The sequence below is a fragment of the Myotis yumanensis genome, unplaced genomic scaffold, assembly GCF_028538775.1.
Source record: "Myotis yumanensis isolate MYYU_CA2020_CCGP unplaced genomic scaffold, mMyoYum1.0.hap1 SCAF_2, whole genome shotgun sequence".
Classification (NCBI taxonomy): Eukaryota; Metazoa; Chordata; class Mammalia; order Chiroptera; family Vespertilionidae; genus Myotis; species Myotis yumanensis.
Window position 1 is genome coordinate 172,438,137 of NW_027223753.1, and position 144,179 is coordinate 172,582,315.

The 144,179-nt window shown below is 42.1% G+C and overlaps 2 protein-coding genes and 3 pseudogenes across 2 annotated transcripts; all 5 read right to left on the reverse strand.

Moving 5' to 3' along the window:
- Window positions 1–21,548: 21,548 nt before the first annotated feature.
- Window positions 21,549–57,569, reverse strand: LOC139004012 (kininogen-2-like). Its single transcript, XM_070406610.1, has 10 exons — window positions 57,242–57,569; window positions 53,051–53,161; window positions 50,863–50,947; window positions 47,344–47,516; window positions 45,354–45,461; window positions 32,363–32,447; window positions 31,338–31,498; window positions 25,350–25,457; window positions 25,143–25,232; window positions 21,549–21,779 (listed from the first exon to the last, which is right to left on the reverse strand). Exons 1-10 carry the CDS (start codon window positions 57,434–57,436, stop codon window positions 21,699–21,701), a joined length of 1,197 nt encoding a protein of 398 aa, XP_070262711.1. The 5' UTR covers window positions 57,437–57,569; the 3' UTR covers window positions 21,549–21,698.
- On the reverse strand, window positions 23,096–24,486 carry LOC139004445 (kininogen-2-like; annotated as a pseudogene).
- A 3,354-nt stretch (window positions 57,570–60,923) lies between the features above and the next one.
- Window positions 60,924–62,743, reverse strand: LOC139002658 (histidine-rich glycoprotein-like; annotated as a pseudogene).
- Window positions 62,744–63,337: 594 nt separating this feature from the next.
- LOC139002659 (histidine-rich glycoprotein-like) lies at window positions 63,338–67,862 on the reverse strand (annotated as a pseudogene).
- Window positions 67,863–86,614: 18,752 nt separating this feature from the next.
- Window positions 86,615–120,557, reverse strand: LOC139004013 (kininogen-2-like). The gene is made up of 10 exons (XM_070406612.1): window positions 120,207–120,557; window positions 112,954–113,064; window positions 110,699–110,783; window positions 105,154–105,326; window positions 103,914–104,021; window positions 96,646–96,730; window positions 95,620–95,780; window positions 90,481–90,588; window positions 90,277–90,363; window positions 86,615–86,844 (listed from the first exon to the last, which is right to left on the reverse strand). Exons 1-10 carry the CDS (start codon window positions 120,399–120,401, stop codon window positions 86,764–86,766), a joined length of 1,194 nt encoding a protein of 397 aa, XP_070262713.1. The 5' UTR covers window positions 120,402–120,557; the 3' UTR covers window positions 86,615–86,763.
- Window positions 120,558–144,179: the final 23,622 nt, after the last annotated feature.

Genomic DNA, 144,179 nt, shown 5'->3' on the forward strand with positions numbered 1-144,179 from the left:
CCACTAACCCAGTATTATATGAAATGCTGAAAGGTATTTATTATGAAGAGGAAGAAGAAGAAAAAGGTAAAGACAAAAATTATGAACAACGAATACATATCTATCAACAAGTGAATCTAAAAATCAAATGAATAAAAAATCTGATGAATAGAATAAACTGGTGAATATAATTGAATCATGGGCATAGAAAGGGAGTGGACTGACAATTCTCATGGGAAAGCAGTATGGGGGGTGTGGGAAGAGACTGGACAAAAATCATACACCTATGGATGAGGACAGTGGGTTGGGGAGCTATGGGATGAAAAAAGAGGAGCTACTGTAATGATTTAATAAAAAAATAAAAATAAAAAATAAAAAGTACATGGACTTTTAGAGGCAACACTGCTCAGGTAGGTTTAGGTTCACCACATTTTTGGTGTTTTATGAGGCCAAGTAATTTAATCTCTTTGAACCTCTTTTAACTCTATAATAGAAAGTCTCATAATCTTCATAGTGGTGTTATGAAACTAAAAGAGACTGCTCTGTAAACTGTAGTATTAATACATTTTAGATGTTGAAGTCAATATATTGCTTAGTATTTTGGAAGTGTACTATACAGAGCATCTTCTTTAATTCTAACAAAGACTCAAAGAGCTAACACTCAAAGAGCTATTAGATTTATTTTACACATGAGGAATCTTTAAAGAGGTTAAGTAACTTTCCCTGAAGACCATGCAACTAGAAAATTATGAGATTGGGATTCAAATTCAAGCAAATCTGACCCCAGACAGAGCCCATGTTCTCTATAATGATGCTCTACTGCAGTGGTCTTCAACCTCCCTAATGCCACGACCCTTTAATACAGTTCCTCATGTTGTGGGGACCCCCAACCATAAAATTATTTTCGTTGTTACTTCATAACTGTAATTTTGCTACTGTTATGAATCATAATGTAAATGTCTAATGTGCAGGATGTATTTTCATTGTTACAAATTGAACATAATTAAAGCATAGTAATTAATCACAAAAACAATATGTAATTATATATGTGTTTTCCAATTAAACTATGTGTTAATTAAAATATGTGTTTCCCAATTCACCTGTAACAAAGAGAAGTTTATCATTGTGTACTGCTTTCTTCGGGTTGAATATGAAGACACAAAAAAAAGTGATGCAACATACTTTATTGTCCTTTAAAATTTATTAGGTGACTCCTGTGAAAGGGTTGTTCGACTTCCAAAGGGGTCGCGACCCACAGGTTGAGAACCGCTTCTCTACTGCCTTATGTAGCTTTCTCTTTTTAATTTTTTGATAAGTGTGTCAATAACAGGGGGCACCCTTTTCCGACTCTTTTCAGGAGAGCGAGTAATAATCAAGTCCATGGGCATAAGTAGGGCCCATTTTTGATATGCACAGCATAGTATTGAATGTCAAATACCACTGTATGATGAATTCTATATCAATCTAGAATTAAGTAGTATTTTAACAGATTATCATACCATAGCTTGTGGTGCAGTTGAAGTCATTCACTCTAAGATCCTGAAATTCACTCAAACATGTTGCAGCTATTACTTTACACTGTCCAATCACCTGTACAAAGAGAAGTTTATCATTGTGTACTGCTTTCTTCGGGTTGAATATGAAGACACAAAAAAGTGATGCAACATACTTTATTGTCCTTTAAAATTTATTTGTAGTTTCTCAACAAATCTTTCATGCCTGTATTTTCTTAATCTGTTTCTATGAGTTAGATGCCATAGGCACCCAAAACCCTAATGAGAACCACAGATAAACTGTTTAAACAGATCATGGCTATATCTCAAACATTTTCAAGAAGAAGAAAAAATGCAAAAATTTCTAGGTATGTAAGTGTCTTATTTTCTGGAACTAAAATCTTAGATCTGTGCCTTTTCATCTTTGTGTTCTTCTCCTGTGGCAGACAGCCTGGGATCTGATTACTTATGTGCAAAGCAGCACAAGATCCCATTCCTCATCATAATTAAAGTTAATCCCTTTTGGCCACTCCTGCTCATGGAACCAGTCTTCATAGGACACAATTACAAGTTCATGGGTTCTACACCCAGACTGTCAGGGCCAGATAGGATTTTAGAGTTTATCTACTCCAACCTCCTCCTCTTATTTTACAGCTGAGGAGAAGGACATCTAGCAACATTAGGCGATTTGCACGAGGTTACAGCTGGTCAAGCTATAACAAGCCCCACTGACATATCTTGAACTGGGTTCCTAGGTATAGCTCTTAAGAGAATATTACTCAAGGTCGACATAATCTTCATGAGTCAAAAGGCAGAAACTTCCTCTTTTGCTGTGGCATACACCTACCCTGAGAAAACATAGTAGACAGAAGTCAAGAATAATGAAAAGAGGAGAATGGTACCATGTTTACTTACTATATCAGATGGATATCTAGAAAGATTTGGCTCACAGGCATCCCAGTGTTTCCTAGATTGGATGGGACAGTCAGATTCTTTAACTTCTAACACTAAATAATAGATATACGTGGATTCCTGAAAAATTCCAAGAAAGCAACAGGTGAGTAACATGTGGGAGCCCAGTACGTTTTCATTAGAAAAAATCTCTTGAATTCTTAAACAGAATTTCTGTTCCTTTCCAAATAATTGCAGGTGTCTACTTTTGTGTCATTTGATCTCATTATTTGAATAAATAGCTTGAAAAAGTTACTTCCAAATCTTCGTCTTAACTGGTCCTGATGTTGCTCCTATACATGAGCTTTAAAAAACAATCACTATATAGCATCATTTGTTTGGGTGATATTGAAGGTGTAGACATAGAAATTATAAGTGATGACAGCCACATCATAAGCTCCAAATTCTATGCACAATTGTGTCCTCTCACCCAGCTCTTTACTGAACTTGGACTTCTTGCCTTAATTTCAACTTGCCCAAACCTAAAATCAGCTCTTCTCTTACAAACCAGCTACCTCTCTCAATTTATCTTTCCTTTTGTCGATGACACCATTAGTTATTTCTTGCCTTAATCTTTGGCTGAAAAAAATGTGACATCAATTTTGATTTCTTTCTTTGTTTTTGCTATCCAGTCATCAGGCCTTGAATGGTCTTTCTTTGAAATGTCTCATGTCTTTTCTTCATTCTCATTGCCATAAATCCCACCGCCTTGGTCTGTCTTCATTTCCTCATTCCTGAACATGTTATATATCTTTTTAGGTCAAGCCCAAGCCATTTGCATCCATCTCCCCAGGTACACTGTGCTTCCTGCCTCCGCTCAAAGGTAGCCCTGGGCCAATTCATCCTGTGTCCTATAATGTGGCAGAGACTAGTAGTCACTAAGTTGCTGGTTGAATCCTGAGTCCCTGCACTCATTCTCTGCAACCTGTGGAGCCTCCACATCTAATACTTTAAGAAGCATCAAGTCATCTGCTTGTCCTCTGTGATGCTCTATTGTCTGACCTCTCTAATTTTAGTGGTTCCTCCAAAGTGTAGGTTATTTTGGGGAGTGGGGAAGTGAGGCCTCCCTCCTTCATCTCTATCAAGCTCTCAAATCTATTAAAAAAAAGTATATAATGTATGTCAGTGATTTTTATCTCATGGCACATATAAACTAATTACTAAAATTCTGCAGCACATACAAATATATTTTTTTGCCAATCTGACAAAAAAGAAAATAGGTATAATTTTGATTCATTCACATTGTACGGCTTTGGTATGTTTGCTGTTGCCCTATTTCCATTTCACAATCTAAGGGACAAGAGGTCAGTGTCCCTGACTAAATAGTCAGGTATTGCATGTTTTAAAATTCCTGTGGCACACCAGTTGAAAATTGCTGATCAAAGTGAAGAGAGTAGGCTTGCTTTGCAGCAAGATCAGCCTACATTCTTTCTTCCACCCTGCTTGCTGTGCCAAATCTCACATAGAACTTCCAGAATTCCCCTGCTTGTGTCTAATTACTCCCTAATACTCTCCTTCCTAATTTCTTACCCACATAGAGGTGATATTCCTGGAATTCTCCTAGAATGCCTTTAACCCAGCCCAACATCCTGTTCAAATCCTGCTTCATTTGGATTTACCAAAGGAAGCATTCTCTCATTCAATGGTAGTAAATCTCCTTTCATTAGATTTTCCAGCATCTATAGGACTCACTTTGTCACTTAAATATATCCTACCTTGCATAGTGTGTGTGTGTGTGTGTGTGTTTGTGTGTGTGTGTGTGTGTGTGTGTGAGCTGATTCTTATTTCCTTAAGGGAGAGGCTTAAAATTCATTTTAATTTTACTCTTATAGCACTTAGCATTTGATTGGACTCAGCCTTAGTGCTTATAAGTATTCACAGATTGATTCATAGTTACGGACATACTAATAACAGACGTTAGTTTGAAAAAAAGAAAAGGAACATTCTAGAGCAGCAGCAGAAACCAAACAGAAAACCCTGACCAAGGCCATTCCATTGTGCAAAGCAGTAGGCTTAGTGGCTAGAGTCACACTTGCCCCAGGTGCATGGTTTCCCAACTTAGCTCTGCCACTGGCAATTCCTTACCGCTTTGTCCAACTGGGCATCAGCGACCCGCAGCAACTGAAAAAGGTAGCCCCTTGAATGTCCTTTATTGATCAGGTCTAGAGCTTTCCCAGCCAGGGGCTCAGTAGCATTGCAGTCTATGGGACTCACAGCGTAGGAATATCTAAGTGTGATCCAAATGATGGGAAGCCGAGCAGCAATGAATGTCTTCATTTTGTTAAAATAGGAAAATCATCCCTTGCTACGGTATACCACAGCAGAAAATTTTATACAAAGTTTTTAAACACACACACACACACACACACACACACACACTATTGATTAATCAATCTTTATACATTTTTGTTGTGTAAACTGAATGTTCACTGCCACAACCTTTTGCAGCAGATCTGAAGAAGAGGCCTACTCACAAATGAAAATATTATTCAAGAAATATGAATTTAGAAGGCTTGGGAGGCCAGTTGGACACATCTCTCTTATTGAAGGACACTGAAACCTGGTCTTATCTCTTCCCCCCCGCCCCCCCACCGCCACAATCTTATATACACATCTTTCCCTCAGTAAAGCAAACAGGTAGCAGACGGACTATCTCTAAGGTCAATAAAGATCGGTAAAATCTAGTAAATATTTACTTTGAGGCTATTAGGTCAGGAGACTGCTTTGAGCCACCGCTGTCTCAACACAGTCGTGCTAACGTCCAAGGTCCATCATCCTTCCACATTCCTTGGAGCACTCTTATGACAGTATTGGGAAAGTGGTGGCTTTCCACATCACCCCATTTTTGTTTTCTTAATAAATCTTGAAAAGCGTATGCCATGTGTAGGGTTTAAGTCCTTTTAAGACTCTTCATTCTGCATCTGCAGACTAGAAATAAACATATAAGAACAAGAATGAGAGACAATAGTGGTTATGCTATGAGGCAAGTATAAGGAGAGTCAATGAAATGGATTAGTTCTTTTAAGTCCTTTTTAAATTGCTGCCAGGCATCTAAGGAATTAGTCTGTAGTCGGCTTCTTTCTGGGCCATCAGTTCCTTATGGGTCCCCTTCTCAATCACTATCCCCTGTGACATGACAGCAATGATATTCAAGTCCTGGATGGTGGATTAATGGTGGACAATGACAATGCAGGTCTGACCTTCTCTGGCTTTGTTCAGGAAAACCTGCACCTCACACAGCTGATGACTGTGAGCATGGCAAGGCTTGTTTACCACCTGCCAGGTAATCTTTGGACTGTTTCTCCTCTCTCTCCTTCTCCTCCTATTCCTTATCTTTAGCTTGTTGCTTGGGGCTACTGCTATATGTGTCTGGAGTAGTCGATTGTCTGCAGCTGCAGGTACAGGATGAGGCTCCACGTGCCAGGTCCTCATTAGTCTAGTCAGTTTCTCTCTGGGATCCATGTTGAAGTTTAATATTCCTTGCAGGAATTCACATGAGCTTGGAGGAGTTTTCTCAAAATACATAAGCACATCCTCAACCAAAGTTTAACAAAGGACCCTTCCATAAACCAGACACATTTTCCTTTGGCTTATTCTGACACCAGTATAATTCCATAGGTGTCCTGCCATCGGTGTTACAAGTGAAAAAATGTAAAGTAATAAAGGCTTGGTGTAGTCTACTTACAGGAGACTTCACCACTATTTCCCTTTTTTGTTTTTCAAGTTGGGATTTTAGCTGCTGATGTTGGCCTTCCATAATTGCCTGTCCTTGGGATTTATATCGTATTCCTATTAAGGTACTCTATTTTCCACTTTTTACAAAATTGCTGTAAATGATAGCTTGTGTATGCAGGTCTATTATCAGTTTTAACAACTTTTGGAATTCTTATGATGGCAAAAGCAGCTAGGCAATGATTAATGACCTGATTTGCTGTTTCCCCTGTAGATTTGCTATTTTCCCCATAGGACCTTTGAAAAAGTGTCTACAGAGACATGCAATGGCCCAAGGCATCCAAAAGAAGTCCAGTGTGTTACATCCATTTGCCAGATAGGGTTCCTTATCAATCCTTGAGGGTGAATTCCTGTATTAGGCCCTTGAGGCAGATGTAACATGCAAGTGGGTCATTCCTCAATAATCTGTTTTGCCTGCTGTCGACGGACTGAGAACTGTTTAGACAACATTTTGGCAGGCTGATGTAAAAGCTGATGAGATTTTGTGGCCTGTTTTAATAAAGCAACTAACTGATGAACATATGCATTTCCTTTTGTTAAAGGACCAGGCAGGATGGTATGAGCCCTGATATGAGTAATATAAAAGGGGTATTGTCTTTGCTGTACAATTTGCTGTACCTGTTTAAATAGTATAAATAGACTTTGGTCACTGAGCCATCTTAATTGAGCAGACTCAATTCTGTTTACCAGGCCAGTAGTATAGGCAAAATCAGAAATAATATTAAGAGGCTCTTGGAAATCCTGCAATGCAGACTTAATAGCTTCTAATTCAATTGTTTGCACAGAAGTATGACTGGTCTGGATGACTCAGTCTGAGTCATTAGATGAACCATCAGCAAAAACTGTTAATTCTCCAGGAATGGGTTCCTGTCTAATATTTTTTTAGTATAAATAATAGGGGTGTAATATAAAAATTGTAGTAACTTGTTTTTTAGTAGGTGACAACCAAGTTCCCCTGAATATTCACTTATTTCAATTTGCCCATTCAAATCAGTCTGAAATAACATTTCTAATTGCTTCTGGTGAGGGGAAGGTAGATGCATTGAGGTTCTTGTCCTCTAAGCTGCCTGCAGCGCTTTCTGAGTTGAAATACTAATTGAGCCATGAGTTCTATATATGTAACCACAATTTTAGAGGAATGATGCCCTAGGTGGACTCACTCAATAAGAGTAGGAGAGTTTTTATTTTGGAAGATGACTCCAGTGGGACTATTTGCAGTAGGATTAATCTGTCCTAATAAAGGCAATTCAGGCTATACTCATGATACTTGGGCTGAGAAGATTGCCTGCTCCATCCTACCTTCATCAGTTATTGTTCAGGGTGAGGAAAGATTAGAATTATCCCTTAGTATATTGAATAAATTTGTCATTTTTCTATAGAGATTTTTAGGTAAGGTTTTAATTAATGTTCTCTTATAATTTTTGAAAGTCATGTAATGTTTTAAGGCAATCCTTTTGTATTTCTACTTTTTAAGGCTTCACTTATTGGTTTTAAATTACACTTCTTAGATATTTGAAGGACATTTCTCTCTGTATTTCTTCCCATAGCAACCTCTAAGTGACAGTTAGGGGTTTTCCTTTCTAATTGGGTAGGCACTGCTAAAGTCTGCTTTACCTGTGGGTGTACCATAAATCACTATACTAAAGACGTTTAATGTCTTTTAAACAGAACAACCAACTTGGTTGCCTTTCAGAAAATCAGATAGAAGAGAGACATGCTGGCCAATATTGCAATGCATACATTTCAACTAAAAATAACTTTCTTTTTACTTATGGTGTCTCATTAATGGTGAGATTTAATGCTTGCATAATAATTTTTAGTTTCCTCTGTAAATAGTAGCGGAAGAAATTTTAAAATTTCTCCTTTTTATTAAGCTTAACTTTACTTTCAAACAGCATTATTTTTGGCTAGTGCTTATTTGCATACAGATGCAAATTTTACTTTGGACTTTACTAGAACCAATTGTTCAAAAATATTGGCTTCTCATATAAATGAGTTTATATGAGACTTTGATTATATTGTGAAAAGCTAACTTATTAAAGTATGTACCTTTTTGAAAAAGCAAAGTAAGCAAACCTATACATTTAATCTGTGAAGTACAGATGCCATCACACCCCCAGCCAATTTGATGAGCAGCCCGGGTTTCGTTCTGAGGCATTATGTATGCTTCTGTCTTAATATTCCACTGCTGAACATTCTGGTTTTGCTTAAGAAGTATTCTGCAACATTGTCCTGCCCTCCCTTTCTGTGTTAATCATTTTCTGTCGTTGGCAGAAATTACAAGGGTAGTGGTCTAGCCCCTGTCTAAACTTCCCTGAGATTTTATGACCCTTTTACAACTTTTGCAAAGAGTTAACTTTAGAACTTATTTCTTTCTTTTAATATTTATTTTTTCCTTTTCATTACATACACAACCTTCACAAATTTCACACTTTCAAATTAGCCTTCAAACCTTTCTATGTCCTTCAAAAATGCATAACCATGCCTTAGACCTTCCATTAAGTATTTCTACTCTACCTTTCTTTCTGTTATACCATCAGCAACTTGTGTAGACCTTTTTCTTTTAAAATGTATGAACTGCCTTCTATTATTACAGCCATACAATACTTACACCTTAATTTTCCAATGTTAATTAATAGTAAACAGCCAGCATTTCTTAGACTGGCATATATAAACATTCTCACTTTTAAGAAATATATTTTTAGATTTTCTGTAATAAAAGGTAAAACCAGGTGATCTTAAAACTTGTTGGAATATTTAGATGTTTGTCATTTAATCCAGCAATGTTCTAAAGTCTTGAAGTTACCAAAAACTTTGGAAAATTATGTACCGGCATATGATGCCAGAGAAAAGGCAGTAGAAGGAGGGAGCAGGCCTCTAGCCCCTTAGGTTTAAACTGCTACATTCTCCTTTAGAAATAACATCTAAGGTTATTGCTTTGGCTTCTCTGCCTTTATAGGGAGAATGGCGACTGGCCTTTTCCTCTAACAGAGCGTGTATAGTCAGTTTCCTCTTGAGTGACTGGACTTTCATTATTATTATATTTATAATTATTACTGAAAAGCTTTATTACAAATTCTTCATTTTAATTACATCTATTTATGTTTTAACAACTTTGAGATTTTAAAGCCAATTATGATTATCCAAGGCATTTTCTTTGGCAAATTCTGTAACAAAGATAACTTACTGGCTTTCAATGTCTTTAATATTAAAGTATTATTTTATTTTATTTTTTTTTAAAAAACAGGAGTGCCCCCAGGACCTGTGAGGCAACCTTGGAATATGATTCGTTATTATTCAAGAATTGCCCATTATTATTGAAACACTAATCTTGTTGTCCAAACATAGCCTGTATATTTTCCTTGCATCATTTTTGCCATCTTTTAAAGAAAAACAGTCTGGTGCCTATTCTATAGTATTCATGAAGAGTTGGGACTTAGGCTAAGAGGCCACCCCAAATTGGGCGGAGCGCACCTTCTCTTAAGCTAGCCTTTTTCTCTTCATAGGTATAGGAACCGCAGATGCATTTCTAAATTGTGAGAAATGTCTCATCTGTCCAAATTTTAAATGATGGACTGGGAAATAAAAACATGGTGAAAATGAGACTTTTAAGAACACTCCTGAGAGTGGTCGTCCATTTTACAGAATCACTAAGAGACCTAGTAATTAACGGGCTGGGGCCTTTTTTAGTTACCTCTACTTTGTCTAGGGAGTTTTCCTATAATCTGTGTTATTGGCCATGTGTACCGCTCATATTGTTTCTCCCCATTCCCACATTCTGTTTGCTCTGGGGAAATTTAGTAAAGGCCTGACCATCTATTGTTACTTTTCTATTAAATTAAAGAGATGCTTAATAGATGAAAAATAAACACATTAAACCAAACAAAAAATACAGATAAAACAGTCAGCAGACAGCGAAGAAAAAAACATAGAAAAGTCTTAATAAATCAGAGTTTATTTCATGGATCTTTCAGATGTTTTACATTGCCTGGGCCTTACAGCCAGAATGTGGCCCAGACCTCAGCCTGTTGTTCACAGATCTTATCCTATTCTGCTCTCCATAGCACTGACTGGCCTCTAAAGTTGTATAACTAAAATCTGCCAGTCCCAAGGTGCCATATGGTAATTGTCAGACAAAGCATTAAAGAGTCTTTTTGTAAAAGGACTATTAGCCCCTTTTCTCTAGTGGATGAGTCTTCCTACACTAGAGCTGGAGGATCCAGGGCCTTAGGTTTTACAGAATTTTGATCCCCAATAGGAATGAGCATAATGCAGTTTGAACAAGACCCACAGAGATAAAGATGTCAATGGCATTCCTTTTCCTTGAGCCTGATTTAAGAGAGTACCTTGTGACACCTTAATTCCTTTATCCTTGAGCATGCAAGCTAAAAATTTACAATGATGTTTTTGCCTTTTACTCTAATTCTTCCCCATTATAATGTGGCTGAATCAAAACATTCCTCGTCTACTTACAGTCATGACTTCTAAGCTGGCATGGGTTTGTGCACAGTGAATTTCCCACCTTTGTGGTGAATTTCCACTTTTCCTTTTTGACTTCATTTTTTTGCTCAGCCTAATTTTTTCCTCCAGATTCCTGTTCATGGCACCAGAATGCCGCAACCTTTTGCAGCTGGGGTTCAGGATCTGAAGAAGGGGCTGACGCACAAATGAAAATACTATACAAGAAGTATGAATTTAGAAGGCATGGGGCCCCAGGTGGACACATCTCTCTTGGAGAGGCACACTGAATCCTGGCCTTATCCACTTTTTATTCAATTTTTCATATACATCTTGCCTTCAGTAAAGCACGGCTAACAGGTAGCAGATAGACCATCTCTAAGGTCAATAAAGATCAGTAAAGATCAGTAAGGTCCAGTAAACATTTCCTTTGAGGCTATTAGGTCAGGAAATTGCTTTGAGCCACCGCTGTCTCAACACAGCCATGCTAATTCCCAAGGTTCATCGGCCTTCCATGTTCCTTGGTGCACTGTGATGACAATATTGGAAAGCGGTGGCTTAACTCAGTTCACCTTGACCCTCAGGTTAACATCTTTGTCAATATGCAGTAAATGATTAATGGGTCCTGGGGACAGAAAGTTGAGACATGACTCTGATTAGTGGGTGAAATTGTGAGCTGCACAAATCTGGATATTTCTAGTAGGTACCAGGTCCAAAGTGTTTTTGACCATAAGCACTGCCTCATTCATTGTTGTGGGGGGTAGGGTTAGCAGTAAATAATTTTCCTCCATCTGCCAGCCAGTTTCAGCCAGGGATTGCAACCATCGGTCTCCTTGTTGATTTATAGCACTATAAGTCTTTAGCACTAAACAGCTATATTATTTAAGGGAGGACCTGAGTTCAGGTAGAATAAAATGATTAAGAGGTTGTTGCTTTGGAGTCGGATCTGAATTTCAACTGTGTGTTGTTATCCTCTTCCTGTGTAATGCTAGGTTAGCTATGAAACATCTCTGAGTCTTTGTTTCCTCATGTTTAAAATGGGGATTAATGCCTCCTGGCAGGATTGTATGATAATTAAATAAGAAAACATATCAAGTAAATAATACAATTCTTGGAACACATTGAGGTGCTGAATAAATTATGCTATTGATTATTATTTTTGTTATTATTATTATTGTGCCTGAGAAGAAGTTGAGGGCACCAGCTATCATTCCAGTTCTCCATGGCTCTTAAAGCATGCCAAAAATATTTTTTCCTGTGGAAGAGAACTGTAGTGAGGGTAGAATTCAAGCCATTTGATGCCCACCCATCCCAGAGTAGGGGTTAAAGGGAATACACCATTGGGAGAGGGGCTCAGCATTGGGGGACAGAGCTAGGATTAACCTGACCTCTCAGCTCTATTTCTCCAAAGAAACCAGTTTATCTATATGGATCCTTTATACCAGGAAAACCCAGAAACATCAGACCAGAGGGAATCAGCCCAGATCCCCTTCCCACTTATATAGCATCTCCCTCCCCGCTATCTCCTCTGTAGTGAGTGTCGATAAGTGTCCATAGCAATGGTGCTCAGCCTTAGCAGAATCACCTGAGGAGTTTTGAAAAGTCCTTATGTCCAGGTCTCCCATGAGAGCAATTCAACCAGGATCTCTGGGTATTAAACCCAGGCATTGGTAGATTTGAAATTCTAAGATGAATCAAATGTGCAGTCAAGGTTGAGAACTACGGTGACACCATACAGAACCTGGAAGGAGTTCAAAGAGAGAGGGAAAGGTCAGGGTTTACCATACAAAAAGCAGACCACACTCCTCCAGAGTCCAGATTGGCTTAGGGAGTGCTAAGAGTGGAAGAGACACATTTTGACTTTTTTTGATATCAAACTTTCAATATTAACAACAATAGTTTTTAGATACTCAAAGAGTTCCACTCCAATGCAGCTTAGAATAACTGGAATACTATGAAATCTGGCCAAGGTGTTATTAAGGGGCTCTCACAAAGGTGGGTTGGGGGAATGCTATTGATTAAAACCAAAACTGTTTTATGCTTCATTGAGAGAGTTCCTTCATTAAGTCTTTCAATTATTGCTGTATTGTTCATGTCCAATATGGAGAGCCCTGGGCAAACCAGATGCTGTGAAAGGAAAGTGATGGGATGGGGAAAATCCACCAAGGATGAGAATAAGCTTTTCCTACAATATTGTTTTGCTAAGACTTAGGGTACTCATGAGAGCCATGCCTTTTCTTCCCCTTGCTTTATTGAATCTTAAATACTGACACAATGCTAGTGATGCCATCCAGTTACTGGGGTAGATTCAGATGAGACAGACATTTCAGGGATGCAGTGAGCGTGCTAGGGTGACAAGGGTCAGGAGAATACAGAATGATGGTGAGTAGGAGAGATAGTCTGTCCTGGGGAACTGTCTGATCTAGTGTTGTGGCAGACTGCACGGGAGAATGATTGGCCAGCACTCTGAGGGAGGAAAGTTTAACCTTTATTTCACAGATCTGCTAGTCCAGGGGAATTCTGGATCCAAAGCCTGAACTCAACTTGTAGGGAGGCTCTGACCTATATATTTCCTCCTGTGGCGGGCTCCTGAGGACACTGTAGCTCTGCCCAAGTCAGTCTTGGCAGAGTATTGGGTCATGTTCTGCAACTCCGCCTAAGTCAGCTATGGTAGGGCCCTGGGGTTAGGCTCTGAAGCTCTTCCCAAGTCACTCAGAGTTGGCATATAAGACTCCAGTTCTAACCCGATGCTGAACTAGGTTGCAAGTTCCCACCACACCTCCTTCCCCCCCTATATTCCTTTACACTATAAAGTGATGTTTAGCGTTGGTGGACCTTCTTACTGGCTTTGGGAAAGCTTCCTGGCAGTCCTGAGCCAGTGAATGGTCAATGATGTGAAATGGAACAGCCCTGAGCTCCTCACTGGGGAATGGAGAGGGGACTCGTGATTTTTCACAAGATTGTTATCAGGGCTGCCGGGGATAGATATATCTTCACCTCCATGTATTCTTTCTGGCATGCAGGTTCTTTCTGGATGTCCTGGCTATCCTATCTAATAAAAGAGTAATATGCAAAATAACCATCACTTCATCACAAAATGGCGGCAGCCATAGAGCTAGAGTGAGCAGGAGGCTTTGATTGTCGCCAGCGATGGAGGAAGCCAAGCTTCCCACCTACCCTGGCTGGCCCTGAGCTCTGCTCAAAGCTAGAAAGATTCAATTATTGAAGATAAATAAATCCCAGATACCTGCTTCCAGCCAGGCAAGGCCTACACTCAAGGAGGGGCTTGGAACCTGGGTTGCCAGGGGCAACCAAGGCTTTGAGCCAGACCAAGGCTACAAAGTTTCAATTATAGAAGTTAAATAAATCCCAGATACCTGATTCCTCATAACAGTCTTCAGCCCCTCACCAGGCTGACCAGGCACCCCAGTAGAAACCCATACCCTGAAGGGGGTGTGGCCAGCCTCAAAACGGCCCTCAGTCCCTCATCCAGGCTGTCCAAGCACACTAGTGGGGACCCCTACCCTGAAGGGGGTGTGGCCAGCATGCAAACAGCCCTCAGCTCCTCACCCAGACTGGCCAGCACCCCAGTGGGGACCCCCACCCTGAAAGGGGTATGGCCAGCCTGAAAATAGCCCTCATCCCCTCACCCAGGCTGGCCAGGCATCCCAGCGGGACCCCCACCCTGATCCAGGATACCCTTCAGGGCACACCAGCCAGCCCTCACCCGTACACCAGGCCTCTATCTTACCTAATAATATAAAAACATGCAAATTGACCATACCTTCCCTATGCCAATCAGTCAATCAGATGAGTATGCAAATTAACCAAAGATGGCAGGTAATTTGCATACATAGGTGCCCAGCAGCAATCAGAGCCTACAAATAGAGCTGAGGGGTCCCCTGTCCAGGCCTAATGCCTTGGCCACAGGCATTAGGCCTGGGCTGGAGCAGAGCCAGAGATGTCGAGAAGCAGATAGGGACCCAGCAATGGCAGGGAGCAGGGGCAGAGCCAGCAACTGTGGGAGCTGGGTCAGGTGCAGAGCCTGTAATCATCGGGACCAGGGGTGGAGCTGGCAATCGCAGGGAGCTGGGGGTCCCCTGCCCAGGCCTAATGCACCTCGGCCACAGGCATTAGGCCTGGGCATGGGCAGAGCTGGCAATCATGGGAAGCAGGGGAGGAGCCGAAGATGGTGGGAGCAGGGAGGGAGCCAGCAATCATGGGGAGTAGAGGCGGAGCTGGCGATGACAGGGAGCTGGAGGTCCCCTGCCCAAGCCTAACGCCTCAGTCAGAGGCATTAGGCCTGGGCAGTGGCAGAGCCCATGATGGTGGGGAGCAGGGAGGGAGCCAGCAATGGTGGGGGCAGAGGCAGAGCCAGCGATCACGGGAAGCAAGGGGGGATCTGATGATTGCGGGAGCTGGGGGTCCTCTGCTCAGGCCTAATGCCTCTGCCACAGGTGTTAGGCCTGGGCAGGGGTGGAGCCAGTGATGGCAGGGAGCTGGGGGTTTGAGACTATCTTTCAAAGCTGTTTGTACAAAGAACAGCCCCTGGAGATAGAGGCTGTGACACCGTCCAGAGCAAAGGGAAATTTTACTTATTGTCCCTTATAATAATGGCTCCTTCCAGCACAAGGGTCATGCTGTCCTATATAATAAAAGGTAGGGAGAAACCAAGATGGTGGCATAGGTAAAAACCTGAAATTGCTGCCTCCCACAACAAATTCAGAAATACAACTAAAAGACAAAACGGACATCATCCAGAACCACAGGAAGGCTGGCTGAGTGGAAATTCTACAACTAGAAGGAAAAAGAAAAGCAAACTGAGACTCAAAGGAGGTACAGAAGTGCAGAGGTACGGAGGCGCACACAGCAAGGGCTGGCAACTGAGGATGCGGCTGTCTTTTTGAATCAGGAGGGAAAAAAAGCCCCTGACTGTTCTGAACTCCAGTTCCGGGTGAGTCTCTGGGGACCCAGACTCATACAGGGAGAAACTGGACTGTCTGGCAGTGGGCAGAACTCAAAACTCAAGGGCGGCTTTCTCTCAAAGGTACTTGCAGTGATTACCAGGACACTGAGACACCGGGCCCCTTAGGGCAGGGCTGAGGATCAGCCATAGCTGCTTTCTCCGCCCTGTTGATTCCCTGAGACCCCGCCCCACCCAAGCTTCAGCAGAGGCTTTTGCATATGAATGCCCTGGCCCTTTGTAATTTGAAAATTACCTAACAAACTGCAACTGGGCAAGACAGACCCAGAACATCCAAGAGAAGGCCGAAGGCCCCAGAGCAGCTTGCATTGCTTCACAGCTGGGGCTCATTTGGGCACCTCCAAACCCCAAACAAGGAACAGGAATCTGCAGATCTCTTCGTAGCTCCTGCTGGGTAGCCTCAGGCAGAGGCTAAATTAGCACCTCCTTAGATTCAAGAGCCAGTGTACCCAGTGGTTAGAGTGGGACCATCCAGATTACAACTCCTCATATCCATAAGGGACACACTCAGTGGGCAGACTCAGTGAGCACCAAAGCCCCACTGAAACAAGTCTTGCCTCAGAAGGGTGTCTTCAGCACAGAAGTTCTCCCACCATAGACACAGCTGATTCTCACAGCCAATTGGCCTGGAGGTCAATTCCTCCCAGTGATACCTACAACAATCAAGGCTTAACTACAACAAGACTGTGCACAAAGCCCACAAAGGGATGCACCAAGAGTGTCCACCTCAGGTAATTAGGGAGGCTGAGCCACTGGGCCCTATAGGACACCTAGCACAAAAAGCCACTATACCAACACAGGGAAGCATAAAAAATGCGGAGACAAAGAAACAGATCACAAATGACAGAAATGGAGGAAAGCAAACAACTGGATATAGAGTTCAAAACCACACTTTTAAGGTTTTTCAAGAACTTTCTAGAAACCACCGATAAATTTAGTAAGAACCTCAATAAGTCTGGTGAGATCCTCAAGAAATCTAGTGAGACCCTCGAGGTTATGAAAAAGGACCAACTAGAAATTAAGCAGACACTGACTGAAATAAAGGATATTATGCAGAGTTCCAACAGCAGACCAGAGGAGTGCAAGAATCAAGTCAAAGATTTGAAATATGAAGAAGCAAAAAACACACAACTGGAAAAGCAAGATGAAAAAATAATCCAAAAATACGAAGATAGTGTAAGGAGCCTCTGAAAAAGCTTCAAGCGTACCAACATCCAAATTATAGAGGTGCCAGAAGAAGAGAGAGAGCAAGATATTGAAAACCTATTTGAAGAAATAATGACAGAAAACTTCCCCTACCTGGTGAAAGAAATAGACTTACAAGTCAGGAAGTGCAGAGAACTCCAAAAAAAGGAATCCAAAGAGGACCACACCAAGACACACATAATTAAAATGCCAAGAGCAAAAGACAAAGAGAGAATCTTAAAAGCAGCAAGAGAAAGACAGTCAGTTACCTACAAGAAAGTACCCATACGACTGTCAGCTGATTTCTCAACAGAAACTTTGCAAGCCAGAAGGGAGTGGCAAGAAATATTCAAAGTGATGAATAGCAAGAACCTACAACCAAGATTACTTTATCCAGCAAAGCTATCATTCAGAATTGAAGGTCAGATAAAGAGCTTCACAGATAAGGAAAAACCAAAGGAGTTCATCGCCACCAAACCAGTATTATATGAAATGCTGAAAGGTAACCTTTAAGAAGACGAAGAAGAAGAAGAAAAAGGTAAAGATACAAATTATGAACAACAAATACACATCTATCAACAAGTGAGTCTAAAAATCAAGTGAATAAATCATCTGATGAACAGAATAAACTAGTGATTATCATAGAATCAGGGGCATAGAAAGGGAGTGGACTGACTATTCTTGCAGGGCAGAAGGACTTTGGGGATGCAGAAAGAGACTGGACAAAAATCGTGCACCTATGGACGAGGACAGTCAGGGGTGGGTTTGGAGGGCAGAGGGTTGGGTGGGAACCAGGTGGAAGGGAGCTATGGGGGGGGAAAGAGGAACAACTGTAATAATCTGAACAATAAAGATTTAATTAAAGAAAAAAATAAAGTTATTATTGAAAGGCAAAAATAATAATAATAATAATAGGGTAATATGCAAATTAGACCAGAAATCCTTCTGGACGTTCTTCCTGATGAAGCCAGGGCCTGAGGGAAGCCAGCCTGGGTCCTGGATGCAGGAGGGAAGCTGGTGCCAGCAGCTGGGGGAAGTAAGACCTATTCTTGCACAAATTTTCATGCATCGGGCCTCTGACCTATACTAATAAATGGGTAATATGCTAATTAGACTGGATCAACCAGACATCTTCCAGTTGTGCAGTCTTCCTTGCAGACAAAGCCACAGTGGTGGGGATGAGGCAGATGTGGTTAGGGATGATCAGACCAGCAGGTGAGCAGTTAGGCATGATCAGGCCTGCAGGTAAGGGTAGTTAGGGGCAATCAGGCAGGAAGGCAGAGTGGTTAGGGGCAATCAGGCAGGTGGGCAGGTGAGCAGTTAGGAGCCAGCGGTACTGGATTGCTAAAGGGATATCTGGCAGTCAGATATCCCTTGAGGGGACCAGGATTGGAGAGGGTGCAGGCCGGGCTGAGGGACTCCCCTCCCGTGAATGGATTTTGAAATCTGGACAGGCACATCCAGCTGCCAGAGGAACTATGAGGAAAGTTAGTGAAGAAACCCACAGAAGGCTGTTGCCCTAGAGCACCTCCTGTGGCTGTAGGTCAACATGGCCAGCTGTGGTGGAGAGAGCTACTTTCCAAAGAAGGAAAGATGAGGCCAGGCCTGAGCTCTTGCCTCTGAGTCCTCACTCACTGCATCTCACTGTGTGACTTTCCGAGAGTCATAGCTCTGCTTCATTCCATCTTCTTGTTCACACACAAATGTCTCCTTTGAACAAAGCTAACCCAGAACCACACAGAAAAGGGGCTTCTTGGAGACAATTCCTGTATAGCTAATTTGACAAAAGCTCCCAGGTGTTTAATATTACTTATGTAAAAAAGCTGGTACTTTCATTTTTCCAAGAGCTACTATTTTATCCGGTTTTAATAATAGTGGTATTTCCTCACACTCAGAAATTCCATATAGAGAAGATAGGAGACAGAAAAGCTGCCAGAATAAAGATCTTTTGCTAGTGTCAGGCTTCTAATTCATCAGTCAAATAGAAGTTAAGATTACTTTCAGAAAATAATTTCTCCCCTCTCTGTTCTTTTTGATAGGAGGAGTCCTGCAATTGTAGTTTTCTCACTTGTTTTTCACAAGCTTAATCCATGAGTATCTAATGGTCCTTCCCTGTTAATATGGCAGGTGCCACAGATATTGCAGTAAATGAAATAATTTGAGGTGGGTCTTAGTAGTGTTTTACATCCATAATGATTTCATATGCTCAGTCAGTTGTTGAAATCCCTTAAATTATGTGCATTTGGGGTCAGTCTGGTTTTTAGAGTTACTAGAAAGCACAGATCAGCTTCCAGTTTTCTTGTTTGTATTAATGGCATTACTATTCCCTTAGGCAACTAGATTGGAAAACTTTTGTCATCTTTGACTTATTCCTGTCCTTCACTTGTCAGATTCAGTAAATATTTGTTTATAAGTCTTTGAAAGGCCATTCATACCCATCTTTTTTTAAAAAATATATTTTATTGATTTTTTACAGAGAGGAAGGGAGAGAGATAGAGAGTTAGAAACATCGATGAGAGAGAAACATCGATCAGCTGCCTCTTGCACACTCCCCACTGGGGATGTGCCCGCAACCAAGGTACATGCCCTTGACTGGAATCGAACCTGGGACCCTTGAGTCCGAAGGCTGATGCTCTATCCACTGAGCCAAACCGGTTAGGGCCATTCATACCCATCTTGTACTCTTCATTTTTGTTGCAACAAACCTAGAGAATATAATGCTTAGTTAACTGTCTGTCCATCTGTCCATCCATCCATCCATCCATCCATCCATTCATGCCTTGTGAATCTTATAACCTTCCTATTAAAAAAAAGATTTGAAAGTCAATAAAGAGGAACATTGTAAACCTGGATTAAATGGAAACACAGTAGGCCTAAATCAATTGTTCTCAACTTTAGATGCATTAGCATCAATGGAGAACTTTTGAAAAATACTGATATTCAGAACAACTCACAGAGATTTGGCTTCCCATGGTCTAGAGCTCCCTCAGTTATTCTAATGTGCAGCCAGGTTGGGAACTGTGGAATTGAAAATGATGGCGTAGCTGTTACTGGCCACTTGATATGAGCTGATTACAACCTTAGAATGATGTGTATGGCTACAAAGGCAAAAGGGGATATATGCTCTGTTAAACACATCTAATTGTCTGACAAAATATTTTCCCCCAGAGTTAAATTAAAAAAGTAACACAGTTGTGTTCCAGTAATGCAATAATAGCTACCCTTTACTAAATGGTTGCCATGTGCTAAGCATTATCAGCTAAAGGAATTGACTCTTTTAATTCTCACCAGACACATAAAATGTGAGCATATTATTTACCTAACTAGAGGCCTGGTGCGCAAAATTCATGCAGGTGGGATGGGGGTGGGGGGTGGGGATGGGGGAGTTGTGTTCCTCAGCCAAGCCTGCAACCTCTCAAATCTAGGACATCCCTCTCACAATCCTGGACTGCTGGCTCCCAACTGCTCACCTGCACGTCTGCCTGATTGCCCCTAACTGCTTCTGCCTGTCAGCCTGATCACCCCCTAACCACTCCCCTGCCAGCCTGATCAATGCCTAACTGCTCTCCTGCTGGCCCGAGTGCCCCCAACTGCCCTTCCCTGTAGGCCTGGCTACCCATAACTGCCCTCTCCTGCAGGTTTGCTCACCCCTAACTGCCCTCCCCTGCCAGCCTGGTTGCCTCCAACTCCCCTCCCCTAATGGCCATCTTCTGGCAGCCATCTTTGGCCATATGGGGGCAGCCATCTTGTGTGTTGGAGTGATGGGCAATTAGCATATTACTTTTTTATTAAATAGGATATTTCAGATGAGGACACAGGGATGTTGATAACTTAAGTAAATTTTTAACTTTTGGATTCAGGCTGCCTAATAGCCAATGCCAGTGCTTGACTCTGTCATAGTTTGCCCTGACCAGTACTCAGAACAGCATCAGACATAATAAGATATTTAATAAGGGTTTTTGTATTGAGATAATGATCATCTCAGATTCAGAAATGTGTTTTTGTAATGCCAACATTGATAATAATACCTCATGGTAACTTGGTGTAATGAAGTTCAAAAGGTCTGAGTATGAATGCCAGCTCTGTCGTGTAGTAATTATGTGACCCTGCGCAGGGCACTGGGAGCTAGTTTCCTCATTGTAAATGAAAGGTGGTCATGGGGACCTCAGAGTTGTTGTGAGGACTAAGTAACACTCCAAACAGAAACTGTCCAACATGGTAAATGGCTCCTATAAGCCCTCAGTAAATACCTATTTCAGAAAATTAAAAATCTCTTATCATTTTTATTCTATTAGATTTCAACTTTTTAAAAATTATTTGAAGCAAAAAGATAATTTTAAATTTTCTTTAAACTTTTTTGATGTTTGATGTTTTTTGTTAGTGAAAAGTTGGTAGGCATCCTATTAACAAAGAATTGTTTCATTTTCTTTTTTGGTAGTTATCTAGATCTTCAAAAAAAAATAACAAAACAAGAGAAAATACTCTTAACTTTGGGCTGAAAATCAGGAGGGGGGAGAGGAGAGAGAGGAAGAAGGGAAGGTAGAGAGATTCCTTAGATTGCTGATGGAAACATTACCCACAAACCCTTGATTTAGAGCCATGTTGAGGTCCTGGTGGTAGGGAAGGCCCACTTAAGGGATCCCCGCCTGTTCCAGAGTTGCACTATGAGTCTCCATGGTAGAGCGATCTCTCTGATCAACTGGACCTTGCTGCAGGATGGGTGTGGCTGAAAGCCTACTACTGTGAATGAACCAGGAGTGTGAACATTAAGATCAAACTTTATTTCAGACAGAAACAGAATGATAAAATGGCATTCTTCTCTACTGACATTCTATCCCATCTTCTTGTCCTTCCATTCAGGGCTGCTGACAGGTTGCTGGGGCTATTGTGCGAGAAGTGGAGATTCTGCCCACTTGTCAAGAGGCCTCACTCTTAGGTGTTGGCTGTGCCCCTGCCTCCCGAAGTCGGCCCTTGTACACGCAGGGCTTTAGTTGCTTCTGTAAGTATAGTAAAATTCTGTTAAAATGGTGTTATCATTCCACAAGAGAAGAGTGAAGCAACCAGTTGGCAAGATGAGACTTGTTCCTGACATCATTGGTTCTTTATTGAAAAGTACAGATAATGTTTGAAATGGAATAAAAACTCAGAGGCTCAAATGCATCCGATAACTTGAAGTCACAGTGGCACATGCCTCCATAAGCAACTGTAGTTGTTTAAAGCCCTGTCCTGTTTCACTAGCCAGAACACAGCAGTAATTATGAAATGCATGCTTTCCTCATATTAAAAGCAATTTAAGACCATCATATTGTTCTTTTTTTGTAAAAGTCAGCGCTCTTCAATGCCCTAGTAAAAAATGATTCGATGATAAGGTGTGGCTAGAGAGGCATTTCCTCATAAAATTTCTGAAAAAATTTTCCATCACATCTTATGATATTACTTGTCAATTATAAAAAAGATTTCCTTTTATATCACTACTCCTGCTTTCCATTGTTATCATTAAACTCAGAGCTGCTGAAAAGTAAGGATTGCTCATTCTACCATCAGCAACAGATAAACAAACAGAAAACTCCTATTTCAAAGCCTTGTTGCAAAGAGTAGTTAATGAGTAAATAGAATTTGCTGACTTCTGAGAAACACTCTGATTCAGAAAGAGAATTATCAGAATAGCTTTGTGAAGTGGGAGTAACTATTTGATATGACTAGCCCGTTTGGAAACAGAAAGTCAATTAGTTTATTTCCGCCTGTCCTCCCTTTGGCCAGTCTGTCTTTCTTGTTGTCCCTCTTTGACCTCTGGTAGCTTTTATTATTATTTTTGCCCTATTAAGAAGTTCACATTCAGTCTTTTGACTTTCCTTATTTTCACATGTGTTCATGGACCAGATGCCACCGTTTATTCAGAATGGCAAGAATCTTTGTATGACAGACTATGACATCCATTCTAAGGTACATATTTGTTATTAGAAAAGCAAATTGCAGTAGGCCACAAGGCACATTTGTTTGTCCATTTTCTGTGCTAGTTAAGAAAACTCGTGAAGTTCCCGGGCTACACACCAAACAAACAAACAAACAAAAAAAAAAAACAACAACAAAAAGAAAGAAAATAAAACTCATTAGGAAGATTCAGAAAGGATTTAGAAATCGGCACACAGTTTTGTGTTGTCCATAGAAATTGATGGTGTCCCCATTGGGAGTCTCACCACTTCTCTCTAGGCTGTTTTGAAGCTTCATGATCTTTGGTGCCTTATATCAGGGTATTTGGACAGTGGTGAAAGGGGATGATGAAGTATTAAAGAAACACCCATGGCTGCATACATTAATAAAAAGCATCAGAGAGATCGAAATCATGTAATTATTTTGTTTCCACAATTGGATTCATTCCATTAACTGGCTACCAGGGGCGTCCAGGACACTTGCAGGAAGTTGTTTCTGGGAAATCAGTTATCAGGTTAAATGAAAGGCTATTGGGCTCTATCTGGATTTCAGGGATCCAAGAATCATCATTCTCTGTGGGAGTTGGCGGTATATTAGTCATCATAGCTGCAATGAGATCTAAGTCCCGAAATTCAGGAAAGGCAACTGCCACACCTGACAGGGCTAGGGAGGGAGGATTTTGGCCCTTCTGTCTTCTCTGGTGTCTCTGAAGATGTAGTCTTATCTTCAAAAGAACTTGTTCTCCAACCATTGTGCTTTCCATTCTGTTTTCCTTTATTTTTATGTTTTTCATGGCCATGACCATGCTCATGTTTATGTCTATGGGTTAGGCCATGTTCCCTTTTATGTCCATTGCCACGGCCATGTTTTATTTGCTTTTCATAGCCCCAGCCATGATCACAAGTGGGTCCTTGTTCTTTTTCTGAATCTTTATCTTCGTCTTGAGCAGGTACCATGGAAGTGTGGGGTGGACTTACAGTTGTTTCTTATTTTGTTTCCGCCACTTGTACTGATCAGAAAGGTGAAAGACTTGGAGGTCTTTTCAGCAATATGGTCTAACCAGGAAATATTAAAATGAATGGATTACTGTGGAAACCTCACTCTCAATGAAGAAAGAAGGGACTGAGACCTGGCAACGCTATCTTGGTTTACAATGGAGCAAGTCTTTAGCCAGGTTTTAAGTGCTATGTTAATAATGCAGAAAGGATGAGAATGAATATCTTTTCTTCTTTTGATTGATTTTTTAATTTGTGGATATTTCTTAAAAATTCTCCTCTAAACTGTAGAGGTTTTTCTTTATCTTGAAAAATTGGGTGGTTGAACTACATAACACCATGTTATTAATTGATACTAATTCTATTAGCACAATTACAGTGTTTATACCAAAGGCCCTAAATGGCTTTATGGACTGAATATATATGCAGCATGTGCCCACAATTACTTTGTTGGGCTGAAACACATTAGGACATATTCACAAGCTTGAAAACCAGCCTTCGTATAATGTCTGTGTGAGACTACATATATACCTATACAAGGCAAAAGTCTAAATCAGAAAAAAAAGATAAGAGGCAACTCGCATTGAAGATCTGGATGATTTCCACCTACATTTCACTACTGGTGAGAATGGGATGCTAGAGGCAGTGTCAGTGGTGCAAAGAGCATGGTCTTTGGAGTCAAATAAGCCAGAGCCTAGTTGTTAGCATCATGTGAACACGGATGACTCTGATTTGACCTACACTTGCATCCGTGCACCACTAGCTCCACTTTTCTCATCTCTAAAATAGGAATAACAGCAGCACCTCCCTCAGAGAGTTGTCAAGAGAAAAATATGTGTGAAGCCCTCAGTACAGTGCCTAGGACAGAGCAAGCACTTGATCATGTTATTATCCACTCCAGGATCTCAGCATCTTTGTAATTTTTAGTGTCTCATCCTTGATAATGGGAAAAGTCTTACAAGGTTCTCTTAAGAATTGGAAAAGATGATAGAAACTAATGCTTCTCACACTTGAATGTGGGTATGAAACTCTGAGGACCATGTTAAAATGCAGATTTGGATTCAGTCGATGTGGAGTGGGGTCTGAGATCTGTATTTCTCCCAAGTCCCTTGGATGGAGGCAGATGCCAGTGAAGCATCTCAGGCACATCTTAAAGCCCCACAGCCAGTATTGGCTCTGCAAGGCAGGGGCTGCCCTTCATTAAGAGAGAGCCTCCTGAAGGATGGGACACTGACAAAGGGTGAGAAGTGATTAGGGGACTGACTGTTGTTTTCCTTTCTAGACATAAAAAGGAGAGGTCAGCACAGAAATGTGAGAGTTCTCTCAATTCTAAAAAGATAGTCCCCCAATTCATTTAAATAGTGGTTCATTTTCAACCCCCAAATAGGTCTTTTCAGAGCAAAATTTACCCAAGCTGACTAATTAGAAACATACCTTTCCTGGTGACTGACATTTGACAGTAGTCTCAATTCTATTCTTCTTACCTGCCCGATAGTAATCCTCAGCAGTGCATCTTAGCATTTCCTATCCGTGAAAACAAAAGCCAAAATAGAGAACAGTGTTATTCATGAAATACTTAAACAAGTATAAAATATCAAGTAGATATCCAGGGAATAAGTAGAGAGTTGCATGACTACTCACCCCATGTTTATTGATCTCACAACTTTCAGTCAGCTCTTTATTACTTTCCTTGGAACATGTGGTTTCCCTGGCCGTGAACTCAATAAGATATTTGTATCCACTCACCCACTGGAAAATTAATTAGCACAAAGTAGAACCTTAATTAATCCTATATAATAAAGAGGTAATACGCAAATTGAAAACCATGCCCTCACACAAGATGGCCGCCCTCATGTGGTCACAAGATGGCTGGCAGGGGAGGGCAGTTGGGGGTGACTGGGCTGGCAGAGGAGCAGTTAGGCATGGATCAGGCTGGCAGGGGAGTGGTTAGGGGGTGATCAGGCTGGCAGGCAGAAGCAGTTAGGGGCAATCAGGCAGGCGAGTGGTTGGGAGCCAGCAGTTCTAGATTGTGAATGGGATGTCTGACTGACAAGGATTAGGCCTAAACTGACAGTAGGACATTCCCCGAGAGGTCTCAGATTGGAGAGGGTGCAGGCTGGGGTGAGGGACACCCCCCTCCAGTGCATGAATTTCATGCACTGGGGCTCTAGTATTATATAATAAATGATATGTTTCTACCCTAAGGAATCTTAGGGGAGAATATTAAAATTTTAATTATACACTGCTCAAATGAAAGGTATACAAATAAAGTACAAATGTTTGACAACTAAACTTTTAGTTTGTATGCATGTGTAAAATATTTGGCTGTTAGGAAACAAGGCTACAATTTTTATACTTTTCTAAGTTTTATTCTTCAACAACATTCAAGCACTCAAGTTGTAATAGAATCTAAGAAGAGTAGGAAGAAAAACTTGAACATTCTTTTAAGTATGCCTTATTGTCATGCAAAGTCCTGAATCAGAGAAATACCGAGTTAGTGTCACTATAGAAATTGTGGGTTAAATTATGTGATTAGGAAAATTCTTTGGATTTTTTAGTTTGCCTCTCTTAATTATTTTATATTAAGAAACCATTTTAATCTCTTATCAATAGTTTTTTAAAATTGATTTTTAGAGGGAGAGGAAGGAAAAGGGAAAGAGAGAAACATTGATCAGCTGCCTCTTGCATGCCCCTTACTGAGGATCAAGCTCACAACCTGGGCATGAGACCTTGCTGGGAATTGAATCCACAAACTTTTGTTGCTCTGGGCATTGCTCAACCAACTAAGCCACACCGGCCAGTACTGTAGCAACAGTTTTATTCTTTATACAATGCTGTGCCTACAATGGATATTTTTTAGCCCAATTAATTTATTTTTTAAAAAATTAAACTCATGCTTTTGAAAAATGCACTGACTTCAATAAAATCGAACATATAGCTTTTTTTTTAAAAATATATTTTATTGATTTTTTACAGAGAGGAAGGGAGAGAGATAGAGAGTTAGAAACATCGACGAGAGAGAAACATCCATCAGCCGCCTCCTGCACATCCTCCACGGGGGATGCGCCCGCAACCCAGGTACATGCCCTTGACCGGAATCGAACCCGGGACCCCTCGGTCCGCAGGCCGACGCTCTATCCACTGAGCCAAACCGGTTTCGGCAAACACATAGCTTTTTGAAAGTCATTTCAAAATGCCATATCTTACATATCTTACACTTAAAAAATATACTTGTTAAAAATGACTTTAAATTGTGTCTTAAAAAGTTAGTTGATATGGCGAACTTCTAGTCCAAATTATTCTAGGATCTAAATATGTGTGTACGTGTGTGTGTGTGTGTGTGTGTGTGTGTGTGTGTGTAAAAGAATACAGGAATATATCCGTTGACCTGGAGAGATGACTATTATTTTTATAAATGAAGTTACAGTCCTGGTTGGTGTGGCTCAGTTCATTAAGTATCATCCCATGCACCAAAGGGTCCTGAGTTTGATTCTCAGTCAGGGCACATGCCTAAGTTGTGGGTTTAATTCCAGGTGGGGAGGGGCGGGGCATGACGGAGACAGCAGATTGATGGTTCTCTTTCCTTCTCTCCTTTTCTCTCTCTAAAATCAATAAAAGCGTATTAAGAAATAAAATAATGAAGTCACAGGGTGATAGTAGAATCTCGTTTGAAAAAGCAAACCACAACAGTATTCCCTTTCTCTGTGTTTTTTAAAAGCATGGAAAATGTGTGGCGGAGGAAGAGAGCAGGAGAACAGAGTCATAGGAAGAGCTAAGCTCCCCCTCTACTTTTTCTGGCATTGATTTGCTGGGTAAACATGGTTACATTTTTAAGAATAATTTAATACTTTACTTTTAAGACTCCAGGTGTAGGTGTAAATGGGGAGGAAGGTTCTAAGAGGGTTATAGGGTCTATATTTTGGTGATCATAAGTTTTCTTGCTCATTTTAGAATATATCTTAATCCAATTTTCCATAACAATAATGTTGACCAAAGTAATGTTGCCCAAGAAACTGGACAATATGTGACACAAACCACAACTGATGGCTCAACTCTATTCAGAGTCAAGAAGAAGGAAGTAAATAGATGTAAATCTTCCATTTGAGGGCCTCAGGATGACATCTATATTGCCGTTATCAACTGGTGTCATTCTTATCAAAAGTCTTCCCTGCTCAAACCAATCCTGCTCAACCTTTGTTATTAAAGTAGAGATAACCACAGAGCAAAATAAATTCCAAATGTATTAACAATTTAAATTAAAGAATTAAGCTCAAAAGATATAAATATGTACCTATCAGGTCTCAAGATGAAGAAGGCTATTCTTAGGTGACAAGCAGAGGGAGAAAACATGTCTAAATTTGTTCATACAGAAAGGACAACTGATTCTCAAAAATCACAGCAAGCAAAGTAAAAAAATAAAACCTGGGGAAAATATGGTATAAGATTAATATTCTTATACATGTAAAGCCAAACATGAAAAAAATGAACAAAAGACAGGAACAAATATTTCAGAAAAGAAGTTAAAATGGTCATTAAGCCAGAAACATATGACTATATTCATTAATAAACAAAGATTAAAAAAACAACAGCAATGCAACAGAATTTTTAATCTTCCATATGTTGGCAAAGATAAAAAACAGTGGTGATACCTGGTATTGGCCAGGTGTGGGAAGCGTGCAGCCTCAGTCACTGTTGGTAGGAATAGAACTCAAAGCAGATGATCAAGGTCCTATAGCCAGGTGGTATGAATGTAAATTGGCATAATTGCAAATAGTTTGGCAATTTGGCAATTTGCACCAGAAGTGTTAGACATACTATACATACGCCTTGACATTTCTAATACTTTGTTAAAAGAAAAATTCCTGAATGTGCACACACAGATCCTTCAGGTATATTCATCTGAGCAAAGACAGGGAGGAATATGGACAAGAGTGGGGACAGTGGCGGCAGAGGCAGGGCAAAATAAAAGGCCAATGACAGAAATCACATCATTCACAGGTGCAAACGGAGAATTTAAGAAACATTTGGCATCTGAAACCAGCTTGAAATAGACATGCATCCAAATAGGACTGAATATGCAAATCCAAGGCAAGACCAAATCTGTAAAATAAATCTTTGGCAAAAATTGGTCATTTGGCAAATTCATCACATGGTAAATGCATTTCGAGTAACTTGGCTGCTTCCAGCAGGGCTTCATTAAATAATCATGTCATAAATGCCAAATTGTTCTCTTTATTTTTTTTTAAATTTTTTAATATATATTTTATTGATTTTTTACAGAGAGGAAGGGAGAGAGATAGAGAGTTAGAAACATCGATGAGAGAGAAACATCGATCAGCTGCCTCCTGCACATCTCCTACTGGGGATGTGCCTGCAACCCAGGTACATGCCCTTGACCAGAATCGAACCCGGGACTCTTCAGTCCTCAGGCCGATGCTCTAGCCACTGAGCCAAACCGGTTTTGGCCAAATTGTTCTCTTTAAATGTAAAAACCAGTAAAGATTCATCTTTTGTATGTAAGTTTGAGATTCTCACCATATTTCAAATTGACTTGGCAAGAGAAGGAATGTCAGTTCCCTTCAATTAACAGCATTACCTCTTGTTGTTCCCCTGGCATCCTTAGCATAAACAAATATACATCATGCTTGTATGCTGATTCATTAATTTACAGAGAACTGTAAGTATATGGAGACTAGCTAGTCATGTATAAAATGAGTGGTTCTCTCCTGACAGCAAACCTCTGCTATGCAATATATGGTGGAGCAGAGGGTATTCCTGCATCAAGAATAAGGGAGATTCACAAGAAAGCAGAAATATGAAGTGAGAAGAAAAGCTGACAAACTCAATAACATTGGGGGATGTGGGTGGGTAAGAGAGCAACCAAAAAACTTGTATACCTGCATATAAGCATAACCCATGAACACAGACACTAGTGGGTGAGGGCATGTGTTGGGGGTGGGAGTGGCCTGAGAGAAGTTAATGGGGGGAAAAGGAGACATATGTACTACATTAGACAATAAAGAATTTAAATTAAAAAAAAGCATACAATGATTGGTGTACCATGTGAGTACACCACTAACATGGGAAATGTGCCCGTGAAATGAGGGAGAAAGGTTGTGGTGTCAGGGGCAGAAATAAGTGCCTGAGTAGGAGAGAGAGCAAAGTGTCAGTTTTGACTTATTTTGGTTCCATTTGGTCAGGTTTCCCCTGCAGTAGTGAAACTAATACAGGAAATTAGAAGATGACAATAAACAGCCCATTGTGCCATCACCTAAGGCCACCACTGTGAATAGTTGGAGGCAGTTCTTTCCTTTCAGTATTGTTTTCTGTACTTTTTATAACACACCTGACAACAGAATGTATAGTCAATTTTATGCCTCTTTTTTTCCACTGCATATTTTAACACAAGGCATTTCCCACATCAAGAACTCCTCACAAAGATACTTTAAAATTGTTCCTTGATACTTTATTTTAAGGCTATGCCAGACATTACTTGATCATTTCTATAATACTGATTGTTTTGACAGTTTACCATGTGTTCTTTTATAGTTCAAACTGCAATGAATATCATTGTCTATAAAGACTCTATTTTAAATTTCTAGAAATTCAATTACTGAGCCAAAAGTATGAATTGTTATAAATGAAGTCTCTCACACCCTGCCCCCCACCCCCCATCAGATTATGTTGGTTTGTTGAAACAGTTAGGTTCTATTTTGATTACTTTTGTTGGTTCTATTTTATTCACATTTAGGGAGGCCGGTTTTGAGGTTTATAATAAGAATCTGCCCATGAATAGATTACTCAGATGCTATTAGAGTTGGAAGAAATTTGGGATCTTCTCACCCAGCCACTCATTTTACAGATGGGGCACAAGACTGAGTGAGTCTGAATGACAGCCCGGTGTTACCCAGGACATGAGGGCTGGTGCTCTGGTAGAACTGGGTCTCCTGACCCCACACTAGGATGCTCCTTATCTATTGACAAGGCATGGAAGGAAAGAGAAGCCCTAGAGGGTACATTTGTGGGCTGGAAGGACCCTAGGCAGTGGGGAAGTGACATGGAGGTGAGAGTGTGAAGAGAGTCGGAGTGATGATAGACTGACATGTGGCTGATCCCAAGGCACTAAGTGATGCTCCAACAAGAAACCACTCTAGAAAGGCAGAGAATGAGAGTAGCTTTTCCTTGCCCTACATTTTATTTATTATATAAATTTGCTAGAATTTATATAACACTTTAAAGTTTGAGAAGATAATGTACTGAAAAATATTATCTCTCTTTTTTTGTTCCATTTATTTATGCATTCACTGGTAGCTTCTTATATGTGCCCTGACAGGGGATCGAACCTGCAACCTTGGCATATAGGACAATTCTCTAACCAACTGAGCTACTCCGCCAAGGCTTGACATATATTATCTTATTTGAGTCTCACCCGAGTCCTTTACAGACAGAAAATGGAATGTTCTAAAGACTTGTCCAAGATCACATAGCAAGAATGTAGTGAGGTTGAGACTTGACATTCAATTCCTTTTACCAGGTATACTATTTCCCCACCCAAGATCAGTGGCAATATTAGTAAGCAGTTTCCACATAGACTACAATATCACTGTTTTTGTAGCTTAATTTACAGACCTGTGATGATGCTCTGTGCACAATGTCAATCTTGAAATAGAAAGTTGCATTATTCTCTGCATTAAGCTTTGTAATGGAATGATTCAGAGCCTCCTTCAGATCAGTGCTGTCGACAAGTACCTCTTCAGGGCAGCCAAAGCAACCTCTGAAGGAATCCTTCCCTGAAAGAAGAATCAGGTTTTAAGTCAGTGTGTGTACTGAAGGAGCTGTCTAGCCTAGGACCTCTCCTGCACATTGTCCAGCACTCATTTATATGGGGCCATGTGCAGCCTAAGGCCAGTAGTGAGTGAGCAGAGGTTGTCTGTGTGACCTTCACCTTACTGCCTGCCCTCTTTTCCTCTCCTCAGAGTCAAGGGTATTTAGGGAAACATTCCATCAGAAGGCGTTAGTTAGTTCACCTTCAATATCAATGTGCTGCACTGTTCCTAAGTTTTTGCATTTTTCAAAGAAAGTGTAAGGAAGAAACCCTTAATTTAACGGAATGATTCTCTAGTGGGAATATTTTAAGTCCTTTGATTCTGGTGAGCAGGGAGCTTCAATGATGGTTCTCACTGTGGAATGTATGCAAATATCTTCCAAGTATAAGTAAAGTCAACTCTTGGTATAAGAAACACTGGCTTGACCATAAACTTGCACTATCTCGCTTTCCCCCATTATAATATGCAGGGGGAAAAAGTATTAAATTGAAAGAATTTTATTCTGAGGGATGTAATTGGAGATAAAGCTTCCCCAATTTATAACACTTGATGTAGTGACATCTTATACACAAGGAAAACCAGCTGACATTGCATCTGGAGATCAGCTTTGCCCAAAGAACATAAATATTTCCTTCTGTCACAATATTCCCTCTGTCCACTTGCAAAGCAGTACCAACTGCATCAGCTATAGCACAGCAGAAATGGGGTACAGCAGTAAGTGTTGTGGATTATATCATGGGACCTAAAGCACAATTCCTATAAAAACACCTAGCCAGTTGTCTGGGATCAACATGTACTACTAGAGGACAAACATGTATTATCGCATACCTGATAAAATCTGACACTTCTGTGAGAAGGAAGCAATTCTTAGCTGAGGATCCATGTATGCATGATCTGTACATTCACCGGTATCCTAGTTTTTCAAAAGAAAATAAGTTATAAACGTTCTTAAGAACTTTTATTTTTTTTTATTTTTAAATATATTTTATTGATTTTTTACAGAGAGGAAGGGAAAGAGATAGAGAGTTAGAAACATCGATGAGAGAGAAACATCGACCAGCTGCCTCCTGCACATCTCCCACTGGGGATGTGCCCGCAACCCAGGTACATGCCCTTGACCGGAATCGAACCTGGGACCTTTCAGTCCGCAGGCCGACGCTCTATCCGTTGAGCCAAACCGGTTTCGGCATGTTCTTAAGAACTTTTAAAGTAAACAACTAGTAACATTAAATATAGGATGTTGACTTCACATAGAAAACAAAACAAAACATAATTCCATTGCCAAACAGAGAATAAGAAACTATTAGGTATTAGCATTAACAACAATAAATGTATTTACACAAACACATGAAATAACATGACAAGAATACCTAGTATAGAAATAATAATCATATAGGCCAGCAAGCATGGCTCAGTGGTTTAGCATCAACCTGTGAACCAGGAGGTCATGGTTCTATTCCCAGTCAGGGCGTATGTCAAGGTAGCATGCTTGATCCCTAGTGTGCATGTGCAAGAGGCAGCTGATCAATGGTTCTCTCACTCATTGATGTTTCTATCTCTTTGCCCCTTCCCTTCCTCTCTGAAATTGATAAAAATATATTTAACAAATAAAATATATGAATGGGTGAAATTTCTTTTAGAAGGACAACGAATTCCAGCCCTGCCCATGTGACTCAGTGGTTGAACATCAACACAGGAACCAAGAGATCACATTTAGATTCCTGGTCAGGGCACATGCCTGGGTTGTGGGCTGGATGCCCAGAGTGGGGTGTGCAGAATGCAGCTGATCAATGATATTCCTCTCTCATTGATATTTCTATCTCTCTATCACTCTCCCATGCTCTCTTCCTAAAAATCAATAAAAACATTTCTAAAAAGAGAAAGGCAAAGACTTCCATATTAAGTTAAAAACAAAATTAATGTATTACATTTTCAAGCATAATATCTTGTAATATAAAAGATAAAGGTAGATTAAACATAATGGATGATCAAAACTATATGAAGCGCCCTAATCGGTTTGGCTCAGTTGATAGATCATCAGCCTGCGGACTGAAAGGTCCCAGGTTCGATTCCTGTCAAGGGCATGTACCTTGGTTGCAGGCACATCCCCAGTAGGGAGTGTGCAGGAGGCAGCTGATTGATGTTTCTCTCTCATTGATTTTTCTATCTCTCTATCCCTACCCCTTTCTCTCTGTAAAAAATCAATAAAATATATTTTTTAAAAAAGTATCTAGAGTATTATTAATATTGGACAAAGGAAACAAAAAACTCATGATGGTAGTAAAGAAGATAATTTTATTTTTATAAAGATATAGTCTAGAAGCATGGAGTGAAAATACATGAAGTAGAAATTAGATATATATGTATAGAAATAGATTAAAATAATGGTGGCGGAGAAATTTTATGTACAACTATAAATTTAAGATAGATCAAATGGATTTAAAAATAAATAAAATAATAGAAAATGAATAAAATAATAAAAAAGTATTTAGGTGGTATTTTCATATGATCCATATGACTTAATTGATATTTTTATAAGTATGGCACAGATATTTTTAAGTGCTTTTATATTAGGTTACACGAACGGCTCAATAAATTTCTAAAATGAAACAATACTGGCATGTCATTTGATCTCAGCACCAAAAGAAAAGAATTCCTAAAAATACATTTAAACAAATAAACAAGAAACTAACCACTTGGAAATCTAAACACATTTATCTAAATAGTCAGGGTCTTCTTTGGATAAGGAAAAATATAAGAAACAAACTAAGAAAACTGAGAATTTTATATAATGTTGACAGAGCAGCATTTGGAATTAAACTCATGGCTTTATATACTTTCGTAAGTTAAAAAGAGAGAGGCAAGAAACAAACAAAACAACCTCAAACTGAGGTGTTTACATCAGGAAGTTAGAAAAAGGAAAAGAATAATAAATAGCCCTAAGCAAAACAAAAAAGGAGGAAACAATAAAGCAAAAATGGTTGAACTAGAAAACAGAAAGCATTAGCATTAGTAAATGAATCCAAATGCTCATTCTTGGAAGAAGGAAAAAATCAAATGCAAAAAAATAAAAAAGGCATTATAGCAAAGGAACAAAGAAGCTAAAAATATAAGAGAATAATTATGAACAAGTGTATGTTACTTTAAATCCCAAAGAAATGAATACTTTTCTGGAAAACTATAAATAACCAACGCTGACTTGAACACAAGAACAAATTTGAATGGACGAATAACTGAAGAACAGAGAATGCTATCATTACTCTCAACTTCCATTCCATATCTCACCTCCAAACAACATAGATGTTTTATAGATGAATAATTTTTGTAATTGAAGAAACATTTAGTTCCTTCCTATGTAAACTGTTTCTGAATATAGGAAATAGTGGCAAACTACCCAAGTCAAAAAATAGTGGCTAACCAACTAACTAAAAGAATAGAAGGCAGCAGGAAAAGCGGAAGACCAAGTATGACATGGACTGACTCCATAAAAGAAGCCATAGAAATGAGTCTATAGGTGCTCAGCAGAGCTGTTGAGGTCAAGACAGTGTGGCCATCACTCATTCATAGGGTCACCAGGGGTCAGAGCTGACTCAACTGCATGTAACACATATTCGACTCATTCTAGAAAACTATAATCTGGATGCCAAAACCTGAAAAAATAGAATGCACACACAACCACACCCAGAAAACTGTCAAACCACTTCCAATTAGGAATAAAGATGTAGAGTTCTTAAACTAAAAATAAAATCCAAATGCATATTTAAAGAATAATTAACACTAAGCAAAGAGAATTTATGAACTTAGAGGTAACTATTAGGAAAGTTGTCAAAACATAACAGATTAAATTAGAAATGATGTTTCAATACATATTTAAAGCATTTGCTAAATTCTAACACAAATTGCTCTTTTTTCTTAAATGAAAAATATTTGTTGGGGTGACATTGGTTAATTATATAGGTTTCAAGTGTACAATTCTATAATATATCACCTCTATATTATATTGAGTGTTTACTACCCAAAGTCAAGTCTCCTTCTGTCATCACTTATCCATCCTTTATCTTCGTTTACTTTCCCCCATCCCCTTTCTCTTTGGTAATCAGTGTCTGTGAGTTTTTAAGGTTTTGTTCTTTTGCTTAATTCTTTCATCTTTCTCACCTAACCCCACAACTTGTCTCCCCTCTGACAGCTGTCAGTCTGTTCTCTGTATCTATGAGTCTGTTAACACCAATTTCTTATTTAAAAACAAAACAAACTTCTTTAAAAGCAGGAATGCAAGGATGCTTCTTTAATATGACAAGAATGCCTACCTGGAACCCATACCAAATATTATAAATAACAAAATTATAGAGGCTTTCCCATTAAAATCAGGAATGAAACATAAATGTATGTGGAATATCTCTGGAAGTTAGGTCAATTCACTGAGACACAGAACAAAACATAAGCATTGGAAAAGAAGAGATAGAATAATATCTTATTTTACACCTAGAATAATCAAAATAATGAATACAAAGGCATTAGAGCTCATCAGAGCTCACTCGCTGAATATAATGTAAATATATCTAAACTGATACATTCATACAAAAATAATATTAAAAAGAATAAAAGAAAATGAAAAGCAAAATTTTCTTCAGAGCAATAATCAAAAATAAACAAACAAAAAAATACCCCTACAAAACCTAGAAATAACTTTAGTGAGCAATGTTCTGGATATATAAATAAAATCACAAAAATTTTAGAAGTTTAAAATAAAACTTGAATAAATATAGATGTATGCCAAGTTCTTGACTGAAAAGACAAAATGTAGTACATACATCAATTCTTCTTAAATTAATTTAAATATATTTTTATTGATTCCAGAGAGGAAGGGAGAGGGAGAGAGAGATAGGAACATCAATGATGAGAGAGACTCATTGATTGCCTTCCTCCTGCACACCCTCTACTGGGGATCGAACCCACAACCTGAGCATGTGCCCTTGACCAGAATTGAACCCAAAACTCTTCAGTCCACAGTGCAATGCTCTATCCATGAGCCAAACTGGATTAATAAATTTAGAAATGCAATGCAATTCCAACCTATATGACAACGTAAGTTTTTCTTACAAATTATTCTAAGGTTGGTTTTGAAGTTATAAACACTAGAATAATAAATCACAAATTTAAACCTACTGTTAAAACATGGCAGTACAATTACAGATAACAGTTTTTCATAAGAAACTATTATGGAATTAAGGTTGTCACAAATTTATGTGTAAAAGAGGAATGTTGAAATATCTGGTTATCCTCTCGAAAAAAGCCTCAATTTAGAGACCCCAAAAGATACATTAAAATTAATTCCAGATAGGTTCAAAAGCTATATTTAAAAATACTGACTAGCTTGCAGCGATTACTGCAGAACAGTAAGACCCGGGTCCTCTTAGGGAAAGACTGAGGAGCAGCCATAGCTGCTTGCTCCATCCTGTTGATTCCCTGAGACCCCGCCCCACCCAAGCAGTGTGCAGAGGCTTTTGCATATGATTGCCCTGGCCCTTTGCAATAGAAAGTTACCTAACTAACTGCAGCTGGTTCAGAGACACCCAGAACTCCCAAAAAGAAGGCCCAAGGCCCCACAGCAGCTTGCAATGCTTCCCAGCTGGGCCTAATCTAGGCACATCCAAACTCCAAACAAAGAAAAGGAATCTGCAGATCTCTCCATATATCCTGCTGGGTAGCCTCAGGCAGAGGCTAAATTAGAACGTCCTTAGAGATCCAAGAGCCAGTATACCCAGTGGTCAGAGTGGACCATCCAGATTACAACTTCTCAGATCCATAAGGGACACACTCAGGTGGCAGACTCAGTGAGCACCAAAGCCCCACTGAAGCAAGTCTTGCCCCAGAAGGATGTCTCCAGCACAGAAGTTCTCCCACTGCAGACACAGCTGATTCTCACAGTCAATTGGCCTGGAGGTCAATTCCTCCCAGTGATTCCTACAACAATCAAGGCTTAACTACAACAAGACTGTGCACAAAGCCCACAAAGGGGTGTACCAAGAGTGTCCACCTCAGGTAATTGGGGAGGCTGAGCCACTGGGCCCTATAGGACACCTAGCACAGAAAGCTACTCTACCAACACAGGGAAACAGCCAAAATGCGGAGACAAAGAAACAGGTCACAAACGACAGAAATGGAGGAAAGCAAACTACAGGATATAGAGTTCAAAACCACGGTTATAAGGTTTTTCAAGAATTTTCTAGAAACCGCCAATAAATTTAGTGAGACCCTCGAGGATATGAAAAAAGGACCAACTAGAAGTTAAGCATACACTGACTGAAATTAAAAAATGCTATACAGAGACCCAATAGCAGACTAGAGGATCGCAAGAATCAAGTCAAAGATTTGAAATACGAAGAAGCAAAAAACGCCCAACCGGAAAAAAAAAGAATCCAAAAATATGAAGATAGTGTAAGGAGCCTCTGGGACAACTTCAAGCGTACCAACATCCGAATTATAGGGGTGCCAGAAGAAGAGAGAGAGCAAGATATTGAAAACCTAGTTGACGAAATAATGACAGAAAACTTCCCCTACCTGGTGAAAGAAATAGACTTACAAGTCCAGGAAGCGCAGAGAACCCCAAACAAAAGAAATCCAAAGAGGACCACACCAAGACACATCATAATTAAAATGCCAAGAGCAAGAGACAAAGAGAGAATCTTAAAAGCAGCAAGAGAAAAACAGTTACCTACAAGGGAGTACCCATACGACTGTCAGCTGATTTCTCAACAGAAACTATGCAGGCCAGAAGGGAGTGGCAAGAAATATTCAAAATGATGAATAGCAAAAACCTACAAGCAAGATTACTTTATCCAGCAAAGTTATCATTCAGAATTGAAAGTCTGATAAAGAGCTTCACAGATAAGAAAAAGCTAAAGGAGTTCATCACCACCAAACCAGTATTATATGAAATGCTGAAAGGTATCCTTTAAGAAGGTAATTAATTTGATGAACAGAATAAACTGGTGAATATAATAAAATCAGGGACACAGAAAGGGAGTGGACTGACAATTCTCAGGGGGGAAGGGGTGTAGGGGGTGAGGGAAGAGACTGGACAAAATTCATACACCTATGGATGAGGACAGTGGCAGGGGTAAGGGCAGAAGGTGGGGTGGGAACTGGGTGGAGGGAAGCTATGGGGGGAAAAAAGAGGAACAACTGTAATAATCTGAACAGTAAAGATTTAATTAAAAAAAATAAAAATAAAAAAAAATTAAAAAAATAAAAATACTGACTAGACCAGTGGTTCTCAACCTGTGGGTCGCGACCCCTTTGGGGGTCGAACGACCTTTTCACAAGGGTCACTTAAATACATCTTGCCTATCAGATATTTACATTATAATTCATAACATAGAAAAATTACAGTTATGAAGTAGCAAGGAAAATAATTCTATGGTTAAGGGTCACCACAACAAGAGGAACTGTATTAAATGGTCGTGGCATTAAGAAGGTTGAGAACCACTGGACTAGACAAACTAGGGAAAAAAGATGACTACTGAGTGAATAGTGGAAAAATTCAAAAGGAACATGTTAGTAGATTTGGTCACCAATAAGCAAAATCTATTGGTAAGTCAGAATATCACCATGAAAACTAAAAAATGAACAATTGAGAAAATATGACAAAATACTGATACCTTTAATATACAAATACTTTTTTTCAAATCATTAAGATTTATCCCAAAGAGAAATGGACAAAGGATATGGAAAACAATTCATAAATTCAATCCATAAATTTCTAAGAAATTTCTATTTATGAAAATAAGAATATATACTAAATACAGAAATAGCTTTATTTTCAAGAATATTTGGTGAGTTATTAATGATAATAAAAATGGAAACAACTCAAATGTCTAACTATAGAAAAGTAATTAAAAAAACAATCTATCATATCTTTAAAAGGATATTATTCAGTTATTTAAAAGAAAGTTTATCAAGAGTTTTAATGACATAGGAAAATTCTTAGGTGAAAAAATGCAGCATGTAACCCAGCCAGCATGGCTCAGTGGTTGAGCATTGACTTATGATCCAGGAGGTCACTGTTTGATTCCTGGTCAGGGCACATGCCTGGGTTGTGAGCTCGATCCCCAGTGTAGGGTGTGCAATGTTTCTATCTCTCTCTCCTTCTCCCTTCCTCTCTGAAATCATTAAAAATATTTTTTAAATGCAGCATGTAAAATAATGACAATTATTAACAGCCCAAAAAAAAATCAGCAAATTGTCAATATCTACTCCACCCCCCGCCCCAAAAAAGGTAAGAGGGAAATACACTAAGATATCTTTGGGTATTTGGGTATGTGGTTTAATATTATTATTGTTTTCTATGTTTTTGTATTGCCTTCTGCATTAGACATGTTTATTTCCAATAAAGAAAAGCCTATTGCGTGAAGAGATTTGTGCAATAGGCCTTCCTTTCCCCTGGCTGTTGGCACCAGTTTTCCTCCGGCACCCAGGACCCAGGCCTTCGCTCTGGCCGGGCTCCTGCCAGAGCTGGACCTGGAGCCGTCAGGCTTCATTGCTCCACCGGGCCTGGGGCTGTCAGGCTTCGCTCCACCACTTGAGGCCTATGTATGCAAATTAACTGTTATCTTTGTTAGGTTAATTTGCATACTCTCTTGATTGGCTGGTTAGCATAGCGAAGGTATGGTCAATTTACATGCTTGTCTATTATTAGGTAAGATATATATAATAAATGTCATAGCTGTTAAAGATACAAGGAATACCACACTTACAATACCTTAATTTTGGATTAGGAAATGGATACTGGAAGTAGCTCTGAGGTTCTCAATTCTATTAGCATATTTGATTCACCTAGAAGCTTTTAGGTCAGTGGTTCTCAACCTTCCTAATGCTGCAACCCTTTAATACAGTTCCTCATGTTGTGGTGACCCCCAACCATAAAATTACTTTTCTTGCTACTTCATAACTGTAATTTTGCTACTATTATGAATCATAATGTAAATATCTGATATGCAGGATGTATTTTCATTGTTATGAATTATACATAATTAAAGCACAGTGATTAAACACAAAAACAATATGTAATTATATATGTGTTTTCCAATGGTCTTAGGCAACCCATGTGAAAGGGTCGTTCGACCCCCAAAGGGGTTGTGACCCACAGGTTGAGAACCACTGTTTTAGGTTTTTCTGACTCTAGAGACCCACCCCAGACCTAATCAGAATGCCTGGGGAATGGCCTAGGAGAGGTTATTTTTAAAGCTGGCAATGTGATTCTAATATTCAGTATGGCCCAAGAACTATTTATGAAACTCTTAAATCAGTGCTTTTCCAACCTTAAAGTGCAAATGACTCCCTGAGAATCTTGTTAACGTGCAGATTCAGTAGGTGTGGGTGGAATTCAAGATTTGGCTTTTCTAACAAGCTCCCTGGTGATGCTGATGCTGCTGGTTCAGGGACCAACTTGGAATAGCAAGGCCTTCAGTCTTACCAGTTGTAGGCAAGAGAGTTCATGTATATTTTGTGTCCTTTAATTATTGTAACAACGCTGTGAGACCGGTGCTATTTTTCCTCACCATTTTACAAATCAGGAAGCTCAGAGAAGTTATACAAGAAATCTGACTGGATTTGTGACTCCAATCAGCCCTGCATCTGTGTGCATTGCAAAAAAAGAACTAAAGTGAGGCCTTACAAACAGATGCAGGGAGATTAAAGCCAGATAACATTTAAGCCTATATAATCTCAAATGGCTAACTAAAGAACATAAAATAGAAGGTGTTAATACATGCTTTAAAGGCCAGATGACTAAAAATAACAAAGTTAAATAGGAGCTAGAGCATACATTTTTGAGAGGGTTTCCCTCTCTCTCTCTTCCTTTTTACTTTTTTTTTAATATGGTAAAATATATGTAACATAAAGTCTGCCATTTCAATCATTTTTAAGTATAACTCAGTGATATTAATTACATTTTAAACATCACTGCTATCTATTTCCAGTAATTTTCATAACCCTAAACACAAATTCTGTACCCATTAAACAATAAATCCCCATTCTCCCTCCCCCTATCCCTCAGTACACTCAAATGTACTTTTGTTTCTATGCATGTGTTAGATATTTCATACAAGTGGAATCATACAATATTTGTCTTTTTATGTCTGGCTGCTTTCACTTAGCATAATGTTTTCAAGGTTCATCTAAATTGTAGATTGTGGCAGATTTCATTTCTCTCCATGGCTAAAGAACATTCCATTGTTTTATATATACATTACATTTTGTTTTTCCATGCATCTGTTGATGGACACTTGTGTTGTTTCCACTTTTTGTCTATTGTGAATAATGTTGCAACGAATCCTGGCATGTAGGTATCTGTTTGACTCCCTGTTTTTTAATTCTTTTGGGTACATACCTAGGAGTGCAATCGCTGTGTCATATGGTAAGTCTATGTGTAACTTCTTGAGGGACTATCAAAGTGTTTTCCACAGTGGCTGCACCATTTTACATTCTCATCAGCAATGGACAAAGGTTTCAATTTTTCCATGACCTCCTCAATACTAGTTATTTTCTAATTTTTATAATATTATAGCCATCTTTTAGGTGTGAAATAGCATCTCATTGTGGCTTGTTTTCCACCCCCCGCCTCCCACAGGTAGCTAATTATGTTGAGCATCTTTTCCTGTGTTTAATGACTGTTTGCATATCTTCTTTAGAGAAATGTTTATTTTAAAGTCCTTTGCCCATTTGAAAATTAGGTTGATTGTCTTTTTGTTGATGCATTATAGGAGCTATTTACATATTGCATATTTAATTCTTATCAGATAAATGATGCAAATAATTTCTCTCATTTTCTGGGTTGTCTTTTCACTCTCTTAGTAGTATCCTTTTAACTTTTCTCCCAATTATGAAATAAATACATGCTTGATTAGAAACTTTGGCAAGTACTAAAGAGTTCCAAAAAGTATAAAGAATCAAACAAAGGCACCCATAGTTCCAACTGAAAGTTAACTATGTTTTATATTTTTGCATATTTTTTTTCATCACTTAATATTTTTTTTATGAGTTTGCTTGAGGCAAACTGACAACATATGACAGGGAGCAAGACCTCAAATGCTCCCCTCCATCACTTTTGTTGTTGTTGTTAATCCTCACCTGAAGATATTTTCCCATTGACTTTAGAGAGCGTGCAGAGAAAGGGAAAGACAGAGAGAAACATCGATATGAGAGGAACACATCCATAGGTTGCCTCCTGCATGCGCCCTGACAAGGGCCTGGCTCGGGCCAGAGAGGAGCTTGCAACTGAGTAATGTGCCCTTGACCAAAAATGAACCCGGTCCCTTTGCTCCTCAGTCCTTTGGCTCTATCCACTGAACCAAACCAGCCAGGGCCCCTGCATCACTTTTGATATTTACATTTATTTTATATATTTAAATGAATATGTATCTATAATTTTATATATATTTTAACTTATCATATTATAACCATTTTATTAAGTCACTAAAAATCTGTAAACATACTTTTAATGGCTGCATATATTCTACTGTGTGGATTTACTGTAACTTATTTAAACATCCCTTAATGTTGAAAACATTTCCAACATATTAATAATCATGCTGATAATAATAATGCATATTAATAATAATACTACTAACAATAATCTTTCTGTCTGGGTTTCTCATTTTCTTCCCACAGAATAGAATTGTAGAAGTAGAACAACAGACTAAAGGGCTTGAAGCAATCCCTTGCTTAAAGTAGTTTTCTGCTACAATACAAATATCCCTGGGATGGTCATTGTGCTTTAGGCATCTGCAATGCACTAACTACTGCCACCTTGTGATACTCTCTTGTAGCATAATTTTGGCTCTGATAAAGTGGTGGAGGCTCAGGATGCATTATCTATACATATAAAGAGGTAATATGCTAATTTGTCCATGAGGGTGTCCCCATAATGACCACTTTGCATATTGATGCCTGCTCAGCAGGGGGTGGGCGGCTGGAGCCAAATTCCCGGGGTTCTGAGGAGACTGCCTGACAGGAGCACAAACTGCAAAGAAGGAAGAGGAAGCAGCCACAGGGAGCTCTTCCAATCCCCCTGCATGGACACCCTACCCCAGCCCCTGCACCCCCAGGGGGACAGGGAGGCTGACCAGATGGGAGAAGACGCAGCCTCGGGGGTGCCTGCAGCTCGCACCTCTGATTCCTGATCTCTTACCTCGTCACCCCCGCCAGGGGCGCCCACAACAATAGCATGATGGCAACCACCCGTCAGCACTCCCAGGGCCCCCAGCCCGTCACAGCCGGCCCCCTCCACTGGGGCTGGGTATGCCTCTCCTCCCTACAACTCCAGACCAAGGTGGAGGCAGGCCTGCGCGGCCCCCCAGGGTCAGACCCTTCCCCCACCACCACAGCAGCACCTTCTTTGCACAGGAAGTTCACTGAACCGCCCTTCTACCCACCTGGCTCAGCCCTAGCCTGGTCCCCACCCTGCTCCAGGAGATTGGATCCCCGCCCTGAGTAGGTACAGCTGCGAAACAGCCAGGTAAAATTTAAAGAATGGCAGCAAGCGGGAAGGTTTGACAGTTACTCCCCCTTCAGCCTCACTGCCCTCCTCGTGCCTGCCTAATGCCCTGTCCCCCGTTCTCCACCAGCACCTCCAGGGACGACTACCTCTACAGGACTGCTAGCCAGAGCCTGCCCCTCCAAGGCCTGTGGAACCATCTGCAAAGCTTCCATAGCTACAGTCCCTGGAAACAATCATGCCCTCCTCCCCTAATCAACACCTGCTATCTGTGAGGGTACCCATGGGCTCAAAAATAACAATCCCTTCCCGTTCAGACATCACTTACTTGATGAAACATTTCTAGGTTTATTAGCTCAGAACCTCCTCATGACAACCCAGTGAGGTAGGTGGAGAAGAAATTACAATTCCCATGGTATATTCGTATGCAGAAATGAAGCTCAGAGAAGAAAAGTGTCAAGACCAGTGGTTCCCAAGGTGCAGCACACGTCCCACGGGGTGGGGTGTGGGGGGAGGCAATCTGATTTTAGGTGGGGGCAATTTGAGAATGAGTTAACAGTGAATTTTTTGCATTTCTTATGTTTCTAGGGGCCTCGTCTACAGTATATCTTACATAATAAAAGGCTAATATGTAAATGACCGAATGATGGAATGACCGGTCACTACGGTGGTCAGAGGACTCCCACAGGGGGAGTGTTGCTCAGCCAGAAGCCAGGCTCATGGCTGGCAAGCACAGTGGCATTGGTGGGAGCCTCTCCCATCTCCATGGCAATGCTAAGGATGTTTGACTGACAGCTAATGCCCACTAAGCCATCAGTCAGACATCTCTCCAGGGCTCCTGGACTGCAAGAGGGCACAGGCCAGAATGAGGGACCCACCCTCCCAAGTGCAAGAATTTCATGCACCGGGCCTCTAGTTAAAAATAAAGAAAGGGGTGGGAAGGGAAGGGGAGAAAATAAGCCACGGCAAGTTGGAAGTTAAGGAGTGTCCTGCACAGAGCTCAGGAGCACCAAGAAGGACCTTAAGCAGGTGGGAAGAAAGGGAGACAGGAAAGTGTCAAGACATGAACAGACAAACTTGACATGGCATCATTTTATCTCAAGCCCTGGTTATATATGTAAATGCTTATTGCCAGATGTATAGATCTTTTGACCAGGTAGGTAAGGCAGCTTGACTAGTGACTTGGAGAATGTGGCTGCGAATTCATGCATGTCATCTAAAATCTTAGTGACCAAGTCTTCCTGTGTAGCTGAGTATTTCCACACCTGCAAATACTGGACACCAAATGCTAATAACTTTATAATCATTTTTTTGCCTACTTACACCATAGGAGAGGGCCTTGCAGTCTTGGGTTAAGAATGTAAAATTCTCCTTGGAACAATTAGTCTGCTGAATTAAGTAAGTAACTTCATAGTTTGATCCAGACACCACCTGAAACAATGTTGAATAGATAAAGGGCAGTTTAAACATTATTCACTATGTTATGAGGAACTTAGAATACTGCCTGGCATATTGCAAGTACTCAAAAATATAAACTCTTGCCAAACCAGTTTGGCTCAGTGGATAGAGCGTCGGCCTGCGGACTCAAGGGTCCCGGGTTCGATTCCAGTCAAGGGCATGTACCCTGGTTGCGGGCACATCCCCAGTGGGGGGAGTGCAGGAGGCAGCTTATCAATCTCTCTCATTGATGTTTCTAACTCTCTATCCCTCTCCTTCCTTCTCTGTGGAAAATCAATAAAATATTTAAAAATGTATATATATAAACTCTTAGTACCAGGCGAAAGTCATGACTGAATAAATATTGAGCAGTTTATGACTCTCATACTCCTCAACACACACACACACACACACACACACACACACACACTCCTACACATCCTATCTAATAAAGAGGGAATACGCATATTGACCATCACGCTGTCACAAAGATCAAGGCACCTATAGCCCAAAGATGGCAATGCCGAGTCCCCTCAAAGTCCCCAATCCTTTCAGCCCTGCCGGGGCGGGTGGCAGGCATGTGCTGCACCAGACCAGTCCTCAGTGGGTCCTGCCGCTCCGTGCACTGGCCTGCCAGAGTCCTTTCAGCCCAGCTGGCGGGGGCATGGGGTGGGGCGCGGCAGGTGCGTGGTGCGGCTGGACCTGCCCTCAGGCCCCCAGTCACTAAGGGCAGGCCTGAGGGGCAGGAAAGCCTCGGATGGTGGCTGCCAAGCCACCAAGCTGCCCATGGCCACCCGAGGTTCAGATAACCAGGGCTGGCCGATGGGGGTAACCCCGATGTGGGTGTCACCTTCCTCTGATCACTGGGTCGCCTCCCGCCCCTAAGGGCTCCCAGACTGTGAGAGGGGCCAGGCCGGGCTGAGGGACCCCCTGTTCAGTGCATGCATTTTCATGCACCTGGCATCTAGTCTCAAAATAAAAAGCAATATATAGGTGGAGTAACTGTATTTTCTTAAGAAAAACCTAGTAATATTTCCTCTTCCAGGCAACAGAAAAATAATGTCCTTTTGAATTTTGTGAAATATTAATAATACTCTTCTAGAACATTAAAAACACTTTGGAGCTAGAATGGCCTTTACTGGTAAGTTCTCAGGTTGCCAGACAGACAGGCAGTAAGTTTTGTGCTGCTTTATTTTGGGCTAGTCTCACCCTGATCGCTGGCTATGAACATAATTGAGTAGAACATGCATCTTGCATGAAGGGAAGTTGGATGGTCTATTAAAAGCAGGGAAGGTTACTGACTAAAGTAAGCCCCTCATAATTAGACAATGAAATACAAGGAACCCAGTCAACTGTCATTAAAGACTTTGTGAACTGGGTCAATGAAAAGGCCAGATTTCCAAGTATTTACTTTCTTTTAATGATATGAAAACTGTAATTTAGAGAGTGCTCAGAAAGCTGTGCCAACTGTTTGGGTTCCATTTCATATTTTGGAGCCATGTTTGACTCATGATGGCTAAGTGATAATGTAATTTTCTTAAAACCTTAAGGCTAGAATGATCTTTTCATCTCACCATCTCTAAGTAAAACATGTATTTCTGACTAACCATTCATTAAAACCAGCCTCAGAGCCAGGGGTCTGATTAGCCACACTTTTGCCCCTTATATATTGTAGTATACTAATTATTTTGACTCAAGAGAAAGCTCTTTACCTCCTATGCCAGTCACATGAGGACATAAAAGAGCTCCCCCACCACCAGTCATGGAATCATAGGTTTTCTACTGACCAGTGGTTTATTTTAGGTAATGAAACCCTAAACATAAAGATCCAACAAATTTTAACAATACTGTGAGAAAAGGAAACTAAAACACAAACCTCTCTCTGTGCTCTTTCTACTTCTTTAAGAGCAAAGAGGTGGGAATGATTAGTGTGGTTGTTAAAATGTTCAATGGCATGTCTCAGAACAGGGTCGAAGTCCGGGGGGACAGTCGATATGGTGTGCAGGCAGCCATAGCAGTCATACTGGGAGGTCACCACAGGGCCCTTGGCTTGACAAAGAAAGAGTAGGCAAAAGAGCAGCGTTAATGAGCAAAACCCGCATTCAGATACATTGTCCTAAATAAGTAACATAATTTCAAAGACCTTGGTAAACAAACTTTCTAGTAAAGTCTAGTATGTATTAGGAAAAGAGAACACAGGAGTGCTTTTTGGTAAGAGGAGAAAAAAACCTACCATTGACTTAGGAACATCTTATGTGCATACTATTGTGCATAATTATTTTAAATGTCTTTAAAAATCATTATCAATTACAGACATCATACATTAATTTATCCTCTTATAAAATAGTAAAACAGTACAGATATAATGTTATTTATTTTTCAGTGTTAGTTAAAGCTCCTTGAAGCCTCATTCAGGATATGTTTTGTACCAATTAATTTCAACAAACATGTACGTACTTTGCTCATTCTGTAATATGTCAGGTGCAGAATTAGACTGTGTGGTTACATTAACTTGTAACTGTGGTGTGTTGGAGAGCACAAGAGACTTGGTTGGAAAGTTGTAAGGAGGACATTCTGATAAAAGGAAAGTGTGTGGAAGGCCACCTGCCCTCTTGGTCGAAATTCTGACTTAGGGGAGATGTAGGGGAGTGTCAAAGGCAATGCCCCTAATTATTCCTGACCTTCCCAAACAAATCTGATTACATACAGACCCCAGGTGTTTACTGGACTCCTTATGCTTAATCCCTGGATGTCCTTGCATAGATGACAATATAAACACCTGTGTCCTCCCAAGATTACTCACCCTACTGATTGTATGTAAAGATAAAATCTGCTAGGAAAAGCTAACAAGGCAGGCAATTGAGGCTGCTCTGGCCCCTAGAGCCAGGAGCCCCTTAGCCCTCTCTCTCACAGTCAAACTGTGTCTGAGTAATCTGTTCATCCATCATTCAGGGGCTGCTGGTCAGACTCTGCAGTGGTGAAGGTGTTGGGCAAAGTGGAGTGGGAGAGACAGAACTGCAGATGGATATTTCAAAATAATTCAGCAAGTGCTTGGGAAGGCAGGAGCCCAGAGTGAGCTCAAGAAAGACTTTCATGAGGAGAAGAGGCCTGAGCTAAGAAGGGTGTAAAGTGGTCAAGGTCACCTGGGCAACATAAAGTGTGAGCCTGAGAAGGAGGAACAAAGGGAGGAATGGCTCTCAAGAAAGCAGGATGAGTCAGGGGCAGCGTGTGGGATGCGGTGTATACTTTTTACTGGGCTTAAAGCAGGAGGCAGGGACTGGCGATTGAGGTCTGGACAATTGGTAGAGAGAGTCCTCTGCTGTGGAGCCCAGGCCGCTCTCTGGAGTCCAGGGATTATGAACTGTATTCCAAGTGTCATGGGCTCCTTGGTGAACCTGATGAGAGCTATGGCGCCCTCTGCGGGAAAATGCCGGTATTCGCAATGTTCTCCATATAATTTCAGGGTGTGCATAGACCCACTGAAGTCAATTAAGAGTGGTCCGCAGTAAAGATGGGGTGCCACTGACTGGGTTTTAATAAAATAACGTAAACTATTAAAACAGGGGTGAGCTTGTATTAGGTTACCAAGTCATGTTTATAACAGATAGCCTTAACCCGCTGGTCAGTAGAGGCACACGCTATAGAGAGGAAACCATGAAGGCATCCTAGGCACCTTTGCCTTGGGCTCTCACTGTCTGAGTGTGTGGGAGCCAAGCAGAATCAGGAGGCCAACAGTGTTCTACAGCAGTGTCCCTCAACACAACTCCCCTTGCAGCTGTTTCTTGACACTCACTCCATAAGCATGTGTGTCAGAAAAAAGATTTACTGGGTGAATATTCATAGCTTTCCTCACTGCTCTCCCTTGCAGAAGGTATGTTGCATCAGGGCAGTGGACAAAGTTAAGAAACTGGAGGGGAATTACATGGGAAAGGAGAGAGAATTACTGACGGCAGGACAAAAGATTGATGAACACAGAAGGAGAGGGGGGAAGGGAGTAGAGACCAGAGGTTAGTATGCTGACCTCAAGGGCAGCTCTGACTGGGGTAAGAGGAGAGATGGAGCAGTATTTTGAGGGTGAAAGATGCAAATTAATTTTTTCCAGGCAATGGAATGATTTTCCATCCTGCTCCAACATTTCTAGGGAGATTTTTTAAAAATTTAAAAAAGATTTTAAATTTTGAATTCTGAAACATATTAAGCCAAAAAGGTTTCAGATAAGGGATTGTGGACCTAGTAGTAATTGTGGATCTACAAGGTGTGGCAAAGAGCTTTTCCTCTCATAGTATATAAGTGCTGGGTTCTGATCATGTGAAAATTTGCTAATGAGTTAAAGTTCTTAAACAAAATAATTAAAAGCTACTCCTAAATTTTTTTAAAACAATTGTGATTTCCGCTTTGGACTGTTTTTCTTTGCATGGCACTTCTTGCAAGAGCTGAAACTCAAGAAACAGTTTTTGTGGGTTCCTTATGGATGACTAAGGCCATGACAGAACAATGGCTCCTCCACTGATGTTCACCAGTGTGGCTGAGGATGCTGTTCTGGAGCCTCATCTACTAAAACCCTATTTTGCAAAAGGCAAGTTCTAGGTTGGCTTTTGTGACTGACATCCCCTAGATGTGTCCATCCTTCTGCACCCAGCTACTCTGCCACCAGAGGGAAGGTGCTAATAGTGGTTATATCTGCATAAGTTGCTCCATTCTTACAAGATCTACTAAACCAACTCTGCTAATTGCCAGCTATGGGATACTGGGCAAGATACTTAACTGTGGTGGGCCTGGGTTTCCTCATTTGTAAAATGAGAATATTAACACTTGCCCCATAGAATTGTTGTGAGGATTAAATAGATCATCATCATATATAAAACAATTAGCACTGTGGCTATTAATAACTGCTCAATAAATGTCAGCTATGATTACTTTTCTGATGATCGTTAATTCATTATTATGCTTTAACTTCAAGCCTGCCATCTTGTTTCAGTCTGCAATAACCCTCTGAAGTGAGAATTTCTCTGATCCCCTTTTAAGGAAAAAGGAAACCAAAAAGGTGAAGATCTGTTGAAAGATTGCAGGCCAGATCTGACCTCAAAGCCTGTGCTTTTCTGGCTCTACTACACCCCACAATTGAAGCATGTGGCATGTTTCTAGTCCTTTCCCAGGGCCTTTGCACACACCTAATTCAGTGCCGCTGTCCAGAGAGAGGCCAGGGGGTGATTGGCAGGATCCTGGCCCAACCTCAGTACTCTGCCACCAAAGACCCCCAACCCCCAAGTCTGCAAATGGCATTGCATAGCCACCCACTGCCCTCTGGGAAAGGGCTTTGTCCAGGTTATGCTCCTGGCCCTACAGGAAATGGTTCGTTTCCCCCCAGGGCAGCACCACCCTATATATCAGTTACCTGGAGTAATGTTGCAGGTCTGGGTAGTCACGGAGAATTTCATATCCCATTTCTTCGCTATGGTCGCCATGCATTCTCCTGTAGTCTAGAAAGAAAGAAAGAAAGAAAGAAAGAAAGAAAGAAAGAAAGAAAGAAAGAAAGAAAGAAAGAAAGAAAGGAAGGAAGGAAGGAAGGAAGGAAGGAAGGAAGGAAGGAAGGAAGGAAGGAAGGAAGGGAGGAAGAAAGGAAAAGGAGACCATTTATCTTAATCTTTCAGATGGAGAAGGGCAAGTAGAAGTGTTGCTACTAGCAAGTATGGCTTTTCTCTCATTTAAAACTTAAGATTTTTTTCTAACAGACTTTTGAGACACAAGAATGAATGTTTTTGTAGCCTAATCATTATTATTTACAAGTCATTGATATTCATGAGGTGTCCAGAGGAGAGGCAGTATAAATAGTGAGGTTTTAAAATAATGTTATGTTTGGACACTGGAGATATTTCTTTTTCACCAAGGTGAACACAGTGCCCTAAAACTAGCCTGCCGAACTCTCCTCTTACAGTTCAACTTCAGGGTTCAACGCACAGAGGATGCAGTGTTTTTGATACCATTGTAATAACCAGGTATTAACTGAAAAGGAGCAAAGGGAAGGCCAAATAGACACTGTTAAGGGCTATTAGTAAACACTCTGGCTTAATTTATGTCAGCTGAAATTCAGTGTGGGGGCAAAGCCACGCCCTGAATGTGGAACCCAGTAAGGAGGTTGGACACCACACAGTCTGACTCTCCCACCCAGTGTTTAGGGGCTGGATCTCATGATGTCGAAGGCCCACCCAGATGTGATGTAACTTCCTGTAATTCGAGTATATAATAAACAGCTTTAGGTGCTGGTGCTCTCTCTCTGTGTCTGTCCCTCCATCAGAGGGCAGGCTCTCTCTGTCTGTCCCTCCAGTCGGAGGGCAGACACCACACCCAGCCCAAGCTTTTCGTCTATTTTATGTCTGTCTTTCATTATTCTTTAATCCCGAAAGCGACTCCTAAGTTGTATGAACCAGTTCACGTCTCCCTCTCCATGCAGGACTCAGAGAAGAGACCTCAGCCCCAGAGCGCCCACCATAAGACACAGGCCCAGTAAAGTCTGGGTGAGGTTGGGAAGGTACTTGTCTGTTAGTCAGCCCTGGGAACATAGTTGGTGTGGCCACTGCAAGCACGGGAAGATTTCAGATATTAAACTCCTAAACAAAGGAGTTCTCTCTCTCTTGCCTCTCTTGCACACTGGGGCTCCTGGCTCTCTTGTTGCAGGGGACACACTCCCCTCCATACACCCACATGGCCCACAGCCATATGTCCCCTCCCCCCCCACCCCCCCACTCACACACACAATGGACTAATGGAAGGGAACTAGCCTGGTGCTGTGCCAGACCCAGCTCCACCATGGAATGGAAACTTGGGACATTGGTTTGGCTGCACCTCTTTTAGGACTGGTTTAAGGGAAATGGGACTTTAGAAATGCAGATATGGAATTCCACACAAATAAAGATCTCTCATCTTCCTGTGTGAGTCTTAGAAAGTTCTTTTTCTCAAGATATCATGAGGTCCAGACCCCCAACATCCTGTGGGGAAACAGATCCCCCACTTCCCACCAGTGGACACCCCATTTCCACCAATAACGTTTTGACACATTAAAGAGGTGAGTCCATGGACTGTGGAAAGAGTGGCTTCCTTCCTGGCAGACACTGGCTGTTCGCTCCCTCAGTTAAAGTTAAACAACCAGCAGCTGTGGTGTAGCAAACAGATATTAGGCATTTAGTTAAGATTCCTTGTTATTAAAACAAGGTCTTTTCATATGTATCCCCTTTCATCTTCCAATTTAGGTTCATTTTACCTCTTACAAGGGAGCCCATGGGTTAAAAGTGGTCAGCTAATTAGAGGCAGAGTAGAATTCCAACTCAGGTCTGCACAAATAAAGCACCCAATTGGTCATAGGAGTCCCCTCTTCATGGGAGGGCTTTCTCCAATCTCATGGCTGGCCTCTCATGCCCTTTCTGTCTGTGCAAGAACATAGACATCAACCATTTGACTTTTGTACACATTTGAGCGTTTATGTGCACCCCTCACAAACAGGCTCCACAGTACTCATCACCCCCAGCACTAATAGAATAACTTGGTCTCAATTGAGAAAACTGGAGGCTCCAGACCATCACACTTACAGCTTGCTCAGCTTCTTTGTAGTCACAGTCTTGCCAGGTTTTGCCACTTTGAGCAGGACAGTTGCCCTCCTTCATTTCGTACTTGACAGAATAAAATATGTCCGGGTCTCCCTGAAAAAAAGAAAACAAAGACACATAGGGCTCATTCAACTGCCAACAGCAGACCATTGGAGAGGGATCTGGTGCAGTTATGTATATTTGATATTGATTTAATTCAACAAGAGCAAAACATTTACTAAAAATACTAAATGTTATAAATACTTGGAAGGATGATCATCATATATTTATAAACATGTATTTTCAAGTAACAAAGTAGTATATGTAGTATTAGCCTATTTTTGTAGAAACCAATTTCATGCACTTATATAATTTTAAAAGCTTGAAAAGTTATGCAGCAAAACTGTTAACATGTTGCATCTCAGTGGTGGGTGTATGGTTATCTTTTACTCTCTTCTTTAAACAAACATTCCTAAATTGTCTGAGTATTTTTTGAAAAAATATATATTACTTTTACAATTAGAAAACAAACCAACAACAAGAGTCCTTTCTTCTTTCATTTTTTGAAAAAAATGTTAACAGGTATCTCTGGGTGATGAGATTAGTTATGGGTAATTTTAGTATTTTTATTTGGTTTCTTTTGCTTTCTATTTTTTTCTAACATGTCATAAAATAATAAATAAAACGTTTAAGGCTCAAGGTTCTAAGTCAGATGAGCTTTTAGATGCAAAATCCTGGCATGGTGGAGCAGCTAGAGATCTGAGAGGTGCTGCTGCCCAGCCCCTCACTTTGCAGTTGAGAGAAAGGAAGCTCAAGTAGAGAGGGCAGAGCTTAGGCAGCCGCCCACCTTGGAAAGGCAAAGCCAACCCAGACCCCGGGTCTACTGAGTCCAGGGGCAGTGCTCTCTCAGAGCCTGCACTTGTCAGAGTATTTGCATCTGGGAGATGATGGAGTCAAACACGATTGTTCCGAGGTTCGTTTAGGGTCTCAGATTTTGATAAAGCAGCAGGTGATAGTGATTCTGTGGACATTTTAGGGAAAACAAAGTACCCAACAACAACACATTTGCTACAGATGTCAGACAATGACAACACCAATAAAACATCGCCAAGGGCACCAGGCCTCGCATGACTACAGTAGTTTGTAAAATCAGAATGGCTCAATGCTACTTTCAGGAAAAATAAATAAATAAATAAATAAAAAGCCCACTGGGCTTTTTTCTTTAATCTCATCATGTCAAATGGATGGATTTTTTCTTCCACCAAAGTAAACTATCACAGAGACATAGTGAAATTCATTTGAACAAACTATTAAAAGCTTGTATTTTTTTAACTTTGATTTTTTTCCATTTAAAAATAATTTGTTTTCTTTTGCATGACATAAGACTTCTAGTTTCTAAACGGGATACATCCAAAACAAAAATACGCCCCCTGTGTCTCATCTTTGTTTTCACCCATGCAAGAAACCCTTCTGTAATATCAGCATGTGATTAAATAGGTATCGAACCACTGAATCTACAAGTTAATACATATTCTGTTATGGCAGAATAACCAAGAATTTCCCCCAAAGAAAGATGTTAATTTTCTAAATATAAAAGGGTCTAAGAGGATCATATGCGAACAAACAAAAATCTCTTATCCAGGTTTTTAGGCTAAAGATGGATAACACACTGGCAGCTGAAGAAAGCTGAAACTATACATAGATCCAAATTAAGAATTTCTAAATTTCTTTAGAAAACAGAACCAGAATTCCTTTTTTAAAATGACCCTGTGGAATGGCTTTGCTTCCATATTTACCTAATATGGTAACAGTAAAACAGACTCAAGAACATTGATGACAGCTCAACAATGCTGGATGCAGGATGATTACACCTGCACTTTTGTTTAAAAGTCCCACAGGTGCCCTAACCGGTTTGGCTCAGTGGATAGAGCGTCAGCCTGTGGACTCAAGGGTCCCAGGTTCAATTCTGGTCACGGGCATGTACCTTGGTTGCGGGCACATCCCTAGTAGGGAGTGTGCAGGAGGCAGCTGATCGATGTTTCTCTGTCATCGATGTTTCTAACTCTCTATCCCTCTCCCTTCCTTTCTGTAAGAAATCAAATATATATATATATATATATATATATATATATATATATATATACAAGTCCCACAGGTTTATTAACTAAGGCTAGACAATAAGTCATATGATCCTATTTGATGCTTTTTCTACAGTGTCCAAGACCATTATATGGATGCAGCCAAAGACTGGGCCCCAAAGTTCAGGAAAAAGACCACAAAAAAAATCAGGGTAGTTATTTAGTCCCCCTAGTTAATTGTTTGAACTGGAACAACAAAAGGTGGAAAACACAGAATGTAATGAATTAAAGGAGTTGGAAAAAGTTGGTGGAGAGAATTATGGTGTATGAGTAAGGTCATTGGGTTTGGGATGTCAAGGACAGTAAAAAAAAGAGCATCCATGGGACCACGTACTTATAATGTCCTGTGGTATCACTCCCTCAATGACATTATGATATCTATATGCCATAATAAATAGATCAGTAATGCAACAAGGCAGTGTGTGAAATATGCATTCATCCTGTGGAATGCACCAACACAGAGATACATGATGCCATATAAATTCTTTAAGTGTTCTTGTGTTGTGTCTGATTTGCTTGTTTTCAAAGCCACGCAGGCAAACTCTTCCTGGGGATGTCCTTGGAGAGAAGACTGGTCCGCTGAGCCCAGTTTGCTTAACCTTTCCTTTATCAAGAGATGATGATTAACTTTAAAGAGAAATAAAGCTAAAGGTTATTTGATTTTGATTTTTTTCTCTTTCAGCTTCATCATTCTGAATGTTTTCATATAAACAACAACAACAAAATCACAACTAAACCCTCCATTCTATCCCCCCAACCTAATAGTTTTGATGCATCTAGTTTTATTTCTTGGAATCACACATCCTGTCAGGATTTATCTTCAACCTGAGTGTATTCATCAGTGATAAAGAATATTCTAAACCAACCAGAACATTGCTGTTACCCTTGATGCATTCAGCCATCGGGACTTTATGGTAGATATTTTATCTAATATAGTAGAACTATATTAGCTTCTTTTCTGACTCCTCTTGACATACCCCACTGCCCCTCATTCACTCTAGTTTTATTGAGGTATAATTTATTGGGGTATATTTATTGGGGTATATTTTTGAGGTAAAAATAAATTACATATATTTCAGTATACGAAAAGATGATTTGCTATATGTATACATTGTGAAATGATTACCACAAATAAGCTAATTAACACATTGTTAACTCACATAATTACCTGTTTTGTGTGTGGTGAGAACTCTTAAAATCTAGCCCTTTAGCAGATTTCAAGCATACACCACAGTAATATTAATTCTATTCACCATGCTGTACATTAGACCCCCAGGACTTACTCATTTCATTTTCTTAAAATATATTTTTATTGATTTCAAAGAGGAAGGAAAAGGAGAGAGAGATAGAAACATCAATGATGAGAGAGAATCACTGATTGGCTGCCTCCTGCACACCCCACACTGGGGATCAAGCCTGCAACCGAGGCATGTGTCTGACTGGGAATTGAACCACCACCTCCTGGTTCATAGGTGGATACTCATCCATTGAGCTAAGTTACCAGGCTCTTCTTATAACTGAAAGTTTGTACCCTTGACAAACACCTCCCCATTTCTCCCATCCCAAAGTCTCTGGCAACCACCGTTCTACTTTCTGCTTCTGTTAGGTTTGACTTTCTTAGATTCCATTTATGTGTGAGATTATACAGTATGTGTTAGTCATACCCCCTTAAAGACCTCCTCCACTTTGAGGTCTGGAAGTCTTTATATTTTAGTTTAAGGCCGGTCACCAGAAAATTCTCTTGCTGTGGCCTGACTGAGTTCCTGGATTTGCCCACTCTACATAGTCTCTTTCAAATGTCTCCATCTACCTTTCTTCAATTTCAGCCTAGAATACCAGTACTCTGATTACCCAGGAGGCCAACCTTGAAGGCTTGAGGACTAGTCATACCCTGCCCAAGTCCCAGCCCAGAGGGTAGGGTTGGTCTTTTCTAAGCCTCTAACTTTAATTATCAGGTTTTTTTTTCTGTGTGATGTGGTGTGTGTGTGTGTGTGTCCTGGTTTCAAGTGATAGCACAAATCCCAAATGACCTCAAGGTTAAAGACAACTCTCTTACCGTCTTAATGACTTCGGTTATGCGGTACAATACAAACTGGTTGCCACTTTTTCTTCCATTATTGTATTTCTTCAGAGCTGCATCCACAGCCTTAAATACATCCTCATCATTGCAGTCAACTTCTTGTGGTTGGTCTTCTTGGGCGAAACTTGTTAACAGCCTGGAACAAAGGAAAAGGATGGCAATTAACTTCATGATTTGTCAGTCTCCCTCTGGGAGTTTCACAAAGAATTGGAAGCTAACTGGGAGGCTGATGTTAACCCTCTTCAGCCTCTTATCTCTTCTGTCTCTCCTCTCTCTGCCTTAGCACTTTAGGGTTCTGCTTGGCTTCCTGCTGCCCTCCACTATTTGCCCTCTTATAAAGGACAAATGGCTCCGCTGGATTTCCCAAGCAGATCTCAGGCTGGTCCATTTCAACACTGGGTCGTTGACCTCCTTGCTTGTATTTGGGAGGTATGTGTGAACACATTTCCAGGAAATTGTACAGCTTTGTATAGCAAATCAGAGTACAATCCAATAAAGGAGGAGAGAAAAAAACATCACCCGCCTGTTATTCCCTTTCCAAAATGACTTTCCCAAAGCTATTTATGAAGCTCACTACATGTGATAACAATGCAACCATGAGCAGACCTCTTTCAATAAAATTTCTTTGCACTCCTGGAGAGCACATGCACAGGGACATAGAGAGTGCAGGGAGTCTCACCAGGACATTGGCATGACTTAAAATAAAAAATGGGCATCCTATCTGGTCTCTGGCCAAGCCAGCCTCCCTCCAATCTACTGGATCTGTTGTACAAAGGAAAATGTCCCCAGGGGGGAAGAGACGGGCGAGAAACTTAAGGGGAGATGGTTTGAGTGAAGCCTCCTTAACCTGTCCTTCCTTCTTGTTTCTGGATTGGTGAACTTTATAGGGGCCTTTCATTCACCAAGACTAAGTGACCTTTCAGATAAAGTTAGACTATTCAGGAAGAGTAGGTCTAAAGGTAGGTTAAAGATATGGGTTATTAGATGTTTGTATTTAAGTCTTTACCTCTTCCCCCCAAAAAGGTGTTAGACATTTTTGTTGTTGGTGATCCGGTACCTCACTTGGCAAGCCAATCTCCCTGAGAGCCCCTGGAAAAGAGGAATTGATGGGGGCTGAATGATGGCCTTGTAGCAGAGTGGCAGGAACATGAGCTTGGCAGTAAGCCCAACCTTGATTCCAATCCAGTTCTGCTACTTAACTGCTGTGTGATCCTGAGCAAAACACCCAACCTGATCAGCCCTGTGCTCCTTTCCAACTCCTCCTGGACCTGCCTGAATCTGTCGCCACTTTCTAATTTTATTAAGAAACTAGAGGCCCGATGCATGAAAATGTATGCACTGGAGGCGTGGTGGGGGTCCCTCAGACTGGCCTGCCCCCTTTTGCAGTCTGGGAGCCCTCAGAGGCAGGAAGTGACCTGGTGATCAGGGGAAGGCGATGCCCCATCACACCACTGCTGATGCCACTGCCGGCAATGCAAGCCTTGGCCGGCCCCCGTTACCTGAGCCTAGGGAAGCCCTGGGTGGCTGGGGGACTGAGGGGACTGGGGGACTCCAGAGGCAGGTGTGCGGAGCAGGTCTGGCCTTGCTGTGCACTTGGTGCCCTGTCGGGGATGAGGGGGCTGGGCACCGCCATCTTGTGGCTGTGAGCGCTGCCATCTTTGAGGTGTGGCAGGCAATTAGCATGTTCCCTCCTTATTGGTTGTGGGCCCCGCCATCTTTGCGAGAGTGTGAAGGTCAATTAGCATATTCCCTTTTTATTAGATAGGATAATTGACATACATCCTTGCGTAAGTTTAAAGTGTTCCACATGATGCTTTGATTTACATATCTTTTGAAATGATTACAATAGGTTTAGTTAACATTAATTGTCTCATATAGATATGATAAAAAGAAAAGATTTCTTCTTGTGATGAGAACTCTTAGGATCTACTCTCTGAGCATCTTTCATATATATAATGCAGCAGTGTTAACTATAGTCACCATTCTGTAAATTTCACCTTAGTCCTCACTTCTCTTAACACTGGAAGTTTGCATCTTTTGATCACCTTTCTCCAGGTCCTGTTTCTGAGTCTTCACTTGAAGCACCCACTGTGATCAGCCTTGGACTCCTTTCCACTCCTCCTGGACCATGCACATCAGTCATCTCCCACCCTCAGCTTCTGCATCTTGTGGGTCCCTCTTTCTTCCCAGCCCAATACCTTACCCAAGTCTCTTTCACCCTTAGTTTTTTTTCTTTCTCTCCCTTCCCCCATTAGAATCTACCTGCTGCCACCACCACACAATTGAACTGCTTCAATAAGTCAGATAGAATCTAAAGTCTTATTAGCTTGAGTCTAATTGCTTGAATCTGGTTTGGAAAGAAGGAAAAGAAAAAGAAACTTCAAATTTGAAAAAAGAGTCCCCTGGCCTCAAAAATGAATAAAGAAAACTTTCTGAGACTAGAAAAGCCCCTAACATGGGAGAAGGTATGAGAAGAACACAGGAGTCTGGGGGTTTGGAAGCAGAGGACACTCAGCTGTGCTTTCTGGACATGTATCCAGAAAGACAGCAAGATTCCAGAGGGAGATGAATATAGTATTCTTGGCAGTCATTTCATCAGTAGCCTTAGAGAGACTCCTGCATCCCCAATTTGATTCAGAAGAGGCAGATACACTAGACCAAAGAGTGATGTGAACATGATAGTAAGCATTCCTTAGCAGGGGGACTTGGTGAACCAGTAAGGAAGAATCAGACCTTCTTCTCATGCCCACCGCCCAAACACCTGGGACTATGTGAGACTCTTGAAATGAGGCATACCTTTGTGTGGGGAGGAGCGGGGTGGGCAAACTCTAAGAGGGACTGAGGTTAAGTTTTCTATTATCCCAGCAGGATGGCACTTGAAATAAAAATTAATGTTTTGTGCCGAAACCGGTTTGGCTCAGTGGATAGAGCGTTGGCCTGCGGACTGAGAGGTCCCGGGTTCGATTCCGGTCAAGGGCATGTACCTGGGTTGCGGGCACATCCCCGGTGGGGGATGTGCAAGAGGCAGCTGATCGATGTTTCTCTCTCATCGATGTTTCTAACTCTCTCTATCTCTCTCCCTTCCTCTCTGTGAAAAATCAATAAAATATATTAAAAAAAAATTAATGTTTTGAAAACAAAGTGTTATTTCTGGGGCACTTGAATTTATGGTCATGATTCATGCCTATGAACTCCTTTGAAAATTATATCCTGAGCTTTGTTTACTTTATAATTAAATTAGGAACTTATTTCCCAAAATAAAGGGAATTTAGAAAACTAGAAATAAGAAGTAGGAGAGAATTTGATCACTTTATAAGAACAATCGATTATATGACAATACATAATTTCTTGGCTTGCCCAGCTACAGCATAAATACTAGAGGAACGATGCTAGAATTGAAGGAGTTGAGCCCAGGAAGTAAAGAAATTCTGAGAATCAGAGGTTTGTTTTGAGTGGTGTAGCAGTCAGTGAGAGAATGAACTTTTGACTTGGGACATTGAGATTGTTTTCTCTCCTCTTCATTTTTCTTGTTCTTCTCATGTCATCTTCACCCTACCCACATTCTGTCCTATTTTGAATATGAAAGTTAAGATTTCAATAACTTGCAATGTTGCATTTATTATTGGTTACATTTTATTTATGGTTCTAATTCAGAACATTACTCATTTTTCAAGGAACTCAGATTTGTTTTTGGAAATGTCTCTTCAAAAAACTTTGAAACTTGGGAAAATTCACTGTTGAACATCCCTGGACATAATTCAGAGGCTAATTGAGGGAAAGGCTGGATTTTTGGCTTTAGAGGATGGTTGTGGTTTAGCAATGAGAAGCTGGGAAAACTGGCTTCAGGAAGAGGAAGAACTTCACCTTTTTTTAGTGGAGGGAGTCGGTAACATATCCAATTTGTCTCCATTTTAAGGGAAAGTGTCCTTTGCCTGGACCTCTTTCTTCTGAGTGCCTATGTGGTGGGCCATGGCCGCGGTGATGGTGACCTTGGGGACCTTGCCTATGGGGTGGTGTGTCACAGGGTCCATGGTCATGAAAACCATGGCCATTGGGATGCTGTCCAAGGAGATAGTGTCTATGAGGATGATGCTCATGAGGACGGTGTCCATGGGAATGGTGCTCACTGGAACTATGATTATGAGAGTGTGCATGTATGCCATTGGTGCCAAAATGGAAGTGATGACATCTTGAAAGGGGCAATCATGAAGGAGCTCCTGCTTGAAGTGGTGGTCTATCTGAGTGATTTTTGTCGTCCAGAGGAAGTGGGCATCGAGGTTTATGTGACTTGTGGGGATGGAGGTTATCTCTGGATCTACTGTGTATAAATGGAGGCTTGCCAGCAGAGGAATGCCCATGGCCTCCAGAGTGGAGGAGATGGTCCAAATGTGGTTGTACATCACTGATGTTTCTATGTTTCTGGTGAAGGACACAGAAAAGTGACTATTATCATGTAAAGAAGAAATTAAATGTTTAACTTGATTTAATGCAACTAAGTCCATACTTTTGGATTGCAGAAATAAATTTTAAAAGTAGGATATCAAAGAAGGGTTCTCAAATTTTTATCTAGGAAAGTTGGCATTTAAAATACAAAGAAAAATTATCATCTACCACCATCATTTCACAACAGCAATAATAAAATATAACAACAGTCAGAAAGATAATCTCAGAATAAAGGATGGCTCTTTTATATGTAATATGTTATACCACAAACATTTTTTCTTATTATATTTATTTTTCTCATTTCCATATAAAGTAATAAAATTATATTACACAATGGTACTCATCTGTAGATCAACATTTGGAAAACTAGTGCCTTATAATTTAGGCTCTCAGCAGAATTCTGAGATTCTGTGGTATAAGCATCTCTTACTCCTAAAAGATGAGCACTTCACCTCTTCACTCTCCTTATTCAGGTTTTAATATTTTAAAAAAAAAATCTGTGCAGCCATGCCCATGGTGATAAATCTGCCCCCCTTTTTGGTTTGTCACATGGATATTTGGATTATTTTTTTCTGATATAAAAATACTGTGAAGAATATTTGTGTGTAAAACAAAAGTTTCTACACACTGATAATTCTCATAAAATATTTTGTATTTTATTTTACATATCTTTATGTAATAAATTGGGCACTAATTCATTCCCAGGGGAGGAATTAAGAAGGGTTGGTCAAAAGGGAAGCATAACAAAGGGGTCCAAGAAATTATTGGGGGTGATGGATATGTTCACTACCTTAAGTATGGTGTTGTATTCATTGGCATATACATATGTTAGAATTGTCAAATTCTAACATATTTGATACATATTATCAAATTCTAACATATGTATACCCTATGTATGTGCTGTTTATTGCATGTCAATTACACCTCAGTAAAGTTGCTATTGTTTTAAAACAAACAAACAAACAAACAAACAAAGCAGCAGATTTTTGTCTTTCTCTGTCTGGCTTATTTCACTTAGCATCATACCCTGTACATTGTCACAAATGGTAAGATTTGATTTTTTTACACTAATATTTTATTATAAATTTACTAGAGGCCTGTTGCACGAAAAGATTCTTGCAATAGGCCTTCCCTTCCCCTGGCTGCTGGCACCGGTTTTCCTCCAGCACCCGGCACCCAGGCCTTCGCTGCTCCGGCCGGAGCCGCCTTCAGCGCCTTCGCTGCTCCGCTTAGCACCTACGTATGCAAATTAACCGCCATTTTTGTTGGAGGTTAATTTGCATATCTCGCTGATTAGCCCATGGAAGGCGTAGTGAAGGTACGGTCAATTACCCTGTTTGTCTATTATTAGATTAGATAATACATATTCTTTATCTAATCTATTGATAGGTACTTAGGTTGCTTCCATATCTTGCCTATTGTAAATAATGCTGCAATGAATTTAAGGATGCATGTATCTTTTTGAATTTGTGTACACTTGAAACTAATATTATATAGAATGTTACCGATAAGTTAGAAATTATAATAATAAAAATCATCTGGCCCAAGGAGGCTAGTGGGGAGAGGGTCAATGCAACTGAATTATCATCTGCATGGTAGGAGCCTGGGCCCTCAGGCTCCAGCTGGACATTAGTGGAAACTCACGCCTCTGCCAACTCTCTCCCCTTGGTCCACTCTGAGAGAGGCAAAGTCACCATTCTCCTTTTTGTACATCTCAAGGACTTTGTCTGCTTGTTTTCTGTAGGCCTCAGTCTCCTCAAAGAAATCCAAGAGTACAGGGCTGTCTTCAGTATTGGCCAATGCAGAAAAGACTGGAGAAAGAAAATGGTAGTTTTGTGGCTAAATAGCACTGTCAATGCTATGACTTAATACATTTATGCATGGTGGAAACAATAACAATACCTCCTGTATTACAGACAGGTGAACTGAGTGTTGGAGAGGCTAAGAAAGTTGTTCCAGCAAATCAGCTAATCAGCAGAAGAGCTAAACTTAAACCCAGATCCTTCTGATGCTCAAGCCTCGGTTGTTACCTTATTCAGATGCCCCAACCCCAGCATTGATAAAATGTGAATATTTGAATGAACTCTTTCTATCTCTGCCAAGGAAGGAGAGAATCATTAACAAGAAGTTTTGCCTAGAGAGAGAAGATAAAGCTCAGTCTTCGTTAAGGCAAGCTCCTGAAGGAGTTTCTTGGCTGCTGAATTTTTGTATATTGAATTATGCTGAAATTTGCAATTTTTAAAGGAACTCTGTGATAATTCTCTTGGGAAAAGTAAATAAAAGAACTTGGACTTTAGAGTCAACACTGGTGGGGTTGGTTTAGGGTCACCACATTTTGGCTGTTTTTTTAGGCCAAGTAATTTAACCTCTTTGAGCCTCTTTTAACTCTAAAACAGAAAGTCTCATAATCTTCATAGTCTTGTTATGAGATTAAATGAGACCGCTGTGTAAACTGTAGTATTAATACACAAGTTTTAGATGTTGAAGTGAACATATTTCTAAGTAATTTGGAAGTGTACTACCCAGAGCATCTTATTTAATTCCAACAAATACCCAAAAAGCTTATACTATTATCAGCTTTATTTTACACATGAGGAATCCTTAAAGAGGTTATGTAACTTCCCATAAAGACCATGAAACTAGTAAATTATGAGACTGGGATTCAAAATCAAGCCAATCTGACCCCAGACAGAGCCCATGTTCTCTGTAATGATGCTCTGCTGCCTTATGTAGCTTTCTATTTTTATATATTTAATTTTTTGAGAAGTGTATCAATAACAGGAGGAAACCCTCTTGCAACTCTTTTCAGGAGAGAGAGGAATAATCAAGTTCATGAGCATAAGTAGAGTCCATTTTTGATATGTACATCATAGTATTATGTTAAATATCACTGTATGATTGAATTCTATATCAATCTAGAATTAAGCAGTATTTTAACAGATTATAGCTTGTGGTGCAATTGAAGTCATTCACTCTGAGATCCTGAAATTCACTCAAATGTGTTGTAGCTATTGCATTACACTGTTCAATCATCTGTAAGAAAGAGTTTATCATTGTGTATTGCTGTCTTCGGGTTGAATATGAAGACACAAAAAAAAGTGATGCAACATAACCTATTATCCTTTAAAATTTGTTTGTGGTTTCTCAATAAATCCTCTTTCAAACCTGTATCTTCTTATTGTATCTGTGAGTTAGATGCCATAGGTACCCAAAACCCTCATGAGAACCACAGATAAATTGTTTAAACAGATCATGGCCATATCTCAAACATTTTCAAGAAGAAAAAAATGCAAACATTTCTAGGTATGTAAGTGTCTTATTTTCTGGAACTAAAATCTTAGATCTGTGCTTTTTCATCTTTGTGTTCTTCTCTGTGGCAGACAGCCTGGGACCTGATTACCCATGTGCAAAGCAGCACAAGGTCCCATTCCTCATGATAATTGCAATTAATCTCTTTTGGCCACTCCTGCTCATGGGACCAGTCTTCATAGGACACAATTACAACTTCATAGGTTCTACACCCATAGACTATCAGGGCCCGATAGGACCTTAGAGTTTATCTACTCTAACCTCCTCCTCTTATTTTACAGCTGAGGAGACAGACATTAGCAACATTAGGCGATTTGCACAAGGTTATAGCTGGTCATGCTATAATGAGTCCCATTGACATATCTTGAACTGGGTTCCTAGGTATGGCTCTCAAGTGAATATTACTCAAGGTCGACATCATCTTCATGAGTCAAAAGACAGAAACTGGCCTTCCACTTTTGCTGTGGCATACAGCTACCCTGAGAAAACAGAGTAGACAGAAGTCAAGAACAAGAAAATGAGGAGAATGGTACCATGTTTACTTACAATATCAGGTGGATATCTAGAAATATTTGGCTCACAGTCATCCCAGTGTTTCCTGGATTGGACTGGGCAGTCGGATTCTTTCACTTCTAAGACAAAATTGTAGACATCTGTGGATTCCTGAAAAATTCCCAAGAAAGCAACAGTGTAACATGTGGGAGCCCAGTATGTTTTCATTAGAAACAATCTCTTGATTTCTTAAACAGAATTTCTGTTCCTTTCCAAATCATTGCACATGTCTACTTTTGTGTCATTTGAACTAATTATTTAAATAAGTAGCTTGAAAATATACTTCCAAATGTTATTGTTAGTTGGTCATGATGTTGCTTCTGTTCATGAGCTTTAAAAAATAATCAGTAAATAGGACCATTTGTTTGGGCGGAGATGTTGAAGGTGTAAACCTAGAAATTATAACTGATGACAACCACATCAGGAGCTCCAATCTGTATGCACAATTGTGTCCTCTCACCCAGCTCTTTCCTGAACTTGGACTTCCTGCCTTAATTTCAACTTGCCCAAACCTAAAATCAGCTCTTCTCTTACAAATCAGCTACCTCTCTCAATTCATCTTTCCTTTTGTCAATGAACCATTAATTATTTCTTGCCTTAATCTTTGGCTGAAAAAAAATGTGACATCAACCTTGATTTCTTTCTTTTGCTTTTGCTATTCAGTCACCAGGCTTTGAATGATCTTTCTTTGAAAAGTCTTATGTCTTTTCTTCATTCTCATTGCCATAAATCCCACCGCCTTGGTCTGTCTTCATTTCCTCATTCCTGAACATGTAATACATCTTTCTAGGTCAAGCCCATGCCCATTTGCATCCATCTCCCCAGGTACACTGTGCTCCCTGCCTCCGCTCAGAGGTAGCCCTGGACCAATTCATCCTGTGTCCTATAATGTGGCAGAGATCCTGGACTGGGACTAGTAGTCACTATGTTGCTGGTTGAATCCCGAGTCCCTGCACTCATTCTCTGCAACCTGTGGAGCCTCCACATCTAACACTTTAAGAAGCATCAGGTTATCTGCTTGTCCTCTGTGATGCTCTATTGTCTGACCTCTCTAATTTTAGTGGTTCCTCCAAAGTGTAGGTTATTTTGGGGAGTGGGGAAGTGAGGCCTCCCTCCTTCATCTCTATCAAGCTCTCAAATCTATTAAAAAAAAAGTATATAATGTATGTCAGTGATTTTTATCTCATGGCACATATAAACTAATTACTAAAATTCTGCAGCACATACAAATATATTTTTTTGCCAATCTGACAAAAAAGAAAATAGGTATAATTTTGATTCATTCACATTGTACGGCTTTGGTATGTTTGCTGTTGCCTTATTTCCATTTGACAATCTAAGGGACAAGAGGTCAGTGTCCCTGACTAAATAGTCAGGTATTGTATGTTTTAAAATTCCTGTGGCACACTAGTTGAAAATTGCTGATCAAAGTGAAGAGAGTAGGCTTGCTTTGCAGCAACATCAGCCTACATTCTTTCTTCCACCCTGCTTGTTGTGCCAAATCTCACATAGAACTTCCATAATTCCCCTGCTTTGTGTAATTACTCTCTAATACTCTCCTTCCTGATTTCTTACCCGCATAGAGGTGGTATTCCTGGAATTTTCCTAGAATGTCTTTAACTCAGCCCAACTTCCTGTTCAAATCCTGCTTCATTTGAATTTCCCATATGAAGCATTCTCTCATTCAATGGTAATAGATCTCCTTTCATTAGCTTGTCCAGCATCTATAATACTCACTTGGTCACTTAAATATATCCTACCTTACACAGTGTGTGTGTGTGTGTGTGTATGTATGAGCTGATTCTCATTTCCTTAAGGGAAAGGCTTAAAATTCATTCTAATTTTTCTATTATAGCATTTGATTGGACTCAGCCTTAGTGCTTATAAGTATTCACAGATTGATTCATAGTTATGGACATACTAATAACAGACGTTAGTTTGAAAAAAAGAAAAGGAATATTCTACAGCAGCAGCAGAAACCAAACAGAAAACCCTGACCAAGGCCATTCCATTGTGTAAAGCAGTAGGCTTAGTGGCTAGAGTCACACTTGCCCCTGGTGCATGGTTTCCCAACTTAGCTCTGCCACTGGCAATTCCTTACCGCTTTGTCCAACTAGGCATCAGCGACCCGCAGCAACTGAAAAAGGTAGCCACTTGAATGTCCTTTACTGATTAGGTCTAGAGCTTTCCCAGCCAGGGGCTCAGTAGCACTGCAGTCTATGGGACTCACAGCGTGGGAATATCTAAGTGTGATCCAAAGGATGGAAAGCTGAGGGGCAGTGAATGTCTTCATTTTGTTAAAACATGAAAACCATCCCTTGCTGTGGTATACCACAGCAGAGAATTTTATACAGACTTTTTAAACACACACACACACACACACACACACACACACACACAATTGATTAATCAGTCTTTCTCCATTTTTGTTGTGTAAACTGAATGTTCACTGCCACAACCTTTTGAGCAGAGGTTCAGGATCTGAAGAAGGGACCAACTCACAGATGAAAATACTATTCAAGAAATATGAATTTGGAAGGCATGGGGGGCCAGGTGGACACATCTCTCTTGTGGAGGCACACTGAAACCTGGTCTTATTTGCCTTTTTTTCAATTTTAGATACACATCTTGCCCTCAGTAAAGCACGGCAAACAGGTAGCAGACGGACTATCTCTACAGTCCATAAAGATCAGTAAGATCCAGTAAATATTTACTTTGAGGCTATTAGGTCAGGAGACTGCTTTGAGCCACCGCTGTCTCAACACAGTTGTGCTAACGTCCAAGGTCCATCATCCTTCCACATTCCTTGGAGCACTCTTATGACAGTATTGGGAAAGCGGTGGCTTTCCACATCCCCCCATTTTTGTTTTCTTAATAAATCTTGAAAAATGTATGCCATGTGTAGGGTTTAAGTCCTTTTAAGACTCTTCATTCTGAAGGAAAAATACCACATGATCTCACTCATTCATGGATAATAAAGACCATTACAAAATTTTGAACAGTAATAGATACAGAGGCAGAGCTGCCTCAAACTGATTGTCAAACTGCAGCGGGCAGGCCAGGGAGGGCTGGGGGGCAGGAGGGCGGGGGGTAAGAGATCAACCGAAGGACTTGTATGCATATATATAAGCATAACTAATGGACATAAGACACTGGGGGATAAGGGAGGCCAGGGAATTGTCAAGGGTGGGGGAGGGGGAAGGAAGGACACATATGTAATACCCTTTGTAATACTTTTAGCAATAAAAAAAGACTATTCATTCTGCATCTGAAGACTAGAAATAAACATATAAGAACAAGAATGAGACAGACACTAGTGGTTATGCTATGAGGCAAATATAAGGAGAGTCAATGAAATGGATTAGTTCTTTTAAGTCCTTTTTAAATTGCTGCCAGGCATCTAAGGAATTAGTCTGTAGTCGGCTTCTTTCTGGGCCATCAGTTCCTTATGGGTCCCCTTCTCAATCACTATCCCCTGTGACATGACAGCAATGATATTCAAGTCCTGGATGGTGGATTAATGGTGGACAATGACAATGCAGGTCTGACCTTCTCTGGCTTTGTTCAGGAAAACCTGCACCTCACACAGCTGATGACTGTGAGCATGGCAAGGCTTGTTTACCACCTGCCAGGTAATCTTTGGACTGTTTCTCCTCTCTCTCCTTCTCCTCCTATTCCTTATCTTTAGCTTGTTGCTTGGGGCTACTGCTATATGTGTCTGGAGTAGTCGATTGTCTGCAGCTGCAGGTACAGGATGAGGCTCCACGTGCCAGGTCCTCATTAGTCTAGTCAGTTTCTCTCTGGGATCCATGTTGAAGTTTAATATTCCTTGCAGGAATTCACATGAGCTTGGAGGAGTTTTCTCAAAATACATAAGCACATCCTCAACCAAAGGTTAACAAAGGACCCTTCCATAAACCAGACACATTTTCCTTTGGCTTATTCTGACACCAGTATAATTCCATAGGTGTCCTGCCATCGGTGTTACAAGTGAAAAAATGTAAAGTAATAAAGGCTTGGTGTAGTCTACTTACAGGAGACTTCACCACTATTTCCCTTTTTTGTTTTTCAAGTTGGGATTTTAGCTGCTGATGTTGGCCTTCCATAATTGCCTGTCCTTGGGATTTGTGTCGTATTCCTATTAAGGTACTCTATTTTCCACTTTTTACAAAATTGCTGTAAATGACAGCTTGCGTATGCAGGTCTATTATCAGTTTTAACAACTTTTGGAATTCTCATGATGGCAAAAGCAGCTAGGCAATGATTAATGACCTGATTTGCTGTTTCCCCTGTAGATTTGCTGTTTTCCCCATAGGACCTTTGAAAAAGTGTCTACAGAGACATGCAATGCCCCAAGGCATCCAAAAGGAGTCTAGTGTGTTACATCCATTTGCCAGATAGGGTTCCTTATCAATCCTCGAGGGTGAATTCCTATATTAGGCCCTTGAGGCAGATGTAACATGCAAGTGGGTCATTCCTTGATAAATCTGTTTTGCCTGCTGTTGAGGGATTGAGAACTGTTTGGACATTTTGGCAGGCTGATGTAAAAGCTGATGAGATTTTGTGGCCTGTTTTAATAAAGCAACCAACTGATGAACATATGCATTTCCTTTTGTTAAAGGACCAGGCAGGATGGTATGAGCCCTGATATGAGTAATATAAAAGGGGTATTGTCTTTGCTGTACAATTTGCTGTACCTGTTTAAGTAGTATAAATAGACTTTGGTCACTGAGCCATCTTAATTGAGCAGACTCAATTCTGTTTACCAGGCCAGTAGTATAGGCAAAATCAGAAATAATATTAAGAGGCTCTTGGAAATCCTGCAATGCAGACTTAATAGCTTCTAATTCAATTGTTTGCACAGAAGTATGACTGGTCTGGATGACTCAGTCTGAGTCATTAGATGAACCATCAGTAAAAACTGTTAATTCTCCAGGAATGGGTTCCTGTCTAATATTTTTTTAGTATAAATAATAGGGGTGTAATATAAAAATTGTAGTAACTTGTTTTTTAGTAGGTGACAACCAAGTTCCCCTGAATATTCACTTATTTCAATTTGCCAATTCAAATCAGTCTGAAATAACATTTCTAATTGCTTCTGGTGAGGGGAAGGTAGATGCATTGAGGTTCTTGTCCTCTAAGCTGCCTGCAGCGCTTTCTGAGTTGAAATACTAATTGAGCCATGAGTTCTATATATGTAACCACAATTTTAGAGGAATGATGCCCTAGGTGGACTCACTCAATAAGAGTAAGAGAGTTTTTATTTTGGAAGATGACTCCAGTGGGACTATTTGCAGTAGGATTAATCTGTCCTAATAAAGGCAATTCAGGCTATACCCATGATACTTGGGCTGAGAAGGTTGCCTGCTCCATCCTACCTTCATCAGTTATTGTTCAGGGTGAGGAAAGATTAGAATTATCCCTTAGTATATTGAATAAATTTGTCATTTTTCTATAGAGATTTTTAGGTAAGGTCTTAATGTTCTCTTATAATTTTTGAAAGTCATGTAATGTTTTAAGGCAATCCTTTTGTATTTCTACTTTTTAAGGCTTCACTTATTGGTTTTAAATTACACTTCTTAGATATTTGAAGGGCATTTTTCTCTGTATTTCTTCCCATAGCAACCTCTAAGTGACAGTTAGGGGTTTTCCTTTCTAATTGGGTAGGCACTGCTAAAGTCTGCTTTACCTGTGGGTGTACCATAAATCACTATACTAAAGACGTTTAATTTCTTTTAAACAGAACAACCAACTTGGTTGCCTTTCAGAAAATCAGATAGAAGAGAGACATGCTGGCCAATACTGCAATGCATACATTTCAAGTAAAAATAACTTTCTTTTTACTTATGGTGTCTCATTAATGGTGAGATTTAATGCTTGCATAATAATTTTTAGTTTCCTCTGTAAATAGTAGCGGAAGAAATTTTAAAATTTCTCCTTTTTATTAAGCTTAACTTTACTTTCAAACAGCATTCTTTTTGGCTAGTGCTTATTTGCATACAGATGCAAATTTTACTTTGGACTTTACTAGAACCAATTGTTCAAAAATATTGGCTTCTCATATAAATGAGTTTATATGAGACTTTGATTATATTGTGAAAAGCTAACTTATTAAAGTATGTACCTTTTTGAAAAAGCAAAGTAAGCAAACCTATACATTTAATCTGTGAAGTACAGATGCCATCACACCCCCAGCCAATTTGATGAGCAGCCCGGGTTTCATTCTGAGGCATTATGTATGCTTCTGTCTTAATATTCCACTGCTGAACATTCTGGTTTTGCTTAAGAAGTATTCTGCAACATTGTCCTGCCCTCCCTTTCTGTGTTAATCATTTTCTGTCGTTGGCAGAAATTACAAGGGTAGTGGTCTAGCCCCTGTCTAGACTTCCCTGAGATTTTATGACCCTTTTACAACTTTTGCAAAGAGTTAACTTTAGAACTTATTTCTTTCTTTTAATATTTATTTTTTCCTTTTCATTACATACACAACCTTCACAAATTTCACACTTTCAAATTAGCCTTCAAACCTATGTCCTTCAAAAATGCATAACCATGACTTAGACCTTCCATTAAATATTTCTACTCTACTCTTCTTTCTGTTATACCATCAGGAACTTGTGCGGACCTTTTTCTTTTAAAATATATGAACTGCCTTCTATTATTACAACCATACAATACTTACACCTTAATTTTCCAATGTTAATTAATAGTAAACAGCCAGCATTTCTTAGATTGGCATATATAAACATTCTCACTTTTAAGAAATATATTTTTAGATTTTCTGTAATAAAAGGTAAAACCAGGTGATCTTAAAACTTGTTGGAATATTTAGATGTTTGTCATTTATTCCAGCAATGTTCTAAAGTCTTGAAGTTACCAAAAACTTTGGAAAATTATGTACCAGCATATGATACCAGAGAAAAGGCAGTAGAAGGAGGGAGCAGGCCTCTAGCTCCTTGGGTTTATTTTTTTATTTTTTTATTTTTTTTTAATATATTTTATTGATTTTTTACAGAGAGGAAGGGAGAGAGATAGAGAGTTAGAAACATCGATGAGAGAGAAACATCGACCAGCTGCCTCCTGCACATCTCCCACTGAGAATGTGCCCGCAACCCAGGTACATGCCCTTGACTGGAATCGAACCTGGGACCTTTCAGTCCGCAGGCCGACGCTCTATCCACTGAGCCAAACCGGTTTCGGCGCCCCTTGGGTTTAAACTGCTACATTCTTCCTTAGAAATAACATCTAAGGTTATTGCTTTGGCTTCTCTGCCTTTATAGGGAGAATGGCGACTGGCCTTTTCCTCTAACAGAGCGTGTATAGTCAGTCTCCTCTTGAGTGACTGGACTTTCATTATTATTATATTTATAATTATCACTGAAAAGCTTTATTACAAATTCTTCATTTTAATTACATCTATTTATGTTTTAGCAACTTTGAGATTTTAAAGCCAATTATGATTATCCAAGGCATTTTCTTTGGCAAATTCTGTAACAAAGATAACTTACTGGCTTTCAGTGTCTTTAATATTAAAGTTTTATTTTATTTTATTTTTTTAAAAAAACAGTAGTGCCCCCAGGACCTGTGAGGCAACCTTGGAATATGGTCCGTTATTATTCAAGAATTGCCCATTATTATTGAAACACTAATCTTGTTGTCCAAACATAGCCTGTATATTTTCCTTCCATCATTTTTGCCATCTTTTAAAGAAAAACAGTCTGGTGCCTATTCTATAGTATTCATGAAGAGTTGGGACTTAGGCTAAGAGGCCACCCCAAATTGGGTGGAGCGCACCTTCTCTTAAGCTAGCCTTTTTCTCTTCATAGGTATAGGAACCGCAGATGCATTTCTAAATTGTGAGAAATGTCTCATCTATCCAAATTTTAAATGATGGACTGGGAAATAAAAACATGGTGAAAATGAGACTTTTAAGAACACTCCTGAGAGTGGTCGTCCATTTTACAGAATCACTAAGAGACCTAGTAATTAACGGGCTGGGGCCTTTTTTAGTTACCTCTACTTTGTCTAGGGAGTTTTCCTATAATCTGTGTTATTGGCCATGTGTACCGCTCATATTGTTTCTCCCCATTCCCACATTCTGTTTGCTCTGGGGAAATTTAGTAAAGGCCTGACCATCTATTGTTACTTTTCTATTAAATTAAAGAGATTCTTAATAGATGAACAATAAACACATTAAACCAAACAAAAAATACAGATAAAACAATCAGCAGACAGTGAAGAAAAAAACATAGAAAAGTCTTAATAAATCAGAGTTTATTTCATGGATCTTTCAGATGTTTTACATTGCCTGGGCCTTACAGCCAGAATGTGGCCCAGACCTCAGCCTGTTGTTCACAGATCTTATCCTATTCTGCTCTCCATAGCACTGACTGGCCTCTAAAGTTGTATTAGCTAAATCTGCCAGTCCCAGGGAGTCACATGGTAATTGTCAGACAAAGCATTAAAGAGTCTTTTTGTAAAAGGACTATTAGCCCCTTTTCTCTAGTGGATGAGCCTTCCTACACTAGAGGCGGAGGATCCAGGGCCTTAGGTTTTACAGAATTTTGATCCCCAATAGGAATGGGCATAATGCAGTTTGAACAAGACCCACAGAGATAAAGATGACAAGGGCACTCCTTTTCCTTGAGCCTGATTTAAGAGAGTACCTTGTGACACCTTAATTCCTTTATTCTTGAGCATGCAAGCTAAAAATTTACAATGATGTTTTTGCCTTTTACTCTAATTCTTCCCCATTATAATCTGGCTGAATCAAAACATTCCTCATCTACTTACAGTCATGACTTCTAAGCTGGCATGGGTTTGTGTACAGTGAACTTCCCACCTTTGTGGTGAATTTCCACTTTTCCTTTTTCACTTCGTTTTTTGCTCAGCCTAATTTTTTCCTCCAGATTCCTGTTCATGGCACCAGAATGCCGCAACCTTTTGCAGCTGGGGTTCAGGATCTGAAGAAGGGGCCGACACACAAATGAAAATACTATACAAGAAATATGAATTTAGAAGGCATGGGGCCCCAGGTGGACACATCTCTCTTGAAGAGGCACACTGAATCCTGGCCTTATCCACTTTTTATTCAATTTTTCATATACATCTTGCCTTCAGTAAAGCACGGCTAACAGGTAGCAGACAGACCATCTCTAAGGTCAATAAAGATCAGTAAAGATCAGTAAGGTCCAGTAAACATTTCCTTTGAGGCTATTAGGTCAGGAAATTGCTTTGAGCCACCGCTGTCTCAACACAGCCATGCTAAATCCCAAGGTCCATCGGCCTTCCATGTTCCTTGGTGCACTGTGATGACAATATGGAAAGCGGTGGCTTAACTCTGTTCACCTTGACCCTCAGGTTAACATCTTTGTCAATATGCAGTAAATGATTAATGGGTCTTGGGGACAGAAAGTTGAGACATGACTCTGATTAGTGGGTGAAACTGTGAGCTGCACAAATCTGTTTATTTCTAGTAGGTACCAGGTCCAAAGTGTTTTTGACCATAAGCAGTGCCTCATTCATTGTTGTGGAGGGTAGGGTTAGCAGTAAATAATTTTCCTCCATCTGCCAGCCTGTTTCAGCCAGGGATTGCCACCATCGGTCTCCTTGTTGGATTATACCACTATAAGTCTTTAGCACTAAACAGCTATATTATTTAAGGGAGGACCTGAGTTCAGGTAGAATAAAATGATCAAGAGGTTGTTGCTTTGGAGTCAGATCTGAATTTCAACTGTGTGTTGTTATCCTCTTCCTGTGTGATGCTAGGTTAGCTATGAAACATCTCTGAGTCTTTGTTTCCTCATGTTTAAAATGGGGATTAATGCCTCCTGGCAGGATTGTATGATAATTAAATAAGAAAACAAATAAAGTAAATAATAAAATTCTTGGAACACATTGAGGTGCTGAATAAATTATGCTATTGATTATTATTTTTGTTATTATTATTATTGTGCCTGAGAAGAAGTTGAGGGCACCAGCTATCATTCCAGTTCTCCATGGCTCTTAAAGCATGCCAAAAATATTTTTTCCTGTGGAAGAGAACTGTAGTGAGGGTAGAATGCAAGCCATTTGGTGCCCATCCATCCCAGGGAAGGGGTTAAAGGGAATACACCATTGGGAGAGGGGCTCAGCATTGGCGGACAGAGCTAGGATTAAGCTGACCTCTCAGCTCTATTCCTCCAAAGAAACCAGTTTATCTATATGGATCCTTTATACCAGGAGAACCCAGGAACATCAGGCCAGAGGGAATCAGCCCAGATTCCCTTCCCACTTGTATAGCATCTCCTTCTCTGCTATCTCTTCTGTAGTGAGTGTCTATAAGTGTCCATAGCAATGGTGCTCAGCCTTAGCTAGAATCACCTGAGGAGTTTTGAAAAGTCCTTATGTCCAGTTCTCCCATGAGAGCAATTCAACCAGGATCTCTGGGTATTTAGCCCAGGCATCGGTAGATTTGAAATTCTAAGATGAATCAAATGTGCAGTCAAGGTTGAGAATTAGGGTGACACCATACAGAACCTGGAAGGAGTTCAAAGAGAGAGGGAAAGGTCAGGTTTACCATACAAAAAGCAGACCACACTTCCCCAGAGTCACAGATTGGCTTAGGGAGTGCTAAGAGTGGAAGAGACACATTTTGACTTTTTTTGATATCAAACTTTCAATATTAACAACAATAGTTTTTAAATACTCAAAGAGTACCACACCAGTGCAGTTTAGAGTAACTGGAATACTATGAAACCTGGCCAAGGTGTTATTAAGGGGCTCTCACAAAGGTGGGTTGGGGGAATGCTATTGATTAAAACAAAAACTGTTTTATGCTTCAATGAGTTGAGTTCCTTCATTATGTCTTTCAATTATTGCTGTATTGTTCATGTCCAATATGGAGAGCCCTGGGCAAACCAGATGCTGTGAAAGGAAAGTGATGGGATGGGGAAAAGCCACCAAGGATGAGAATAAGCTTTTCCTACAATATTGTTTTGCTAAGACTTAGGGGTACTCATGAGAGCCATGCCTTTTCTTCCCCTTGCTTTATTGAATCTTAAATACTGACACAATGCTAGTGATGCCATCCAGTTACTGGGGTAGCTTCAGATGAGACAGACATTTTAGGGATCCAGTGAGAGTGCTAGGGTGACAATAGTCAGGAGAATACAGAATGATGGTGAGTAGGAGAGATAGTCTGTCCTGGGGAACTGTCTGATCTAGTGTTGTGGCAGAATGCACAGGAGAATGATCAGCCAGCACTCTGAGGGAGGAAAGTTTAACCTTAACTTTGCAGATCTGCTAGTCCAGGGGAATTCCAGATCCAAAGCCTGAACTGAACTTGTAGGGAGGCTCTGACCTATGTATCTCCTCCTGTGGCGGGCTCCTGAGGACACTGTAGCTCTGCCCAAGTCAGTCTTGGCAGAGCCTTGGGTCATGCTCTGCAACTCTGCAGCTCCACCCAAGTCAGCTATGGTGGGGCCCTGGGGTTAGGCTCTGAAGCTCTTCCCAAATCACTCAGAGTTGGCATATAAGACTACAGTTCTAACCCGTGCTGAACTAGGTTGCACGTTCCCTCCACCCCCCGCTCCATATTCCTTTACACTAGGAAGTGATGTTTAGCGTTGGTGGACCTTCTTACTGGCTTTGGGAAAGCTTCCTGGCAGTCCTGAGCCAGTGAATGGTCAATGTTGTGGAATGGAACAGCCCTTAGCTCCTCACCCGGGAATGGAGAGGGGACTCGTGATTTCTCACAATATGGTTATCAGGACACCCGGGGGTAGATATATCTTCACCTCCATGTATTCTTTCTGGCATGCATGTTCTTTCTGGGTGTCCTGGCTATCCTAGCTAATAAAAGAGTAATATGCAAATTAACCATCACTTTATCACAAAATGGCGGCAGCCATGGAGCTGGAGTGAGCTGGAGGCTTTGGTTGTCCCCAGCGATGGAGGAAGCCAAGCTTCCCGCCTACCCTGGCTGTCCCTGAGCTCTGCTCAAAGCTACAAATATTCAATTATAGAAGATAAATAAATCCCAGATACCTGCTTCCAGCCACGCAAGGCCTCCACTCAAGGAGGGGCTGGGAACCTGGGTTGCCAGGGGTAACCAAGGCTTTGAGCCAGAGCAAGGCTACAAAGTTTCAATTATAGAAGTTAAATAAATCCCAGATACCTGCTTCCTCAAAACGGCCCACAGCCCCCCACCAGGCTGACCAGGGACCCCAGTAGAAACCCATACCCTGAAGGGGGTGTGGCCAGACTGAAAATGGCCCTCAGTCCCTCACACAGGCTCTCCAGGCACCCCAGTGGGGACCCCCACCCTGAAGGGGGTGTGGCCTGCCTGAAAACAGACCTCAGCCCCTCACCCAGGCTGGCCAGGCACCCCAGAGGGACCCCCACCCTTATCCAGGATGCCCTTCAGGGCAAACCAGCCATCCCTCACTGGTACACCAGGACTCTATCTTACCTAATAATATACAAACATGCAAATTGTCCATACCTTCCCTACGCCCACCAGCGAATCAGATGAGTATGCAAATTAACCATAGATGACAGTTAATTTGCACACATAGTTGCCCAGCGGCAATCAGAGCCTGCAATCAGAGCTGAGGGGTTCCCTGCCCAGGCCTAATGCCTTGAGGAATTAAGCCTGGGCAGGGTTGGAGCCGGTGATGGCAGGGAGCAGGGGCAGAGCTGGCTATGGCAGGGAGCTGGGGGGTCCCCTGCCCAGGCCTAGTGCCTTGGCCACAGGCATTAGGCCTGGGCAGGGGCGGAGCCAGCAAATGCAGGAGCTGGGTCAGGTGCAGATCCTGTGATCACCAGGAGCAGGGGTGGATCGAGCAATCTCAGGGAGCTGGGGGTCCCCTGCCCAGGCCTAACACGCCTCGGCCACAGGCATTAGACCTGGGCATGGGTGGAGCCAGTGATGGCAGGGAGCAGGGGCAGAGCCAGCATTCACGGGGAGCAGGGGTGGAGCCAGTGATGGCAGGGAGCTGGAGGTCCCCTGCCCAGGCCTAACACCTTGGTCAAAGGCATTTGGCCTGGGCAGGGTGAAGCCAGCGATGGCGGGAGCAGGGAGAGAGCCAGCAATCACGGGGACCAGGGGCGGATCCAATGATTGCGGGAGCTGGGGGTCCCCTGCTCAGGCCTAACATCTTGGTCAGAGGCATTAGGCCTGGGCAGGGGCGGAGCCGGGGATGGTGGGGAGCTGCAGGTTTGGAACTATCTTTCAAAGCTGTTTGTACAAAGAACAGCCCCTGGAGATAGAGACTGACACCGTCCAGAGCAAAGGGAAATTTTACTTATTGTCCTTTATAATAATGGCTCCTTCCAGCACAAGGGTCATGCTGTCCTATATAATAAAAGGGTAGGGAGAAACCAAGATGGCAGCATAGGTAAAAACCTGAAATTGCTGCCTCCCACAACAAATTAAAAAATACAATGAAAAGACAAAACAGACATCATCCAGAACCACAGGAAGGCTGGTTGAGTGGAAATTCTACAACTAGAAGGAAAGAGAAAAGCAAACTGAGACTCAGAGGAGATGCAGAAGTGCAGAGGTACGGAGGCGCACACATCAAGGGCTGGCAACTGAGGACGGCTGTCTTTTTGAATCGGGAGGGAGTCACAAGGCACCAACTGCTCTGAACTCCAGTTCCGGGTGAGTCTCTGGGGACCCAGACTCATACAGGGAGAAACTGGACTGTCTGACAGCAGGCAGAACTCGAAACTCGAGGGTGGCTTTCTCTCAAAGGTGCTTGCAGCGATTACCAGGACACTGAGGGCAGGGCTGAGGATCAGCCACAGCTGCTTGCTATGCCCTGGTGATTCCCTGAGACCCCGCCCCACCCAAGCTGCAGCAGAGGCTTTTGCATATGAATGCCCTGGCCCTTTGCAATTTGAAAATTACCTAACAAAATGCAGCTGGGCAAGACAGACCCAGAACTTCCAAGAGAAGGGCCAAGGCCCCAGAGCAGTTTGCATTGCTTCACAGCTGGGCCTCATTTGGGCACCTCCAAACCACAAACAAGGAACGGGAATCTGCAGATCTCTTCGTAGCTCCTGCTGGGTAGCCTCAGGCAGAGGCTAAATTAGCACCTCCTTAGATCCAAGAGCCAGTGTACCCGGTGGTCAGAGTGGGACCATCCAGATTACAACTCCTCAGATCCAAAAGGGACACACTCAGGGGGCAGACTCAGTGAGCACCAAAGCCCCACTGAAGCAAGTCTTGCCTCAGAAGGGTGTCTTCACCACAGAAGTTCTCCCACTGTAGACACAGCTGATTCTCACAGCCAATTAGGCTGGAGGTCAATTCCTTCCAGTGAAACCTACAACAATCAAGGCTTAACTACAACAAGACTGTGCACAAAGCCCACAAAGGGATGCACCAAGAGTGACCACCTCAGGTAATTAGGGAGGCTGAGCCACTGGGCCCTACAGGACACCTAGCATACAAAACCACTCTACCAACACAGTGAAGCATAAAAAATGCGGAGACAAAGAAACAGATCACAAATGACAGAAAGGGAGGAAAGCAAACAACTGGATATAGAGTTCAAAACCACACTTTTAAGGTTTTTCAAGAACTTTCTAGAAACCACCAATAAATTTAGTAAGAACCTCAATAAGTCTGGTGAGACCGCCAATAAATGTAGTGAGATCCTCAAGAAATCTAGTGAGACCCTCGAGGTTATGAAAAAGGACCAAATAGAAATTAAGCAGACACGGACTGAAATAAAGGATATTTTGCAGTGTTCCAACAGCAGCCTAGAGGATTGCAAGAATCAAGTCAAAGATTTGAAATACGAAGAAGCAAAAAACACCCAACCGAAAAAGCAAGATGAAAAAAAGAATCCAAAAATACGAAGATAGTGTAAGGAGCCTCTGGGACAGCTTCAAGCAAACCAACATCCAAATTATAGGGATGCCAGAAGAAGAGAGAGAGCAAGATATTGAAAACCTATTTGAAGAAATAATGACAGAAAACTTCCCCTACCTGGTGAAACAAATAGACTTACAAGTCCAGGAAGTGCAGAGAACCCCAAACAAAAGGAACCCAAAGAGGACCACACCAAGACATATCATAATTAAAATGCTAAGAGCAAAAGACAAAGAGAGACTCTTAAAAGCAGCAAGAGAAAGACAGTCAGTTACCTACAAGGGAGTACCCATACGACTGTCATCTGATTTCTCAACAGAAACTTTGCAGGCCAGAAGGGAGTGGCAAGAAATATTCAAAGTGATGAATGCCAAGAACCTACAATAAAGATTACTTTACCCAGCAAAGCTATCATTCAGAATTGAAGGTCAGATAAAGCTTCACAGATAAGGAAAAACCAAAGGAGTTCATCACCACCAAACCAGTATTATATGAAATGCTGAAAGGTAACCTTTAAGAAGAGGAAGAAGAAGAAAAAGGTAAAGATACAAATTATGAACAACAAATACACATCTATCAACAAGTGAATCAAAAAATCAAGTGAATAAATCATCTGATGAACAGAATGAACTGTTGAGTATCATAGAATCAGGGACATAGAAAGGGAATGGACTGACTATTCTTGGTGGGGGAAGGGGTGTGGGGATGCGGGAAGAGACTGGACAAAAATTGTGCACCTATGGACGAGGACAGTCGGGGGTCGGGGGTTGAGGGCCGAGGGTGGGGTGGGAACCAGGTGGAGGGGAGCTATGGGGAGAAAAAGAGGAACAACTGTAATAATCTGAATAATAAAGATTTAATTAAAGAAAAAAGTTATTATTGAAAGGTAAAAAATAATAATCAACACTAATAAAAGAGAACCATGGTAATTAGCATACGACCGCTACCCTTCCCATTGGCTAGTCAGCATATCCTTATGCAAATTAACGGTCAGCCAAGATGGCGGCCGGTAGCCATGCACTGAAGCAAGCAGGGAGGCTTGCTTGCTCCAGTGACTGCGGACTCCAACATTCCCCGCCTCACTTGCCGGTCTCTCAGCTGCAACTCTAAGCAACTATATAACAAATATAGAAGCTAAACAAAACCCTAGAAACCTGCTTTATTCAGCCGGGCTTCAGCCAGCGGGACCGCAACAATGTATCAATGTTTTCAGCAGCGAGGCCTCAGAGCTAAAGATGGCCCAGTAAAAAAAAAACACAAAAAAAACCCAAGGAGCGGTTGGGAGCTTCAGTCACCTGCCAACCAGAAAACGGCCCTCAGCCCCTCAGCCAGACTGGCCAGGCACCCCAGTGGGGACCCCCACCCTGATCCAGGACACCCTTCAGGGCAAACCAGCCGGCCCCCACCCATGCATCAGGCCTCTATTCTATGTAGTAAAAGGGTACTATGCCTCCCGGCACCGGGATCAGCAGAGCAGCGAGGCTCCCGGCACCGGGATCAGAGTGACAGGGGGCAGCGCCCAAACCCCCTGATTGCCCTGCGGCTCTGTGTGTGATAGGGGAAGGTGCCCCAACCCCCCGATCAGCCCTGCTCTGTGTGTGACAGGGTGCCGTGACTGAACTCCCCCCTCCCCCACAGGCCCTGCTCTGTGTGTGACAGGGTAGAGCCATAACCTCTCCATCGGCCCTGCCCTGAGTGTGACAGTGGCGGCGCCCCAACCCCCTGATTGACCCTGCTCTGTGGGTGATAGAGGGTGGCGCCCCAACCCCCCTCCACGGGCCTTGCTCTGTGTGTGACGGGGGAGAGCCATAACCTCCCCATTGGCCCTGCCCTGAGTGTGACAGGGTGCAGTGCCCCAACCCCCTGATCCACCCTGCTCTGTGTGTGACAAGGGGTGGTGCCCCAACTCCCCTATTGGTCCTGCTCTGTGAGTGACAGGGGGGAGCTCCCCAACCCCCTGATCGACCCTGCTCTGTGTGTGACAGGGTACGGAGCCCAACCCCCCTGATGGGCCCTGCTCTGTGAGTGAAAGGGGGCAGTACCCCAACCCCCTGATTGGCCCTGCGCTGTGCGTGACAGGAGGTGGCACCGCAACCTCCCCATTGACCCTGCCTTGAGTGTGACAGGGGGCAGTGCCCCAACCCCCCAATCGGCCCTACCCTGAGCGTGACTGAGGGTGGCATCGCAACCTCCATATTGGCCCTGCTCTGTGCATGACGGGTGGGGGCACCCGAACTCCCCAATCGGCCCAGCTCTGAGCCTGACCAGGGGCTGCACCTAGGGATTGGGCCTGCCCTCTGCCACCCGGGAGCAGGCCTAAGCCAGCAGGTTGTTATCTCCCGAGGGGTCCCAGACTGCGAGAGGGCACAGGCTGGGCTGAGGGACCACCCCCCGCCCCCAGTGCAGAAATTTTTGTGCACTGGGCCTCTAGTATTAATAATAAAAGGGTAATATGAAAATTAGACCGGAAATCCTTCTGGACATTCTTTTTGATGAAGCCAGGGCCTGAGGGAAGCCAGCCTGGATTCCGGATGCAGGAGGGAAGCTGGGGGAAGTAAGGCCTATTCTTGCACAAGTTTTCATGCATTGGGCCTTCAACCTATACTAACAAATGGGTAATATACTAATTAGACTGGATCAACCAGACATCTTTCGGTTGTGCAGTCTTCCTTGCAGACAAAGCTACAGTGGTGGGGATGAGGCAGATGTGGTTAGGGGTGATCAGACCAGCAGGTGAGCAGTTAGGCATGATCAGGCCTGCAGATAAGGGTAGTTAGGGGCAATCAGGCAGGTGGGCAGGTGAGTAGTTAGGAGCCACCTGTACTGGATTGCTAAAGGGATATCTGGCAGTCAGACATCCCTTGAGGGGACCCGGATTGGAGAGGGTACAGGCCGGGCTGAGTGACTCCCCTCCCATATTGGATTTTGAAATCTGGACAGGCACATCCAGCTGCCAGAGGAACTATGAGGAAAGTTAGTGAAGAAACCCACAGAAGGCTGTTGCCCTAGAGCGCCTCCTGTGGCTCTAGGTCAACATGGCCAGCTGTGGGGGAGAGAGCTACTTTCCAAAGAAAGAAGGATGAGGCCAGGCCTGAGCTCTTGCCTCTGAGTCCTCACTCACTGCATCTCACTGTGTGACTTTCCGAGAGTCATAGCTCTGCTTCATTCCATCTTCTTGTTCACACACAAATGTCTCCTTTGAACAAAACTAACCCAGAACCATACAGAAAAGGGGCTTCTTGGAGACAATTCCTGTATAGCTAATTTGACAAAAGCTCCCAGGTGTTTAATATTACTTATGTAAAAAAGCTGGTACTTTCATTTTTCCAAGAGCTACTATTTTATCCAGTTTTAATAATAGTGGTATTTCCACACGCTCAGAAATGCCATATAGAGAAGATATGAGACAGAAAAGCTGCCAGAATAAAGAACTTTTGCTAGTTTCAGGCTTCTAATTCATCAGTCAAATAGAAGTTAAGATTACTTTCAGAAAATAATTTCTCCCCTTTCTGTTCTTTTTGATAGGAGGAGTCCTGCAATTGTAGTTTTCTCACTTGTTTTTCACAAGCTTAGTCCATGAGTATCTAATGGTACTTCCCTGTTAATATGGCAGGTGCCACAAATATTGCAGTAAATGAAATAATTTGAGGTGGGTCCTAGTAGTGTTTTACATTCATAATGATTTCATATGCTCAGTCAGTTGTTGAAATCCCTTAAATTATGTGCATTTGGGGTCAGTCTGGTTTTTAGAGTTACTAGGAAGCACAGATCAGCTTCCAGTTTTCTTGTTTGTATTAATGGCATTACTATTCCCTTAGGCACCTAGATTGGAAAACTTTTGTCATCTTTGACTTATTCCTGTCCGTCACTTGTCAGACTCAGTAAATAATTTGTTTATAAGTCTCTGAAAGGCCATTCATACCCATCTTGTACTCTTCATTTTTATTGCAACAAACCTAGTGAATATAATGCTTAGTTAACTGTCTGTCCATCTGCCCATCCATCCATCCATCCATCCATCCATTTAAGCCTTGTGAATCTTATAACCTTCCTATTCAAAAAAAGATTTGAAAGACAATAAGGAGGAACATTGTAAACCTGGATTAAATGGAAACACAGTAGGCCTAAATCAATTGTTCTCAACTTTAGATGCATTAGCATCAATGGAGAACTTTTGAAAAATACTGATACTCAGAACAACTCACAGAGATTTGGCTTCCCATGGTCTAGAGCTCCCTCGGTTATTCTAATGTGCAGCCAGGTTGGGAACTGTGGAATTGAAAATGATGGCGTAGCTGTTACCGGCCACTTGATATGAGCTGATTACAACCTTAGAATGATGTGTATGGAATATATCATGAGGGATATATGCTCTGTTAAATATATCTAATTGACTGACAAAATATTTTCCCCCAGAGTTAAATTCAAAAAGTAACACAGTTGTGTTCCAGTAATGCAATAATAGCTACCCTTTACTAAATGGTTGCCATGTGCTAAGCATTATCAGTTAAAGGAATTGACTCTTTTAAGTCTCACCAGACACATATAATGCGAGCATATTATTTACCTAACTAGAGGCCCGGTGCACAAAATTCGTGTGTGTGGGGGGGTGCGGGGGGTTGTGTCCCTCAGCCCAGCCTGCACCCTCTCCAATCTGGGACATCCCTCTCACAAACCTGGACTGCTGGCTGCCAACTGCTCGCCTGCCTGTCTGCCTGATTGCCCCTAACTGCTTCTGCCTGCCAGCCTGATCACACCCTAACCCAGGGTTGGGCAAACTTTTTGACTCAAGGGCCACAATGGGTTCTTAAACTGGACCAGAGGGCCGGAACAAAAGCATGGATGGAGTGTTTGTGTGAACTAATATAAATTCAAAGTAAACATCATTACATAAAAGGGTACGGTCTTTTTTTTTTAGTTTTATTCATTTCAAACGGACCTGATCCAGCCCGTGGGCCATAATTTGCCCTAACCACTCCCCTGCCAGCCTGATTGATGCCTAACTGCTCCCCTGCTGGCCTTATTGCCCTAAACTGCCCTTCCCTGCAGGCTTGCTCACCCCTAACTGCCCTCCCCTGCAGGCCTGCTCACCGCTAACTGCCCTCCCCTGCCAGCCTGGTTGCCCCAACTGCTGTCCCCTACCGGCCATCTTGTGGCAGCCATCTTGTGTGTTGGAGTGATGGTCAATTTGCATATTACTCTTTTATTAGATAGGATATTTCAGATGAGGACACAGGGATGTTGATAACTTAAGTAAATTTCCAGCTTTTGGATTCAGGCTGCCTAATAGCCAATGCCAGTGCTTGACTCTGTCATAGTTTACCCTGACCAGTACTCAGAACAGCATCAGACATAATAAGATATTTAATAAGGGTTTTTGTATTGAGATAATGATCATCTCAGATTCGGAAATGTGTTTCTGTAATGCCAACATTGATAATAATACCTCATGGTAACTTGGTGTAATGAAGTTCAAAAGGTCTGAGTATGAATGCCAGCTCTGTCGTGTAGTAATTGTGTGACCATAAGCAGGGCACTGGGAGCTAGTTTCCTCACTGTAAATGAAAAGTGGTCATAGGGAACTCAGAGTTGTTGTGAGGACTAAGTCACACACCAAACAGAAAATATCCAGCATGGTAAATGGCTCCAATAAGCCCTCAGTAAATACCTATTACAGAAAATTAAAAATCTCTTATCATTTTTATTCTATTAGATTTCTACTTTTTAACATTATTTGAACCAAAAAGATAATTTTAAATTTTCTTTAAACTTTTTTGATGTTTGATGTTTTTTGTTAGTGAAAAGTTGGTAGGCATCCTATTAACAAAGAATTGTTTTGTTTTCTTTTTTGGTAATTATCTAGATCTTTAAAAAAATTAACAAAACAAGAGGAAACACTCTTAACTTTGGGCTGGAAATCAGGAGGGTGGGGGAGGAGAGAAGGAAGAAAGGAAGGTAGAGAGATTCCTTAGATTGCTGATGGAAACATCACCCACAAACCCTTGATTTAGAGCCATGTTGAGGTCCTGGTGGTAGGGAAGGCCCACTTAAGGGATCCTCACCTCTTCCAGAGTTGCACTATGAGTCTCCATGGTAGAGCGATCTCTCTGATCAACTGGACTTTGCTGCAGGATGGGTGTGGCTGAAAGCCTACTACTGTGAATGAACCAGGAGTGTGAACATTAAGATCAAACTTTATTTCAGACAGAAACAGAATGATAAAATGGCATTCTTCTCCATTGCCATTCTATCCCATCTTCTTGCTCTTCCATTCAGGGCTGCTGACAGGATGCTGGGCTATTGTGTGAGACATGGAGATTTTGCCCACTGGTCAAGAGGCCTCACTCTTAGATGTTGGCTGTGCCCCTGCCTCCTGAGGTCGGCCCTTGTACACGCAGGGTCTTAGTTGCTTCTGTAAGTATAGTAAAATTCTGTTAATATGGTGTTATCATTCCACAAGAGAAGAGTGAAGCAACCAGTTGACAAGATGAGACTTGTTCCTGATATCATTGGTTCTTTATTAAAAAGTACAGATAATATTTGAAATGGAATAAAAACTCAGAGGCTCAAATGCATCCAATAACTTGAAGTCGCAGTGTCACATGCCTCCTCAAGCAACTGTAGTTGTTTAAAGCCCTGTCCTGTTTCACTAGCCAGAACACAGCAGTAATTATGAAATGCATGCTTTCCTCATATTAGAAGCAATTAAAGACCATCATATTGTTCTTTTTTTGTAAAAGTCAGCGCTCTTCAATGCCCTAGCAAAAAATGATTCGATGATAAGGTGTGGCTAGAGAGGCATTTCCTCATAAAATTTCTGAAAAAATTTTCCATCACATCTTATGATATTACTTGTCAATTATAAAAAAGATTTCCTTTTATATCACTACTCCTGCTTTCCATTGTTATCATTAAACTCAGAGCTGCTGAAAAGTAAGGATTGCTCATTCTACCATCAGCAACAAATAAACAAACAGAAAACTCCTATTTCAAAGCCTTGTTGCAAAGAGTAGTTAATGAGTAAATAGAATTTGCTGACTTCTGAGAATCACTCTGATTCAGAAAGAGAATTATCAGAATAGCTTTGTGAAGTGGGAGTAACTATTTGATATGACTAGCCCGTTTGGAAACAGAAAGTCAATTAGTTTATTTCCGCCTGTCCTCCCTTTGGCCAGTCTGTCTTTCTTGTTGTCCCTCTTTGACCTCTGGTAGCTTTTATTATTATTTTTGCCCTATTAAGAAGTTCACATTCAGTCTCTTGACTTTCCTTATTTTCACATGTGTTCATGGACCAGATGCCACCGTTTATTCAGAATGGCAAGAATCTATGTATGAAAGTCGATGACATCCATTCTAAGGTACATATTTGTTATTAGAAAAGCAAATTGCAGTAGGCCACAAGGCACATTTGTTTGTCCATTTTCTGTGCTAGTTAAGAAAACTCGTGAAGTTCCCGGGCGATGCACCAAACAAATAAACAAACAAACAAAACAAAAAAAACCAACAACAAAAAAAGAAAGAAAATAAAACTCATTAGGAAGATTCAGAAAGGATTTAGAAATCGGCACACAGTTTTGTGTTGTCCATAGAAATTGATGGTGTCCCCATTGGGAGTCTCACCACTTCTCTCTAGGCTGTTTTGAAGCTTCATGATCTTTGGTGCCTTATATCAGGGTATTTGGACAGTGGTGAAAGGGGATGATGAAGCGTTAAAGAAACACCCATGGCTGCATACATTAATATAAAGCATCAGAGAGATCAAAATCATGAAATATTTTGTTTCCACAGTTGCATTCATTCCATTAACTGGCTTCCAGGGGCGCCCAGGACACTTGCAGGAAGTTGTTTCTGGGAAATCAGTTATCAGGTTAAATGAAAGGCTATTGGGCTCTATCTGGATTTCAGGGATCCAAGAATCATCATTCTCTGTGGGAGTTGGCAGTATATTAGTCATCATAGCTGCAATGAGATCTAAGTCCTGAAATTCAGGAAAGGCAACTGCTACACCTGACAGGGCTGGGGAGGGGAGGATTTCGGCCCTTCTGTCTTCTCTGGTGTCTGTGCAGATGTAGTCTTATCTTCAAAAGAACTTGTTCTCCAACCATTGTGCTTTCCATTCTGTTTTCCTTTATTTTTATGTTTTTCATGGCCATGACCATGCTCATGTTTATGTCTATGGGTTAGGCCATGTTCCCTTTTATGTCCATGGCCAAGACCATTTCTTTTTGTGCCCATGGCCTTGGTCATGGTCACATTTATGACCATGGCCAAGGCCATGTTTTATTTGCTTTTCATGGCCCCAGCCATCCTTGTTCTTTTTCTGAATCCTGATCTTCATCTTAAACAGGTACGATGGAAGTGTGGGGTGGACTTACAGTTATTCCTTCTTTTGTTTCCGCCACTTGTACTGATCAGAAAGGTGAAAGACGTGGAGGTCTTTTCAGCAATGTGGTCTAACCAGGAAGTATTAAGATTAATGCATTACTGTGGAAACCACACCCTCAATGAAGAAAGAAGGGACTGAGACCTGGCAATGCTATCTTGGTTTACAATGCAGCAAGTCTTTAGCAGGTTTTAAATGCTTTGTTAATATTGCAGAAAGGATGAAAATGAATATCTTTTCCTCTTTTGATTGATTTTATAATTTGTGGATATTTCTTAATAATACTCCTCTAAACTATAGAGGTTTTTCTTCATCTGGAAAAATTGGGTGGTTGAACTACATAATACCATGGCACGTTATTTATTAATTGATACTAATTTTATTAGCACAATTGCAGTTTTTATACCAAAAGACCCCAAATGGCTTTATGGACTGAATATATATGCAGCATGTGCCCACAATTACTTTGTTGGGAAGAAACACATTAGAACATATTCACAAGCTTGAAAACCAGCCTTTGTATAATGTCTGTGTTAGACTACATATATACCTATACAGGGCAAAAATCTAAATCAGAAAAAAAAAGATAAGAGGCTACTCGCATTGAAGATCTGGATGATTTCCACCAACATTTCACTACTGGTGAGAACAGGATGATGGAGGCAGTGTTCAGTGGTGCAAAGAGCATGGTCTTTGGAGTCAAATAAGCCAGAGCCTAGTTGTTAGCATCATGTGAACACGGATGACTCTGATTTGACCTACACTTGCATCCGTGCACCACTAGCTTCACTTTTCTCATCTCTAAAATAGGAATAACAGCAGCACCTGCCACAGAGAGTTGTCAAGAGAAAAATATGTGTGAAGTCCTCAGTACAGTGCCTGGAACAGAGCAAGCACTTGATCATGTTATTATCCACTCCAGGATCTCAGCATCTTTGTAATTTTTAGTGTCTCATCCTTGACAATGGGAAAAGTCTTACTTACTTCCCAAGGTTCTCTTAAGAATTGGAAAAGATGATATAAACTAATGCTTCTCACACTTGAATGTGTGTATGAAACCCTGGGGACCATGTTCAAATGCAGATTTGGATTCAGTCGATGTGGAGTGGGGTCTGAGATCTGTATTTCTCCCAAGTCCCTTGGATGGAGGCAGATACCAGTGAAGCATCTCAGGCACATCTTAAAGCCCCAGAGCTGGTATTGGCTCTGCACAGCAGGGGCTTCCCTTCATTAAGAGAGAGCCTCCTGAAGGATGGGACACTGACAAAGGGTGAGATTAGGGGACTGACTGTTGTTTTCCTTTCTAGACATAAAAAGAGAGGTCAGCACAGAAATGTGGGAGTTCTCTCCATTCTAAAAGATAGTCCCCCAATTCATTTAAATAATTGTTTACTTTCAACACACAAATAGGACTTTACAGAATGAGCAAAATTTACCCAAGTTGACTAATTAGAATCATACCTTTCCTGTTGATTGACATTTGACAGTAGACTCAATTGTATTCTCCCAAGGTACCACATAAACATCAGTAGTGCATCTTAGCATTTCCTATCCATGAAAACAAAAGCCAAAAGAGAGAACAGTGTTATTCATGAGATACTTAAACAGGAATAAAATATCAAGTAGATATCCAGGGAATAAGTATAGAATTGTATGACTACTCACTCCATGTTTATTGATCTCGCAACTTTCAGTCAACTCTTTATTACTTTCCTTGGAACATGTGGTTTCCCTGGCTGTGAACTCAATAAAATATGAGTATCCAGCCACCAACTGGAAAATAATTAACACAAAGTAGAACCTTCATTAATATTGTATAATAAATGATATGTTTTTACCCTAAGGGATCTTAGGGGAGAATATTAAAATTTTAATTATACACTGCTCAAATGAAAGGTATACAAATAAAGTACAAATGTTTGACAATTAACTTTTAGTTTGTATGCATGTGTAAAATATTTGGCTGTTGGTTGGTCTTGTTTCCTTTTGTTTAAAAGGAAACAAGGCTACAATATTTATTTTTATACTTTTCTGAGTTTTATTATTCAACAACATTCAAATGCTCAAGTTGTAATAGAATCTAAGAGTCGGAAGAAAAACTTAAACATTTTCTTTAAGTATGCCTTATTGTCATGCCAAGTCCTGAATGAGAAAAAGACTGAGTTAGTGTCACTACAGAAATTGTGGGTTAAATCATGTGATTAGGAAAATTCTTTGGATTTTGTAGTTTGGCTCTCTTAATTGTTTTATATTAAGAAACCATTTTAATCTCTATCAATAGTTTTTTAAAATTGATTTTTAGAGGGAGAGGAAGGAAGAGGGAGAGAGAGAAACATTGATCAGCTGCCTCCTGCATGCCCCTTACTGGGGATCCAGCTCACAACCTGGGCATGAGACCTTACTGGGAATTGAATCCACAAACTTTTGGTGCTCAGGGCGTTGTTCAACCAACTGAGCCACACCGGCCAGTACTGCAGCAACAGTTTTAACCTTTATACAGTGCTATGTCCACAATGAATATTTTGTGGCCCAATTAATTTATTTTTCATATAAAAGAGGCACACTTTATTTATTTAAAAAATTAAACTCATGCTTTTTAAAAATACACTGACTTCAATAAAATTGCACATATGGCTTTTAAAAAGTCATTTCAAATTGCCATATCTTATATCTTTACACTTAAAAAAAAACTACTTGGTAAAAATGACTTTAAATTTTATGTTAAAAAGTTAGCTGATATGGTGAATTTCTAGCCCAAGTTATTCAATACTTGATTCTAGGATCTAAGTGTGTGTGTGTAAAAGAATACATGAATATATCCGTTGACCTGGAGAGATGACTATTATTTTTATAAATGAAGTTACAGCCCTGGTTGGTGTGGCTCAGTTCATTGAGTATCATCCCAGGCACCAAAGGGTCCTGAGTTTGATTCTCAGTCAGGGCACATGCCCAAGTTGTGGGTTTAATTCCAGGTGGGGAGGGGCGGGGCATGACGGAGACAGCAGAGTGATGGTTCTCTTTCCTTCACTCTTTTTCTCTCTCTAAAATCAATAAAAGCGTATTAAGAAATAAAATAATGAAGTCACACGGTAATAGTAGAATCTCGTTTGAAAAAGCAAACCACAACAGTTTTCCCTATCTCTGTGTTTTTTAAAAGCATGGAAAATGTGTGGCGGAGGAAGAGAGCAGGAGAACGAAGTCATAGGAAGAGCTAAGCTCCCCCTCTACTTTTTCTGGCATTGATCTGCTGGGTAAACTTGGTTACATTTTTAAGAAAAATTTCATACTTAACTTTTAAGACTCCACGTATAGGTGTAAATGGGGAGGAAGGTTCTAAGAGGGTTATAGGGTCTATATTTTGGTGATCATAAGTTTTCTTGCTCATTTCAGAATATATCTTAATCCAATTTTCCGTAACAATAATGTTGATAAAAGTAATGTTGCCCAAGAAACTGGACAATATGTGACACAAACCACAACTGATGGCTCAACTCTATTCGGGGTCAAGAAGAAGGAACTAAATAGATGTAAACCTTCCATTTGTGAGCCTCAAGATGGCATCTATATTGCCGTTATTATCAGGTGTCATTCTTATCAAAAGTCTTCCCTGCTCAAACCCATCCTGCTCAACCTTTGTTATTACAGTAGCGATAACCACATACCAAAATAAATTCCAAATGTATTAACAATTTAAATTAAAGAAATAAGCTCAAAAGCTATAAATATGTACCCATCAGGTCTCAAGAGGAAGAAGGCTGTTTTTAGGTGAAAAGCAGAGGGAGAAAACATGTCTAAATTTGTTCAGACAGAAAGGACAACTAATTTTCAAACATCACAGCAAGCAACATAAAAAAATAAAACCTGGGGAAAATATGGTATAAGATTAATATTCTTACACATGTAAAGCCCAACATGAAAAATATGAACAACAGACATGAACAAATATTTCAGAAAAGAAGTTAAAATGGTCATTAAGCCAGAAACAAATGACTATTTTCATTAATAACCAAAGATTAAAAAAACAACAACAATGCAACAGCATTTTTAATCTTCCATATGTTGGCAAAGATAAAAACAGTGGTGATACCTGGTATTGGTTACGTGTGGGAAGCACGCAGCCTCAGTCACTGTTGGTAGGAATAGAACTCAAAGCAAGATGATCAAGGTCCTATAGCCAGGTGCTATGAATGTAAATTGGCATAATTGCAAATAGTTTGGCAACTTGGGAATTTGCATCAGAAGTCTTAGACATACTATACATACGCCTTGACATTTCTAGTACTTTGTTAAAAGAAAAATTCCTGCATGTGCGCACACAGATCCTTGAAGTATATTCATCTGAGCAAAGACAGGGAGGAATATAGACAACAGTGGGGACAGCGGTGGCAGAGGCAGGGCAAAATAAAAGGCCAATGACAGAAATCACATCATTCACAGGTGCAACTGGAGAATTTAAGAAATATCTGGCATCTGAAACCATCTTGAAATGGACATGCATCCAAATAGGACTAAATATGCAAAGCCAAGGCAAGACCAAATCTGTAAAATGAATCTTTGGCAAAAATTGGTCATTTGACAAATTCATCAAATGGTAAATGGACTTCCAGTAACTTGGCTGCTTCTAGCAGGGCTTCCTTGAATAATCATGTCAGAACAGCCAAATTGTTCTCTTTAAATGTAGAAACCAGTAAAGATTCATCTTTTGTAAGTAAGTTTGAGATTCTCAGCATATTTCAAATTGACTTGGCAAGAGAAGGAATGTCAGTTCCCTTCAATTAACAGCACTACGTGTTATTCCCCGGGCATCCTTAGCATAAACAAATATACATCATGCTTGTATGTTGATTCATTAACTTACAGAGAACTGTAAGTATATGGAGACTAGATAGTCATGTAAAAAATGAGTGGTTCTCTCCTGACAGCAAACCTCTGATATGCAATATATGGTGGAGCAGAGGGTATTCCTGCATCAAGAATAAGGGAGATTCACAAGAAAGCAGAAATATGAAGTGAGAAGAAAAGCTGACAAACACAATAGCATTAAGGGATGTGGGTGGGTAAGAGAGCAACCAAGGGACTTGTATGCATTCCTTTAAGCATAACCCATGGACACAGAAACTAAGGGGGTAAGGGCATGTGCTGGGGGTGGGAGTGGCCTGAGAGAGTTTAATGGGGGAAAAAGAAGACATTTGTACTACTTTAGACTATAAAGAATTTAAATTAAAAAAAAGAATACAATGATTGGTGTACCATGTGAGTACACCACTAACATGGGTCATGTGCCTATGAAATGAGGGAGAAAGGTTGTGGTGTCAGGGGCAGGAATAAGTGCCTGAGTAGGAGAGAGAGCAAAGTGTCAGTTTTGACTTACTTTAATACCATTTGGTTAGGTTTCCCCTGCAGTAGTGAAACTAATACAGGAAATTAGAAGATGACAATAAACAGCCCATTGTGCCATCACCTAAAACCACCACTGTGAATAGTTGGAGGCATTTGTTTCCTTTCAGTATTATTTACTGTACTTTTTATAACACACCTGACAACAGAACGTATAGTCAATTTTATGGTCTCTTTTTTCCCCACTGCATATTTTAACACAAGGCATTTCTCACATCAAGAACTCCTCACAAAGATATTTTAAAATTGCTTCTTGATACTCTATTTTAAGGATATGCCACACATTATTTGATCATTTCTATATTATTGATCAGTTTTGACAGTTTACCATGTTGTCTTTTATAGTTAAAGCTGCAATGAGTATCATTGTCTATAAGACTCTATTTTAAATTTCTAGAAATTCAATTACTGAGCCAAAAGTGTGAATTGTTATAAATGAAGTACCCCTCCCCACCATCAGATTATGTTGGTTTGCTGAAACAGTTTGGTTCTATTTTGATTACTTTTGTTGGTTCTATTTTGTTCACATTTAGGGAGGCCAGTTTTGAGGTTTATAATAAGAATCTGCCCATGAATAGATTATTCAGATGCTGTTAGAGTTGGAAGAAATTTGGGCTCTTCTCACCCAGCCACTCATTTTACAAATGGGGCACAAGACTGAGTGAGTCTGAATGACAGCTCTGAGTTACCCAGGACATGAGGGCTGAGGCTCTGGTAGAACTGTGTCTCCTGACCCCCAGACTAGGATGCTCCTTATCTATATACAGGGCATGGAAGGAAAGATGAAGCCCTAGATGTACATTTGTGGGCTGAAAGGACACCTAGGGAGGGGGAAGTGACCTGGAGGTGAGAGTGAAGAGAGTCTGGGTGATGATAGACTGACATGTGGCTGATCCCAAGGCACTAAGTGATGCTACAACAAGAAACCACTCTAGAAAGGCAGAGAATAAGAGTAGCTTTTCCTTGCCCTACATTTTATTAATTATATAAATTTGCTAGAATTTATAAAACACTTTAAAGTTTGAGAAGATAATGTACTGACATATATTATCTCTCTTTTTGTGTTCCATTTATTTATGCATTCACTGGCAGCTCCTTGTATGTGCCCTGACCGGGGATCGAACCTACAACCTTGGCATATAGGACAATTCTCTAACCAACTGAGCTCGCCAAGGCTTGACATATATAATCTTATTTGAGTCTCACCCGAGTCATTTACAGACAGAAAATAGAATGTTCTAAATGACTTGTGCAATATGACATAGCAAGAATGTAGTGAGGTTGAGACTTGACATTCAATTCCTTTTACCAGGTATACTATTTCCCAACCCAAGATCAGTGGCAATATTAGTAAGCAGTTTGCACATAGACTATAATATCATGATTTTTGTAGCTTAATTTACATACCTTGAATGTTGCTCTGTGCACAATGTCAATCTTGAAATAGAAAGTTGCATTATTCTCTGCATTAAGCTTTGAAATGGAATGATTCAGAGCATCCTTCATATCTGAGCTGTCAACAGGTATCTCTACGGGGCAGCCAAAGCAACCTGTCATGGAATTCTTCCCTGAAAGAAGAAGCAGGTTTTAAGTTAGTGTGTGTACTGAAGGAGCTGTCTAGCCTAGTACCTCTCCTGCACATTGTCCAGCACTCATTTATATGGGGCCATGTGCAGCCTAAAGGCCAATAGTGAGTGGGTAGAGGTTGTCTGTGTGACCTTCACCTTACTGCCTGCCCTCTTTTCCTCTCCTCAAAGTCAAGAGCATTTAGGGAAACCTTCCATCAGAAGGTGTTAGTACACTTTCAATATCAATGTGCTGCACTGTTCCTGAGTTATTGCATTTTTCAAAGAAAGTGTAAGGAAGCAACGCTTAATTTAACAGAATGATTCTCTAGTGGGAAAATTTTAAATCCTCTGATTCTGGTGAGCAGGGAGCTTCAATGATGCTTCTCACTGTGGAATGTATGCAAATATCTTCCAAGTATGAGTAAAGCCAACTCTTGGTATAAAAAACACTGGCTTGACCATAAACTTGCACTATCTCGCTTTCCCCACATTATAATATGCAGGGGAAAAAGTATTTAATTGAAAGGATTTTATTCTGAGTTATTAAATAGGAGATACAGCTTCCCCAATTTATAACACCTGAGGTAGTGACATCTTATACACAAGGAAGACCAGCTGACATTGCATCTGAAGTTCAGCTTTGCCCAAAGAACAAAATCTTTCCTACTGTCACCATATTTCCTCTGGCCACTTGCAGAGCAGTCCCAACTGCATCATCTACAGCACAGCACAGCAGAAATGGGGTACAGCAGTAAGGTTTGTTGATTATGTCATGGGACCTTAAGCACAATTCCTATAAAAACACCTAGCCAGTTGTCTGGGATCAACATGTACTACTAGAGGACAAACATGTATTATTGCATACTTGGTAAAATCTGACACTTCTGTGAGAAGGAAGCAATTCTTAGCTGAGGATCCACGTATGCAAGATCTGTACATTCACCGGTATCCTAGTTTTTAAAAGGAAAATAAGTTAAAAATGTTCTTAAGAACTTTTAAAGTAAACAACTAGTAACATTAAATATAGGATGTTGACTTCACATAGAAAACAAAACAAAACATAATTCCATTGCCAAAGAGAGAATAAGAAACTATTAGGTATTAGCATTAACATCAATAAATGTATTTACACAAACACATGAAATAAGATAACAAGAATACCTAGTATTGAAATAATAATCATATAGCCCAGCCAGCATGGCTCAGTGGTTTAGCATCAACCTATGAACCAGGAGGTCATGGTTCGATTCCCAATCAGGGCATATGCCCAGGTTGCATGCTTGATCCCTAGTGTGGGTGTGCAAGAGACAGCTGATCAATGGTTCTCTCACTCATTGATGTTTCTATCTCTTTTCCCCTTCCCTTCCTCTCTGAAATCGATAAAAATATATTTAACAAATAAAATATTTGAATGGGTAAAATTTCTTTTTAAAGGACAATGAATTCCAGCCCAGCCCATGTGACTCAGTGGTTGAGCATCAACACAGGAACCAAGAGATCACATTTAGATTCCTGGTCAGGGCACATGCCTGGGTTGTGGGCTGGATGCCCAGAGTGGGGTGTGCAAGAGGTAGTTGATTATGTTCCTCTCTCATTGATATTTCTACCTCTCTATCACTCTCCCATCCTCTCTTTCTAAAAATAAATAAAAACATTTTTAAAAAGAGAAAGGCAATGACTTCCACATTAAGTTAAAAACAAAATTAATGTATTACATTTTCAAGGATAATATCTTGTAATATAAAAGATAAAGGTAGATTAAACATAATGGATGATCAAAACTATATGAAGTGCCCTAATTGGTTTGGCTCAGTTGATAGAGTGTCGGCCTGCAGACTGAAAGGTCCCAGGTTCGATTCAGGTCAAGGGTATATACCTTGGTTGGAGGCACATCCCTAGTAGGGGGTGTGCAGGAGGCAGCTGATTGATGTTTCTCTCTCATTGATTTTTCTAACTCTCTATCCCTCTCCCTTCCTCTCTGTAAAAAATCAATAAAATATATTTTTAAAAAACTATATGAAGAAAATATGAACAGAAAAAGGATCTAGAGTATTATTAATATTGGACAAAGAAACGTCAAGGTAACAAAAAAAACTCATGATGGTAGTAAAGAAGATAATTTTGTTTTTATAAAGATATAGTCTAGAAGCATAGAGTGAAAATACATGAAGCAGAAATTAGATATATATGTATAGAAATAGATTAAAATAATGGTGGTGGAGAATTTTATGTAGAACCTTAAATTTAAGATAGATCAAATGGATTTAAAAATAAATAAAATAATAGAAAATGAATAAAATAATAAAAAAGTATTTAGGTGGTATCTTCATATGATCCATATGACTTAAATGATATTTTTATAAGTATGGCACAGGTATTTTAAAGTGCTTTTACATTAGGTTACACTAAGGCTCAATAAATTTCTAAAATGAAACAATACTGGCATGTCCTTTGACCTCAGCACCAAAAGAAAAGAATTCCTAAAAATACATTTAAACAAATAAACAAGAAACTAACTACTTGGAAATGTAAACACATTTACCTAAATAGTCAGGGTCTTCTTTGGATAAGGAAAAATATAAGAAACAAAATAAGAAAACTGAGAACTTTATATAATGTTGACAGAGCAGCAATTGGAATTAAACTCATGGCTTTCGTAATTTAAAAAGAGAGAGGCAAGAAACAAACAAAACAACCTCAAACCGAGGTGTTTACATCAGGAAGTTAGAAAAAGAAAAAGAATAATAAATAGCCTTAAGCAAAACAAAAAAGGAGAAAACAATAAAGCAAAATGGTTGAACTAGAAAACTGAAAGCATTAGCATTAGTAAATGAATCCAAATGCTCATTCTTGGGATAAGGAAAAAATCAAATGCAAAAAAAAAAAAAAAAAAGGCATTATAGCAAAGGAACAAAGAAGCTAAAAATATAAGAGAATAATTATGAACAAGTGTATGTTACTTTAAATCCCAAAGAAATGAATACTTTTCTGGAAAACTATAAATAACCAACGCTGACTTAAACACAAGAACAAATTTGAATGGATCAATAACTGAAGAACAGAATGCTATCAGTACTCTCAAATTCCATTCCATTTCTCACCTCCAGACAACATAGATGTTTTATAGATGAATAATTTTTATAATTGAATAAATATTTAGTTCCTTCCTATGTAAACTGTTTCTGAATATAGAAAATAGTCGCAAACTACCCAAGTCAAAAAATAGTGGCTAACCACCTAACTAAAAAAATAGAAGGCAGCAGGAAAAGATGAAGTCCAAATATGACATGGACTGACTCCATAAATAAGCCATAGAAATGAGTCTATAGGTGCTCAGCAGAGCTGTTGAGGTCAAGACAGTGTGGCCATCACTCATTCATAGGGTCACCAGGGGTCAGAGCTGACTCAACTGCATGTAACACATACCTGACTCATTCTAGAAGACTATAATCTGGATGCCAAAACCTGAAAAAATAGAATGCACACACAACCACACCCAGAAAATTGTGAAACCACTTTCACTTAGGAATAAAGATGTAGAGTTCTTAAACTAAAAATAAAATCCAAATGCATATTTAAAGAATAATTAACACTAAGCAAAGAGAATTTATGAACCTAGAGGTAACTATTAGGAAAGTTGTCAAAACAACATAACAGATTAAATTAGAAATGATGTTTCAATACATAAAGTATTTGCTAAATTCTAACGCAAATTTCTCTTTTTTCTTAAATTAAAAATATTTGTTGGGGTGACATTGGTTAATTATATAGGTTTCAAGTGTACAATTCTATAATACATCACCTGTATATTGTATTGAGTGTTTACTACCCAAAGTCAAGTCTCCTTCTGTCATCACTTATCCCCCCTTTATCTTCTACTTTCCCCCATCCCCTTTCTCTCTGGTAATCAGTGTCTGTGAGTTTTTGGGGTTTTGTTTTTTTGCTTAATTCTTTCATCTTTCTCACCTAACCCCACAACTTGTCTCCCCTCTGACAGCTGTCAGTCTGTTCTCTGTATCTATGAGTCTGTTAACACCAATTTCTTATTTAAAAACAAACAAAAAAACTTCTTTAAAATCAGGAATGCAAGGATGCTTCTTTAATATGACAAGAATGCCTACCTGGAACCCATACCAAATATTATAAATAACAAAATTGTAGAGGCTTTCACAATAAAATCAGGAATGAAACATAAATGTGTGCGGAATATCTCTGGATGTTTGGTCAATTCACTGAGACACAGAACAAAACATAAACATTGGAAAAGAGGAGATAGAATAATATCTTATTTTACACCTAGAATAATCAAAAGAATGAATGCAAAGGTTTTAGAGTTAATCAGAGCTCACTCTCTGAATATAATGTAAATATATCTAAATTGATACATTCATATAAAAATAATATTAAAAAGAATAAATGAAAAGCAAAATTTCTTCAGAGCAATAATCAAAAATAAACAAACAAAAAAACACCCCTACAAAACCTAGAAATAACTTCAGTGAGCAATGTTCTGGATATATAAATAAAATCACACAACTTTTAGAAGTTTGAAATAAAACTTGACTAAGTATAGATGTATGCCAAGTTCTTAACTGAAAAGAGAAAATGTAGTACATACATAAATTCTTCTTAAATTAATTTAAATATATTTTTATTGATTTCAGAGAGGAAGGGAGAGGGAGAGAGAGATAGAAACACCAATGATGAGAGAGACTCATTGAATTGGCTGCCTCCTGCACATCCCCTACTGGGGATGGAGCCCACAACCTGAGCATATGCCCTTGACCAGAATCGAACCCCAAACCCGTCAGTCCGCAGTCCAATGCTCTATCCACTGAGACAAACTGGCCAGGGCTTCTTTAATTAATTTAGAAATGTAATGTAATTCCAATCTATATGACAAAGTAAGTTTTTCTTACAAACTTATTCTAAGGTTAGCTAATTATATTGAGCATCTTTTCATGTGTTTAATGACTATTTGTATATCTTCTTTAGAGAAATGTTTATTTTAAAGTTCTTTGCTCATTTGAAAATTAGGTTGATTATCTTTTTGTTGTTGTATTATAGGAGTTATTTATATATTGCATATTTAATTCTTATCAGATAAATGATGCAAATAATTTCTCCCATTTTCCGGGGTGTCTTTTCACTCTCTTAATAGTATCCTTTTAACTTTTCTCCCAATTATAAAATAAATAGATGCTTGATTAGAAACATTGGCAAGTACTAAAGAGTATCAAAAAGTATAAAGAATCAAAAAAAGCACCCATAATTCCAACTGAAAGTTAACTATGTTTTATATTTTTGCATATTTTTTTCATCACTTAATATTTTTTTATGAGTTTGCTTGAGGCAAACTGACAACATATGACAGGGAGCAAGACCTCAAATGCTCCCCTCCATCACTTTTGTTGTTGTTGTTAATCCTCACCTGAAGATATTTTCCCATTGACTTTAGAGAGAGTGTAGAGAAAGGGAAAGACAGAGAGAAACATCGATATGAGAGGAACACATCCATAGGTTGCCCCTTGCATGCGCCCTGACTAGGGCCTGGCTCAGGCCAGAGAGGAGCTTGCAACCCAGTAACGTGCCCTTGATCAAAAATGAACCTGGGCCCCTTTGCTCCTCAGTCTGACGCTCTATCCACTGAACCAAACTAGCCAGGGCCCCTCCATCACTTTTGATATTTACATTTATTTTATATATTTAAATGAATATGTATCTATAATTTAATATATATTTTAACTTACCATATTATTACCATTTTATTAAGTCACTAAAAATCTGTAAACATACTTTTAATGGCTGCATATATTCTACTGTGTGGACATACTGTAACTTATTTAAACATTCCCTAATGTTGAAAACATTTCCAACATATTAATAATAATGCTGATAAAAATAACGCATATTAATAATAATAATACTAACAATAATCTTTCTGTCTGGGTTTCTCATTTTCTTCCCACAGAATAGAATTGTAGAAGTAGAACAACAGACTAAAGGGCTTGAAGCAATCCCTTGCTTAAAGAAGTTTTCTGCTACAATACAAATATCCCTGGGATGGTCATTGTGCTTTAGGCATCTGCAATGCACTAACTACTGCCACCTTGTGATCCTCTCTTGTAGCATAATTTTGGCTCTGATAAAGTGGTGGGGGTTCAGGATGCGTTATCTATACATATAAAGAGGTAATATGCTAATTTGTCCATGAGGGTGTCCCCATAATGACCACTTTGCATATTGATGCATGCTCAGCAGGGGGTGGGCGGCTGGAGCCAAGTTCCCTGGGTTCTGAGGAGAGTGCCTGACAGGAGCACCAACTGCAAACAAGGAAGAGGAAGCGGCCATAGGGAGCTCTTCCAATCCCCCTGCACGGACACCCTACCCCAGCCCCTACATCCCCGGGGGGACAGGAAGGCTGACCAGACGGGGAGAAGACCCAGCCTCAGGGGTAGTTGCAGCTCGCACCTCTGACTCCTGATCTCTTCCCCGTCACCCCCTCCAGGGGCGCCCACAACAATAGCATGATGGCGACCACCCATCAGCACCCCAGGGCCCCCGGCCCGTCACAGCCGGCCCCTCCACTGGGGCTGGGTATGCCTCTCCTCCCTACAACTCCAGACCCAGGTGGAGGCAGGCCTGCGCGGCCCCGAGGGTCAGACCCCGCCCCCCCAGCAGCGCCTTCTTTGCAGAGGAAGTAAGCTGAACCGCCCTCCTAGCCCACGTGGCTCTGCCCTAGCCCGCCCCCACCCCACCCCCGCCCCTGTTTCCGGTTGATTGGAGCTCAGCCCTGAGCAAGTACAGCTGCAAAACAGCCACATACAATTTAAAGAATGGCGCCAAGTGGGAAGGTTTGACAGTTACTCCCCCTTCAGCCTCACCACCCCCCTAGTGCCCCCCTAACTCCCTGCCCCACAGCAGCGCCTCCAGGGAAGACCACCACTACAGGACTGCTGGCCAGAGCCCGCCCCTCCGAGGCCTGTGGAACCATCTGCAAAGCTTCCATAGCTACAGTCTCAGGAAACAATCATGCCCTCCTCCCCTAATCAGCACCTGCTACCTGCGAGGGTATCCGTGGGCTTAAAAATAACAATCCCTTCCCGTTTAGACATCACTTACTTGATGAAACATTTTTAGGTTTATTATCTCAGAACCTCCTCATGACAACCCAGTGAGATAGGTGGAGATTACAATTCCCATGGTATATGTGTATGTATTCAGAAATGAAGCTCAGAGAGGAAAAGTATCAAGCCCAGTGGTTCCTAAGGTACAGCACACGTCCCACGGGGTGGGGGGTGGGGGAAGGCAATCTCATTTTAGGTGGGGGCAATTTGAGAATGAGTTAACAGTGAATTTTTTGCATTTATTATGTTTCTAGGGGGCCTCATCTACAGTGTATCCTACATAATAAAAGGCTAATATGTAAATGACTGAATCGACTGGTCACTATGATGTGTGCTGACCACCAGGGGGCAGACACCCAATGCAGAAGCTGCCCCCTGGTGGTCAGATCACTCCCACAGGCTCATGGCTGGCAAGCACACTGGCATTGGTGGGAGCCTCTCCTGCCTCTGTGGCAATGCTAAGGATGTCCGACTGATGGCTTAGGCCCATTAAGCCGCCAGTCGGACATCCCTCCAGGGCTCCTGGACTGCAAGAGGTCACAGGCCAGGGTGAGGGACCCCCCTCCCAAGTACACAAATTTCTTGCACCGGGCCTCTAGTTAAAAATAAAGAAAGGGGTGGGGAGGGAAAGGGAGAAAATAAGCAAAAGCAAGTTGGAAGTTAAGGAGTGTCCTGTGCAAAGCTCAGGAGCACCGGGAAGGACCTTAAGCAGGTGGGGAAGAAAGGGAGACAGGAAAGTGTGAAGACATGAAAAGACAAACTTGACAGGGCATAATTTTATCTCAAGCCCCGGTTATATCTATAAATGCTTATTGCCAGATGTACAGATCTTGTGACCAGGTAGGTAAGGCAGCTTAACTAGTGACTTGGAGAATGTGGCTGCGAATTCATGCATGTCATCTAAAATCTTAGTGACCAAGTCTTCCTGTGTATCTGAGTATTTCCATACCTGTAAATACTGGACACCAAATGCTAATAACTTTATGATCATTTTTTGCCTACTTACACCACTGTAAAGGACCTTGCAGTCTTGGGTTAAGAATGTAAAATTCTCCTTGGAACAATTAGTCTGCTGAATTAAGTAAGTAACTTCATAGTTCCATCCAGACACCACCTGAAACAATGTTGAATTAAATAGTTAAAGGGCAGTTTAAACATTATTCACTGTGTTATGAGGAACTTAGAATACTGCCTGGCATATTGCAGGTACTCAAAAATATAAACTCTTAGTACTAGGCAAAAGTCATGACTGAATAAATATGGAGCACTTTATGACTCTCACATCCCTCAACACACACACACACACACACACACACTCCTACACATCCTATCTAATAAAGAGGGAATACACAAATTGACCGTCACGCTGTCACAAAGATGGAGGCACCCATAGCCACAAGATGGTGGCGTCGAGTCCCCTCAGTCCCATCAAAGTCCCCCAGTCCTTTCAGCCCCCTGAGGCGGGTGGCAGGCATGTGGTGGAGCCAGACCAGTCCTCAGTGGGTCCAGCCGCTCCTTGCACTGGCCTCTTGGAGTCCCACAGTCCTTTCAGCCCAGCTCTATCTTGGGCTGCTCCCACCCTGATCACTGGCTATGAACATAATTGAGTAGAACAAGCGTCTTGCATAAAGGGAAGTTGGGTTGTCTATTAAAAGCAGGGAATGTTACTGACTAAAGTAAGTCCCTCATAATTAGACAATGAAATACAAGGGACCCAGTCAACTGTCAGTAAAGACTTAGTGAACTGGGTCAATGAAAAGGCTGGATTCCCAAGTATTTACTTTCTTTTAATGATATGAAAACTATAATTTAGAGAGTGCTCAGAAAGCCGTGACAACTGTTTGGGTTCCATTGCATATTTTGGAGCCATGTTTGACTCATGATGGCTAAGTGATAATGTAATTTTCTTAAAACCTTAAGGCTAGAATGATCTTTTCATCTCACCATCTCTAAGAAAAACATGTATTTCTGACTAACCATTCATTAAAACCAACCTCAGAGCCAGGGGACTTATTAGGCACACTTTTGCCCTTTATATATTGCAGTATCCCAATCACTTTGACTCAAGAGAAAGCTCTGTACCTCCTATGCCAGTCACATGAGGACATAAAAGAGCTCCCTCACCACCAGTCATGGAATCATAGGTTTTCTATTGACCAATGGTTTATTTTAGGTAATGAAACCCTAAACATAAAGATCCAACAAATTTTAACAATACTGTGAGAAATGGAAACTAAAACACAAACCTCTCTCTGTGCCCTTTTTACTTTCCTAAGAGCAAAGAGGTGGGGATGATTAGTGTGGTTGTTAAAATGTTCAATGCCATGTCTCAGAACAGGGTCGAAGTCCGGGGGGACAGTCCTTATGGTGTACAGGCAGCCATAGCAGTCATACTGGGAGGTCACCACAGGGCCCTCAGCTTGACAAAGAGAGAGTAGGCAAAAGGGCAGCGTTAATGAGCAAAACCCGCATTCAGATACATTGTCCTAAATAAGTAACATAATTTCAAAGACCTTGGTAAACAAACTTTCTAGTAAAGTCTAGTATGTATTAGAAAAAAGAGAACACAGGAGTGCTTTTTGGTCAGAGGAGAAAAAAACCTACCATTGACTTAGGAACATCTTATGTGCATACTATTGTGCATAATTATTTTAAATGTCTTTAAAAATCATTATCAATTACAGACATCATACATTAATTTATCCTCTTATAAAATAGTAAAACAGTACAGATATAATGTTATTTATTTTTCAGTGTTAAATAAAGCTCCTTGAAGCCTCATTCAGGATATGTTTTGTACCAATTAATTTCAACAAACATGTACGTACTTTGCTCATTCTGTAATATGTCAGGTGCAGAATTAGACTGTGTGGTTACGTTAACTTGTAACTGTGGTGTGTTGGAGAGCACAAGAGACTTGGTTGGAAAGTTGTAAGGAGGACATTCTGATAAAAAGAAAGTGTGTGGAAGGCCACCTGCCCTCTTGGTCGAAATTCTGACTTAGGGGAGATATAGGGGAGTGTCAAAGGCAATGCCCCTAATTATTCCTGACCTTCCCAAACAAATCTGATTACATACAGACCCCAGGTGTTTACTGGACTCCTTATGCTTAATCCCTGGATGTCCTTGCATAGATGACAATATAAACACCTGTGTCCTCCCAAGATTACTCACCCTACTGATTGTATGTAAAGATAAAATCTGCTAGGAAAAGCTAACAAGGCAGGCAATTGAGGCTGCTCTGGCCCCTAGAGCCAGGAGCCCCTTAGCCCTCTCTCTCACAGTCAAACTGTGTCTGAGTAATCTGTTCATCCATCATTCAGGGGCTGCTGGTCAGACTCTGCAGTGGTGAAGGTGTTGGGCAAAGTGGAGTGGGAGAGACAGAACTGCAGATGGATATTTCAAAATAATTCAGCAAGTGCTTGGGAAGGCAGGAGCCCAGAGTGATCTCAAGAAAGACTTTCATGAGGAGAAGAGGCCTGAGCTAAGAAGGGTGTAAAGTGGTCAAGGTCACCTGGGCAACATAAAGTGTGAGCCTGAGAAGGAGGAACAAAGGGAGGAATGGCTCTCAAGAAAGCAGGATGAGTCAGGGGCAGCCTGTGGGATGCGGTGTATGCTTTTTACCGGGCTTAAAGCAGGAGGCAGGGACTGGCGATTGAGGTCTGGACAATTGGTAGAGAGAGTCCTCTGCTGTGGAGCCCAGGCAGCTCTCTGGGGTTCCAGGGATTATGAACTGTATTCCAAGTGTCATGGGCTCCTTGGTGAACCTGATGAGAGCTATGGCGCCCTCTGCGGGAAAGTGCCGGTATTCGCAATGTTCTCCATATAATTTCAGGGTGTGCATAGACCCACTGAAGTCAATTAAGAGTGGTCCGCAGTAAAGATGGGGTGCCACTGACTGGGTTTTAATAAAATAACGTAAACTATTAAAACAGGAGTGAGCTTGTATTAGGTTACCAAGTCATGTTTATAACAGATAGCCTTAACCCGCTGGTCAGTAGAGGCACACGCTATAGAGAGGAAACCATGAAGGCATCCTAGGCACCTTTGCCTTGGGCTCTCACTGTCTGAGTGTGTAGGAGCCAAGCAGAATCAGGAGGCCAACAGTGTTCTACAGCAGTGTCCCTCAACACAACTCCCCTTGCAGCTGTTTCTTGACACTCACTCCATAAGCATGTGTGTTAGAAAAAAGATTTACTGGGTGAATATTCATAGCTTTCCTCACTGCTCTCCCTTGCAGAAGGTATGTTGCATCAGGGCAGTGGACAAAGTTAAGAAATTGGAGGGGACTTACATGGGAAAGGAGAGAGAATTACTGACGGCAGGACAAAAGATTGATGAACACAGAAGGGGAGGGGGGAAGGGAGTAGAGACCAGAGGTTAGTATGCTGACCTCAAGGGCAGCTCTGACTGGGGTAAGAGGAGAGATGGAGCAGTATTTTGAGGGTGAAAGATGCAAATTAATTTTTTCCAGGCAATGGAATGATTTTCCATCCTGCTCCAACATTTCTAGGGAGATTTTTTAAAAATTTAAAAAAGATTTTAAATTTTGAATTCTGAAACATATTAAGCCAAAAAGGTTTCAGATAAGGGATTGTGGACCTAGTAGTAATTGTGGATCTACAAGGTGTGACAAAGAGCTTTTCCTCTCATAGTATATAAGTGCTGGGTTCTGATCATGTGAAAATTTGCTAATGAGTTAAAGTTCTTAAACTAAATAATTAAAAGCTACTCCAAAATTTTTTTAAAACAATTGTGATTTCTGCTTTGGACTGTTTTTTCTTTGCATGGCACTTCTTGCAAGAGCTGAAACTCAAGAAACAGTTTTTGTGGGTTCCTTATGGATGACTAAGGCCATGACAGAACAATGGCTCCTCCACTGATGTTCACCAGTGTGGCTGAGGATGCTGTTCTGGAGCCTCATCTACTAAAACCCTATTTTGCAAAAGGCCAGTTCTAGGTTGGCTTTTGTGACTGACATCCCCTAGATGTGTCCATCCTTCTGCACCCAGCCACTCTGCCACCAAAGGGAAGGTGCCAATAGTGGTTATATCTGCATAAGTTGCTCCATTCTTACAAGGTCTACTATACCAACTCTGCTAATTGCCAGCTATGGGATACTGGGCAAGATACTTAACTGTGGTGGGCCTGGGTTTCCTCATTTGTAAAATGAGAATAATAACACTTGCCCCATAGAATTGTTGTGAGGATTAAATAAATCATCATCATATACAAAACAATTAGCACTGTGGCTACCAATAAGTGCTCAATAAATGTAAGCTATGATTACTTTTAATCTGATGATCGTTAATTCATTATTATGCTTTAACTTCAAGCCTGCCATCTAGTTTCAGTCTGAAATAACCCTCTGAAGTGAGAATTCCTCTGATCCCCTTTTAAGGAAAAAGGAAACCAAAAAGGTGAAGATCTGTTGAAAGATTGCAGGCCAGATCTGGAGAAACCAAGATGGCGGCATAGGTTAACGCCGGAGTTTGCTGCCTCGAACAACCACTTCAAAAATACAACTGAAAGACGGAACAGACATCATCCAGAACCACAGGAAGGCTGGCTGAATGGAAGTTCTACAACTAGGAGGAACCGAGAATCAGAGGAGGCACAGTGTGCTGAAGTAAAATACTAAGGTGCGGAGTGCGCGAAGCGTGGGCTGGTGGCTGAGGGTGTGATTATCTGTTTCAATCCGGAGGGAGCCTCAGACTCAGAGCTCCAGATCCGGGCGAGTCTCTAGGGACCCAGACTCAAACGGGAGAAGCAGGACTGTCTGGCTACGGTCCCTCCGAGGTTTGCAGCTGTTGCTGGGACAGAGAGGCAGAGCCCCTGGGGACGGACTGAGAGCAGCCATAACTGCTCCCTCCTCCGCCCTGTTGATCCTGTGGGACCCGCCCCGCCCAAGCCCTGCACAGAGCCATTTGCCAGATAGCCTCAGGCAAAGGCTAGATTAGCACCTCCCTAGAGCAGCCATAACTGCTCCCTCCTCCGCCCTGTTGATCCGTGGGACCCGCCCCGCCCAAGCCCTGCACAAAGCCATTTGCCGGATAGCCTCAGGCAAAAGCTAGATTAGCACCTCCCTAGAGGACACAAGTTCTTCCACTGCAAACACAGCTGATTATCACAGCCAGTCAGCCTGGAGGTCAAATCCCTCTAGTATTAACTATAACAATCAAGGCTTAACTACAACAAGACTTCGCACAAAGACCACTAGGGGGTGTACCAAGAAAGCGTAAAAAAATGCAGAGACAAAGAAACAGGACAAAACTATCAAGGGAGGATATTGAGTTCAGAACCACACTTTTGAGGTCTCTCGAGAGCCTTCTAGAGTCTGTCGATAAACTTGATGAGATGTACAGGAAATCTAATGAGACCCTCGATGGTGTGATAAAGAACCAACTAGAAATTAAGCATACACTGACTGAAATAAAGAATATTATACAGACTCCCAACAGCAGACCAGAGGAGCGCAAGAATCAAGCCAAAGATTTGAAATGCGAAGAAGCGAGAAACACCCAACCGGAAAAACAAAATGAAAAAAGAACCCAAAAATACGAAGATAGTGTAAGGAGCCTCTGGGACAGCTTCAAAAGTACCAACATCAGAATTATAGGGGTACCAGAAGATGAGAGAGAGCAAGATATTGAAAACCTATTTGAAGAAATAATGACAGAAAACTTCCCTCACCTGGTGAAAGAAATAGACTTACAGGTCCAGGAAGCGCAGAGAACCCCAAACAAAAGGAATCCAAACAGGACCACACCAAGACACATCATCATTAAAATGCCAACAGCAAAAGACAAAGAGAGAATCTTAAAAGCAGCAAGAGAAAGAAACTCAGTTACCTACAAGGGAATACCCATACGACTGTCAGCTGATTTCTCAACAGAAACTTTGCAGGCCAGAAGGGAGTGGCAAGAAATATTCAAAGTGATGAATAGCAAGAACCTACAACCAAGAGTACTTTATCCAGCAAAGCTATCATTCAGAATTGAAGGTCAGATAAAGAGCTTCACAGATAAGGAAAAGCTAAAGGAGTTCATCACCACCAAACCAGTATTATATGAAATGCTGAAAGGTATCCTTTAAGAAGAGGAAGAAGAAGAAAAAGGTAAAGATACAAATTATGAACAACAAATATGCATCTATCAACAAATGAATCTAAGAATCAAGTGAATAAATAACCTGATGTACAGAATGAACTGGTGATTATAATAGAATCAGGGACATAGAAAGGGAATGGACTGACTATTCTTGGGGGGAAAAGGGGTGTGGGAGATGCGGGAAGAGACTGGACAAAAATTGTGCACCTATGGATGAGGACAATGGGTGGGGAGTGAGGGCGGAGGGTGGGGTGGGAGCTGGAAGGAGGGGAGTTATGGGGGGAAAAACGAGGAACAAATGTAATAATCTGAACAATAAAGATTTAAAAAAAAAAAAAAAAGATAGATTGCAGGCCAGATCTGACCTCAAAGCCTGTGCTTTTCTGGCTCTACTATACCCCACAATTGAAGCATGTGGCATGTTTCTAGTCCTTTCTCAGGGCCTTTGCACACACCTAATTCAGTGCCGTTGTCCAGAGAGAGGCCAGGGGGTGATTGGCAGGAGCCTGGCTCCTCCTCAGAACTCTGCCACCACAGACCCTCCCCAATCCCCAAGTATGCAAATGGCATTGCATAGCCACCCACTGCCCTCTGGGAAAGGGCTTTGTTCAGGTTATGGTCCTGGCCCCACAGGAAATCGTTCGTTTCCCCCCAGGGCAGCACCATCCTATATATGAGCTACCTGGAGTAATGTTGCAGGTCTGGGTTGTCACGGAGAATTTCATATTCTCTTTCTTCACTATGGTCGCCGTGCATTCTCCTGTGGCCTAGAAAGAAAGAGAGAGAGAGAGAGAGAGAGAGAGAGAGAGAGAGAGAGAGAGAGAGAAAGGAAGGAAGGAAGGAAGGAAGGAAGGAAGGAAGGAAGGAAGGAAGGAAGGAAGGAAGGAAGGAAGAAAGAAGAAAGAAAGAAAGAAAGAAAGAAAGAAAGAAAGAAAGAAAGAAAGAAAGAAAGAAAGAAAGAAAGAAAGAAAGAAAGGAAGAGAAAGAGAGAAAGAAAGAGAAAGGAGACCATTTATTTTAATCTTTCAGATGGAGAAGGGCACCTAGAGCTGTTGCTACTAGTAAGTATGGCTTTTCTCTTATTTAAAACTTAATATTTTTTCTAACAGAGTTTTGAGATACAAGAATGAATGTTTTTTTAGCCTAATCATTATTATTTACAAGTCATTGATATTCATGAGGTGTCCAGAGGAGAGGCAGTACAGACAGTAAAGTTTTAAACTAATGTTATGTTTGGACACTGGAGATATTTCTTTTTCACCAAGGTGAACACAGTGCCCTAAAACTAGCCTGTCAAATGCTCCTCTTACAGTTCAACTTCAGGGTTCAACGCACAGAGGATGCAGTGTTTTTGATACCATTGTAATAACCAAGTATTAACTGAAAAGGAGCAAAGGGAAGGCCAAATAGACACTGTTAAGGGCCATTAGTAAACACTCTGGCTTAAAGTCAGCTGAAATTCAGTGTGGGGGCAAAGCCACGCCCTGAAGGTGGAACCCAGTAAGGAGGTTGGACACCACACAGTCTGACTCTCCCACCCAGTGTTTAGGGGATGGATTTCATGGTGCCAAAGGCCTACCCAGATGTGTTGTAACTTCCTGTAATTTGAGTATGTAGTAAACAGCTTTCAGTGCTGGTGCTCTGTCTTTCTGTGTCTGTCCCTCCATCAGAGGGCAGGCTCTCTCTGTCTGTCTGGAGTCAGAGGGCAGACCACCACACCCAGCCCAAGCTTTTCATCTATTTTATGTCTGACTTTCATTATTCTTTAATCCCGAAAGCGACTCCTAAATTGTATGAAACAGTTCACGTCTCCCTCTCCCTGCAGGACGCAGAGAAGAGACCTCAGCCCCAGAGCGCCCACCATAAGACACAGGCCCAGTAAAGTCTGGGTGAGGTTGGGAAGGTACTTGTCTGTCAGTCAGCCCTGGGAACATAGTTGGTGTGGCCACTTGCAATCACGGGAAGATTTCAGATATTAAACTCCTAAACAAAGGAGTTCTCTCTCTTGCCTCTCTTGCACACTGGGGCACCTGGCTCTCTTGTTGCAGGGGACACACTCCCCTGCATACACCCACATGGCCCACAGCCCTATGTTCCCTCCCCACCCCCACCCACACACACAGTGGACTAATGGAAGGGAACTAGCCTGGTGCTGTGCCGGACCCAGCTCCACCATGGAATGGAAACTTGGGACATTGGTTTGGCTGCACCTCTTTTAGGACTGGTTTAAGGGAAATGGGACTTTAGACATGCAGATATGGAATTCCACACAAATAAAGATCTCTCATCTTCCATTCTTTTTCTCAAGATATCATGAGGCCCAGACCCCCAATATCCTGTGGGGAAATGGATCCCCCACTTCCCACCAGTGGACACCCCATTTCCACCAATAATGTTTTGACATATTAAAGAGGTGAGTCCATGGACTGTGGAAAGAGTGGCTTCCTTCCTGGCAGACACTGGCTGTTAGCTCCCTCAGGTAAGGCTAAACAACCAGCTGTGGTTTGGCATAGAGATGTTAGGCATTTGGTTAAGGTACCTTGTTATTAAAACAAGGTCTTTTCATATGTATCTCCTTACATCTTCCAATTTAGGTTACTTTTACCTCCCTTTTACAAGGGAGCCCATGGGTTAAAAGTGGTCAGCTAATTAGAGGCAGAGTAGAATTCCAACTCAGGTCTGCACAAATAGAGCACCCGATTGGTCAAAGGAGTCCCCTCTTCATGGGAGGGTTTTCTCCAATCTCATGGCTGGCCTCTCATGCCCTTTCTGTCTGTGCAAGAACATAGACATCAACCATTTGACTTTTCTACACCTTTGAGGGCTTATGTGCACCCCTCACAAACAGGCTCCACAGTACTCATCACCCCCAGCACTAATAGAATAACTTCGCAGTCTTGATTGAGAAAACTGGAGGCTCCAGACCATCACACTTACAGCTTGCTCAGCTTCTTTGTAGTCACAGTCCTGCCAGGTTTTGCCACTTTGAACAGGACAGTTGCCCTCCTTCATTTCATACTTGACAGAATAAAATATGTTCCGGTCTCCCTGGAAAAAAAAAACAATCAAAGATACATAAGGCTCATTCAACTGACAACAGCAGAGCATTGGAGAGGGATTTGGTGCAGTTATGAAAATTTGATATTGATTTAATTCAATAAGAGCAAATCATTTACTAAAAATACTAAATGTTATAAACACTTGCAAGAATGTTCATAATCTACACTAATAAAAGAGAAACATGGTAATTAACGTACGACCGCTACCCTTTTCATTGGCTAATCAGTGAGTATATGCAAATTAACTGTCATCCAAGATGGCGGCCGGCAGCCAGGCACTGAAGCGAGCATGAGGCTTGCTTGCTGCAGACTCCAACGTTCCCTGCCTCACTTGCCGGCCTCTCAACTGCAACTCTAAGGAACTATGTACTATGTTGCAAATAAGAAAATAAACAAAAGCCCAGAAACCGGCTGGACTGAAAGCCAGGTGGACCGAAACATTGTATCCATGTTTTCAGTAACCAGGCCTCAGCGCTAAACCTGGCCCAGAATAGAAAAATAGAAAACAAGAAGCGGTTGGAAGCTTCAGTCACTCGCTTCAGGAAAACAGCCCTCAGCCCCTCACCCAGACTGGCCAGGCACCCCAGTGGGGACCCCCACCCTGATCCAGGACACCCTTCAGGGCAAACCAGCCGGCCCCCACCTATGCACCAGGCCTCTATCCTATATAGTAAAAGGGTAATATGCCTCCTGGCACCGGGATCAGAGGATCAGCGAGGCTCCCGGAACCGGGATCAGCGTGACAGGGGGCAGCGCCCAAACCCCCTGATCGCTCTCTGTGTGTGACCGGGGGGAGGGGGGGGGGGGCGGGGGAGGCCACAACCTCCCTATCTGCCCTGCTCTGTTCATTACAGGGGAAGGCACCCCAACCCCCTGATCAGCCCTGCTCTGTGCCTGATAGGGGGGAGCTCCCCAACCCCCTGATTGCCCTGCAGCTCTGTGTTTGACAGGGTGCAGCACACCAACCCCCTGATCGGCCCTGCTCTGTGTGTGACAGGGTGCGGCACCCCAACCCCCTCCGCCCACCCCACGGGCCCTGCTCTGTGTGTGACAGGGTAGAGCCATAACCTCTCCATAGGCCCTGCCCCGAGTGTGACAGTGGTGGTGCCCCAACCCCCTGATCGGCCCTGCTCTGTGGGTGATAGAGGGTGGCGCCCCAACCCCCCTCCACGGGCCTTGCTCTGTGTGTAACAGGGTAGAGCCATAACCTCCCCATTGGCCCTGCCCTGAGTGTGACAGGGTGCAGTGCCCCAACCCCCTGATCCACCCTGCTCTGTGTGTGACAGGGGGCGGTGCCCCAACTCCCTATTGGCCCTACTCTGTGAGTGACAGGGGGGAGCACCCCAACCCCCTGATTGACCCTGCTCTGTGCGTGACAGGGGGTGGTGCCGCAACCTCCCCATCGACCCTGCCTTGAGTGTGACAGGGGGTGGTGCCCCAACCCCCCAATCGGCCCTACCCTGAGCGTGACTGAGGGTGGCATTGCAACCTCCTGATCTGCCCTGCTCTGTGCATGACAGGGGGCAGCACCCCAACTCCCCAATCAGCCCTGCTCTGAGCCTGACCAGGGGCTGCACCTAGGGATTGGGCCTGCCCTCTGCCACCCAGGAGCAGGCCTAAGCCAGCAGGTCGTTATCTCCCAAGGGGTCCCAGACTGCGAGAGGGCACAGGCCAGGCTGGGGGACCCCTCTACCCCGCTCCGAGTGCACAAATTTTTGTGCACCGGGCCTCTAGTCTACACTAATAAAAGAGAAACATGGTAATTAGCGTACGACCGCTACCCTTTTCATTGGCTAATCAGTGAGTATATGCAAATTAACTGTCAGCCAAGATGGCGGCCGGCAGCCAGGCAGCTAGAAGCAAACATGAGGCTTGTTTGCTGCAGGGACTGCAGACTCCAACGTTCCCCGCCTGCGCTGCCGGCCTCTGAGCTACAACTCTAAGAAACTATGTACTATGTTGCAAATAAGAGGTGAAACAAAACTCCAGAAACCGGCTTTCATACAGCCAGGCTTTAGCAACATTGTATCGATGTTTTCTGCAGCGAGGCCTCAGAGCTAAAGCTGGCCCAGAATAAAAAAAATAAAAAGAAAACAAGGAGCGGTTGGAAGCTCCAGTCAACCCACCAGCCTGAAAACAGCCCTCAGCTCCTCACCCAGACTGGCCAGGCACCCCAGTGGGGACCCCCACCCTGATCCAGGACACCCTTCAGGGCAAACCAGCCGGCCCCCACCTGTGCACCAGGCCTCTATTCTATATAGTAAAGGGGAATATGCCTCCCGGCACCGGGATCAGCGGAGCAGCGAGGCTCCCGGAACCGGGATCAGCGTGACAGGGGGCAGTGCCCAAACCCCCTGATCGCCCTGCTCTGTGTGTGACAGGGGGCGGGGCCACAACCTCCCTATCTGCCCTGCTCTGTGCCTGATAGGGGGGAGCTCCCCAACCCCCTGATTGCCCTGCACCTCTGTGTTTGACAGGGTGCAGCACACCAACCCCTTGATCAGCCCTGCTCTGTGGGTGATAGAGGGTGGCGCCCCAACCCCCCTCCATGGGCCTTGCTCTGTGTGTGACAGGGTAGAGCCATAACTTCCCCATTGGCCCTGCCCTGAGTATGACAGGGTGCAGTGCCCCAACCCCCTGACCCACCCTGCTCTGTGTGTGACAGGGGGCAGTGCCCCAACTCCCCTATTGGCCCTACTCTGTGAGTGACAGCGGGGAGCTCCTCAACCCCCTAATCGGCCCTGCTCTGTGCATGACAGGGTACGGAGCCCCAACACCCCTGATGGGCCCTGCTCTGTGCGTGACAGGGGGTGGTGCCGCAACCTCCCCATCGACCCTGTCTTGAGTGTGACAGGGGGCGGTGCCCCAACCCCCCAATCGGCCCTACCATGAGCATGACTGAGGGTGGCATCGCAACCTCCCGATCCGCCCTGCTCTGCATGATGGGGTGGCGCCCCAACTCCCCAATTGGCCCTGCTCTGAGCCTGACCAGGGGCTGCACCTAGGGATTGGGCCTGCCCTCTGCCACCCAGGAGCAGGCCTAAGCCAGCAGGTCATTATCTCCCAAGGGGTCCCAGACTGCGAGAGGGCACAGGCTGGGCTGGGGGACGCCCCCCCCACCCCCCGAGTGCACAAATTTTTGTGCACCGGGCCTCTAGTTCTATATAATAAAAGACTAATATGCAAATCGACCAAATGGTGGAATGACCAGTCGCTATGATGTGCACTGACCACTGGGGCAGACGCTCAATGCAGATGCTCAGTGCACTCCCACAGGGGAAGCACCACTCAGGCAGAAGCTGAGTGCATGGCTGGCGAGCGCAGTGGCAGTGATGGGAGCCTCTCCTGCCTCCGCAGCAGCACTAAGGATGTCCTGGGCCTAAGCCAACAGACATCCCCTGAGGGCTCCCAGACTGAGAGAGGGTGCAGGTGTGGCTGAGGGACTCCCCCAAACAAGTGCATGCATTTTGTGCACTGGGCCTCTAGTATATTTATAAACATGTATTTTCAAATAACAAAATAGTATATGTAGTATTAGACTACTTTTGTAGAAGCCATTTTTATGCACATATATAATTTTAAAAGCCTGAAAAGTTATGCAGCAAAACGGTTAACGTGTTACATCTCAGTGGTGGGTGTATGGTTATCTTTTACTCTCTTCTTTAAACTAACATTCCTAAATTGTCTGAGTATTTTTTGAAAAAAAAAATATTACTTTTACAATTAGAAAACAAAACAAAAAACATGAGTACTTTCTTCTTTCATTTTTTGAAAAAAAATGTTAACAGGTATCTCTGGGTGATGAGATTAGTTATGGGTAATTTTAGTATTTTTATTTGGTTTCTTTTGTTTTCTATTTTTTTCTAACATGTCATAAAATAATAAATAAAAATTTTAAAGCTTAAGATTCTGAGTTAAATGAGCTTTTAGATGCAAAATCCTGGCATGTTGGAGCAGCAAGAGACCTGAGAGGTGCTGTTGCCCAGCCCCTCACTTTGTAGGTGAGAGAAAGGAGCCCCAAGTAGAGAGGGCAGAGCTTAGGCAGCCGCCCACCTTGGAAAGGCAAAGCCAACCCAGACCCCGGGTCTCCTGAGTCCAGGGGCAGTGCTCTCTCAGAGCCTGCACTCAGAGTATTTGCATCTGAGAGACGATGGAGTCAAACATGATGGTTCTGAGGTTCGTTTCAGGTCTCAGATTTAGATAAAGCAGTAGGTGACAGTCATTCTGTGGACATTTTAGGGAAAAAAATACCCAACAACAACACATTTGCCACCAATAAAACATCGCCAAGGCCACCAGGACTCACATGACTATACTAGTTTGTAAAATCAGAATGGCTCAATGTTACTTTCAGAAATAAATAAATAAATAAATAAATAAATAAATAAATAAATAAAAAGCCCACTGGGCTTTTTTCTTTAATCTCATCATGTCAAATGGATGGATATTTTCTTCCACCGAAGTAAATTATCACAGAGACATAGTGAAATTCATTTGAACAAACTATTGAAAGCTTGTATTTTTGTAACTTTGATTCTTTTCCATTTAAAAATAATTTGCTTTCTTTTGCATGACATAAGACTTCTAGTTTCTAAACGGGATACATTAAAAACAAAAATATGCCCCCTGTGTCTCATCTTTATTTTCACCAATGCAAGAAATCCTTCTGGAATATCACCATGTGATTAAATAGGTATCGAACCACTGAATCTACAAGTTAATACATATTCTGTTATGGCAGAATAACCAAGTATTTCCCCCAAAGAAAGATGTTAATTTTCTAAATATAAAAGGGTCTAAGAGGATCATATGCGAACAAACAAAAATCTCTTATGCCAGGTTTTTAGGCTAAAGATGGATAACACACTGGCAGCTGAAGAAAGCTGAAACTATACATAGATCCAAATTAAGAATTTCTAAATTTCTTTAGAAAACAGAACCAGAATTCCTTTTTTAAAATGACCCTGTGGAATGGCTTTGCTTCCATATTTACCTAATATTGTAACAGTAAAACAGACACAAGAACATTGATGACAGCTCAACAATGCTGGATGCAGGATGTTTACATGTGCACTTTTGTTTAAAAGTCCCACAGGTTTATTGACTAAGGCTGGACAGCAAGTCATATGATCCTATTTGATGCCTTTTCTACAGTGTCCAAGATCAGTATACAGATACAGCCAAAGACTGGGCCCCGACTTTCAGGAAAAAGACCACAAAGAAGAAAATCAAGGTAGTTATTTAGTCCCCCTAGTTAATTGTTTGAACTGGAACAACAAAAGGTGTAAAACAGGGACTGCAATGAATTAAAGGAGGTGGAAAAAGTTGGTGGAGAGAGGCATGGTATATGAGTAAGGTCATTGGGTTTGGGATGTCAAGGACAATGCAGAAAAGAGCATCCATGGGACCACGTATTTATAATGTCCTGTGGTATCACTACCTCAATGACGTTATTATATCTATATGCGAAAATAAATAGATCAGTTACGCAACAAGGCAGTGTGTCAAATATGCATTCATCCTGTGGAATGCACCACCACAGAGATACATGATGCCATATAAATTCTTTAAGTGTTATTGTGTTGTGTCTGATTTGCTTGTTTTCAAAGCCACCCAGGCAAACTCCTCCCGGGATGTTCTTGGAGAGAAGATGGTCCGCTGAGCCCAGTTTGCTTAACCTTTCCTTTATCAAGAGATGATTATTGACTTTAAAGAGAAATAAAGCGAAAGGTTGTTTGATTTTGATTTTTTTCTCTTTCAGCTTCATCATTCTGAATGTTTTCATATAAACAACAACAACAACAAAATCACAACTAAACCCTCCATCCCATCTCCCCAACCTAATTGTTTTGATGCATCCAGTTGTATTTCTTGGAATCACACATCCTGTCAGGATTTATCTTCAACCTGAGTGTATCCATCAGTGATATAGAATATTCTAAACCAACTAGAAAATTGCTATTACCCTTGATGCATTCAGCCATCAGGACTTCATGGTAGATATTTTATCTAATATAGTAGAACTATATTAACTACTTTTCTGACTCCTCTTGACATACCCCACTGTCCCTCATTCACCCTAGATTCATTGAGGTATAATTTATTAGGGTATATTTTTGAGGTAAAAATAAATTACATATATTTCAGTATACGAAAAGATGATTTGCTATATGTATACATTGTGAAATGATTACCACAAATAAGCTAATTAACACATTGTCAACTCACATAATTACCTGTTTTGTGTGTGGTGAGAACTCTTAAAATCTAGCCCTTTAGCAGATTTCAAGCATACAGCACAGTAATATTAATTCTATTCACCATGCTGTACATTAAACCCCCAGGACTTACTCATTTCATTTTCTTAAAATATATTTTTATTGATTTCAAAGAGGAAGGGAAAAGGAGAGAGAGATAGAAACATCAGTAATGAAAGAGAATCACTGATTGGCTGCCTCCTGCACACCCCACACTGGGGATCAAGCCTGCAATCCAGGCATGTGTCTGACTGGGAATTGAAGCACCACCTCCTGGTTCATAGGTAGACACTCATCCATTGAGCTAAGCTACCAGGCTTTTCTTATAACTGAAAGTTTGTACCCTTGACAAACAACTCCCCATTTCTCCCATCCTAATGTCCTGGGCAACCACTATTCTACTTTCTGCTTTTGTTAGGTTTGACTTTCTTAGATTCCATTTATGTGTGAGATTATACAGTATGTGTTAGTCATACCCCCTTAAAGACCACCTCCCCTTTGAGGTCTGGAAGTCTTTATATTTTAGTTTAAGGCCAGTCACCAGAAAATTCTCTTGCTGTGGCCTGACTGAATTCCTGGATATGTCCACTCTACATAGTCCCTTTCAAATGACTCACCTTTCTTTAATTTCAGCCTAGAATACCAGTACTCTGATTACCCAGGAGGCCAACCTTGGAGGCTTGAGGACTAGTCATACCCTGCCCAAGTCCCAGCCCAGAGGGTAGGGTTGGTCTTTTCTAAGCCTCTAACTTTAATTATCAGGTTTTTTCTGTGTGATGTGGTGTGTGTGTGTGTGTGTGTGTGTGTGTGTGTCCTGGGTTCAAGTGATAGCATAAATCCCAAATGACCTCAAGGTTAAACACAACTCTCTTACCGTCTTAATGACTTCGGTTATGCGGTACAATACAAACTGGTTGCCACTTTTTTTCCCATCATTGTATTTCTTCAGAGCTGCATCCACAGCCTTAAATACATCCTCATCATTGCAGTCAACTTCTTGCGGTTGGTTCTGATGGGCGAAAGTTGTTAACAGCCTGGAACAAAGGAAAAGGATGGCAAATAACTTCATGATTTGTCAGTCTCCCTCTGGGAGGTTCACCAAGAATTGGAAGCTAACTTGGAGGCTGATGTTAACCCTCTTCAGCCTTTTATCTCTTCTGTCTCTCCTCTCTCTGCCTTAGCACTTTAGGGTTCTGCTTGGCTTCCTGCTGTCCTCCACTATTTGCCCTATTACAAAAGAACAAATGGCTCTGCTGGATTATGCAAGCAGATCTCAGGCTGGTACATTACAACACTGGGTCATTGACCTGCTTGTTTGTATTTGGGAGGCATGTGTGAACATATTTCCAGGAAATTGTACAACATTCTATAGCAAATCAGAGTACAATCCAATAAAGGAGGAGGAAAAAAAAATCAACCACCTGTTATTCCCTTTCCCAAATGACTTTCCCAAAGCTATTTATGAAGGTCACTAAATGTGACAACAATGCAACCATGAGCAAACACCTTTCAATAAAATTTCTTTGCACTCCTGGAGAGCACATGCACAGGGACATAGTGAGTGCAGGGAGCCTCACCAGGACATTGGCATGACTTAAAATAAAAAATGGGCATCCTATCTGGTCTCTGGCCAAGCAAGCCTCCCTCCACTCTACTGGATTTGTTGTAGAAAGGAAAATGTTCCCAGGGTGGAAGAGATAGTGGAGAAACCTAAGGGGAGATGGTTTGAGTGAAGCCTCCTTAACCTGTTCTTCCTTCTTGTTTCTGCTTTGGTGGACTTTATAGGGGTCTTTCATTCACCAAGCCTAAGTGACCTTTCAGATAAAGGTAGACTATTCAGGGAGAGGAGGTCTAAATGTAGGTTAAAGATATGGGCTATTAGATGTTTGCCTTTAAGTCTTACCCTCTTCCCCCCAAAAAGGTGTTAGACTTTTGTGCTGTTGGTGATCGGGTACCTAGCTGGACAAGCCAATCTCCCTGAGAGCCCCTGGAAAAGAGGAATTGATGGGAGCTGAATGACGGCCTTGTAGCAGAGTGGCAGGAACATGAGCTTGGCAGTAAGCCCAACCTTGATTCCAATCCAGCTCTGCTACTTAATTGCTATGTGATCCTGAGCAAATCAGGGTCATATAGCCTTTCTGAGGCTCCAATTTCTCATCTGGAAAAATGAACTATCATAATGTCTTATGAGGTTTCCTAAGGAGTAATGAGATAAAACATGTGCAGAGCATGGTAATTTGTTCATATACATTATATCTAATATTAGGGCTGGTTGTTTAAGAATCCCTGACTTACTGAAGCAGTTTCAGGTGTGTGATGATGGCAGAAGGTAGATTCGAGTGTGTGTGGCAGGGCCAGCGGGTGGTGGGAGATGTAGGAAATGAAACTAAGAATGAAAAAAGACTTGGGTAAGTCTTAGACTTGGACAAAAGAGGGACCCACAAAGATGGAGAAGCCGAGGCGGGGGGTGGAGTGAGAGGGAGGAGATGACTGATGTGCATGGTCCAGGAGGAGTTGGAAAGGCGCACAGGGCTGATCAGGGTGGGTGTTTCAAGTGAAGATTCAGAAACAGGACTTGCCAGTGTATACAGGCGGCATAATAAACAGGAAAGCATGTGACTTTGGAGGAGGCTGATCTGGGTTCTAATCCCAGGCCCAATTTACTGACTATAACAAATGCTTTTTAGCTATCATGTAATAAAACAAATCTAGAAAAGTGCTGGGGTCCAATCCCAGCGGGTCCAGGGGTCCCCAAAGGTGTGGACGTAGTCGGCAAAGAAGGAATGACACGAAGACAGCCTTCAGTTGATCAGCAGCCTAGTCAGGACCTATAGCCAGGATTTCCAGCCAAAGTTCTGGTCGGAGCTCTGGTTAGGAACTGATGAGGTTCTGAAGTTTATTGTCTTGTTACATCCATATTTATACCAGCCGATTTTAATCCTGTCAATTTCTATTACAAAGGTTAGGGCGTTTCTTTTTTTTTTTTTTTAATAATTTTTATTTCTTAAAGTATTACAAAGAGTATTACATATGTCTCCTTTTTTCCCCCCCTTGACATTCCCCCGGCCCCTACCCCCCGCCCCCCCCCGCCCCGTGTCTTGTGTCCATTGGTTAATCTTATATGCATGCATATAAGTCCTTCAGTTGGTCTCTTAATCCCCCCCGCAACCCTCCCCAGGCTTCCCACTGTAGTTTAACATTCTGTTCAATGTTGCTCTGCTTCTGTATCTACCCCTGTTCATCAGTTCATACTGGTCCCCTTTATTTGTCCCAACCTCACTGGAGTAGTCTCAACCTCACCAGGGTCGTCTGAGCCTCACCAGGGCCGTTTCAACCTCACCAGGGCCGTCCCTACCTCACGGGGGCCGTTTCAACCTCACCGGGGTCGTTCCTACCTCACGGGGGCCGTTTCAACCTCACCGGGGTCGTCCCTACCTCACGGGGGCCGTTTCAACCTCACCGGGGTCGTCCCTACCACACCGGGGCTGTTTCAACCTGCCGGGGATGTCCCTACCACACCGGGGCCGTTTCGACCTGACCGGGGTTGTCCCTACCAGACCGGGGTCATCCCTACCTCACGGGGGCTGTTTCAACCTCACCGGGGTCGTTCCTACCTCACGGGGGCCGTTTCAACCTCACCGGGGCCGTCCCGACCTCACCAGGGCCGTTTCAACCTCACCGGGGTTGTCCCTACCACACCAGGGCCGTTTCAACCTGACCGGGGTCGTCCCTACCACACCGGGGCCGTTTCAACCTCACCGGGGCCATCCCGACCTCACCGGGGCCATCCCAGCCTTACCGGGGAAACAGGAAGTTTGGCCCTCTGTCCCCTGCCGGCCGCTCCCCACCAGACAAAATCTCCAGGCGTTCCTGGTGGTTGAACATCCAGCACTCCTGCCCTCCACCAAGTGCACAGACTGCCTGTCTGCTGTCCCCCAGCACCCCACAAGAGACTGGGACCAGTGGGCATGTTTGTGCGCTTGCTGGTACAGCAGTTCCACAGTGCCGGCCCAGTCAGGCCCAGCCCTGGCCGGCCCCGGACCCGACTCTGCCCCCCGATTGCATCCCTCCCAGATGCAAGGAGCTGAAATCTGCAGCCTGCTGGGATGGGCTCTGTACTTGGTGCCTCTGCACATCCTACTCAGTCTCAATGCACTTCTTTCTATGCGAGGAGTTGAAATCTGCACTTTGTTGGGTTGGGCTCTGTACTTGGTGTCACATCCTACTCAGTCTCAATGTTCTTTCTCTCCTTCCAGTTGTAGAGCTTCCACTGGGCCAACTTTCCCATGGTTCTGTATGATAGGTGTTTGTCTGATATTTGGTAGTTTCGATGTTGTGTGAGGTAGCACGCACAGGTCTCTTCCTTATGCCGCAATCCTGGTTCTCCTGGGTCTGCTTCTTGAGTGTGTCTCCCATGGCTGCGAGCAGTTGAAGTCTGCAATTTGTTGGGATAGGCTGCAAAAGCGCAGGTGGGTCTTTTTGTGCACCTGGCACAGCTTGGATGGGGATGTAAATTGATTAGGGCTGAGTCTCAGGGAGTCGCCATGGCGGAGCAAATAGCACTGGCTGAGTCTCTGCGGCCCCTTGAATCTCTGCCAGGGCTTTGTGTCCCCCAGTGCCGGCGAGCAGCTGTGCAACAGAGTCTCCCTCGCTTTCTGATGGCTGCAAGGCCGTGCTGCCTCTCCCCGTAGGGTCTGGTGCCTCATGATCCCGCCTGAACCAGCTCAGTGGATTTGAAAGTTTGCAGAAGCAAAGGCGTTTCTACTTGTGAGTCTGGCACAGCCCAGATGGGAATGTAAATTGCGTTGGGCGGGGTCACAGGGAGTCGCCGGGGTGGAGACTCAGCGGCCCCTTGCCTATCCAGGACACCAGGACTTTGCGCGAGCAGCCGAGCACCAGAGCCTCCCTCGCTTTCTGACAGCTGGAAGGCCCTGCCGTCTCTCGCCTTGGGGCCTGGGGCCTCAGAGACCCGCCCGAACCAGCTCAGTGGATTTGAGAGTTTGTAAAAGCACAGTCATTCCCTCTTGTGCCTCTGGCACAGCCCTGAGGGTAGGGCGGGGTCACAGGGAGTCGCCAGCGTGGAGGAAATAGCGATGGCGGCGTCTCCGCGCCCCTCGCCCGGGACACCAGGACTTCTTGTCCCTCAGTGCTGGCGAGCAGCCGCGTGTCAGAGCTTCCCTCGCTCTCCGACCACTGCAAGGCCGTGGTCGCCTCTCCCTGTGGGATCTGGGGCCTCAGAGACCCGCCCCGAGCAAGCCCAGAGGATTCGAGGGTTCGTAAAAAACCGAGAATCCATTTGCAGCCCGAGTGGCGTGCGACTGCGTACCTCTGGTTTTGGTGCCTCCGTAGCTCCCACTCAGTCTCACTGCGCTTCTTTCTTTTCTTCCAGTTGTAGATCTCCCACTGGGCCAACTTCCCCATGGTTCTGAGTGGCGGTTGTTTACTTCATAGTTGATAGTTTCAATGATGCTGTGAGAGAGCAGCACACACAGGTCCGCTCCCTACGCCGCCATCTTGGTTCCAGGTTAGGGCGTTTCTTATCTCCATTCCAGGGAGTAAAGATTATGTAGCTTAACTACCCGCCTGGCACTTAATTAAGGGGTTGTATCCCCTCCCTAACCTCAGGGAAAGATCCCCACCTGGGGAAACAACCTTTCTCGGAGAGGTGACCTTGGTTAAAACACATGGCGCTAAAGAGAGCAAACATATTAAGAACAATATGCTATATATGCCAGGTCCCTTGAAACATATGCTGTGCAGATGTTTCTTTCCTGCAGCGACTGTGTCAAGCAGCAAGGATGGACCGGCTCCCGGCAAATTCCCCCTTTTTTATTTTTTAAATGATAGCGCATGCAAATCAGTGGCCACCTCTCAGATTGGGCTGTTTAAGACTTGGAAGAAGACTGGAAAGCAATGACAATAAGCATAGCTATAAACATAGTGGATGAAGCGCACAAGAAGCCCTGTTCCTTAGGAGGTTGCCGGCCTCTTCAGTCAAGAGATTTCAGCTGTCCTCAAGTTGTTGGTTTGATTGTCTTTGTTGGTCTGGCTAGCGGGTGGCATCACTGGCGACGGGCTTCCCGACGTGTCAGCGAGTTGAAGGGCTGCATCAAAGGGTCCATCAGGGCCGTGCTTGATGGTGGCGTCGGCGTCCAAGGAGGAGCAAGCTGTGTTCTCTGGGTCAGCTGTTATGGAGGATGGAGGGTAGTAGAGAGAAAAAGAAAAGAAAGCAAAAGAACTACAAGGCATGGAAGCGTTCAGAAAAAAGAGGAAGAAGAAAGGGAAGAAGGCAGCATCCTGCTCCAGCCCTTTCTTTCAGCTGCCCCTTTCCCTGTGGTCCAAGGTAGAAATGAGAAATAAGTCCTGTTGCAGTGAAAGGGAAGCTGCTGTCAGCCAGGTCTCTTATCTAGGTACTGATCTCAGCTGGACCAAGTCTCTTTCTGTTCCCGATCTGAGCTGGGCCAAGTCTCTATTCGTTATCTGGGTCCCTATCTGGGCTGGACATGGGAAGCGAGAAGCAGCCATGGGGGAAGGAGACCTTCCTCAGAAGTGGCGAGTGTTCAAGCCCCTGCACCATTGGGGGGGGTGAGGATCTGTGCCCCACCTCTGTTGAACCCCAAGTTCTCTCCTACTGGCCCCTCTGTGACTGTGCCTGTCTTAGGTTGTTCCTCCCTGAGGAATCTTACCCGTCTTTGACTAACCAGCCAAGCTCCGGGGCCAAGCAGGGTAATGTGAGGTTCAGTTCTGTCTCCTTGGTAGTCTATGTCCCTCTGGCCTCCATGCCCAGCAACTGCCTTTGGATCCCCTCGTCTGCTGGCGGGGTCCCAGCATTGATCACATATCTTGGGGAACCCAGGTTTCTTCTCCAGAGAGAACCCAGCTCACTCCATTGGGCGAGAGACATATCCATGGTACCAGTCACCGTGACCTCAGCATTAACAGAGAACTCAGGCAACAGCTGTGGGCAATTGGATTGTAAGAAGAGGGTCCCTCTTGACACAAGGGTCAGAGGGGCCAATACAGGAAAAAGGAAAGTCCCGGGACAGGGCTTTCTCAGCCCAGGATGTCAGGCTCTTGGCACAAGACAACTCCATGTATGGGACATATACCAAACATCCATAGTCACGGCATAAAAGGGAGATGCCCTTCCTGGAACAGTAGGGTAGGGAGATTCTAGAAAAGGCTGTGTTCAGGAGAGAAGGAGAAAGGCCAAAGAACCAGCAAACAAATAGTTAGATTTTAAAAAAAGGAAAAAGGAAAGGAGATGTGGGGCAAAGCTGGAACATAAGGACAGACAAAAAGGGGGCACATGTGATCCTTCCAATGGACAAGTGGTTCCAGCTCAGGGCTGCACATCTACTGCAGACGGGCACTGGTCAGGTGTGCTAGGTTGAGGCGGAGATGGAGGGCGGTGAGACATAAGGTCGGACTAGACGGTCTGGAATCCACACAGGTGAGTCTGCGTCCTGTGGAAATATACAAGCATATCCTCTCCCCCGGGTTAAAAGTACATCAGGTCCCTTCCAGGCTCCTGTAAGCAAGTCTCTCCATTTGACGAGGACTTTAGGTTTAGTTAGATCAGGGTTCCAATGTCTGTACATAGGGGAATTTCCCTCAGAATCTACATTTAGTATATTAATTACAAATAAAGTATGTTGTAGAACATGATGAGGAGAGGAATATTTAAATTCATTTTCTTGTAATTTTTTAATTTGTGTTTTTAAAGTTTGGTGAGCCCTTTCTACTATTGCTTGGCCTTGAGGATTGTAAGGTATTCCTGTAGTATGTGCGATGCCAAATGTAGAGCATAAGTTTTTAAAAGCTCTAGAGGTATAGGCAGGCCCATTGTCTGTTTTAAGTGCCCTTGGTATTCCTAGGTAGGAAAAACATTGGAATAAATGTTGACTTACATCTTTAAAGGCTTCTCCTGTACGTGCAGAAGCAAGGATAACATGAGAAAAGGTATCAATACAAACATGCACATAGCAAAGTTTGCCAAAAGATGGGACATGAGTAATATCCATCTGTCATAAGTCACAGGGTCTAAGTCCTCTAGGATTAACTCCAGTAGCAGGGCTAGGAAAATGAGTAGGACAATGGCCGCAGTCACGCACAATACTTCGAGCAGCTTCTCTAGATATGTGATAATATAGACGGAGAGCAGAAGCATTTTGATGGTGAATGGCATGAGACCGCCGGGCTTCTTCTAGAGCTGTACAAACTACTGGGCGAGTTAATAGATCCGCCTGATAATTTCCTTCGCTTAAGGGTCCTGGTAGGCAGGAATGAGCTCTAATATGTCCAATATAGAAAGCCTTTTCTCGTTTATGAATGTAAGTTTGTAGCTGAGTTAACAGAGAAAATGGCTGTTCTTCCTTGTGGGAGAGAGGCGGTCTCAATATGAGGAAATAATTTAACTATATACTGAGAGTCAGTGTACAAGTTAAAGGGAACCTGTTGCAATTGTTCAAAAGCATAAATGACTGCCAAAAGCTCCGTTCTCTGGGCTGACGTCTCTAGGGTTTGTTGAACATGGGTTATTGAGTCAATGATTGTTACTGCCCTACCATTAGAGGAGCCATCTGTGAATACTAAGGAGGCAGGAGGTGATAATGGCTCTTTTGAACATTTAATAGGAAATATAAATGGATGTAGGGAGAGAAATTGCAATATAGGTGATCTTGGCAAATGATGTAAAATTTGTCCTGGGAAGTTACCTATAGCTATTTGCCACTCTTCTTCAAATTGTAATAGTGTGTCTAATTGTTCTCTTTTATAAGGTATTATAATCTCAGTAACTTCTCTTCCAAAGAGTTCGATACTGTGACGTCTACCTCTGATAATGAGAGTGGCCACTAGGGAAGGATAGGATGGTACAATCTTCCTAGGAGTGACAGGTAAATGTATCCATTCTAATGGTCCTTCCTGCCATAAACATCCTGTAGGAGTATATTTAGTGGCTAGAATAATTAAGGCCCAAGATTTGGAATAATCTAGATACTGTAGTTGCTGTTTATTGATGGCCTGTTCTATTTTTGCTATAGCCTTTTCTCCTTCTACAGTTAATTGTCGTGGAGACTTAGGGTTAGAATCTCCCTTTAAAGTGTCAAATAGAGGTTTTAAGTCAAGAGTGGTTATTTTTAGATATGACCTGACCCAGTTGATATCACCTAATAGTTTCTGATAATCATTTAATGTGTTTAAATGATCTTTTCTTAATTGTAAAGGCTGATGGGTGATAGTAGAGGTATGTAATATTCTGCCTAAGTAGGAAAAAGAAGGTTCAGTCTGAATCTTTTCTGGGGATATTTTTAGACCATGTTCTTCTAAAGCAAGGACGGTCTGAGTAAGAATTTCCTGTAAAGTAGCCCGATCTTTATGAGCTAGTAAAATATCATCCATATAATGAATAAGATATAGATCTGAAAATTTCTTTCTAATAACTTGCAATGCCTGATCTACAAACTTTTGACATAATGTAGGACTATTTTTCATCCCTTGTGGGAGAACCTTCCATTGATATCTCTGATAAGGCTGTTTAAAGTTTTCTGATGGTATGCTGAATGCAAATCTTTGACAATCAGCTGGGTGAAGAGGTATAGTGAAAAAACAATCCTGTAAGTCAATAACAACAACACAATACTCCTGTGGAATTGCCACAGGGGAGGGCAATCCAGGTTGTAAGGAGCCCATATCTTCCATGGTGTCATTTATGGCTCTTAGATCTTGCAAAAGTCTCCACTTGCCTGATTTCTTTTTTATTACAAATATAGGTGTGTTCCAGGGACTATTTGATGGCTCTATATGTCCCTCTGCTAATTGCTGATCAATTAATTGTCGGGCTGCTGCTATTTTCTCAGATGTTAAGGGCCATTGCTCGACCCACACTGGTTGTGATGATTTCCAGACTATGGGATCAGCAGTCCTATGGGCAATGGCCCCAATTATAAATCCTGTCGAGGAGTGTGAGGTATTACTCTCTTTTCCTAATCCCTTTTCTGGATTAAATCCCATGTGCAGCATCTGTGATGTTACTCTATCACTGGGGCTATATAATAGAACTCCCATTTGAGACAAGATATCTCTTCCCCATAATGTAAAGGGGATAGTCGTAATTACATAGGGACAGAATGTTCCTGAATGTTGATCTTCATCAGCCCAAGTTAAAATCTGAGAACTCTTTTTTACATTAGATGCCTTGCCTAGTCCTACTAGGGAAGTGGAGGTGGTATGCGTGGGCCATGAAGAGGGCCAATCCTTCCCTGCTATGCAGGAAACATCTGCTCCTGTATCCAATATACCTTCAATTGGTTTTCCCTGAATTTGTAAAATTTTTGTAGGTCTAGTAGCATGGATTTCTTGTATCCAAAATGCTGCATCACTAGATCCAAAGCCTCCGGCCCCTCTAGCTTCCTGGGTAACAGCTGTCCCTATTTTATGTATTGGTAACAGGAGTAATTGGGCAATTCTCTGGTTGGGCTGAATCTGTATAGTTGTGGTGGGTGGGGAAAGTAAAATCTGTATTTCTCCTGTGTAGTCTGCATCAACAACTCCAGGGATGACTAAGATCCCCTGTAATGAGGTGGAGCTCCGCCCTAATATTAATCCTACAGTTCCCTCAGGCAGCGGCCCAGACACTCCTGTAGGAATGGCTGCTACTGGCGAGTCTGGGGTTAGTATTGTGTGGGTGGTTGAATGGAGGTCCAATCCTGCACTGCCTGGGGTTGCTCTGAAGAGGTCACTGACGGATTGAAATTTGCAGCAGAGGGGTTGAGGGTCGATGCCCCTATTATTGCAGGGGCCTGGGGCCGGCCCCTTCTCAAGTTTCCCAATTGAGGTGATGGGATATAACCTCCTTGGGAGCGATTTGTAGAATTTAAAGGCCGACCATTTTTATGGTATTTCGATCTACATTCCTTTGCCCAATGGAATCCTTTCTGACATCGGGGACAAACGGTTTTTGGAGGATTAATATTATTCCCTGATGTATTTCCAGGCTGTCGAGGAGCTTGCCATCTGGCTTGAGTATTATTTCTATTTGGGCGTTCTCTGCTAAAGTGCCCAGATAAGCCACAAGAGTAGCAGTTCATATTTCTTTTATTACCTGTATTATTGCTGGCTTGTCCTATGCCCTGTACATATTGAGGGTATGTCTCCCCTTTGAGAGCTGCAGCTATAGCTACACCCTGTATAAATGCTGGACTTACATCAGCACACTGTTTTATAAAATCATTTATAGTTCCCGTTCTGCGAATCGGCCTTAATAAAGCCTGACAGGTATTATTAGCATTTTCAAAAGCCAGTTGTTTGATTAGGATATCGGCAGCCTCTTCATTATTGATTACTCTCTTGACTGCCTGTATGAGGCGAGAAAGGAAATCCTGATAAGGTTCCTCGACCTTCTGTTTAATCTCTGTAAGGGAGGTTGTTTTTCCTGCTGTATAAGGTAGGGATTTCCAGGCATTTACTGCACAACTGGTTACTTTAATAAGTGCCTCTTTGGGCATATACATTTGCTCCTGAGCCGTGTTAAAATCACCTTCTCCTAATATCATGTCTAGGGTTACTCCTCCTCTGGATTTTTTGCTAGTGGCTACAGCTTTCTTAGCAAGATCATCATATTCACTTTTCCATAATAAGTAATTGCCTCCTGAGAGACAGGATTTACAAACCTGTGACCAATCATAAGGAGTCATCCATTTATTGGCTAGGGTTTCTACCAAGGTTAGTGTGTAAGGAGCTAGAGGTCCATATTCAGAGCAGGCCAATTTTAATTCTTTAAGTATTTTGTAAGGTATAGCCTCCCAGGTGGGGCTTTCGTCCTCATCAAACTCATTCTCATATGCAACTGGGAAGCAGAGTGAGAACTCAAGATCTCCATTAGCTTCAGCTTCTCTTATCGCCCTTTGAAATTTAGACGTGGAGCTCCTAGGAGCCGCAGGACCTGGTTTAGGCTTCCTTTCTAATTTAGGGAGCCTGTTTTGAATGGGAGGGCCTCTCTCCTCTCTACTGACTGGAAAGGAACAATGATCATGTTTATGATATTTATTCTCCTTCCGATCAGTAGGCATAGCTAAATTGCTCTTAGATTGAGCTGGAGACAATAATGATGTATCCTCTCTAGGTGGAGCCGAGGGACTACTTAAAGTTTGAGAAAGTTCAACCGTTTTTTGCCTCTGGTGCCAAGGTGCCACGAATTGAATTCCAGAGGGAAAAGCTATTTGCTGGGATCTTCTTGTTATGCCCAGATTTCAGGATCCCCAAGAAACCACATCAGGGAGCCAGCCAGTCCGATGCAAAAGCATAAGAGTCTTTATTCGAGCTAGCTCGGCTCCCCCACCTTGCCGACGCAGCGACAGGAAGCAGAGAGAGATAACTCTGTGTGGAGACGGGTTATATAGGGGGAGTTGGAGGAAGGGGAGGAGAAAGGACTGTGCTCTGCCGATTGGCCAGGCACAAGTCGGTGTCTTGTTCCTGGGTGTGGCTAGCAGAGGCTTAGACTTCCGGGAAGAAGCTCCTTGCCAAGCACGTGGCCAAGGTAAGATGGAGCACTTACCCTGGGGCAAGGTGGAGGACGTAGCCCTTACCCTGGGGCAAGGTGGAGAGCCTAGCCTTTACCCTGGGGCAAGGTGGAGGGCCTAGCCCTCGCCCTTTCATTCCCCCCTTTGTCTTGGAACTTCCGGCTCAATCATGAGACGGACTGCATTTCTATTCCACCGTTGCTAGAGGCCCGTACTGGGCATATCTTAACAAATGGTCTGGTGGAAGGGAAATAAACCATTTTAGCTTTAACAACTTCTATTGAAATAGGATTTTTCTTCTTAAAATTCCTCCATGGCTATCAAAAAGCCAAATCAAGATTAATTTATCTACTGTCCTGATGTTTGCATAAACACAACAAGAATGGTAACTGACTACCTTTGCTGGAATCTCATGGTTGAATCTTAATATGCCCCGTAGGGCCAGGAAGCCACGCCACCCAGCTGCCATCAGGCCCGCCTGCAGTATCTGCTGAGTTAGGTGAATCCCTCACCTGTAGCAACTCCACCTGAGACCACGCTCTAGGCTTTAAGGCCCATCTCAGTAGCCCTCTTACTTGTTGCGGCCCAGAGTGTGTGGGGGTTCCGCAGGAACGCAGAGGCATCCCTACTGCTCCCCTTCTACTCTTACCAACCGCCAGTGATGGTAGGGCATCGGCTTGACACTCCAGCGCCAGCCATATTCAGGGCTTCCAAGCAGGATACCAGGCTTTCTTCATGGCATTCTTACTGGCTTCAAGTCTTTAGAGCTGAGACAGGGCTCTTTAAAACATGATACTCCAGTCAAAGTTTTCCGTTAATAAAACCACTATTAGGAACCAGTCTTATTGAATCTATGCAAAGAAATGTATTGCCATGACTTATTTAGCATTGCCAATATTTCAGAGGAATTATGTAAGGAGAAAAACATACTAATCTGCTCTAAGATTTTCTGATTTTTCCTTCTCAAATCCTTTTCATGGAGTTATAACAAAACAAGAACTGTTGGCATTAAACTTTCTTTCTATGCAAACCATGCCTTAGACCTTCTATTCCAAACAGGCCTTTCCCAGCTTTCTACAGTTGAGGTTTGTACTACCCCTGACGTGGGCATGGTTACGCAGGCCTGCAAGACAATATACAGGCTGCCAACCATCAACTGTCTCTCAACAGAGACCAAAACCTGATGGGCACCCTTCCCTGCCCAGTTGAGCACCTGCCCTCTTGGCAGCCAGACACCCTCTACTCTTGGGGTTCACCCCACACAGTCCCCTTCCAGGACAGCCAACATACATTCAAACCTGCAAGAGAATCAAAGGTCAATATAACATATCAATACAATGAAACATAATATTGGCATCATGGCCGCTTCAGGCAGCCAAATCCTACTAAAGTCTATTCTTGACCTTCCTATGAATTATCCTTGTCTCTTTGGAGCCATGTCCATGAAGATGCAGGCATCATCTCAGTCTATTACAGAGTATTGTGGGGGCTCCCGGTAGCAGGAGTGATCGCGAGCAATGTTACCGGCATCAGGCAGGTCGAGCATGCCATAGCTTGAGCTTGAGCGGGTTGCATTGATCTCGATCAACGCTCCATTTGGTGATCACAGATGGACCCAGGTCGCGACGCCGTCTACCTTGAGAGCGGTGGGGGTCGTCAGCACCACAGTGTAGGGACCCTTCCAATGTGGCACGAGGGTCTCCTGGCGGTGCCTTCTGCTGTAGACCCAATCTCCTGGTCTGTGCTGATGAGGAGGAGTTGGGGTTGGGCTGGTCTTCTACAGATTCTAGGGCCCGTTGCCTTCCTTTCACAGGCAGGGGGAAGGGCCCATGAAATCTCTGCCCTGAGGAACTGTGAGCCCCACCCTTAAATGTCCCAATCAGACTAGAAAAGCCACAAATACCTTTTAAATCTACCCCAGAATTCCAAAATCCCAACCCAGCACAGAATATCACATAGCAAATCAAAGTTCCCAGCAAACAAACAGGAATGCTTACAAACATCAAATAAACATTTACACTTACACCGTTTCAGTGAACAAGTATTTTTACAGTCTTGGGCTCTTGAGCTGATAACAAGAATATCGCCCAAGTCCCCTGATGGGGGCCTGACAGGAACAGATGTGGGGGCCTTTCCCACATCCCAGGACAGGATTCTTGACCTATGTCTCATTCAGATAGAAACGGTTTTCATCACAAACAAACAAACAAACAAACCCAAAACCAAAAACCAAGAAAATCAAGGCCAGAAGTACCCTCTGATGTTTCAGGGATACCAAGGAAGGAGAAGTTAGGCAATGTCCAGCCTTTCTCACAATCCACCACCAGTGACCAGTTCCAGCTTACTGGCCTACCATCCATTCAAAATTTCTTTCCTCCCATCACACCAAAGTCATGCTTTTCAGTTAGTTAACACACTGTATGCAGGTAGCTTTCATCAGGCGCTAACAGGTGGCGCGTGGCGCGGCCATTTTTGCTAATTTTTTGCGCAAATGGCAACGTTCAGTAAAATTATGATAACTTTAGTTTACGTATTTATACGTTACCCGCATTCTACTGCTAGTCTATAAAAAAAAAAGTATTTTAAGACGGCTCCCGCGGAGTACTCGCAATTCACCCGAGCCGACTTAACTCATTTCCCGCAACCCAAGTGTTAAAACTTTTAGCCTTAATTTTTAGGTGACATGTAAATAATTGACATTCCTCAGATTAAGAATACATTCAAATTTAACAAGGATACATATTTAAGCAATAAGGACAGATCAATTTACAGAAGCAGAGACAGCATGCAATCCAAACCACAGCTGTGGGTAAACACATTATCTAGAGTCCTTGGGTAACCTAGGTTAAACTTAGGCATATCCTGGGTCTCCCGAACACTGAGTTGCAAGTTAGCTGGAGCTCTCCCGACTCTGGGACAGCTGCACTGTCCCTCCCAGGCAAAGGAAAAATATGCCCTTGAATATCAGCATGAAACCACAGTCTCTATCTGACTTTTAGAAATTGGATTACTGCTATCAGTCCCTTTTAAAGACTTTGACATAACCTTTGATTGTCCTTAGTTTAAGGAAAGCAGGGTTTTCTAGATTTAAGAGATCAGCTTAAAAATAAATCCGAGAGGCAAGCTTACTTCTGCCCCATAAAACTCCGCCTTAAAGCTCCACCCCTGACTAAATCAGAGGGAGGGGCCTTTGCTGTTTCAAGATGGCGCCCCCCAGGGGAGTGGCAAGTCATGCGGCTGCCAAGTCATGCAGCCCAAAATGGTGGCTGTCTACACTTTTTTTTTGCAAATCAGGACCAATAAGCAAAGGCATTTAGTTACCAGAATTACACAAATTTTCCCAATTCAATCTGAACCTTAAACTTTTAGCTGGCAAGTCAAAATATTCAGCATTTCTCAATCAGTCTAGAATCTAGCTAGCATCCGTTTTTTTCTTTGGGTAAATGATCAGTCTTGGGCTCCATCCTGCACATCTGCAAAGAGACTCTAGCTCAAAACTCTATCCAAAATCGGACAGTGCGCGCATTAGTTTTAAGCCAGCTTTTCTCTCTACATGTGCACAGAAATCCCAGACACATTTACCTGGGGAGGGGGTGACCTGTTTTCACAGATCCTCACTCAGATGCCCACCTGACTGAAGTCGTGGAGCCACACAAAGGAGGGGAGAGGGCAGGCCCCCTCCCTCCACACTCACACACTTTCACCAGACATTCACTCAGAGTTTAAACAATAACAACTTTCCAACTCCTGAGGGAGCTCTACAGCTTCCCTCAATCTCCTTGAAATGATCAATCACAATACCCAAAGGAGCAGTCTGAGTCCATCCCATAACATCCGTCCAGTAAGTCCACAGAAAACAAAAACACAGACACAGACAAACAGGGCCCCAAAGAACAGCCTTCCAACTCCATGGAAGCAACTAGACGATGGCCTTATGCCAAACCGGTGGGAGCGACCCACCTCGTCTCAAATCCGCGAGAGGAATACACATCTCTCATGAGGGGAATACACATCCCTCAAATCCGTGAGGAGAATACACATTCCTCGTGGGGAGCAGAACGTCTTCTAACTCTCCCCCGCTTGTGGTCGTACACGGCGCGTCCGCCTGGACCCCTCAGGCACAGATTCCAGAAGTGAGCTCACACAGAACAGATACAGAACAAGTCCCTGAACAGAGGCAGTAGAAAACTGCCTAGGAATGCTTCTCTTCCACCTTTTTTAAAAGATAGGCCAGATTCGAACCTTTAGCCAGTCCGAGTTTTGATGGTGAGTACCATCTAGAAGCCATTCCTCCAGATACAGGATGAGTCCCTTAGAGATAACATATATCACACAGAACAGAATACACAACACACAGACACTTACCGCGGCCAGTCAGACTCTTCGAACTGGGGGTCCCTGGATGGTCTTGGGAATCCCGGACGAGCCCCCAAATGTTATGCCCAGATTTCAGGATCCCCAAGAAACCACATCAGGGAGCCAGCCAGTCCGATGCAAAAGCATAAGAGTCTTTATTCGAGCTAGCTCGGCTCCCCCACCTTGCCGACGCAGCGACAGGAAGCAGAGAGAGATAACTCTGTGTGGAGACGGGTTATATAGGGGGAGTTGGAGGAAGGGGAGGAGAAAGGACTGTGCTCTGCCGATTGGCCAGGCACAAGTCGGTGTCTTGTTCCTGGGTGTGGCTAGCAGAGGCTTAGACTTCCGGGAAGAAGCTCCTTGCCAAGCACATGGCCAAGGTAAGATGGAGCACTTACCCTGGAGCAAGGTGGAGGACGTAGCCCTTACCCTGGGGCAAGGTGGAGGGCCTAGCCTTTACCCTGGGGCAAGGTGGAGGGCCTAGCCCTCGCCCTTTCACTTCTCAGATCCATGGTAGCTGTAATAGTTCATTAATTGCTTTCCTACTTTAGTCCAAGTTTCTAAATTAACAGTTCCATCCTCAGGAAGCCATTGACATACATCTTCTATAAAACTTTCTGTCTGACTGGGAGTAACCTTAACTCCTCTGCTAGCAAGCATATGCGTTAAAACATTAATACAGACTCTTTTTTCTTTAGACTCAGTATGACCCATCTTGTCAATCTAAGTTCTGTACTAACTACCCGCTTACCCTACTTATCCTCTATAGGAGGGGTCTGCAGCACCCTACGGTGCAGTCCTATCTGTCCCAAGTACTTCCCAAGTACGGGGGGACTTACCTAGATGCCCCACGTTGGGCGCCAGTTGCTGGGGTCCAATCCCAGCGGGTCCAGGGGTCCCCAAAGGTGTGGACGGAGTTGGCGAAGAAGGAATGACACGAAGACAGCCTTCAGTTGATCAGCAGCCTAGTCAGGACCTATAGCCAGGATTTCCAGCCAAAGTTCTGGTCGGAGCTCTGGTTAGGAACTGATGAGGTTCTGAAGTTTATTGTCTTGTTACATCCATATTTATACCAACCGATTTTAATCCTGTCAATTTCTATTACAAAGGTTAGGGCGTTTCTTATCTCCATTCCAGGGAGTAAAGATTATGTAGCTTAACTACCCGCCTGGCACTTAATTAAGGGGTTGTATCCCCTCCCTAACCTCAGGAAAAGATCCCCACCTGGGGAAACAACCTTTCTCGGAGAGGTGACCTTGGTTAAAACACATGGCTCTAAAGAGAGCAAACATATTAAGAACAATATGCTATATATGCCAGGTCCCTTGAAACATATGCTGTGCAGATGTTTCTTTCCTGCAGCGACTGTGTCAAGCAGCAAGGATGGACCGGCTCCCGGCAGAAAAGGAGCTATCAATTGTATCTTGTCTAAATCTTTAGTACAATGTAAGCTAACCAGAGTAGGGATTGTTTCTTACCACATTTTTCAGCAGTGGCAACTGTGTTTGCATATTATAAATGCATTTAATGGACATAAATTGAGAACATTCAATCCCATGTTTTCCAGGTACTATTTTCAATAACTCAAGCAACATTTGTGAAAGTACTTTATAAATTAGAAAACACCACTGAAATGCTCCTGTGAGTTATTGAGCTATGCATTTTTGGGGGGTTCTTGGATTTCACCTTTCTTTATTCTCTATCTAAGCAGACATCCCTGTATTCACTCCACTGGAGGAATGTGATTCTGCAGAGCAGACATTTGTCTGGAGCCTCCCTGTTTTTTTACCACTGGTGACCCTTCTGACTGGCTGTTGTATCTGCTCTGTAGGTCAACACTGGTGTCATTTTGGTTATTAAATATTTTTGAATATTATTAAATATTATTAAATATTTCTGGTATCATTGTGTGGTTTCATGAAATGACATTTAGATGTATTCTGGGGAGAAAATGCAAATGGGCTGCCATCATCACCATTTTTTAAAAAGGAAAATGGGGCCCAAAGAGGTTTAATGACTTTCTTAGAATCTTATAATCAATAAATTGTAGGATTGGGATTAGAACCCAGATGGACCTTCTTCAAAGTCACATGCTTTTCTATTTATTATACTGCCTGAATCCATTGTTACGTTCCAGTTTTATTAATTAACTAGTGGCCTGGTGCATGAATTTGTGTACATTGAAAGGGATTTAATTAGAAGAAATATTTTAATATCACTATTTGCTCTTTCTCTATAATAGAAGTGTCAGAGATTAAAGAAAATTAGAAAAATGTATATGAAAGTAATAAATAAACAATAACATCATATAACAACAACAAACATATGATATAAAAACATGATATAAGAATAACAAAAACATGCTATAAGAACAACATTGATTCAGCTAATTCTGTGAGGGACGGGGCTCCCTCCACCCTCCTGTCTGTGTCCTTGGTGCGGGTGAATGGGATTCCAGGCTGTCAGGCCTCTGACAGCAAGCTGAACAATGACCGATTCCACGAGGGGTGGGGCTCCCTCTGCCCTGCTCTCTGGGTCCTGGGTGCAGATATTAGGCTCCCTTCTCCATCCTGTCAGAGTCTGGACCTGCAATTGCAGGCATACAGCATTAAGCCCCCGCCAACGCCTGCAGGGATGCAACATCAAGAACCCGCCTGTGCCCATGGTGATGCAGCTTCAAGTCCTGCAGTCAATTTCTTGTGGTTGATCCCCTTGGGCAAAACTTGTTAGCAGCCTGGAACAAAGGAAAAGGGTGGCAAATAACTTCATGATTTGTCAGTCTCCCTCTGGGAGGTTCACCAAGAATTGGAAGCTAACTTGGAGGCTGATGTTAACCCTATTCAGCCTCTTATCTCTTCTGTCTCTCCTCTCTCTTCCTTAGCACTTTAGGGTTCTGCTTGGCTTCCTGCTGCCCTCCACTATTTGCCCTATTACAAAAGAACAAATGGCTCTGCTGGATTATGCAAGCAGATCTCAGGCTGGTACATTACAACACTGGGTCGTTGACCTGCTTGTTTGTATTTGGGAGGCATGTGTGAGCACATTTCCAGGCAATTGCACAAGTTTGTATAGCAAATCAGAGTACAATCCCATAAAGGAGGAGAAAAAAAACCATCAACCACCTGTTATCCCCTTTCCCAAAGCTATTTATGAAGGTCACTGCATGTGACAACAATGCAAATATGAGCAGACCCTTTTCAATATAATTTCTTTGCACTCCTGCAGACCACATGCACAGGGACATAGTGAGTGCAGGGAGTCTCATGCAGGACATTGGCATGACTGAAAATAAAAAATGGGCATCCTATCTGGTCTCTGGCCAAGTCAGCATCTCTCCACTCAACTGGATCTGTTGTCAGAAAGGAAAATGTTCCCAGGGTGGGAGACAGTAGAGAAACTTAAAGAGAATGGTTTGATTGAAGCCTGCTTACTTCGTCCTTTCTTCTTATTTCTGGTTTGGTGGATTTTATAGGTGTCTTTCATCACCTAGGTTAAGTGACCTTTCAGATAAAGTTAGACTACTCAGAGAGAGGAGGTCTAAAGGTAGGTTAAAGATATGGGCTAGTAGATGTTTGCCTTCAAGTCTTACCCTTTTTCCCCTAAGATGTTTGACTTCTTTGTTGTTGGTGACCGGGTACCTCACTTGGCAAGCCAGTCTCCCTGAGAGCCCCTGGAAAAGAGGAATTGATGGGGGCTGAATGATGGCCTTGTAGCAGAGTGTCAGGAAATGAGCTTGACAGTAAGCCCAACCTTGATTCCAACCCAGCTCTGCTACTTAACTGTTATGTGATCCTGAGCAAATCAGGGTCATATAGCCTTTCTGAGCCTACATTTCCTCATCTGGAAAAGTGAACTGTCATAATGTTTTCTGAGGTTTTCTGAGGAGTAATGGGATAATATATGTGCAGAGCCTGGTAATTAGTTCATATAAATTATATCTAACTAGGGGCCCAGTGCACGAAATTCGTGCACTGGGTTGGGGGAGGGGAGTGTCCCTCAGCCCAGTCTGCCCCCTCTCACATACTGGGAGCCCTCAGGCATTGACCCCCATCACCCTCCAATCGCAGGATTGGCCCCTTGCCCAGGCCTGATGCCTCTGCCAGAGGTGTCAGGCCTGGGCAGGTGACCCTCATTTCTGCCCGATCACTGGTTCTGCCCCCTGCCCAGGCCTGATGCCTCTGGCCGAGGCCTTAGGCCTGGGCAGGGGGCCCCCAGCTCCCCGTGGTTGCAGGCTTGCCCCTGTCTAGACCTAACGCCTCTGGCCAAGGCGTTAGGCCTGGGCAGGGGACCCCCAGCTGCCCAGGATTGCTGACTCCGCCCCTGCTCCCCTCAATGGCTGGTTCTGCCCCTGCCCAGGCCTAATGCCTCTGACCAAGGCATTAGGCCTGGGCCGGGGACCCCCAGCTCCAGGTGATTGCAGGCTCCGCCCCTGCCCAGGATCCACCCCTGCCCAGGCCTAACGCCTCTGGCAGAGGCGTTAGGCCTGGGCAGGGGATCCCCAGCTCCCCACAATCTCCCACTCTGCCCCTGGGTGCGGAGCTGGGAAGCCGCAGCCGGGATGCTGGTGGCAGACGCTTCCCTGACCTGCACCCAGCTTCTGTGGTCAGGGATCACAGAAGCTGGGTGCGGGGCTGGGAAGCTCCCGGGACTGCCAGCTTTGCCCGTGCCCAGCTCCCATTGCTGGCTCCACCCCTACTTCCCAGGGCTGCAAAGGCGCCTGATTCTCCCATCATGGCCGGGGAGGCAAGGCAAAGGCGGCCCCCAGGGCCGCCTTTGCCCTGCCCCCTGGCTCTTAGCTTCCCCCTGGGTTTCCCATCACTGTCAGTGGCAGGGGGCTTCTTCCTGCTTTCCCTTTCACCTCCCTGCATTGTGCCTACATATGCAAATTAACCGCCATCTTTGTTGGTGGTTAACCACCATCTTAGCTGGCAGTTAATTTGCATATCACCCTGATTAGCCAATGAAAAGGGTAGCCATCGTACGCTAATTACCATGTTTCTCTTTTATTAGGGCTGGTTGGTTAAGAATCCCTGACTTAATGAAGCAGTTTCAGGTGTGTGATGATTGCAGAAGGTAAGTTCTAGTGTGTGTGTATAGTGGCAGGGTCAGGGGGTGGTGGGAGATGTAGGAAATGAAACTAAGGATGAAAAAAAAAACTTGGGTAAGTTCTTAGACTTGGAAGAAAGAGGGACCCACAAAGAGGGAGAAGCTGAGGGAGGGAGAGGGAGGAGATGACTGATGTGAATGGTCCAGGAGGAGTTGGAAAGGAGCACAGGGCTGATCAGGGTGGGTGTTTCAAGTGAAGTTTCAGAAACAGGACTTGCCAGTGTATACAGGCAGCATAATAAACAGGAAAGCATGTGACTTTGGAGGAGACTGATTTGGGTTCTAATCCCAGGCCCAATTTACTGACTGTAACAAACACATATTAGCTATCGTGTAATAAAACAAATCTAGAAAAGGAGCAATCAATTGTATCTTGTCTAAATCTCTAGTAGAATGTAAGCTTACTAGAGTAGGGATTGTTTCTTACCCCATTAGTCAGCTGCAGCAACTGTATTTGCATATTATAAATGCATTTAACGGATATGAATTAAGAACATTCAATCCCATGCTTTCCAGGTACTATTTTCAATAACTCAAGCAATATTTGTGAAAGTGCTTTATAAATTAGAAAACATTAGTGAAATGCTTCTGTGAGTTATTGAGCTATGCATTTTTTTTTTGGTCTTCTTAGATTTCACCTTTCTTTACTCTCTATCTAAGCAGCCAACCCTGTGTTCTCGGCTCTGGAGGAATGTGATTCTGCAGAGCAGACATTTGGCTGGAGCCTCCCTGATTGTTTACAGCTGGTGACCATTCTGACTGGCTGTTGTACCTGCTCTGTTGGTCAACGCTGGTGTCATTTGGGTTATTGAATATTATTAAATATTTTGGGTATCATCGTGTGGTTTCAAGAAATGACATCTAGCTGTACTCTAGGGAGAAAGAGGAAATGGGTTGCCAACATCACCATTTTTTACAAAAGAAAAATGGGGTCCAAAGAGGCTTAATGACTTTCTTAGTATCTCATAATCAATAAATTGTAGGACTGGGATTAGAACCCAAATGGGCCTTCTTCAAAGTCACATGCTTTTCTATTTATTATACTGCCTGAATCCATTGCCACATTCTAATTTTATTAAGAAACCAGAGGTCCGATGCATGAAAATTTATGCACTGGAGGGGGATCCCTCAGAGTGGCCTGCACCCTTTCACAGTCCGGGAGCCCTCAGGGGCAGGAGGTGATCTGGCGGCCAGGGGAAGGCAATGCCTCATCACACCACTGCTGATGCCACGGCCAGCAATGCAAGCCTTGGCCGGCCCTGGTTACCTGAGCCTCGGGCAGCCCTGGGTGGCTGGGCAGCTGGTGAACCTGAAAAGACCCACACCAAGACACATCATAATTACCATGGCAAATGTTCAGGACAGAGAGAGAATCTTAAATGCTGCAAGAGAGAGATGGAAAGTTACATAAAAGGGATCTCCCATTAGATTATCAAATGATTTCTCAACAGAAACACATCAGGCCAGAAAAGAATGCACTGAAATTTACAAAGTGATGCAAAGCAAAGGAATGAATCCAAGAATACTCTATCCAGCAAGGCTATCATTCAAAATTGAAGGGGAAATAAGAAGCTTCACAGACAAAAAAAGGATAAGAGAGTTTATCAGCAACAAGCCAGCAATGCAAGAAATGCTAAAGGGACTGGTGTAAAATGAAGAAATAAAAAGATAAGAAAGAAAACAGGCACAAAAAATAGACATGGCTATAAACAAGTACCTTTCAATAATAACTTTAAACATAAATGGACTAAATGCTCCAACCAAAAGACATCGAGTGGCTGAATGGATAAAAAAACGTGACCCATACATTTGTTGTCTACAAGAGACCCACCTCATTAGAAGGGACTCACACAGACTGAAAGTGAAGGGATGGAAAAACATCTTTCAGGCAAATGGAAAGGAAAAGAAAGCTGGGGTAGCAATACTTATATCAGACAAAATAGACCTCAAAAAGAAGGCCATAACAAGAGATGGGACATTTTCAAAAATAGACCACATATTGGGTCACAAACAAAGTCTCCCCAAATTCAAGAAGATTGAAATCATACCAAGCATCTTCTCAGACCACAATGGCATAATATTAGAAATAAACTACAATAAAAACAACCAAAAATACTCAAACACATGGAAGCTGAATAGCATGTTATTAAATATTGATTGGGTTACCAATGAGATCAAAGAAGAAATTAAAAACATCCTGGAAACTAATGACAATGAAACACAACAATCCAAAACCTATGGGACACAATGAAAGAAGTCCTGAAAGGGAAGTTTATAGCTCTACAGGCCTATCTCAAAAAAAAAGAAAAAATGGTAATAAATCATCTAACTCTACAATTCAAAGAATTAGAAAGAGAGCAACAAGAAAACCCCAGAGTGAGCAGAAGGAAGGAGATAATAAAGATTAGAGCAGAAATAAATGACATAGAGACCAAAAAAAAACAATACAGAAAATCAATGAAACCAAGAGCTGGTTCTTTGAAAGGATAAACAAGATTGACAAACCTCTAGCCAGGCTCACCAAGAAGCAAAGAGAGAGGACCCAAATAAACAAAATCAGAAACAATAGAGGCGAAATAACAACAGACCCCACAGAAATACAAATGATTGTTAAAAAATACTAGGGACAACTCTACTCCAACAAACTAGACAACCTGGAGGAAATAGACATATTCCTAGAAAAATACAACATTCCAGCACTCAATCAGGAAGAATCTAAAAATCTCAATAGGCCAATAACTATGGAAGAAATTGAAGCAGTATCAAAAAGCTTCCAGCAAACAAAAGCCCAGGACCGGACAGCTTCACAGGGGAGTTTTACCAAACATTCAAGGAAGAACTAAAACCTATCCTCCTCAGACTAC

What these genes read in the sequence shown, in the direction of transcription:
- LOC139004012 (XM_070406610.1), bottom strand. Translation starts at nt 57,436, where the DNA reads ATGAAGTTAATTGCCATCCTTTTCCTTTGTTCCAGGCTGTTAACAAGT. An exon ending in TGCACAGAGCATCATCACAG is followed by an intron (nt 25,458 to 31,337) that starts GTCTGTAAATTA and finishes TTAATTTTCCAG; the next exon opens with TGGGTGAGTGGATACAAATA. An exon ending in AATGTCAGTCACCAGGAAAG is followed by an intron (nt 21,780 to 25,142) that starts GTATGTTTCTAA and finishes CTATACTTACAG; the next exon opens with AAGCAACTAAAGCCCTGCGT.
- LOC139004013 (XM_070406612.1), bottom strand. Translation starts at nt 120,401, where the DNA reads ATGAAGTTATTTGCCATCCTTTTCCTTTGTTCCAGGCTGTTAACAACT. An exon ending in GCAAGGTCCTTTACAGTGGT is followed by an intron (nt 96,731 to 103,913) that starts GTAAGTAGGCAA and finishes TTTAAAAACTAG; the next exon opens with GATACCGGTGAATGTACAGA. An exon ending in GAAGTGTCAGATTTTACCAA is followed by an intron (nt 95,781 to 96,645) that starts GTATGCAATAAT and finishes TTCTTCTTTCAG; the next exon opens with GGAAGAATTCCATGACAGGT.